The sequence below is a fragment of the Musca autumnalis genome, unplaced genomic scaffold (assembly GCF_047663935.1).
Source record: "Musca autumnalis isolate F117 unplaced genomic scaffold, ASM4766393v1 scaffold_2, whole genome shotgun sequence".
NCBI lineage: Eukaryota > Metazoa > Arthropoda > Insecta > Diptera > Muscidae > Musca > Musca autumnalis.
The window spans coordinates 112,451,806-112,595,984 of NW_027411755.1; the positions used below are offsets into that span (position 1 = coordinate 112,451,806).

The 144,179-nt window shown below is 35.1% G+C and overlaps 1 protein-coding gene across 1 annotated transcript; it reads left to right on the forward strand.

The window, feature by feature from the left end:
* Nucleotides 1-36,573: 36,573 nt before the first annotated feature.
* Nucleotides 36,574-97,874, forward strand: LOC141394498 (homeobox protein aristaless-like). Its single transcript, XM_073969005.1, is given in 6 exon segments — nucleotides 36,574-37,249; nucleotides 77,114-77,467; nucleotides 91,578-91,623; nucleotides 96,335-96,597; nucleotides 96,682-96,903; nucleotides 96,905-97,874. Coding segments are annotated over 5 exon segments (1,104 nt in total). The 5' UTR covers nucleotides 36,574-37,249; nucleotides 77,114-77,189; the 3' UTR covers nucleotides 97,200-97,874.
* The last annotated feature ends 46,305 nt before the right edge of the window (nucleotides 97,875-144,179 follow it).

Genomic DNA, 144,179 nt, shown 5'->3' on the forward strand with positions numbered 1-144,179 from the left:
ATAAAGTGCAACAAAATTAAAATAGAATTCAAATAGATTTGAATAGAATTCAAATAGAGTAACTTACCAAAACGGCAAATCATCGCCTATCCAGCGACGACCTGTTATATGTACCGGATTCACCTGAGAAAACATATTCTCGGCTAGTGGTGTCAACCAAACAACTACATGTGTTCGTCATTCATGAGATTGTTGGTTTTAGGAGTCAGAGAAGAATAATGGTCCCTACGATTACCATCTGTAGGTGATTTTAACGTGTATCCATAGCCACATCATTCAATCCTTTGAAATTATCAGAGAGGCATGACGCTGATTGAGCAGTTAGATAGCTCAACATTTTGCACCGTGAACGTGGACGTCCCACCAGGATTATAGGAGACTGTCATAGTTCGTCTGACATATCCATCGGGCCACCTGGTCTGAGAATGACGTGACTTGCCAACGCGTTATATTCCACCAGAATTCATAACCTCTCCGCTGTGACTTTTTTACATTTGTGTGGACAAAATTAGAAACATTTTTATTCGTCGATCTTCATGATTTTTAATTAGGTGATACAAAAGAGTATATGTCATTTAAAATCAATAAGAATTAAAGTAACGGCTGTCAAAAGTTTCTTATGAGAAATTGTAAAATAATATATTTTTAGAGTAGAATATTCAGTACCGAAACTTTTATTATAATATATGTATTATAATTATAATAATTAATCGATTGTAACAGCTTTATTACATTATAATATACTACTTTGCTACTTCGTATGCAGAAAGAATATAAATAAACAAATATGCAATATTTAATATGGAAAAGGCGGACGCTGAAAATGTTATTGCACTAATACTGTTCGTACAACTTCAGTTCGATTTTCAAAAAAAAAAAAAAAAAATCAGCCGTATCTTACCCTTACACTTTTTATAGCATTATAGTAGGTCTTTATAATACCATTTCAGACCTCAGCGAACCTCATTGTACAAACGATGATATAGTTCATACAATAAAAAAATGGTACTAAATTTAGTACTTTTCGTACACCTGGGTGGGTATAAACTTAAAAAATTACCTACTTATATCAACCATTTATACCAACCACGAATCTCATTTCCAGCTTTATCAGTTCTTTCAAACCCAATAATAGTAATTTGTATATAAATACACAAGTATGAATTTCCGAAACCTCCTCCTAAATTATATCAAATTATATACCATTTAGTACTTTTAGTGCTACACTGCACTGACATTAATACAAAATAATAACAGTAATCCTCATTCCAAATCTCAGGATTTCAGCTGTATGCGTTCATCCAATACCAAATTGTACCAAACTTAGAACCATTTAGTACTTTTCGTACACAGAAGTACGATTTTCCAAAACTACCTCAATCCTACACTTTAAGAGTAATTTTAATCCGGTCGCACAGATCCAAATTGTACCAAATCTAGCACTTTCCGTATCTATAAGTAAGAATTTCGAAAACTACCTCAATCCCACACTCCAACTGCAATCTTTATTTCAAATTTCAGGATTCTAGCTCTATTAGTTCATCAAAATCCAAATTGTATGTATCTAATTAAGTACCATTTTGTACTTATCGTACCCACAAGTACGAATTTCCAAAACTTCCTCAATTCTACAGTCCAACAGCAATCTTAATTCCAAATTTCATGATTCCAGCTCTATCCGTTCACCCAAAACCAAATTGTAACAAATTTAATACCATTTAGTACGCATCGTAGTCATAAGTAAGAATTTCCGATACATCCTCAATCCTACACTCCCACAGTAATCTTAATTCCAAATTTCAGGATTCGAGCTCTATCCGTTCACCCATATCGAAGTTGTACCAAACTTAATACCATTTAGTACTTTTCGTACCCATAAGTACGAATTTCTAAAACTACCTCAATCGTACACCACAATAAAAATCTTAGTTCCAAATTTCAGGATTCCAGTTTTATCCGTTCACCCAAACTTCCACAGCAATCTTAATTCCAAATTCCAGGATTCTAGCCCGATCCGTTCACCCAAATCCAAATTGTACCATATTCAGTACCATTTAGTACCCTTCGTACCCATAAATACGAATTTCCAAAATATCCTAACTCTACACTCTCACAGTAATCCTAATTCCAAATTTCACGAATTAAGTTCTATCCATTCAACCATATCGAAATTATACCAAATTTAGTATCATTTAGTACTTTTCGTACCCACAAGTACGAATTTCCAAAACTACCTCAATACTGCACCCCAATATCAATGCTAATTCAAAATTTCAGGATTCCAGCTCTATCCGTTCATCTAAATCCAAATTGTACCAAATTTAGTACCATTTAGTACTTTCCATACCCGTAAGTACGAATTTCCAAAATAACCTCAATCCTATACTCCAACATCAATCTTAGTTTCATATTTGAGGATTCTACTTCTATCAGTTCACCCGAATCAAAGTTGTACTAAATTTAGTACCATTTAGTACTTTTCGTACACATAATTACGAACTTCCAAAACCATTTCGTTATACCAATACCAATTCCTAACCTTTATTCCTACACCAAATATCAAGTTTCTCGCTATATCCGTTAAAAATACACAATTGATGCAAAATTTAGTAACTTTTAGTACACTTGTAGTTCGAATTTCCAAAAACCCTTTGAAACATCTTTCTAAATCTCCATTAACAACACTTCGTTTGCAGTTGTTTCAGAGGACGGCGGTATAAAATCATTTGGACTAGTTCCACATGATAAATCTATATTTGACGCAGAAGCCATTGCTGTTTTAAAAGCTGTAGAATTATCCAAATCACAGCGTCTCAAAATTCTTATTTGTACTGACAGCCGATCGGTTTGCACTTCCTGTACCAATTGCTGGAACAAGAATGAAATCATTACATCGATCCAACAAGAAATGTTTAACGCCAAATCAAAAATAAAGCTGATGTGGATACCCAGTCATGTTGGTATACCTGGAAACGAAGCTGCATTATTATTCCATCTACGAAAAAACTATTATAAAAGCTGCTAATCATCTAATTGACACCGAAACCGAAAAACTTTGGGCGGAATACAGTCATATTTACAAAGAAATCAATCCCAACAGAAAACCACTGTTGTTGCCGTCAACCACGAATATTCTTCAAAATAAATGCTATACACGATTGGGATTATCGCATAGCTGCTTAACGCATTCACACCTTTTCAAGAAAGAATCACTACCAATATGTAGTTATTGCAGAATTTCCCCCTTATCGACCTATCATCTAATCGTCGAATGCTCAGCCCTTCATAACCTTCGATCAAGGTGCTTTTCACCTGTCAATGCATTGGAAACACTGAAAAATCCATCACACCAGAACATCACCAACATCTACAATTTCCTCAGTCTTTTAAATCTCCATTATAAAATCTAGTTTTTTTTTTATATATCATGTTTGTGTATATTAAAGCCTAATTTAATCTACTTTATTTAAATCTACTTAAAGCCTATAGCCGTAGTCGCTAGTGCTTTTAGCTATAAGTTTATTATATTTTTTAATTGTAATAAGTATTTAAATAAAAAAAATCTCTATTAGTGAGATCACAAGGTTTCAAATCTGTTCGCGTTCACAAAATCGGCCGTTGCGCGCAAAAATTATAGCGGTTTTTATTCTGATATAAAGAAAAAAATATTTTGTATTGAGAAAATGTATGCATATAAATTATACTGCCTCAGAGTCCGTATAAACCTCTAAAAATAAATTAAAAATACGCACAGAATCTAGACCACGCTTAAAAAAATATGAAACCAAAATTATAAGCATTGGCTTTATAAATTGCACATTTTAGCAACAACAAAAGAGAAAAAACTTATTGTTAAAATATTATTCCAAATACATTTTTGGTTTGATTAGAAAAATTAGAAACAAATATTTGGGAGTTCACCAACTGTTTCGCTAAAATCCCTTACAATAATTAATGTATACTGCTAAAACTTCAGCAAGAAATATTGTTTACCATCGCGAAAGCTTAACCTCTTGCAGTGATAACATATAAGGATAGGAAATAAGGAGGAATATTGACGGCGGCCAATGTACGGCACACAGTTGCATGTCACAATGCTAAAAACTATAACTAAGTAAAAGTCGCGCAATGTGCATACCATTTTAATGCACATCCGGTTTTATTTGCGCCCATCAAAAATACGTCAATACACATCTATTTCAAAAAGATTCTTCAAGAACCGCGTATTTGCCTCCACATTCTTTTTTGCGTAAAGACCCATATTACTCGTGTATCTCAGTAATTTATGACACGCGTTTTCGCAAATATTATAATCGCGTCTGCAGGATTCCATTTATGTAAAAATATTTAAAGAAAATCGAGGTTTAGTACGCGTATTTTGTCCTATTTGTAAAGGTATCTATATCAACGGTTTTAGTAGATAGATTCGATCGCGGAAGGGCTCATTAGATCCGTCGCGAAATTGAATGAAACTTGTAAATTTTAAACGCAAAAAATAGGGTTTTTAAAAAAATTTACGCATACAATTTTGGACTTTAGACTCCAATTACTAAGGTACTGCAAAGAACACACTCATGAAATATACATTAAACGACGTAAAATCACGAGTTCTATAAATCATAATAGCCTGCACATTATTCAGTTGCGCGTCCGGATTTTAAAAAAAAATCAAAAAACCCGAAATTCCGGCTTCAAAATGTCAGCATCAGTTTTTTCTTTGATTCTTTCTTGGGGCATAGGTCTATAAAACGTACTAAATAGTGTCAATGCAACAATTTATTTCAAAGCACTTAAGAGCGCTTATTTTAAAAGAAAAAAATACTGTTTTATTTCCGTGCCAAAAAAATGTGAACTTTGACCCCAATTTATTTTGAAATCGCTCCGGCGATTTTTTGGCTTTTTGTTTTTTCCCATCTTTGAACATTGTAGTTTCAGAATACGCAAAAACGTCCCAGGTGTAATCGGTTTTCATTTAAAGTAAAATAATTGTTTGTGTGTATAATGAAAATTATGTTTTACAAATATTTTCTTGTTATATCCTCTACCCTGGAATAATTAGTTTCCTTTCGTGTATGAAGAAGACTTAATACTAAATTTCAGCAATTTCGGTGAAACAATGTGAGGTACCGTTCTATGGGGGTTATTTCAAAACGTAGATCTATACCGACAAATTTCTGACGGAAAGTTTTTAGACTCCAAGACAGGGATGCACAAAGAGAATCTGACACATTTTCTCTTAAATATTTCACACTGCATTTTTGTTGGCATTTCTTAACTTTTTTATGTTTTAAAACTTTAATTGTATTCTAAAATAGTAAAAGTTGCATATTATTTAAAAATATTTATAAAACAATGTGTATATTTTTGATTGTACTCGTGTCAATTATGGCTGCGATTAAGAGTAATCGACGCTAGAGTACTGTTTTGTTCATCATTGCTCCAAGAAGACTTAATACCAAATTTCCTATATTTCGGTAAGAGAATGTGGCTAAAACTTAAAAAATACCGAAAATCAAGAAGTACGCTTCTATGGGGATATAGGAAGACGTGGACCTATACTGATAATACTCTTCTGGAATATTTTATAACTCTTGGAAGACTAAATAACGAATTTCAGCCATTTCGGCCCGATTTTAGATATTTTGGGGGTTCTGTCGAGATTTTATAACGGATTCGGCTGAAGTTTGGCATTCCGACTTCTTGGAAGGTAAGAATTATTCGTACCAAAAATTTCAATGTTTTGGGGGCCACCCTGTTCAATGAATTTTGTCCTTCTTTGGTACTTTTGGGCGAAATGTTATTATTGCTATTTCTACACACATATTATACATAATAATCAATTTTAATACAAAATGGTCATTGTAATAGTTTTGGCCACAACATTTGAATTTGAGACCATAGTGCAACCTAGCGATCTTTGTTTCCGTAGTAATTTGTATTGAGCCAAAGGCGCATTTTCACCAAAATTCTCTAAATGCCACAATTATGGTCCGATCGATGAAAAAACACTGTCTGTTCATTATTGTGGCTAAAAACCGATTTCTACAAAAAAATTTGAAGATCGAATCGGATTTTGATACAGCTCCAATATGCATATTTGGCCGATTTTGGATATTTTGCGCCCTATATAGCTATATCAAAAACCGATACTATTTTCAAAATTTTTTGTAGAAATCGTTTTTTTAGCCACAATAATTAACTGGCAGTGGAAAGGGGTAAGGGTTTGATTTGAAAAAAAAAACAGCTTCTTGTCCATTGTGATATTTTCAACAAAATTTCACATGAAAAATTAATAAAAGTTTATTATTTCCGAATATAACTGTAGTTAATCTATTATTATGAGCAGCAAATCTACTGCCCTTTGTGTAAACTTTAACTAAACTTAATTAATTTTAAATGAAAATTACGTTGGTTGTTTATTGCTATACTTTTATGACATAGAGATAAAAGAAAAAGCATATACTCAATTTGTTTAAATAAATGTAACTGTTCTTTTGAACCTTCAATTAAAATATGTCAGGTGTATCTATTACACTGTGCAACACGAAAATTATTAACCATATTCTGACACCGCAGTGTGATAGAACACCAAAAATGAGAAAAGACGTGTCTCACCGCTTTTCCCTATCTCATCAACCTTCGAGGTTATAGGCCTCCAAAGGTTTGAGGCTTTGATGTAGAAAGGGTCATTTAGTCAGGACTATATCTTCCAAACCGTTTGGAAATTTTAATTTATCTCGGAGGCAAATTTGTAGCTCTTGTCTTAGAGAACAAAAGTTGTGAACACATATACTCCATCAAGCTTCACCTGGAAGGTCAAAATCGCCATGGTCAAACATCTTTTACAATTTTTTCTCAAGTTTTGTTATACAGCTTTCAAACCGATCAAATTTGAAGCAAACAACCAACTACAAAAATGTACCTCAGATCTCAATAAACATCTTTCTAGAATATACGAACTCTGTAGCACCGCATCTTAATGGTTCTAGCAAAACAATTGCAATTTTCGTCCTTTTTTCTAGGATTCCGCTCCATAGATATTAAACCGTTCAAAATTCAAGAAAACAATCAACCACAATAGCGTAGCAAAGGCATCAATTAACAACTTTCTGGAATATGCAAATTTTATACTTTTTTCTCCGACTCTGGTCCAAAGATCCGCAACCGACCAAAAATTAAGGATACCGTGAATCACAAAAATGTACCTAAGATTTCAATAAACAACTTTTTAGAACATTTGAAGATTCTAGGAATGATTCTTAGGGCTGAAATTCACGAACAATTAAATTTTTTAACATTCTCCCTGCTCAGGTTTGGAAATAACAAACTGTTAAAAACTCAAGGAAATTTGAAAGGTTTGTTATTTACGGACCTGAACAGGAAAGAATGATCAAAAATAATCGAAATTTGAGCTTGAAGAATCGTTCCTAGAAACTTCATTTGTTCTAGAAACTTGTTTGTTGAAATCTAAGGTCCATTTTTGTAGTTGTCTGTATCCTTAATTTTTGGGCGGTTGCGTATCTTTGGACCAGAGTCGGAGAAAAAGTATAAAAATGGGATATTTTCAAAAGATGTTTGCTATTTTTACCATTAAGAACCGTTCATAGACATTTCGCATATTCCAGAAAGTTGTTTATTGCGGCCTTTGCTACACTACTGTGGTTGATTTTTTCTTGCATTTTGAACGGTTTAATATCTATGGAGCAGAAGCCGAGAAAAGAGGATAACAATCGCAAATGTTTTGCTATTTTGACCATTAAGACCTGTTCCTTCAGGATTTTTATATTCTAGAAAGATGTTTATTGAGATCTGAGATACATTTTTGTAGTTGGTTGTTTGCTTCAAATTTGATCTGGTTGATAGCTGTATAACAAAACTTGAGAAAAAATTTTAAAAGAAATTTGACCATGGCGATTTTGGCCTTACAGATGAAGTTTGATGGGTTATATGTGTTCACAATTTTTGTTCTTTAGGACAAGAGCTACAACTTTGCCTCTCAGATGAATTGAAATTTCCTAACGGTTTGGAAGATATAGTCCTGACTAAATGACCCTTTTTACATCAAAGCCTCAAACTTTTGGAGTCCTATAACCGCGAAAGTTGATGAGATAGGGAAAAACGGTGAGACACGTGTCTTCTCATTTTTGGTGTTCTATCACACTGTGGAGTCAGAATATGGTTAATAAAACAAAAATTACACACAGTGTTATTGTATATCAAAATCTGATCCGATTTTCACAATTTTTGTACGACTTGTTTTTTAGCCACAGCAATGAACTGGTAAAAAATTTTATAGATTGGACCATAAATGTGGGTCTTGGAGAATTTAACCTTAACCCATCGTCATACAATTTCACATGTAAGGATTTTGGGTCAAATGGAAAAGATTTAGGGGGCAGGAGTTCCAATAAAAAAATTGTTTTTTGGGTCGGTCTAATGTTGGATATATCAATATATCAACCAATATGGAAAAAATCATTGTTAATTTTTCATTAAACATAACAGGAAATTGTAACATTATTCATATTTTTATTTATTTGTTTTTTATTCGTAATATGAGTGTAAATATTGTTAATATTACTGTATGTAAATATTAACATGAAGCACGACCAGCGAATTAGTTTGTACTTCAACCATAACCTAATTACATACACAAATGATCCAATACACTTAGTTTGTTAGGTCGGTGTAATGAAATTTTGTTAAATTTAATTGCACAATTAAATAGTTTGATGTGTTCACTGTTAAGATCCGTTTTACAAGTATGTGCGTCGTATGTCGTTTCCTTTGACATCTGCCCGTTACGTATTTGCCAATGCCACAGAATACCTCATGGAATCGGACAACCGGAAATTCAATTGTTACCAACGTAATTATCTCCACACACACACATAAATATATAACCACATGCAACATTTAACATAATACCCACGCGTGTGTTTCCTAGCGCATGTGCAAATTGGAATGTTGAACAAAGAGAGAGGACTAAACTGATTCGGTTTTCGGTTTGCAGCAGGACGGGTGCAATTACATCAAAGGCATGCACCTTGCTTCACTTACCCATTTTATCGATGTCGCTGAATGGCAATGTGGGAAGCATAAAGGGCCATTCACTCATTCCTACTTACCTTTTATTTTCATTGCAAACACATTGTGTCTGTTGACCTTTACTTGACCAAAAATTTAGTGGAATTATAGTTTTCCTCATTGCTCTCTCTTTTTCGTTCTTCAGGTTGATGTTGAACTAAACGCCACGGTTTTCGATGAAGCGTGAAATTGGCTCGTTTTGTATTGTTATTTATTAGTTCGCTGGTTTCGGTGTGAATTGCCGTGGTCCGTAACACGATTGAAGTACAAAAGCAACACGACAATATAACATAGAAGCCAGCAAAGCATGTAACAGGGGTAATTTTGTTTAAATAAGTTTAATTTCCTATTAACACTTTAGTAATTAGGAAATGAATGCGTTGTACGAATGCATTACGAATACGAAGATCGATTCACATTATTGTTTTTTAATGGCTCAGAGTTTATCCTTTTTTAAACATTACATGATGTTGTTTTGAGGATTTATGTATAATGTATATTAGACCGATCAGGGACGTAGCCAGGATTTCATTTCGGGGGGGGGGGCCCACCTGACCAAAATTTTGAAAGTTCACGTTAGCGAAAATGTCTTATTTAGCAAATATGTAAACCTTATTTTAGACTTATTCTACTGATGAAATAATTGTCAATACTATTTTTTAGTTCATATGGCGCAAGACTTCTTGGCCAATTTTATCTTGTTTTTAGAACTTTTTTGATAATATGTCACAGTTAATATATGGTCAAAACAATGAATATATTAATAATGTCATATATTTTTGGGCGTACCATTTATCAAATAATTCACAACTAAACTGAATGTTATGAAATTCAGTGATATCACTTCGGTAAGGCCAAAAGAAAGCGAATACAATGGAAAACCTTAGAATTTTGGAAGCCCGAGAACTAATGCTTAGCAATAGTTAGTCTATCCATCAAGAAATTCTAGCACCTAATCGCGGTTATATAAATGACAAAATCTGTCGCCAAATCGTGCATCTGTCAATAGACTGATTTTGGCGTCCAATCTTCGGACTTCACATACAGAAATTCTGAATCTTCTCATAAATTTATCAGGAACAAGGGAATCTCTGGAATCCAGTCTTAACTTCGTTTAAAATGAAATTATGTCGCCCAATCCAAGGTCAATACATGTATACATTCTTTTAGCAAAAATCCATAAACACAAGTTTTCCCAATCTAAATTTTTTATACTCTCAGCCTTTAGCTAAAATGTGCCTCATCGAAATAACGGCTTTAGGGCCAAAGTGTGTTTGGAAGAAATCTGTTTCAGAAAACTTGTAGTCGACTTAGCTATGTCCGTTCGTCTGGGTAGCCGCCTGGGGAGCACGATAATTCTCAAACAGATCAACCGAGTCGGTCCAAAATTTGGCCTTCGTGATATTTTGATCTATCTACTCTTTCGGCAAACTTCCGCAGAGTATTTCAAAAATGTTCAGCGAAGTGCAGTTTAAGACCTCTCTGGATAAGCTGTGTAAGCTTAAGACCTCAATGGTCATGGCTTCACTTCCTTTATGCTAATAATATGAAATAAATAAATAAAAATATGAAATAAACAAATAAATAATTTAAAAGTCCTCCCTGGTCTTATCGGGGGTCCTTTTACTACCGTACAAGTTTTTCAGAAGCAAGTCTATACTTCCAGAGAAAATGGCTTGAAAGCTGTAAAGAACACCTAAGGCAATCATGTCTAGTGGCTAGTACACACGACAACTCTCGAACAGGATACTGCGTTGGTCCAAACTTTGTTTATCGCAATATTTCAGCGAGCCTTATATATACAAAATTCGAAGATGGTGCTTTTCGGACTACTTCTTCTGGTATTTTCCCCCCAAATTTCAAGAATTTTAGCTAAAGTGGGATGCGCGAGTTTTCTTGAACGGAGCAACAGATTTGGTCCAAACTTTGGATTTAGTAATATTTTTTTCAAACTTAGTTTTTGCTCGAAAATGGCCATACTGGGTACCTCCCTCACAAACCTTCAAAATAGTTGTTTAAGTGCAGTTTAGAGCAGTATTAAGTTTTTCGTGGTCAATTCCATATTTCCTGACATAAGAGTCAAAAGGTGAAAATTATACTGTGACGAACTGAAATAACTGGTGGGCGCAATATCTTTTAAAAGGAATGACTCCCAAAATAAGATCTACCCCAAAAATGAACTATGTCGGTCCGGTCCATTTCTCCATACCTCCTCCGCAACACTTGTGATCAATGATACAAATCCATATATTGTTTGCAAGTTCATACGTCAGAAAACGGCTACAAATTTCTGAAAGTCTCCTAATGCATAGTTTTTGGGTTCAAGGATTTTGGCTGTGTAGTCGCTATTCGATCTGTCTATAGATGAAAGTTTCAATTCACACAGGCTCAGGGTATATTCCTGTCCGCAAAGTCGAGTGGTACTTGTTGAGATTTTGACGAAGAAGAACCTGTTTCCGATCAGTTTTTAGATTTCGTTTGTCGTCACAAGGTCCTTTACCGAAGCAGGAAAAATTAACATTTCTAGAAATGTGCATCCATTGAAAGTACTTCCTAAAATACAATTGCTGTGGGTTTCTATGACGTTTTCTTCTGGTTTTATTCAAAGAGTAAACGACAGAAAAATCTCTGAAGATGAAATCCATTGTAATTTTTAAATATTGGAAATAATATGTAATAAATCAATATATAGAAAATAGAAAAATCTTTGAACGTTTGTTTGTTTGAAGTTTATGGACTCAAAAACCGCTGAACCGATCTTCCTGAAATTGTCAGGTAACATAGGCTATACAAATTTCTGAAATTCCGCAGCTTTATGTATCAGATTACGTAAAAAAACGAATTTCGATTTTCATGTCGGTTACGTCATCGGGCATTTATGGTGACGATATATTTTCGGCCATTTCATGTATTTTATGCATTAAACAACTATGCATGTCCAATTTCAATGAAATTTGGAATGTGTGACGGAATTGGGTCTATAAATAAATTTTTCAAATTATATTGAAATCGGTTCAGATTTGGATATGGCTCCCATACATATTTTCGCCCGATTTCATGTATTTTATGCACCAAACACGCTATATATACCCGATTTTAATGAAAGTTGCACTGAGTGACGAAAATTGGCCTACAAATAAATTTCTCAAAATATATTTTACCTTATACGGGGTAGCGAAGCGCACCGGGTTCAGCTAGTAAAATATAAACATTGACCTCAAGCTCAATAATCTTGATTTTATTAACATTCGAAAGATCGAACAAAACATAAAAATTCGACAGAAAAATCCTTTTGTCCAATAGATATTTACGACACTGCGTTGGAACAGAAATTATATCATAAAAAATGGTTGATATATATATGTACATAGTTTTTTTATCGCAAATTTCAAACATAATAAAGAATTTGTAATTGTTATGAATTTCAAAATAGTTCATTATAAAAAAATGTTAGAGAAAATATACAAACACTTAAAACCACAAAGATTAAGCAACGGTTTTACATTTTATTGTTGAATTGCTCTTATAAAAAATTTCAAAAACAAAATATCGCAAAAATGTTTTTTCTGGATGTTGTTTATAAGCCAAAGAATTGGACCTAATATGTTACAAACGGTCAATAAATACAAATAAACGTATTGTTCTGAACTCAGTAACACAGTCAGCCTAAAATTCCGATTAAACGCTTAAACAACACCTTAAAGAACTATGCATAAAATTGCTAAAAAAAAAGCCTAACTTGTTCAATATTTTTATATTTTCAAATAAACAATTCTCTGTAATGCTTCCAACTACTTTACATATTTATTTGAACAATTTAAAACAGTTTAAAATTTTACTCAAAAATTAAAAAATGTGTAACATAAGCTAATATCCTATGGGAACTAAAATCATTTCGGGCCCGGGCCCTTCGCCCCCCCCCCCTGGCTACGTCGGTGAGACCGATATATTGGTTGATTATATATAATAGTAAGATATAAATGCCGATTACGCTGTACATAACAAACATGTAAATTTACTATGTAGGTATTCGACACGATAAACTTAACTTTAGAGCCGGAACATAAAAGTAAATTACCAAATTAAACATTAAGGCTCAAGGACAAGTTGATATCGAATTGTTTCACTTTCTAAAATTTGAGAAATGCTTTCACGTTTCTTATTATAGAATACTTAATCCTATTCAATATGATTTCCATATAGATTCAACGGCCTTGCAAAAAGTTAATGAAATTGAAGACTTAGGTATGGTTTTTGATTATAAATTGAGCTTTACTCCGCACATAGACCGTTTGGTGCCGAAGGCTTATGCTATGCTAGCTTTCATTAGACGTCACTGCAATGACTTCAAGGATCCATACACAATGAAAACTTTGTTTACCTCTATTATAAGGTCTAAATTAGAATATTGTGCTATGATTTGGAATCCTCATTCAGCAATTAATGTTTACAGAATTGAACGAATCCAGAAAAAGTTTTTAAAGGTGGCGTTACGTTCATTAAATTTTACTCGGCCAATGTCAACATATGAGTCTAGATGTTTACTTGTTGGGATGGAAACCTTGGAAAATAGACGTAAATTACAGTCAATGATGTTCATTTATGACGTTATTAACAATAATGTCAATTGTTCTTCAATTTTAAATAAATTGTCCTTCACTGTTCCTTATCGCAGTCTTCGAGGATACAATATGTTCGCGATAGATATATATCGACAAAATTATATAATAAATAGTCCACTTATAGGGACTTTGCAAAATTTTAATGCCCTTAATAGTTGATTTTAATGCACCAAGGGAATCATTTAAACGTTTCTTAAAAAACCATATAAACTAATATATTATGTATATATAATGTATTCACTATTATTTATATTAAGTATATTTAATACTTTTTAATTTACATATTTGTTGTAGTCTATAAGGAAATGAATTTCATAGACGAAATAAATAAATAAATAAATAATAAAAAAATTTGCATAGCCATTTAAGAAAAACCAACCAAAATTTTTTTTTTGTAATCTACGCTATCTGTATCTCAAATCAGATTGTTTTATGTATCTACCTCTATACGAGGATGTAACTCGCCAAAGCCATCAGTTCGATGTCGCATTTTTCGAATTTCTCTCTGATTTTCCACACTCCCGCATTTAATTTCTTCTCTTTTTCTGCGGAAAATATGTTTCTGTCCTCGTTTTTATACACTGAGCCTTTAGGCCCAACCCAACTGTGCCTCATAAAATAGTGTTAGACCCAAGTATATTTAGATGAAATCTGTTTCAGAAAATTTGGAGTCGATTTAGCCAAGTTCGTTCGTCTATCTGTTTGGCTTGAGCAGATCAACCGATTAGGTCAAAATTTGGCCTTCGTAATATTTTATCCAAACTAGGATCAAGTTCGAAGATGGGCCATACATGTCTTTTCCCTAAAATGGAGCTCATGAGGCATTAGCTGATTTGGTCCATACTTTGCACATTGTAATAATACATCTCCCGGAATAGTACAGTTTAAGACTGGCTCTTGAATCGCTTTGCTTTTTATTGCAACAACTTGTATTCGCTGTCCCCATTACGTCTGTACAAGTTTATTTAGTGGCAAGTCTATACTTACTGAGAATATGTCCCGAAAGCTGTATAAAGCGCCTACGGCTACCATGTGTAGTGAGTGGCTGGTGCGCACGACAACTTTCGAACTGGATATTACGTTGATCCAAACTTTGCATACCGTAATGTTTCTGTGAATCTTAGATAAAGTTTGGAGAAGGAACCCGGTTCACAAAATTTATTTTTTTACCTCTGCCTTTAGACTAACGAGGGTTTATATGCCTTGTTGCGATAAACATGAGCCTCATCGAAATAATGATATTGGACTCCATATTAGGCCGGGGCGATTTATATGGATGGAAAAACCTTTCTGATTCTTGGGATTGTACTGAGCAAAAAAGAATACTAGAGCATACAGTTAGTCAACTACCTTATTGCAAAAGCAAAATTATTACAAAATTTTAATTAAAACAACGTTTTATTGGTATAAATAAATAACATTATTAATATATTTATTAACAGTTTAATTATTACACCTGTTTATGAATAAAACGAGTAAGAGAGGGCCATGGTCGGACGGGCCGACCATGTGATGCACCACCCCACTACCTTGGGCATCACCAATTTTCCACGGAGTCTATTTAATCTTAGAAATATTGCACATATGTACATACACCGACATTACTGGAAAAGTTATGAGTAATTTTCCTTATTTTATAATGGACAGCCGGACCTTTTTGTATTAAAAAGCAAAAAATATCAAAAGACATTTAGAAATGGTTTTTGGGCAATTTTTATCGACCAATGAATAAACGACTAATATTTCAAGTTATTACCAAAGGTAGCACAAAAACTTCAAAACCCCGTTCGGCGTTGTAATTTTATCAACTTTAAAAACTTGGAACTTCTCTATCATTATTTGAAAACTCTTCTATCATGATTCCCACATTTTGTAGCATGCAAAGTAAATGTATTTCTTGACAAACAAACCAAAACGATAAAGCAGCCCATCTATATGCTAGACAGTAGTTTCGTATTCTAACCGCTACATTGATATAATATGGACCAAATTATTAAATCATTGGCATTTTTTTTTACCAAAACTCTTACCTTCTGCAAAATTTTGTCAGTATTGAACTATACCTGCGACTCCTAGCGTGATTAAGATGGCACTTCACACAATTAAAACTGTGGAATCCTTGTATATTCTAGCCTGTAACTCTGTTATCTGATCACGTACATCAACATAATTGACATCACTGGAAAGGTCGAAGGTTCCTCTTCTAAATATAACTTACGTGGGTGGAATGTATCTTCCAGAAATAAAAATATAAGAAACATATTGAAAATTTTACCAAATTTCACACAAAAGTTTCGGTCCATTTAACCAGCTAAATATTATGTGATCATCATGTTAAATTGCAACCCCCTTCTCTGTAATAAACTCAAATATTACCAGCGGATCCGACCATAATTGCGACCTACAGAGCCGCTACAAAATCGGGTAAATTTTCTGTTTTTGGTCAATTTCACTCGCTAAATATTGCGATCATCCCCAATAACTATAGAGGTCTATTCTGGTCTGAACCCCTCCTCCATGTAGAATTTGCTGACGATTGGTCCATAATTGTGGTCTGTAGTTTGATTACAATTTTCAATGGACGGACGGACACACTTCTTAAAATCGTTTTATCTGGTCGAGATATGAATTGGGGTTTTTTCCTGCGAATAAATTTTCTATATTCTGGGAGCACAAAATTCCAATTAACAACCAATTCAATAGCAAAATGTGAATAAGATCTTCAAAAAATCTTAAATGGGGTCTTTCTATTGGGGGCTATACCAAAACTTGAACCTATACTGTCTGACTTTTTGCAAGCGATGTTTTGTACCTATAAAATTTTTTGGTAAATATGTACCATAATTTCAGTTATTCCGGCTGGTAATGTGGCTAAAACTTTCAAAATACGAAATTCGGGGGTAAAGTTATATGGAAGCCATATACCGGCATATGTATTTCTGGTGGAAACTTTTATACCCATAACGAAGACCAATTACCAAATTTTAGCCATTTCGGTGTTATAATGAGGCTAAAACCTTCAAAATACCGAAAATCGGGTGGTATAGTTATATGGGGGCTACATTAAAACGTGGACCGATATAGCCCATTTTCAATACCAAACATCCTGGGAGGAATAGAAACTTCTATACCAAATTACAAAGCTCTATCTTAAAAATTGCGACGTACAGACGGACATGCTTATATTGACATAGAATTTCACCCTGATCAAGAATATATATGCTTTATAGGGTCTCCGACGAATATTTCGATGTATTACAAACGGAATGACAAATTCCGTGGAGGATATAAAAAGTAGCTAAATTTTACTAAAAATGCTCCTAAAATTAACAAAAAGTAGAACTACTCATAACTTCCGAACCCATTAGGGTTTTCTACTCCATATATATTTGGATGAATTCGGTTTCAAACAATAGGGTCTAATCCGTTCGTCTGTCTGGTTGGTTGGAGCGCACGATAACTCTCGATTGGGTACAAAATTGTACATCCTAATATTTTCACCACACTTAATTTATGTTCCACTCTCGAAGGGAGTAATTGATTTCGTCCAAACTTTGCACATCGCAATATTTCTTAAATATGGATCTAGGTGGGTGATAGAGAGGAGCTCTGAAATGTGTATGTATGTATGCACTATATCGGTTCTCTCCTTCATGTACCTCCCAAAAAAAAAATACTATTACAATGGTGCAGTATTTTCGGGGGTAAGTCCATGCTTCTTCCAATTAAAATAACTGATGAAAACGATAACTTACTAAATAAGTATACGAATTGAACGAAATATTGCACATCGTAAAATTTCTTCCAAATGTACGACAACCTCCCAGAGGGTCTATACGGGGCAACATGTTCGGATACCTCCCCCACAAAAATTCGACGTTCCAGTTAAAGGATTGTCTAAAGATCATTTGAATTTATTTTCCAAAGGTACTCCGGAAGTATCGGTTGGAAATTGTAACCTTTAATGGGGGACCGTAAAAAATTTGAACATTTTCTTGAAATATTTTGTTTGAAAGTGTTCTATTTGTTGAACATTTTTAGTAAGTTGCTGATAATTTAATTCTCATTACTATTTAAGTTTTGCTTTTAGACCATTTAATTTTTTGGCTATTCGTATGATCGAAGTGGACTTATATTTTTATATACCGAATATGTTGAAATTCAATTACAATTTCTAATCAGATTAGGGTTTAGAAAAATACACACCGCCTATGGTGACAATTTTTGGCCGAAATTAAATAGATTTTCATTAGAACTTTTTATTTAAGTCCACAAGCTTATCTCCTCTAAATATATTGGAATAGTATTGTTTGTTGATCTCACACACATGATTATGACTACCTAATCACGTCATAAGACATATGTCCGTACATTCATTTGGTGGGTACTTAAGCGATGTGTTATCTGATGATCGCGGTAACATTTATCTTTATCTCACTTTAAATTAATTTTCTTTCCAATATTTTTAGAGCGTAAAAAGTTTATTTTTGATGTGTTTAATACAGTTGTTCTAAACATTGATTGTGTTATTTCGAAATCAATCAATTCGTCAAATTCAATCAAAATTGTGTTAATCTGTTGTTAAGTAATAATAATTGAAACCAAATTTTCATTTATTATTTAAATGTACGTAATGTTATTTGAGTTTCTCATTGAGAAAATGGTTTCCGGTCTTTCTACACTTGTTTCTGCGTTTGGTTTGCTCTAAACAGTTTTAATATTTTAGTAGTGAAGCCATCTTTTAGAATACCGATCTTAATATTAGCTTTATGTAGGAAAACCTTGCTGAATTGCAATATTTTAATTTTATTCAATACGTCATTATGTTTAATAACTTAATAAAAATAACACAATACGGTGAAATTGAAAAACAAGACTCAAACATCGTTGTTCACAAGAGGTTGATCCTACAATAAAAAGCGATGAACTTTTAATACTTTACACCACAATGTATGTGGCTCGAAATCATGGTCACAGACTTTATATATACCAAAACTAATGTGTGTCCATTCGATTATAGTGCATAGACAGCAAAGATAGGACAACCTTGTTGTTATTTTGATTGGATCATATCAAAGAGAGGATTTTAGTGATGGTCAGAGAACATTAAAATATTGGAATGGACAAAAAACGTCTGTAGGGAAAAATTCAACTTTTATTCTTATGCGACTATCTCCGCTTCTAATAAATGTATTCCAAACAAGTAAGAACGGCATTAAGTTCGTTCGCGCCAAACTTTTTAGCCTAAGCCTTCCCTCACGTTAAGGTTTATTCCTTAGAGGAGCAGAATACCTTAACTGATGATAATCATTTTCTGAATTGAGTTCTTGTGTACTCTGACAAAACACAATTCCAAATTACAGCAATCTCCTCGGTTCAAACATTTGACAAAAAGTCCTCGAAATACATTAAATTGGTAAAAACCCGTTTCATGAGGTCTAAACTAAAAGCCGAATATAAATGGATTGTTTTTTTCGAGTAAGTTTTCTATCTTCTTCCAATTCGATAGAAAAAGGGACATTTAAACAAAAAACTTAAATCGGGTGATACCCTATATGGATGCCATACCAAAACGTTGACCTATACTGTCTGATTTTTTGCAAGGAAATTTTTGTACCTGTCATAATAAATATGAAGACGTAGACGTATAACGACAAAGTTCTGTTGGAAAGTTTTATACAGATGTGTTATTGAGGTCACTACCTTCAAAATGACGAAAATCGGGAGGTACCGTTCTATATGGATTATATGTAAACGGTAACCTATACCGACAAATTTCAGATGGAATATTTTATACCCCAACGAAGATTAAATGCCAAATTAAAGCCCTTTTACTAGGATATTAAGGCCACAACCTTCAAAATAGCGAAAATCGGGAGGTACCCTTCTATGGGGCTTTATGAAAACGAGGATCAATATCGATAAATTTCGGGTGCAAAGTTGTATACCCCCAATGAAGATTTAATACCAAATTTCAGTAATTTCTGTGGAATATTAAGGCCACAACCTTCAAAATACCAAAAGTCGGGTGGTATCCTGTAATGGGAGCAATATGAAATGCCAATTTCAACCATTTCGGTGGGATATTGTAGCCAAAACATTAAAATACCGAAAATTGGGAGGTACCCTTCTATGGAGGCTATATGAAAACGTGGACCTATACCGAAAAATTTCTGGTGAAAAGATTAATATCACTAATGAAGTCTAAATATAAAATTTCAGCAACTTCGGTGGGATATTGATGTCACAACCCAACTAACAGCGAAACCGGTCACGTAATTTGGTGACATGCACACGCGCCTTGCGCTTAGAAGGTCTGCGGTTCGATTCCCATTATAAATTTAAAATCACAACTCTCCTTCGAAAATTGTTCCACAGTTTATCATTTCCATTTATCATCAAATGGAAATATGAATTGTATTTGTTATATTATAGTCAGTTTAGACAGAAACTACAAACACATAATAAGCAAGAATTTATCGCTAGGGTATTATGAGTGTTTATTAAATAAATCAGATTAGGAAAAACCCAAAGAACAAACATTAAAATATTTATTTAATACCTCACGTACGTATACCTATTTAGTACAACAATGTATTTATTCTATTTGTATGTGGTAGAAAATTATGATAATCAGTTTAAGTTTAATTTCTGTCGTCTACAAAAAAGTTTTAATAGGTAACTAATATTAATCCATGCTGTACAGTTACCTGTTGGAGGTTGTTTAATTTTTCATTAATTAAAATGTCTAGTCATGCTGTTTTATGCCTTGTATATGAATAGTAAAGTGTATAAAATTATCATTTGTTTAAATTAAATTTGGCCACACCTCCAGCCAAGAATTGATTTCAGGCGACAGTGTCTGGTTGCTACGACATCAGTATGCGTCCACGCATCTACATACGAAGGTAAAACACGCACAAACAAACTCCTCTACTACTAATGGACGATTGCGGTTGGAGGGGAGCATAAAATTAAAATGATTTCTTTTCGTAACTCTTCTTCCATTAAACTAATTTTAAATACAATATTCAGAAGTCACTATTTATGAATTTTATTGGAATTAATCTTTTAAATCATATATTAATAATAAAATTAATTAAATAAATGTCGTTCAACTCTTAAAACAATTACCTATGAGATATGCTTTAAGTAGTATCAAGGAGTTATAAATGTGTTGTATTGTAAAATGCTTTAGAAGAGTCATGCAAAAATTCTAAATTTAATAATCGGTATTAACTCGAATTCCAAAACGAAATATTGTCTTACCTTAAGAATCGGAAACAAGATACGAATTCTACATAAATTGGGTTTAATTTAGGTTTAATTTGCCCAATACAGATAATAAGAGGTTTTGGGACACTAGGTTTTGGGGCACGTTAAAAACTTGGGTTTGGGCGTCGGGTTAGTAACCCTCCCCTAGAAAAAAACAGCCTACTATGAAAAAACGAAAGAAAAGAAAAACAAACCCCTCTAAAGTTGACGAACCCCGCAAACGTTTTAAGGACCATGATCTGCGAATCTGCACCTGGAATGTTCGCACTCTTTATAGAGAAGGTGCAGTCTTCGCATTGGCAGACGTACTTGAAAAGTACAAGGCCGATATTACTGCCATACAGGAAATACGATGGATTGGGAAAGGCGTCACAACAACACCTAAAGGTGACGCACTGTATTATAGCTGCCATGACGTAAAGCATGAGTTTGGTTGCGGATTCGTAGTTAGTCGGAGACTAAAACATCTGGTATCCAGCTTCACCCCAGTGAATGAAAGACTTGCTGCAATTCGAATAAAAGCTAAATTCTTCAACATCAGCTTTATTTGCGCTCATGCTCCCACTGAAGAAAAGGACGAACAGACCAAAGATATATTTTACGAGCGCTTAGTAGAAACATATGACCGTTGCCCTGCCCATGACATTAAAATCATTCTAGGCGATTTTAATGCCAAAATTGGAAAGGAGAATATCTTTGGCCCAACAGTCGGGAAATTCAGTCTCCACAGTGAAACATCTGACAATGGTATGAGGCTGATAGACTTTGCAGCTGCAAAAAACATGGTAGTTAGCAGTACCAGATTTAAGCATCTCGATATTCAAAAGGGCACCTGGCTGTCCCCAGATCAAAGAACAAGTAATCAAATTGATCATGTTGTGATAGATGGAAGACATTCATCCAGCGTGTTGGATGTACGATCGTTCCGAGGCGCAAACATTGATTCGGACCACTATCTTGTTGCAGCAAAGGTACGTACCCGTCTAAACGTTGCAAACAAAGCACGAACAGACACAACGCGGAAGTTGGACATCGATAGGCTGCAAACACAACAGATAGCCACAGCATATTCCACTCAATTAGCCCAATTGCTTAACGCGAGCACTCCTTGTCCCGATAACATAACAACACAATGGCAAAATATTGCCCACTCCATGCAAACAGCCGCAAAATCCATACTTGGATTCCAGAGACCTCCACAAAGGAATTCATGGTATGACCAGGAGTGTCGTGCTGCTACCGAAGAGAAAAATGCGGCATATAGAGCTACTTTACAATCAGTAGCAACGCGTAGCGCACGAGAGAGATATCGGGAGAAAAGGAGAGAAGAGAAACGTCTTTTCCGCAAGAAATAGAGAGAAATGGAAAAGCGGGAGTGTGAAAAAATCGAGATGTACAGGAGCCAGAATGAAGTCCGAAAATTCTACCAAAGAGTGAAACAGATGGCTTTGGTACAGGCACATCCTCCTGTAGAGACCAGCAAGGTAATCTGGTAACAGATACAGATAGCGTGCTCAGGATATGGAAGGAACATTTCTCCAATCTGCTGGTATCCAATAGTAGCGAAGACGATGATACCACAGATCCAATCCCAGAAGATGGTATAGAATGTATACCGCCGGCCAAGATGAGGTAAAAACAGCAATCATCCGGCTGAAGAATAACAAAGCTGCAGGAGCCGATGGCTTACCAGCCGAGCTGTTTAAAACCGGAGGCGACGCGCTGATAAGGTGTATGCATCAGCTAGTTAGCACCATCTGGCAGGAAGAACGCGTACCCGACGATTGGAACCTGAGCATCCTATGTCCCGTCCACAAGAAAGGAGATAAGACTGTATGCTCCAACTATAGGGGCATAAGTCTTCTCCCTATTGCCTATAAGATAGTGTCAGGGATATTGTGCGAACGACTAAAGCCAATGGTCAACGAAATAATTGGACCATACCAATGTGGCTTTAGACCTGGCAAGTCCACTATTGACCAGATATTTACCCTACGGCAAATCCTAGAGAAGACCCAAGAGATGCAGATCGACACATTTCACCTTTTTGTCGATTATAAAGCAGCATTCGACAGTCCCCTCCGATCAAAGGTATTCCATGCAATGTCTGATTTTGGTATTCCCGCAAAGCTCATAAGGCTTTGTAAGATGACTCTAACTGATACTAGGTCCTCAGTTAAAATTGGAAAGAACATCTCCGAAGAATTTTGTACCAAAAGAGGTTTCAGACAAGGAGACAGCCTTTCGTGTGACCTATTCAACATTTTGCTGGAAAAGGTAATACGAGATGCAAATGTCAAAAGAAATGGCACAATTTACACCAATAGCCACATGTTACTTGCCTATGCTGATGACATAGACATCATGGGACGATCAGTAAAGGAAGTAACTGATACCTTTAGGAAGGTCGAAGCAGAATCTGCGAAAGTGGGTCTGGCGGTAAACGGCGAAAAGACCAAATTGATGGTGTCGACGCGCAAAGCGTCCATAGAGCTCGGACCAACCGTAGAAGTTGGTACCTATAATTTTGAGGTAGTTAAAGACTTCGTCCACCTCGGCACTGCCATAAACACAACAAACAACATCAGTTGTGAAATAAGAAGAAGAATTGTATTGGCCAACAGATGCTACTATGTATTAAGTAAGCAATTTAAAAACAAAGCCACATCTCGTCAAACAAAAATAACACTATACAAAACGCTGATACTACCCGTGCTAATGTATGGCTCCGAAGCATGGGTACTTGCGCAAACAGATAAGGCAGTGCTTGGTGTGTTTGAGAGGAAAATTCTTCGAAAGATCTACGGGCCGATTTGCGTTGACGGTGAATATCGACGTCGTATGAACCACGAGCTATATAAGCTATACAAAGACATGAATATAGTTAAACGTATCGAGATGCAACGATTGCGTTGGCTAGGCCATATCATGAGAATGAGCGATGATGAACCCGCTAAAAAGGCGTATGAATACATGCCACATGACGGTGCACGCAGAATCGGCAGGCCTAAGCTTCGATGGAGCACACAAGTGGATGAAGAAATGGAAAGGCGCGGTATTCCAAAAAGTCAAGCGAAAAACAGAGAGGAATGGAGATCTTTTCTTAGTTCGGTCTATGGAACAAATGTTCTGTAATGGGCCAACTAAGTAAGTAAGTAAGGTTTTGGGGCACTAGTCGTATTTTTGAGCGTCATTTTGTTATGTGGTCCCATATCATTGAACTTATATGAATCTTGCGAGCAGTGGGAAATATACATATGTATGCAGAAGATCCAAAAAAAGATACTTAAATGTTTACATACATTTTTTGGTAAAAACTCGATATTAATATTTTGAGAAATTTCTTACTCATATTCCCTTTATATTCGGTGCGTCAAACAAAATATGAAATACTGTCCAGAGAAGTTTCTTATTGCGGAAATAATCAAATACATTTTGTCGTGGGGTTATGTGAAAAACGAATTTTCTTGTCAGGGTTCGAATTACTGCAACACCCTAGCATAATAAAAATATTTTTTATTTCGTCACCATAAATGCCCCAAGACGTAACCCACAAAACCAAAACATTACAGGAGAAGCAAAATACGTTATAAAATGAAAAACTGTTTTATAGAATATCAATCTTATGAGGCCGAGTGAAATAAGTAATGAAACGAAATAAGTAATGAAACTAAACCTCGAAAACGGTTGGTTTTTGGGTTCCTCATTACAACAACATCTGCAATTTTATCCCACTTTCCGAAACACAATTTCTGAAATAGGATCCCTATTTTTCAACGTAGAAGCTTTAAATTTTGCAAGAGCGTGTATATTATGTATCAGATTCCATCAAAAAACGAATTTCGATTTTCATGTGGGTTAGGTCTTCGGGCATTTATGGTGACGATTTGAAATAACACCCCAATCGAAGAAGAAAATATGCCCCAAATTAGTATTTGGAAAACAATAACAAAACTATTGGGGCCTATTTTCGTGTTTTTGGGACGTTTTTATACCATCAGCCTTTAGGCTAAATATACCCTGCACTTTGATACGATCAAAAATGGTCGTAGACCCATACATATACCAAAATGAATGTATCGACGAGCTGATTGATTTTGGTAATGGTCGGATAATATTCAGAGGTCGGAATAGACAAAAAACTTATTTGGAGGAAAAGTCAACGTTTTATTTCAAAGCAAATATCTTCGCTTCTATAATGGGTATATGAAAAGCAAAACCTGCTAATGAAAGTAGAAAATATCACCTTTACAACGGTAACGTAGGTTGTCGTAGCGGGCAACGAAGATATCGCAATTGCCGCTAATAGAACACATCTTTTCATTTTTGCGATTTTATTAATAATGACGAATATCACAGCTTTGGTTGGGGACCTTTCAAAAACAAAGTCTGACTATGAAAATAGAAAATCCCATCTTTACAATGATGTAAAGCAGGTTGGCGTAGGTGGCCAAATAACGGAGATATCGCAATAGTAGGTAATACATCCCATTCTTTAATTTTGTTGTAATCACGCTACAAGTCTCATTTTTGATTGGAACGTAACGAAATTTTGGGTGTTAATGGGGGTCCCGCAGAGGAAAAAACCTATTGATTTTGGTAATGGTTGGATATTATTCAGGGGTCGGAATGTGAAAAAAAAACTTATTTGGAGAAAAGGCTTTCAAAGCGAATATCTCTCTTCTGTAAGAGGCATATCGAAAGCAAAACCTGGCAATGAAAGTAGAAAATATCACCTTTACAACGATGTGAAGTATGTTGTCATAGGTGGTCAAACAACAGAGATATCGCAATAGTCGGTAATGTATCCCTTCTTCCATGTTTTGTGCAATCACACTACAGGTCTGTATTTTGATCGGATCCTCACGAAATTTTGGGGGTTGATGGGGTCTCACAGAGAAAGAAGCCTACTGATGGTTGGCGTACATCCAACTTTTCCATTTTTTTATTTGTACTGACGATCCACTTAAATGCGTTTCAACAAAATTGACCTGTATTAATGAAGACATTCAGAGCAATGGCGCTAAGCTACCCAATTTTTTTATATTTTGAATTTTACCAGTCAAAAGCTTATGCACAGGGGTAGTGGTGTAGGGTATCACATAGTCGGCCCCGACCCGACTATAGCCTTGGCTCACTTGTTTTTCATCAGTGTTCTAGAGAACATCGTTGAGTAAAGACGGTAAAGTGAGTGAATAAATCAATGTTTTGTCTTTTCTTAAAGAAATTTTAGTAAATTAAATGTTTAATACATTTTATAATTGAATCAAAACGTGAATGGAAATATTTTATTGGGCGAGGAAGAAATCGCATTTAATATTGGTAATAACATCAATACATTTTTCATATACATACATACATATGTATATTTGAAATATGGATGTACCTACTTAATACATTATATAATCATTTGATTCCAAATGCCGATTTCCCACTGATGATTTCAACTTTGAAGAAAATGTGTTTTATTTCGCAACTAACGAGAAGCATTCAACGATGTTTCTATACAATTTTTTTCCTATGTGTCCTTGTTGTTTTGCTTTTTTCTATGCCCTTCAATAAAAAACACCACCATTTATAAATGTGTATATACACTGCCGCTCACTTGAATAGAACCCCCCTGCAAAATTTTTTTCAACCTCCATTTTTTCCGAATTATACAAAATATGAAGTTTTTATGTTTTATTATATTTTACTTCATGTGTTTGGAGTAACTTAGTCATTCATTTGAATTCGAATCCAATTTATATAAGAATTATACAAGGAAAACAAAATAAAGTCAAAAATTGAAGTAAAAAATTTGGCTCATTTGAATAGAACCCTCTTTAAAACTTGGGGTACATAGAACGAAATACATAACAGACTTTAATAAAAGAAAAAACTGAATGAAATAACTTATAAAAAGTCGCACTTTTAAAAAGAAAAAATTATACAGAAGCATCGTTGAACGCTTCTCCTTAATTGTGAAATAAAACACATTTTCTTCAAAGTTGAAATCATCAGTGGGAAATCGGCATCTGGAATCAAATGATTATATAATGTAATAAATAGGTACATCCATATTTCAAATATACATATGTATGTATGTATGTATGTATATGAAAAATGTATTGATGTAATTACCAATATTAAATGCGATTTCTTCCTTGCCCCTTAAAATATTTCCATTCACGTTTTGATTCAATTATAAAAGGTATTGGACATTTAATATACTAAAAAGCACAATTTCTTAAAGAAAAGACAAAACACTGATTTATTCACTCACTTTACCGTCTTTACTCAACGATGTTCTCTAGAACACTGATGGAAAAAGACCAACATAATTAATACCATTTTTTCTTTTCCTCTTCACTTGTTATGTTTGGATCCAAATATATATTTGTTTGCAATCAGCCCAAACAAATATTTGTTTTGACCCAAACATATTTCTAACATATATTTTTCTATGTGTATGAATCAGAGGATTGCTTATTAAAATTTTTTTGTAGATGTCAATGATTTGGTATAGCCCCACAATACGGCCCCTACAAATTCCACGTATTTTGGATACATAACCAATATTCAACCGATCTTCTCTCTTGGGGACCGACGAATTACTAAGTTATAGTGAAAATTCGATATAAAGGGAGTACTTTGTGTGCGAATTTCCACTTGTGACTTAAAGACAACTTCGTTATAGAGAAATATTCGTTACAGGGAAGTTCGTTATAGAGAAGTTTAACTGTATTCTATATACGTCATAATAATTGTGTTTCTTTTTTTTTTGTCAGAGGCTGAAGGTACGTCTCCGTCTGACCAGCTGACCGACACTTTTTTAAATGTTTCCTTTGGCGATTAAGCTAATTTGGCATCACAGCCAGAAAAATGGAAAATCAAATTGGGTAAATAATATTGGCGTGTATTTCAGTTTTCCTTTAGGACCTTTTTGACTAACATATTTCGGACTACAATGCATGTTTTTTGTTTACAAAAACAGCAAATTTTAGTGCATTTTCATATATTATTCTTAAGAAATAAACAAAAATTGGGACGCAGTTTCGTAATTTTTTTTTACAAACAATGACTTTTTTCCAATATTATGCCATATTATTGAAGTGTATCAAGGCGAATTTAAGAAGGTGATCCAAAAGGCGAATTCAGGCCGAAGTCTTCATTTGCTGTCAAAATTTTTTGAGCGGAATGAATGAATGAAGACATCAGTTTGTATAACTGTATCACCTTCTTTCTTGTATTAAATTACGTTAAATATTTAATTACGTTAAACTAAATTAGGAAGTATGTTTTAGAGTTATCTTGCACAATAGCCATTTTAGTATGTTTTTTTTTTTGGAGCTTTTGGGCCATTATATCAGGAAGTATTGACTTACTCCGAAAAAAAATTTTACCGTTGTAAATGAGGCCGCTAGAACAACCTACTGAAAAAAAGAATCAAAATATGCGAGAGGAGCTCTTAAACTTCACTTTTTCCGAATTTTGTGTGGGAGGTACCCAACCTGATACATGACTGGATGAAATAATACAATGTGCAAAGTCTGCACCAATCAGAAACTCCCTGCGAGAATTATCTTGCGGATTTGCCATTTTGGTTGGTGCCGTCAGGGTTTCTTATCTCAGGAAATATGGACTTGCACAAGAAAAAAAATTGTACAGTAGTAAAGGGAGCCGCAAGGACAAGCTACTGAAAAAAAATTAAAATGATCCGAGAAGAGCTCAAAAAATTCACTTAATCCGAATTTTGTTTAGAAGGTATCCGAAGGAGTGGACCGATATAGTCCATATTCAAACCCGATCTCTATCTCGAAGGAATAATACGATGTACCCGAAGGAGTGAACCGATATGGCCCATCTTCGAAATTAAACTAAGTTTGGACAAAATATTACGATACCCAAAATTTGGTTCGAATCGGCAGATCCATTCGAGAGTTATCGTGCGCACCAGACAGACAGACGGACGGACATGGCTAAATCGGCTCCAAATTGTCTGAAACGAATTTCGTCCAAACATACCGTTTGGTCGTATCAAAGTGTAGGTTATATAGTCTAGCCTAAATCTGAGAGTATAAAAATGTATTAAAGAAAACTATGGATTGCGTAACCTGATTTTGGACATACCCCAGAGGGCCGGCTGTCCAGAAAAACTTTAAAGTGTTGGAAAAAATTTTAATCTGTAAGCGATATTACAATGGGTTTTCAATTCAAACTTTCGGATCAAATATACATTATCCTAAATAGACTTTACCACAACATACATATACACAAGCTGAAAATGTGGGCTCCATGGAGTTACTAACTTCCAAGCTTCATTTCATTTTTCAACGGTGGCAAAATACCGCTCAGTAATGATGGCGACATTTCCTGAGTATTTCAGCCTTGAAAAACTTCTTCACAAGTGGTGTCTTAAGACACGCCGTTCGGACTCGGCGATAAACAGTAGGTCCCATATCATTGAGCTAAATATGAATCGAGGTGCACTCATTAATATGAGAGAAGTCTCCCTTGTCCCGTATGGGATGTTGTGGAACAATGTTTTTTTTTATAAATATAATATTTAATATTGGTGTCTTATAGGCGATAATTCTCTCTAATATCTACGCACTTTATATTTTCCTAACAATTGCCAAAGGATGGCCTGCAACACCATTGAATTATTAAAGAATACTATATTAGTTTATAGTTTCCTATAAATAGAAAATTTATGTAAGTTTTTAGATCTAGTACATTACATTGTGATTGTCTTTCCCTAACCGATGGTTAATAAGCCTTTACTTTCTGGCTTCTAAAAGTCTTTCATAACTTCTTCTATGTACTCGTACTATATGCATGTGAGACATGGCGCAGATTCGTCACTGAACATACAACCATTTGCAATTCAAATTATTTGTATTGCAAAAATAAACAAATCTAATTCAATTTAGGAAAACGTCAATTTTACAATTGATTTAGTCATGCAACATCAATGAAACAATGTATGGAAGGAAAGCAGCAATATATAAAAACTCAAATTCTTATATATACAGTGTTCGTCAAGTAAACACTTAGTAGATACACTACGATTCACCTGAATAGAACTAACCTGATTGAACTTACAAATACCGTTATATCCAACGATAGGAGATGAATTGTTTATTATCAATTTGTGGACATGTTGCACATATGCGTAAAAACGGTATTTTTTACTCGCATTATGAAAAAAATATGAAAATATTATCATGTTTAAATGGTTCATCAAGATAGCAACACCCTAAGAATTTACACAATTCATTTGTCAGATGTGTAAAATATTACAAAAAATACGTGTAATTTAAAATGAAGGCCGAGAGTGTTCATTGCTAATAAAGTGTATTAGGGTCTGGGAATATGATGAACATCGATGTTAGGAGCTCTAAAAATTTTCTTATTTTGAAGGTATCCAATTTCAGGCATTTTGGTAAGATAATGTGGCTATATCTCACCAAAATGCCTGAAATTGGATATTTAGTATTCTTTTGGCTTACAGAACTTTCTCCCAGAAATTTGTCAGTAGAGGTTCACGTGTTAATGTAGCCCCCATAGATCGGTAACTACTGATTTTCCGTATTATATAATCTTACCAAAATTTGGTATTTAGTCTTCTATGGACCTACAAAAATGTCCCCAGAACTTTGTCAGTATAGGTCGACGTGTTGATATAGCCCCAATAAAACGGAACCTCCCGATTTTCGGAACATTGAACGTTTCAGCCACATAATCTTACCAAAATGGCTGAAATTTGGTATTATTTGGGACAACAAAACTTCCCCCTAGAAATAAATCACTATAAAAATATACACACAGTGGCGGACAGCAAATTAGGGACAATAAATTCAGTTCAATAGATTAATGGATTTCATTTAAAAATGTCAAGATTTTGATGAAATAAATTTTCTTTATAAAGTATTGTTAGAAGCACTATCGAGTGATGTCAAAACGTACTGAGATTCCCCATATGTGGCGGAAGTACAATCCACTTTTCTGAAAATGGTCCATATTATCCTGGCCAGCTAATTAGCGACATTAGTAGTAAAATCAACATTATATTAACTGATGTACATTTTTGTACAACAATTGCTTGTATTAGTTAGTTTATAATGTATTCAACTGATTTCATGCTTTACACCCACCACAAGTCCTTTAAGGGGCCGAAGTATTACTATAATCCCTAATAATGTGTTTTAGGCCTTTTTTTCGTTAATGCACCAGACAAAATGACATTTATTTGGCTCTTAATAACAAAAATTATATTTTTAGTAACCCCAGACAACATTCCGAGCCATACACTGCAATTACCGCTCCATTCTGGGTATAGATTTCTACTTAAATTACTTATAACCAGTTTGGATGAGTCATTAGGCTGAAAATCCTATTTGAGGGATAAGTTATAATGCATTTTTAAGGCAACAAAATATGGTTATCTGGTCATTAGACATAGTATAAAAAAATATTTTGCCGTTAGCTATAAAATTGAGCAAAATTTAGATGAGGGATTCTTTACATGCACACTTTTTACAAAGGCTGAAAAACACCCAACATTGATGGAAGCCCCAGGGATCATTGTGTTAGCTTTTGTGTGGAACAAAGCACAATTTCACATCGAAACCAATCGATACTACCCATTCTTGAGAAAAAGGAAGTTTATATTGCTGGAAAATTATCCGGTGCATATAAACAAAAAGTTGGCTTAATTGTATAATTTTAAAATGGCACACAGACATTTTCCTCCATGCCGAAAAAACTCCAGATGTTAAAATAACTGAAAAATATTTTTAACACATTATGTCAGCATGCTAATGATCAGATGACCATATTTTTATACCCTCAGCCTTTAGGCTAAAGAGGGTATTTACACTTTGATACGACCAAAAATGTGCCTCATCGAAATAATGGTTTTAGACCCCAAGTATGTTTGTACGTTATCCGTTTCAGACAATTTTGAGTAGATCTAGCAATGTCCGTCCGTCTGTCTGTCTGGCAGGCTGGTGCGCACGATAACTCTCGAACGGATCAATCGATTCGGTTCAAATTTTGGGTATCTAAATATTTTGTCCAGATTCGATTTAAGTTCGAAGATGGGCCATATAGGTCCACTCATTCAGGTACCTCCCCCACAAATGTTCAAAAATTGTCGCAAAACTTGTGCGCACCATAACTCTTGTAGGGAATAACCGATTTGGTCCATACTTTGCACATCGTGTAATTTCTAGCTTAGATGAGGTTCCAATATGGACTCAATCGGTCCACTCCTTCGGGTACTTCCCACACAAAATTTCGGAAAAGTTCAGTTTAGGACCTGGTCTCGAATCGCTTTGATTTTTGTTTACGCACGTTGTATTCGCTGTCCTCTATACGACGCTGTAAGTTTCATTAGGGGCAAGTCCATACTTCCTGAGAAAATAGCCTGAAAGTTACGAAAAACCCTATGACACCGTGTGTAGTGGCTGGAGCGCAAGATAACTCTCGAACGGATCTGCCGATTCGGTCCAAAATTTGGCTTTCGTAATATTTTGTCCAAACTTAGTTCAAGTTCAAATATGGATTATATCGGTCCACTCATTCAGGTACCTCCCCCACAAATGTTCAAAAATTGTCGCAAAACTTGTGCGCACCATAACTCTTGTAGGGAGTAACTGATTTGGTCCATACTTTGCTCATTATGAAATTTCTACCAGACTTAGATGAGGTGCCAATATGGACTCAATCGGTAAACTCCTTCGAGTACCTCCCACACAAAATTTCGGAAAAGTTCAGTTTAGGACCTGCTCTCGAATCGCCTTGGTTTTTGTTGTAACATCTTGTTTTCACTGTCCCCTATACGAAGGTACAAGTTTCCTCAACGGCAAGTCCATACTTCCTGAAAAAATAGCCTGAAAGTTGAAAAACAAACCCTATGACACCATGTTTATGGGTGGAAGCGCAAGATAAGTTTGAACGGAAATGCCGATTCCGGCCAAAATTTGGCCTTCGTAATATTGTTTCCAAACTTACTTTAAGTTCGTAGATAAGCCATATCTCTTGATGGGAGTGACCGATTTGGTCCATACTTTACACATTCTCATAATATCTATCAGATATAGATTAGGTTCGAATATGGACTATATTTGTCCACTCCATCCCGTACATCCCACACAAAATTTTGGATAAGTTCACGTTAAGACCTGCTATTGAATCACTTTGATTTTTGTTGAAGCAACTTGCATTTGCTGCCTCAATTACGATGGTAAAAGTTGTTTCAGGGGCAAGTCCATACTTCTTGAGAAAACAGCCCGAAAGGTGTAAAACCCCCTATGGCACCCCATGGTCTATGTCGGTCCATTCCTTTAAGTACGTTATCCGCAAAATTTTTGAACTTTAATCCTATTCAACATTTTTGTCGGTTCATGCGACCAACATTTTGAAACCCCCTAAATACAAATTTTTTTTTTTAAAAAAGTGTTTCAATTTGCACAGGCTGAGGGTATATCTCTGTCGGCAAAGCCGACTGATACTTTTTTACTTGTTTGATTTAAAAAAGCGTCATATCTAATCCTTGAAATAGGATTTTCACCCTAGTAACTCATCCAAACTGGTTTATAAGTAATTTAAGGATAAATGTACACCCAATATGGAGCGGTAATTGAAGTTTATGGTTCGTGGAAAATAAGGCCAAAATCACATTATTATATATTATATTAATACTTCGGCCCTTTAAAAGACTTGCGGTGGGGGTAAAGCATGAAATCATCTAAATACACTATTAACTAACTAAATACAAACAATTCTGGTATAAAAGTGAGTTCCAATTAACGTTAAGTTGATTTTACTACTAATGCTGGCCAGTCTAATATGGACCACTTTTAGAAAAGTGGGATGTCCTTCCCCCACATATGGGGAATCTCAGAATGTTTTGACATCACTCGATAGTGCTTATACCAATACCTTATATACAAAATTTATTTCGTACAAATATTCACATTTTTGAATGAAAGATTAAATACCTATAAGATTTCAAATTCGTCTATATATCCAGAATATCTGAAACCGAAGCTACACCATTTTCACATGTAACTCGAATAATTTGAGTTGTAATTCAAAACATTTCACTTGTAATTTGGGTATAACAATTGAATTTCGAAACATTTCACTTGTAATTTGAGAATTTCATTTGAAATTCGAATTATTACATTTGTAATTTGAAAAATCCATTTGAAATTCGAATTTTTCCATTTTTAATTTGAATTTTTTCATTTGAAATTCCAAATGAAAAACTTCGATTTACAAATAGAAAAATTCAAATTAGAAATGGAAACATTCGAATTACAAATGAAATAGTTCGAATTACAAATGAAAGAATTCAAATTACAAATGAAATAATTCGAATTTCAAATGGAATTCTCAAATTACAAATGAAATAATACGAAATTCAATTGGAATTCTCAAATTACAAGTTTCGAATTTCAAATGAAATATCAAATTACAACTGAAATTCTTCGAATTACATGTGAAAATGGTGTAGTTATTATTGAGTGTGAAGAATCTAAGAAATGTTTTCCAGTCCATTAGAAGCAAAATCTCATGCCCATTACTAAGGTTCTAGTGTATCATATGGTCCATCCGGTTCCGCTATAGCCCTTTCTTAATTGTTTAATTTTGAGTATGTTTTAAACGATATTTTTATTATTTAAACAAATAAAAAATATTAATTAAAAAGAAGTACCTACCCATCTAAAATTAAAATATGCATATGCTGTCGAGTAAATACGCTTGCATGTATACGTAACTATGTGTATACAACCAGCTAACATTTTTTTCCGAGGGCTCTGATTTCCGATTTTTTTCCTAAATATTCTGAATATTTTTTAGATATTTGTCGATTTCTCTAATATTTTTCTAGAAATTGTACCGATTTTCTAAAACTTTTTTTTAAGAATCTAATCGATTTTCTAATGGATTTTTTTGTTCGATTGTTGTCGAAAAACAAAGTGATTTTTTATAAAATTCGCATATACAGTTTTTGAATTGTTTTAGTATAAATGCAACATATAATAATTCAGGCAAGTGTTGATAGCTTCAACATATTCGTGCACATTTTTCTACTATTAATCACAAAATGATAACAACAGCGAAAATCATTAGGACGTTTGAAATTAGAACCATCCATAAAAAGCGCATTAAAAGAAAATTGTCCCTGAGTGGGGGATATTTGTTCTGTGTTGTGTGTCAGTATCAAAGCGTCAGCGCCCAAGAATTTCTTTCGATTTTTTCAGAAAATCTTAACTTTTCTTCGAATTTTTCCAGAATTTCTTCCCGAATTCGGACCAATTTTCTTCAAAAAATCTAAATTTTCCACCGAATTTTACAGAATTTTTTTCCGAATTCGGACCGATTTCGTTGCGAAAATCTAATATTTTTTTAAAATTTTCATAGAAAATTCTTTCCGAATTCGGTGGACACATCCATATAACTTTTCTATCGAATTCGGAAAGAATTCGGCATCAGAATTGGCAACTTGTGCAGAGATTCTGACCGAATTCGCAAAGAATTCGGAAAAAAATGTTAGCTGGGCAAAGACATTTGTTATGTACTAATAGGTAGTTCATTTTAATTGAAAATGCAAACGACAAAAAAGTACCACAAAAGTACAGTAAAATGCATTGCAAATAAATGAAACAACTGTCAGACTCATTCATATTTCCACCGGTGAACACAAAACCCCTCACCGTCAGACAGACAGTTATTCATTTTGTTCAAAAGTGCGCACTCGTCGTTTCATACCAACCAGCCCTCCTCTGTCATTTCTCTAGTTTATTAAACAAGCAGCAAATTTACGTGCGAACTTCCACTAATGAAATTTATTGTCCCCCACTCAAAACATTATTCAATTACCCACTTGTAACATAAATCAACGTTAACAGACCTCATCTGCCCCGCTGGCAACTTCGATGGCAATCAAGAGTCATTACCTTGCACTAACAACAATAACAACAACAATTTTTCCCCAACAGTAACAATAAATGAGTGGAAGTGAGAATCTGGTTGTCGCCATGCTTGTTTGCCAGCCACATAATGATGTGGAGGATAGAGCAAGAGAAACTTAAATTCAATTAAACTGCACTTCAATTGGTGGTGGTGTCTGCCATATTGTATTAAGCCAATGAATGAACCAACCCATTCACACTAATGGTGGTAACATCAAATGATGGGCGGAGTTTTAATTTTGAAACAGAGTTATACGAACTTGTTTGCTTATTGTGTGTGCGTGTGTCTGAGTTTCACTCAGGTGAGTGAGTGTGCTGAGCACTTGTTGTTCTGTACTCACCTGTTCACTGATCGTGTTATCGTCGAACAAACTAAGTAAATTCTAGTAACGATCTTCTTGCCATAGAGAGGGAGAGAATAATTTCATTCATGCTTTTATTCTGTGTATTGTTTTGATGTTGTGGGGGTCAACACATTTCGTCTCATTCTAACACAGGTGAGTTACGTATGTCGGACGGATTGGGTGCGAGGAGTTTGACATCATCACTAACCGGTATTCGAACCCACCTGAATTAATGCCTGTTCTTGTTTGCCGGTAGACCCACACCTTTGGCTTCACACCGCCACAACAATACGAGTAGTTTGCTGTTGACTTTTATCCAGCGCGGTTGTTTACGCTGTCTGTCGTTCCGTTTATTTGTTTGTTTTTCTTACGTTCCTACTTGCACCGGTTTCGTATCCACTACTAATTGGTACTACAACTCATCACATTTAAAAACGGCTAGTGTTCCACAAATCACAGCTCCTAATTTATAAACCATAATTCACCAGAAACGTTGACTTTGTGTGGGTTGAAACTTTAATGGTGGTTGTGGCTATTTTTTGCCGGGAATTCGAGGCAAACAATTGGGTGCTAATGAAACTCAAATATAGATTGGTGTTATGCCAATTTGAAATGTGTGAAAAAATTAAATAAATAACAAAAAAAAAAAATTGACAAGTCCTAGAAAGAGTATTAAATAAAAACACACAAAAAGCTTAAAACGTTTAAAATGCATATGAAACGCTAAAATAAAAAACGAATACTGTTAATTTATACTAAAATTGTGGCAAAGTCCGACGGTGGATTTTTAAAGGCAATTTTAACAGAGAGAAAAGAAAGATAAAAAGCAGCATTGGATATTTGTTGTAATAAAACACAAAATTATACAACAACAACGGAATTTTGATCAATAATCAAGCATTTAAAGATACGCACATATTTTTTTGGATTTTGTTATTTCAATTAAAAATTGGTGAGTTATGTTCAAGACTAAAACTATAAAACTATTTTTTTAAATTTGTGAGTTATTAAAAAAATAATATACATTCATAGTATTGAAAAAAAAGAAAACAATAACAGAATTGTTAATTATACATTGAAGTACCTATAAACATTCAAGCAAGAGTTTAATTGAAAAGCGAAATTAATTTGTATTAAAAATGGGATAAATTCGATGCTCTATTCGCCATCAAAGTTTTTATTTGTTCGTTACTGACAATTCTTTTTATAATACGACACATGTTATAAAATTTTTTCTTAGCAGAAATAATTTTTATAATGTATTTTTGGATAAGTTTTACGAATTACCCAAAACCTAGGTAAGTCGTGCATTATCCCACTATGTTTAATAATTAAGCTAGACACGCCTTTTTAAATACCAATAGACTTGGTACAATGATTTTTGACATACATTTAAAGAATGACGACCCAGTTTAATACTCTTTATAATACTCTCCCCGAAATTTTGGGAACAATTAGCATTTACCGACAGAAAGGCGTATATTGAAAGGTTGTATAAAATTTGGAATTTTTCATCGTTTATCAGGAAGACTGTCTAAATTACTTCAAAATATACACCTTAAAACAGCGTTTCTGAATTGGCAAATTTTTGTTATTTTTTGACAACGGAAATCCTAGGTTAGGTTAGATTTAAGAATGCGCAGACACCGTAACAGCGGCCAGTCGTATGCCTTTGTCCCATTGTTTTGATCCTTGATAATGTGCAAAGTATAGGTTGTGTGGTGATAGTATAAGTTCTCTGAGTTAGTGAACATTAGAAGTATAAATTTCCTGGTTATTGCGACCACTCCACAGTGGTTCCACTTGTATGGACAATGTGGCCAAAAGTATTTCCTGTGTAAATATCAAGCTAATGCGCTGGTTACAGCTTAGTGCTGCTGCGCAGATTGTTTTAAGAAACCATGAGTGTAGTATTCTCCCCTTTTTCCCCTCTGGAGAGAATTGTTTTATGCTTTTAATACAAAATGCCACGAAAAAAATTATACCGATTACACTGCTCAACAAAATTGAAAAAGTTGAATGTTTCAGACGAAGTTGCAGTTGTTTCTAGATGAAATCGGCGAGTTATTTTCACATCCGGTCCCGGTTTTTCTCCATCAGCTCTTGTTTTTGAGTTATAGCTCAAAATCGGTTTTTACGAGTTTAACCCAGACTTTCGTTATTTTCGGATTCAAACAAATATTTTTTGTGGGGTTTTCGACATTAATATATTAAGGAGATGTTGTACGCTCGATACAAATCGTTTTTGAAATAGTTATGGTGAGTACATATCAAAAAATATAGAAAATATACGACGGACCTTGTAAAAATTGCTTATTTTGAGTACTTTAAGCTGTAATTACGTCATCGGGGGAAGTCATAGGATCTTCATATGGCAAAGCGGATATGCTTAGGGTGTCTACTATATAGTCCAGTATTTAAATATATAATATAAAGTTCATAGCGCCCATGATTCGGCCATAACCTAAAAATCACCATAAAGACTGCCATTGAAAAGTAAATGGCTTATGTGGTAATGATATCACTGGTAAATTATTTCCCTTTAGCAGTCTTCATGGCGATTTTTAGGTTATGGCCGAATCATGGGGGCTATGAACTTTATATTATACATTTGAATACTGGATTATATAGTAGACACCCTAAGCATATCCGGAGTACCATATGAAGATCCTATGACTTCCCCCGATGACGTAATTACAGCTTAAAGTACTCAAAATATGCAATTTTTACAAGGTCCGTCGTATATTTTCTATATTTTTTTGATATATACTCACCATAACTATTTCAAAAACGATTTGTATCGAGCGTACAACATCTCCTTAATATATTAATGTCGAAAAACCCACAAAAAATATTTGTTTGTATCCGAAAACAACGAAAGTCTGGGTTAAACACGTGAAACCCGATTTTGAGCTATATCTCAAAAACAAGAGCTGATGGAGAAAAACCGGGACCGGATTTGAAAATAACTCGCCGATTTCATCTAGAAACAACTGCAACTTCGGTTGAAACAAAAGTCCTGTTGACCAGTGTTATCTTAAGATGTAAAAATAGGCATGGGGAACCAAAACAATCTCCAAAACAACATAAAAAGCAACCATTTAAGCGGGTCAAATAGACCAACATTTTTGTCTGAAAGTTTGTAAAATTTTTAATATTGATCTTATAGCGTTCTACGCTATTACCTCCTCCTTCAAAATTTGGCCAATATGTGCACCCACTGTGCACTCCACTCGGAGACCCTTGATCCATTGTGTTCATCCTGTATAGTTTGCAAAGAATAAGATTTGGTAATAAAGCAAGGAATTGTACAACCTAGGAGAAAATTACAAAAGCCAAGATTTTCTCTAGTCCCATTTAGATAAGACCCAAAAACTTTCCAGGTGTAAGCGGTTGACATGACATTGTTTTATAAGGAGCCGATTCAGTCAGTGCATTGTCCAATTTTTTATTTTTTGATTTGAACCTTGCTGTTTCAGAATCCCCAAAAACTTCCCAGGTGTAAGCACCTCTCATATAAAGTGGGTTCAAGAGCGCTGTGATAAGCGAAATCATTTTGTCCAAATTTTTTGGGGGTATTTTGAATTTTTATCCTTTTTTGGCTAAAAAATATTGAAACTATTGTGGTATTTATTTTAACGATTTATTATACGAATAAATACGAACGTTTGTCTAACAAATTTCGTTTGAATTTAAGCCCAAAAATGTTGAAGGAGTACCTTCGGTTTTCTAATCCTCGAAAAGTCTTTAAACTTAGGCGAACATTTAGATGTTTTGTGAGTAAGGTACAAGATGATGTTGTCAAACAGTCTATCTTCAGCCAAATAGGATACTCAATAGATAAATCATCGTGCTCATCGAGGCAGGGGTTTTTAAGATTTTAGTCGTAATAGGGGCCGCAATGACACCAACCAACGCGAAAATTTCAAATATGTCCTTAGAAAGCATTTGTTGAGAAAAAATTGAATTTTTGTGTGGATGGTACCTGAAGGAGTGGGCCGAGTTAAGGTTAGATTTAGGATTTGCAGCAATCTAATAGTATAGGTGACTGCTTCACTCGAAGATGATTCGTGCATTGTGTTCATCCTGGATAGGTTAAAGATGGTGAAAATCATGTAAAGGTGGTGATGAGGTAATTATGATTATCAAGTAAAGATGACAATAGATTAATAATTGATCGACGGATTAAAGATGATGAAGGAGATATGGTAGTAATGATGATGTTTGTGGATATTGTTCCTTGGGTTAGAGATGAAGAAGAGTAGATTTCTAGAGTGTAGCAGTGTTGCTGGTCGATCGCTTTACTGGAAATAGATAGAAAGAAATTTTTAGTAGTTGTGGACCTTTGCTCTGTCGACATAAGTGTTTGGCAAAGTTAAAAAAGATAATAAGGTTTATATTAGAAAGAAATGTGAGAGTATCTATCCCATATATACTTAGTATTCGCTGTCTTCTTGTTTGCAACAAGTGGCACCGACAAAGTAGATGTTCGACAATCTCCATTTCTTCTGCATCTTCACATAGCCTGCAGTAGTCAATGCCACTGTCATTCCATTTTGAAGTTAGATATCGCACTTTGCAGTGACCCATTATAAGTACCACCGTGATTTTCATCCCTAACTTGTCGAGTAAGAGGAGGAAGGTCGTTCTACGACGAGTGACCACAGGACAAATTGCTTTGTATGTCCTGCATCCAGGTTCCAAGAACCTAATGTACCTTCTCGCTGTAGATCTCACGAAGTTTGCCGAAGTAGCCGCAAATTGGTGGCCGGACAGTTTCATTTATATTACTATCACCCGGATTGAGGGCCTCTTGAATATCGACATGTATAGTCAAGCTCTTTCACCAATTTTGCAGCTTTTCTGATAGTAAGAATCTCTGCCTGGAAGACGTTGCAGTTATCGTTAATCTTGTATGAGTGTTTAATTAGTGGGTTCTTGCAGTAAACGCCGGCGTCAGTGCCATCTTCCGTCTTGGACCCATCTGCGTGGAGTGAACCAATATAGTTAATATTCGCACTTGTTCGACGTCTGGAAAAAATATTACGATGTGCAAAGTTTGAACCTAGCTGTGGGGTCTAAAACCATTAAGATCTCGGTACATAAGCGACTGGCCTTCTTGCTTACGTTTTTTGTGGTAGAAGATAAAAAGAAGAAGGGCAACCAAGTTCGAATTTGGTTCGACAGTTCTTTATTCTTTTGAAATAACTTAAGCTAGAATGCCATGCATCGTATGTACCGAGGCTTTTATTGCGACAAGGCCCATTTGTATTGTATAAACTATCTATATCTTCTACCTAGCTTACAGAGTAATAGTTATGAGTTAGTTCTACATTGTAAGATCACCGGCCAGATTGCCCTTGGATATTTTGCATCCACATTTCATTTGATATCTACTGTCCGCCTTCTTAAAGTAAACCATACCATTCTGCAACCACGATACGCTAGCGAGTTTATGGTCCATGATTGGACTGCTGACTATCGACATATGCATGTACATATAAAGTCACGGGTCCTATGAGGCTGGGTACTAGTTCTCCAACGGCTACTTTCCCGATACATAAAATCTCTGCTTGGAAGACAAAGCAGTTATAATTAAGCCTTGTATAAGTTTTTAATCAATAGACACCGGTGCCTTCCTCAATCTTAGATTTTAACAGGACACAGGTTGCGTATGCCATAATATGTAGATCATAACGCATAAGACAAGACTATTTAGATTGAAAGTTCTTCCAGCAGTCATAATTTTTGTTTACGATTAATTCACTATAACATTGAATTTGGCAGATTGGGTGAAATCAACTGGCCTTACTGTTCCACAGTTCGTTCAACTTTATTACGAATATTTATGTTCGGAAAGAATTGGTCGATTGGGCACCAATATCGTGTAATATCACTATCACTATTATCACTACTAGTTCCAAAACGTATGAGTAACGTGTGAAATTACGTATACGCAGTGTTTTTCATATCGTTCCTCTAGTTCAATTGGCACAACTCTGATTGAGCTAGACATAATCTTCACAAAAATATTTGCCAAAGAATGTTATTTGAAATGATAATAATCATTTCCGTTCAATTTGAATTTTCTGAGTTTTTTTCGTAAAAAATGTAGGAAACTCGAAATGGATCACTTTATACATAATTTATTTAGTAATTTATGTTTCTGAATATCGTATGTTGCGATATAGTTATACATTTAAAAATAATGAATAAATGCTCTGATATATTTCTACTAATCTTGCATATGCATTTATCATAGCGATGAAGAAGTTGTTGATACACAAGTATCAGAGATATTATATCAACTATTTAAAAATGTTTTATAAACCATTGATAAAAAATAAACCTAAAGCGGTAAAACATAAGAGCAACTAAACGGTATCAATGAGTGTATCAGCTGATGTTTTTGTTTTGTTACAAACATACACACAATTACAAAAGAACATCCAATTATGAAATGTAACAATGTGTGGAGGTGGGATGTTTATCTTCCCCATTATCATTGGAAGATCTGCCTAACAATTCAACATGAGCAAGTTATTATAGACCGAGTTGGAAGGACTGCATTAGTTTATTCTCTTTGTCGAGATAGTAGGGTATGCCCAACAAACAGCACACAGACAGCAAGAGTTTATGTTACCCATGTACCGCCGCCAGTGCTGACAACTAACAATAAACATATCGAATTGTTCGTTGATTTGATTACAATTTTTTGTTTTTGTTTATTTGTTTTGTGATGTGACATTTCTTAATTAATAATTTTATGTTTTCGCTACCTTTGATGGATTGAAAACATGACTGGATCCATGTTTTTGGTACACAATGAGAGTGAATGAATCTATTGTTCGACTGTGTCGAAACACAAACTAATTAAGAATGTATTTAATTAAAAGTAGTTTGAATTGACAGCTGAAACAATCGAAAGCTATTGAATTTGGTGAGTGTGTGTTTTTTCGATGGGTACTATCATCGTTTGAGGCGGCAGACTCTATTCAGTGGCATACAAAATGATAAATGGTATGAAAATAACGTCTTGGCAATTTAACAGTCTTCGTTCCTCTCAACACAATATATTATCGAAGAACGCTGTTGATAGAAGATTTATTTTGTTTTTAATTAATTATCTATGCAAATTATGTTAATCAACTTAAGAATAGGTTGTTGTTTTTTCTAAGCTGGTTCAGATGAGAATAAGAAGAAATAAAATAGCAACAATGTTGTATGCATATGTATGTTGCTAGAATATATTTGCTATAAAGCAAATGTTTGACAAAACGTTTTGCAAAAATATTGTTAAGATTATTTTTGGTGTTTCTGATAACGGTAAGAACTTTATTAAAATAGAACAGTGATATCAACTAGATTAGCTTCTGGGCCACACAGCCACTCGAATGTCGAATAATAAACGTTTGTTGTATAAAAATGTCAATGTTATTTTATTTCAAATTCTATTGTCACGTGAATATTTTATAAATTAAGTTGATTTTCTTGTACTGTACTTCGGAAAATAGTAGCAATTTTCGTGACAAGTTAAATAATGAATAAAAGCGATTAAATGTTTGGTGTATTCGCTATTTCATTTCTTTTAAAACTGATAAATCCAAAAAATGCTATTTAATGCATATAATGATATTTCTTTGTGTTTGACCCTGGTGGTTTTTAGTATTGATAAAATCTATTATCAGAAAATTTATGATTTTACTTAGATTCTAACTGAAAATTTTATCATAATTTCGAATTTTTAGTTGGTTGTGTGGGAATCTCTTCGGATTCCCTTTTTATATGCAAAAAAAATCTACGATTGTGGGTATTCGGTGGGATCACTGCCCAGTAATGTAAGGGAGATTGGATGAGATTGATAATAGGTCTGTTCGATAACCTCGCAAGTAAAAAGTATTTGCAAGTTCTTGCAAGTACTTGCAACTACTTCTCGTTTATCTTTTATTGAACAAGTTTGTTATCGAACAGCATTTTGTAAAAGTTTGAACAAATTTGTTATTCTGGTGCTTCATAATTTACGATATAATGATATAATACAATTTTTGAGTGGTACCTCTAATCTAATCTCCAATTCGAAAAATGAAGAACTTTTAAGATGTGTAAGATAAATTCCTAAATAAAACAAAACAAGAAATTTTCAAATTTTTTGGTAAAATAACAAATGTTTCACACTGCTATAAGCGAAAAATTGCATTGACAAATTTTAAAAAAAATTAAAGAAATAGAAATTATTTGAATCACACTACCAAATAGGACTTAAGATTTTTGTAATTAATCGTAGTTTAATACAAAAAAATTTCAAGAAAATCAAAGAGTGCAATAAATGATAAAATTTGATTTTAAATATTAAATCACGAAAATTGCATCCAAGTCCACTGCGGAATTTTTTTCCATTTTTTATTGGATAGGTGATAAAAATCAAAAAAAAAAGGATTTTTTTTTCTATTTAGGCAAATTTAAAGAAGTTATGAAGATTTTTTTGCATATTGTTTTTACTCTGGAACCGTTAGTCAAAAACAAAAAAAAAGCAGTTATGAAAATAAACTGAAATGTTTTGCCTGAGGAGCAGCAACAGCACAGCAAAATAAAGGAAATCAAAAACCACTTTTTACAAATGTGTCAGATTTCACTCAGAATTCAACATATATTTTTGGTCAGCATAAAATTCTAAGTCGATATAACCATGTCAGTCCGTGCATCCCTCCGTCCGTCTGTTGAATAAAATATTCCAGAACAGAATTATCAGTATAGGTCCACGTCTTCATATAGCCCCAATAGAAGAGTACCTCCCGATTTTAGGTATTTTGAAGGTTGTGCGTGCTCTCAATATCCTACCGAAATGCCTGATATTTAGTATTTGTTTGGGAGTATAAAACTTTCCAACTGAAATTTGTCGGTATTGCTCTACGTCTTTATATAGCGCTCATAGAAGTGTATACACTATAGTGACGGTTTTCGGTATTTTAAATGTTTAAGCCACATTGTACAGTACAGGTCAACGTTTTTTGCAGTCTCCATAGAACGGTACACTCGATTTTCGTTATTTTAAAAGTTTTAGTCACATTAATTAATTAATTAATTAATTAGGATTTAAAATATAAGGACATATTTGTATACCCTCATCCTTTAGCATATCAAGATTATATTTAATAAATTTATTCGGTAACCTTTCACACAAAGTGCAGTTTATTCGTATGCAACAGGTTCATTTTATTGCCCTTATTGCAAAACTGCATTTTTTCGGGGGCAAATCCAGACTACAGCTACCGATACACGATAACTTACTTGGCCGAAACATTCACATCCTAAACTTACTTACAATCGTACATCAAGTTCTAAAAAGGTTAATATAGGACACCTTCGGGTACCTCCCTCCACATTTTTGATTAAGTGAAATTTTAGGGCTGGTCGGGATAGTTTTTAAATTTTTACTAAATCGACGTTTGTGGTCTAGTTTACAGCGATATAATGTTTTTCGTGGACAAGTCATGCAAGCTGACATAAATTTCTGGTAGGCAATATGTTTATCCTTTAGGTACCTTCTCCGCAAAAGTCAAAAACTTTTATGTTTTAATCCAGTTTTGGACCACTTTAAGGGGTTTCCTTTACTTATCAAAAAAAACAAAATTATTGGCTCATTTTGAAGCACAGGTAGAATAGAGTACTCCGCAACAAAAAATTGGATGGGAGCATTGGACGAGAAACACTTTATTGTGATTTTTATTTATTTATTTTATTTCTCGATAGCTCGAAAACGAATTGACCGAATTGGTTTGGTGAGGTTATTAAATACATAAAAAGCTTGTCTTTAAGCGAGATAGATTTTTTTGCCCGATTTTCTAACAAAATTTGAAAACAACAAATATGAGATTAAGCTTGACTACAACAAATAGTAAGTAAAACATACATCTCAACAAAACTGCCAAAGTGAATCTAAAAATCGGTCAATTTTTTCATTAAATTCGAAATTTTGACGTTGACAGTTCACAATTTTTTAAATCGATTTTTTAAAATTCTGCTTTGCTTAAAGACAAGACTATTAGGTTCTTTAAACGCCCACAAAAAATATACTAAGATCGGCCCATCCGTTTTCCAGCTACCGTTGGCACCACAAAGCGCTTTTACAAAAAAAGGGTTTCGCGACAACAAAAATTCCAGAAATAGTATAAGATGTGCTCTTTCAGATGAATTAAGAACTACTTATATTATAGGTAGTTTCTTTGAAAAACAAAAATCATAAAATGAATTTTTTGGTCTGCACAACTTGGGATAACCCCTTAAAATCATTTTGAAAATTTGAGTAACAGGTAGTCGTTGTGATCAATACTACAAGATTTTAATTTGTATGTTAGCGGAAGCCAATTCTTTCTTAGATATGGGCGCCGCCTTCATACACATCCTTCACTAAAGTTTTTAGTTTTTATACCCTCCACCATAGGATGGGGGTATATTAAGTTTGTCACTACGTTTGTAACTACTCGAAATAATCATTGTAGACCCCACAAACTATATATATTCTTGATCAGCGTGCAATTCTACATCGATATAGCCATGTCCGTCCGTCTGTCTGTCTGTCCGTCTGTCCGTCTGTGGAAATCACTCTAGCGTCCGAACGGATTGACGTAGGTGGATGAAATTTTGGGAAAATCTATTATATGTACGTAGGACTTTTGGTATTGAAAGCGGGCTATGTAGGTCCACGCTTTCGTATAGCCCCCATACAAAATGACGCGTGACGCGTCGTCGTTTTAAGGAATTTTTAAGATATTTGTCCCATGTTACCACGAATTGGTTGTAATTTGGTATTTTGTGTCTCCAGAGGCCAAAAAACATTCCTACCAAAGTTGGTTTATATAGGTCCACGTTTTGGTATTACCCCCATATAACGCCCCATATAAAGTACGCGTCATTTTAATATATTTTGAATGTATTAGTCCCATTTGACAACAGAATCGGTTGTAACTTTGTATTTTGCATTTCCAGAGACTCAGAAACATTTCTACCATAAAATGTTTATATAGGTCCACGTTTTGATATAGCCCCCATAGGACGATATCTCCCGATTTTCGGTATTTTGAAGGTTTTGGCCTCATTATCACACCAAAATGGCTGAAATTTGGTATTTAGTCTTCGTTTGGGGTATACAAATTTCCCCAGAAATTCGCAGGTATAGGTCCATGCCATCATATAGCCCCCATAGAACAGTACCTTCCGATTTTCGGTATTTTGAAGGTTGTGACCACCTAAAACGAAATGGCTGAAATTTGTGGTGGAGGGTATACAAAGTTCGGCCCGACCGAACTTAACGCTTTTCCTACTTGTTTTTTTGTGTGATTCGGTTCATGATTGCACGAATATTAAGAAAAAGTCGCAAATATTACGCTGTGTTGTATTTTTCCCACCGTGGTGTGGTTCGGTCTGAAATCGAACTAGAATGCCTGGATGAAAAGCGGGTACGTTTACCACTGCACCTACAGTTTATTTTGATATTCGACATAGAATCACTTTCTGACTTCATTTGTAATTATATATTGTAACGAGTATGTTTTGGCTTGGAATTTAAATCGTACCCATATTAATGAAACCACACAGTCTTAACACCACAGTGGCCCCATTAATTTGATTTATTTATTTTATAATTAACCCCACCTCCCAATGAAAACAAAGTTGTTGAAATTTCTTCTGAAGCTGCGAATTGAAAGAAGCACAACTAATCAAAAAATAATGAATCATAATCAGTTTCAGTTTTCATCATCAACGATTTCCAATCAAATAATTAAAACTCTGATTGTCCGCAAGCATATAAGCACGCGCTACTCCATTAGATTTGTCCACAATGGATTTATCCAATTCCATAACAAAAAAGGCGCCAATGAAAAAACTAAGCCAAAAAAAAAAAACAAATTATCCACTGATTTTGTCGAATTTCTCTGGCTGTTGATGATATGACCGTGATCGGTGGTCAAAACATGCCGAGCTATGAAAGAAGAGGATTCACATGATTGATTATCTTCAAAATATATACATAAGTATGAGGCTATAAAGAAACCAATTCACTGACTACATACCTTTTTGGCCTGTTACAAAGTAGCCAAACAATGAAAACAGAAACAAGACAATAAAATCCAGTCATAAAACGACATACGGCAGGCGCCGGAGGGTATCAATTATACGCCAATACTGGTCAATTAGCCAACGCATCACCACCGTGTGAGTGTGTTAAATCCCGTTGATGTGGGGTTTTTGTGAGAAACACAATAAAGAACAAACTGCTGGAGAATTAGGGACAGACGTTTCAACAAAGTGGCCATATTATGAGATTATTGTGGTAGCACAAACAAAGGCATCAACAAGTGTATCCTCATATAAATCGGGTATTGTTTATTGGTATCAATAATTCGGAACGTGGAGAAATGTTAAAAATTTTGTGACTTTTTGGCATATCGAAGAATAGACACAGATTCCATTTTCGAAATAGGCACAAACACCAAGTAGGTAAACTACTTAAGTGTACATATTATAATATCATAATTAAAACACAAACTCCAGTTCCTTTTTACTTCCTGGCTCGGTTTTTTCATCCTCAATTTTTTCATCTCTAATAACGTTCATATTTAAGGGTTTTGGATCAAATGAAAAAAATTGGAGGGTGAGTATTTCTAAAAAAAACTTTTGTTTTTCTGGGACAGTCTAATGTACATACCCACACATTTTTACGGAGGCGACACTTATCACAATGTCGACCTCACCGGTGCTAAAACAAATTATCCTCCCCAACTGACCCATCATTTCTTATTGTAAGTTTTTTTCGGGATGTTTCCATTCTTTTAGTTTATTTTTGCTGAATTATTTCTGGTGTTGCTATTGTTTTTGTACTTTGGTTGGTTTGTTTTGATTTCAAAGTTACTTGACAAGAGCGTTTAAGTAAGAATCGAGTGATAAAACCATTAATAATTTATTAGCTTTTTGTACGAGAGTGTTGTGGCTGTTGCTGTGATGACATCGACAACGATGGAGACAACCACAACAATGCATCAGACAGACGACGACCATACATACCTTTGTTGGTATAATCCATTCAATCCCATAATAAGTTCCTTCTCTTCTCCAGCCGACTATCCCACCAAATTCCAAGTGGATGGATGAATGAGTCATGTCTACGGTACCCATAATACTATGCAATGACAACAACAGCAGCAACAAAACGGCCAGTCTTTTCAACGTGTTTCCATTTAGTCAAATGTGAATGACAGTCAGGCTGTTGTTGGTGGGGAAGATGAAAAAAAATTATAGCAGTATGCGTGTGTGTGTCACCGTTGTCTCACTCACCTGTTCCTGACCATGTATTTCGAAACGTTTTTGTTTTCTTATTTTATTGCTGCCGATTTTATTCTTATGTTGTGTATTGTTGTCGTTGTTTTCAGTGGCGGCAGTGCTATCAGCAACATTTTAGTGGCCGACCGACTGTGTTCCTCGTATTCAATTTGTTTCCCATTCTTGTGTTGACCACGATCAGTGAGATATCTCTTCTGACCGTCGCCTTTTGTGTTGGCGGTAGGTAATTAAGTATACTTAGAAGGTGAAGTTTTTTGAATGCTTTTTGAAGTTACAATCGTATATAGTCAGCGTCACACTAGTTGCTCCCGAAGTTATTAGAAACACGAACATTAGGGATTCAAGTTTTATTTGTGTGCAAATAAGACTGCATTACCAAGTGGAGAATTTTGTTCTGATAAGAAAAATAACATCCGAAAATAAATAGTAATTAATAATAAATGGCGTTACTAAAGTGATTCGAATTTGTATTTCTCCTTATTATGTCGCGCTACAACCAAAAATGGTTGGGTATACCACAAAAATTTAAGCCCACAAAAGTATAGGGTTATCGGTCCATTCGTTTTTGTACCATTTTAAGAAAACAAACGAGTTTAAAATTTTTTATTCACATACGAAACAACACGGATTCTTCCCTTTCAATGCTTATATCCCGATCGACTTTAATCAATAAACTACTTATACTTCAAAATGAGTCAGGAAAAAATTTTCGATTTTTTGGAAGTTGCAAGTAGCACGCCACGACCAGAGGTTGCAATATTTTGATCTGAACTTTTGTTTTCCAGACTCAAAAATTCTACAACCTGAACTGACTGGGTCCATAAGAATTAGGAGACATGTGAGTGGGGTTAGCTGGGGTGCCAATATACATGCAAGGCATGTGTTGGGCATTGTGTCATCACTTCGGGTCCAATATGAATTGAGGCGACTGCATGGTCCGGATCTTAACAGAGCTAAAAACATTCGTGGTTGTCTTGACAGCAGCGTTCTTCTGCTGTGGTGGATGAGGGGTTTCTCAGAGTACGGCATTCAAACAGTACCTTTGTTCGTTCCACCTATGCGACTGCATCAGTGTGAATCAGAGGTCCGCAAAATGCCACTCGCTTTTAATGCATATTCGCGATTTCGTGCTTTTTTCATTGCTTGCTATTGCCATCTCTGTTTAATGCTAATGCTTGCTTTGCCTTTACTTTCATGAGTGTGTGCCAATTGCACACACACAACACACTACAAGAGCTCGTTGCCTTTTTTTTGCACGCTGCCTTCGAAAAAGCACGTTGCATTACAAAAAGCAGTAGATATTTCTGGTCAAATTTACATGTTAATAAACATAAAAAAATTAATGTTGAGACAATAAAAACAATTACTAGTTTAGTTTATCCTATTATTAAAGAAACTCAAAGTAAAAGCGAAATTTGGCAAATATATTCATTTATTCAAACAGAAGATGGTACGATACTGTGTGGTGGTATGCAGTGTGAATAAAAATGTAAAAGCAAGCAAGCACGCACTAAAGCAGTGAATCATTTTTTGGGGTGAATCTGCTTTTTGCACATTCATATTTTTTATATGCAAGGCACTGCACTATTCGCTTTTGGGAAAAGGCAATAGAGTGTGCCTTTTATATGTATTTTGCTGACCTCTGGTGTGAATGCTGTCTAATCCTGCCTGATAGGCTCGTTGGTCTAGAGGTTCCAGTTTATACCTTTGGACCCCTCTCTCTAAATCATCACGATCTGTCCTGACGTACCTGGATGGGTGCCACTAGATCGTGGCAGGGATGCTCCCGTTTATACCTTTGGACCCCTCTCTCTAAATCATCAAGATCCTGACGTACGTGGCAGGGATGCTCACGGCGGTAACACCCAAGCAGGTACTGCATCGCCAATATTTTGTTGTGTTGACGTTCCGGCAAAATCGTCCTCTATTCATGAAGATGGTCCACTGGTGTCATGAGGTGCCGGTTTTTCCACAGCGTATCTCTTAAAAGAGGTTAAAAGGGTTTCTTTGTCAGCGCCCCAAGTGCTGCCGGCCAGCGACTTGAGAATCTTGTTCCACTTCTGATCTTGTCGCAAATAGCGGCGACGATTTAAACATGCTGTCGTAAGTTCCACCTAATATCTTTATATAGTTAGAGGACGAAATAAGGATACCATCGAATAATTTGTTCAGGGGGAGCCTCATTTTAGCCATCCATATGGTGAATAGTGTGGCAGAGGATTTAGCGGTGGATATTTTGGAATATAACAGCCAAACCATTGAGATTTTCGATCCAACACAGACACAAAAATTGTAGCCAAGACAATAATTAAGAACTCTCTAGTACACCGCAAAAGCAGTGGAACGCTCCTTCCGGCAGGTTTGGCCTTGTGGATAAAAAGCTTCAAGTCAAAATCGGAGGCTCGATTTTCACCGTAGACATATGGCCTAGAGGACTTATTTGCTCAGTACCAACCAGGAATCAGAAACGCATAGGGTCCATTAAGGTGTTCAAATCGCCTCACATTGGCCACCAAAACTGTTCAGTTGCAAGGCCAATTCTTGATCAGTCCACGACTGATATGTGTGGATATGGCGTGGTGCTATGCACTTTCCGGAATCCATGATGATCTTGGGTTTCTGCGTCTCTGCTTCTTTTCATTGGGGAGGAATAATGTCTCTAGAATCTTTGCTACTGGCGACAGGAGGCCTGTACAATTCGACTCTGCTAGCTTCAGGACATGGACCACCCTGCCTTTTTTCTAGGCTTCTGGCATTGGGAGGAGTAATGCCTCTAGAATCTTTGCTACTGGCGACAGGAGGAAAATCGGCCAGTACGATTTACCTCTGCTGACTTCAGTAGCTGGGCCACCGTGCCTATTTCCAGGCTTCGGGCACAATATGTACGACTAACGATAGATTGACGATACTTGTTAAATACTCAACTCTGGATTCATCCAGTTGCTTAAATATTACCATTGATATTCCGCGTGGGCCCAGAGTTTTGGCTGATTTCGCGTTTCGAAAGATGTCTGCAACATGTTCATCGTAAATTGCATAATCCATCCAATAGAAATTTCTTCAAAGTTAAACAAATAATCCATCCATTGATACATCATCGTACATTCCAACTATTTCCATTCATCGTTGTGAATTTGATTTATGTATTTTCATTCATTATCTAAAACAGAATTTCAATTAAAAATTTTAATTGAAATCTATGTTATTTTTCTCCACTTTCTGTTTTATCAATTTGTGGCAAGCCCTTGTTGCATGTTGTTTATTAAGACAACAAGAGGTACAACACAACGACACACCAGTTGCAGCTGCCGCTGGCGACCGCTGACGTTGCCACAAGATATCGGCATCAATAAAAGTAACAAGTCACAGAAATCAACTCATCGCCGTAGTCGTCGTCGCTGCTGTCCGTCTAATATCTCAACGCCCGAGCAGTAAGTAATTAATGTTATGTTACGACACCACTAGACGCCACTTTAACCATTACGATTATCTCTCATTTCAAGTCTTATGACTCTGCCATCACACCACCACACTTCCGTACCCTAATCTAGGCACTTCGTTAGGGCAGGCCAAACAAGTTTTCAAACTGACACAATCCAAACACTGTGCTGGCTGACTGACCATTTACTCAGAATCTGAGCATTTTTATGGATCACAGTAACAAAAATATGTATGTATAATATACACATTGGGCGGCAGGAAGAGTAGTAGCCAATAGAAAGACTAAAGAAATTTTTAAGATTTTTTATTGCAGATCGAAAAAGAAATGATTGAATCATGGACACTAACCATTATGAGTCATACATACTTACATACAATGTCCAATGGACTCATGTCGATGAAATCATAGAATCCATACAAGGAAAACCAAGCACAAAACATGTATGATGGGATCTGTAACTATTCCTAGCTCTTTGGCATGACTCTGTACGCATGATTTCACACAGTTTATGCGTAAACGCTTAAAACAGCAAATGTGAACAATATTCAGCTCCAGAAGCTGAATTGTTAATTTGTGCCTAAATATCAACTGCTTACGAGTATGGGTAGGGAGGGTGCCTGTGGATGCAATGGTGAGTCCGGGATAAGTAAAGGGTGAATATTCTGTACATTTGTCTTTGTATGTACGCATTTCCCGACGTTGCGTTTAATGGTGTTGACGAGCACATTCAAAACCCTGAAAAGCGCCACATGGTGCAGCAGTAGCCGACAATCGCAAGTTGCAATAAAGTCAACAACAGCATGAACTCTACGTACTTTAGAAAACACAACTTTAAAACGAATAATGGTTAAATTTTCGCGACACGACACTGACGCTCCCCAATACCGCAGACACGTTTTTTTATTTTCATTTTGATAAAAATGTAAACAGAAGCACTTTATGCTCATGTCCAACAGTCGTCGTAATATCACTGTAGCTGTGTGTGTTAGTGTTCGCACTGATGCAACTAACTTTTGTGAGAGAGTATTAAGAAGAAGCTTGATTTGGCGTTAATGCTTACTTTGAGACGATTGAAATGCTTCGTGGCCTTTTATTTATGAGTTTACATTAGGCTTAACCACATCAGTCACACTTTATTGATCTGTCTGGAATGTAGCGATAAAATGAACACAAAGAATAGTGAACATTGTTGGCCACATTAACAATACCCATGATTGGTCGGTAGAAACAATACTTTGACGCTGACAATGTTGCATGTCGCTGTTGTTGTCAAATGTATGGCTGCAATTGATGAAATAGGCTGGGTGGGTCTAATGACCACTTTAATACATTACGGGTATATTGTAATTATGTATGTTGAGGGGGCGTGTCCAAAGTATGTAATAATACTGTTTTTATACACTTCACCATAATGTGGAGGGTATAATTAAATTTGTCATTCCGTTTGTAGCACATCAAAATATTCGTCGGAGACCCTATAAAGTATATATATTCATGAAGAATAAAATTCTAAGTCGATATAATCAACCATGTCCGCCAGTCCGTTCGTCCGTCTGTTGAAATCAACATACAGCTCGCAATTTTTAAGATAGAGCTTTGTAATATCGTTTAGAAGATTTTTGGTATTGAAAATGGGCTACGTTTTGATATAGTCACCATATAACGGTATAACCCGATTTTCGGTATTGTGAAGGTTTTAGCCTCATTATCACGCCGAAATGGCTGAAATTTGGTATTTAGTATACATACCATACAACGATACCTCGGTATTTTGAAGTTTTTAGCCCCATTATCACACCGAAATTTGGTATTTAGACTTCGTTGGGGGTACCACACTTTCTACCAGAAATTTATTGGTATAGGTCCACGTCTTCATATACATAGCCCCCGATTTCCGGTATTTGGAAGGATTTGAAGTGGCTAAAATTTAGTATTTAGTGTTACCTGGGGGTGCAAAACTTCCCACTTGAAATTTGTCGTTATACGTCCACGTCTACATATAGCCCCCATAGAAAGGTACCTCCCGGTTTTCTGTATTTTGAAGGTTGTGTACTCTATATAACACCAAAATTACTGAAATTTTGTACTTAGTCTTCGTTGGGGGGTATAAAACTCTGCACCTGACATTTGTCGGTATAGGTCCACGCCTTCAAATAGCCCCCATAGAACGATACCTCCCGATTTACGGTATTTCAAGGGTTTTAGTCTCATTAACACACCGAAATAGTATAAATTTGGCACTTAGTCTATATTGGGGGTGCAAAACTTTCCACCTGAAATTTTACAGTCTATGTCCCATAGAACTCCCATAGTACTCCTCCAGATTTTCTGTATTTTGAAGGTTGTGGCCTCAAAATCACACCGAAATGTCTGAAATTTGGTCTTCATTGGGGATATACAACTTTCCATCTAAAATTGGTCGGTATAGTTCCCCGTCTTGATATTGCCCCCACATTTTTCAACCGGAACAACTGAATTTTGAATTTTTGGAATTTAGTCTTCGCTAAAGGTACAAAGCATTTATAAAGGTACAAAACATGTCTTGCAAAAAAATCAGACAGTATAGGTCCACGTTTTTGTATAGCATTTAAGTTTGTTTGCAGATTTAAATTTTTCTACCGTTAATTGGATAGAGAGAAAACTTATTCGCAAACATATAGTCCATATTTATATCCAGGTTTTATGTATTTCGAGGGTTTTTGTCAAATCTTCTTTAAAATTGTGTTTTACCAGAGGATACTGAAGCTCAATTAGGAAAATTGCAAGTATTGGTCCAGGTTTTGGAAAGAACAGCCATGTCGTCAAATGATGAATCTTTTAAAGGGAGTATTTATTATCAGTTTAGGCATTCTGCTCCTTTTCTTTCATGAACGAAAGGAAACTTATTGTTCCTATTTACCGTAACACACTTCATGGTGGAGGGTATAAAAAGTTCGGCTGGGCCGAACTTAACGCCGTTCATACTTGTCTTTCTTTTGGTAAAATAAATAGTCAAACATTGTAGAGGAATTTTGTAACTCATTTTTTGGCTACCGACAAAAATCGCTAAAACTAAAACACAATTATGAAAGAAAAGTATAATTAAAAGTCAACAACACTGTTTTTATCGGTAGGACTCAACGAAAACTTTATTTTGGTCGCTAACTTATCTATGTGGTTCTAAAGCATGTGTTAAATCATATATCTGCTAACAGTGACTTACAGAAATTGCAAAAAAAAAAAGTTTAATTAATTTGTGCCTAAGGTTTTCTATCAAATCACTTTATATGTAATATTGTTTTCTGAAAATAATCTAATCTTAATTACAAAGTCATCACCCTAGTATATGTATGTGCTATATCTGTGGTGTCTCATCATCTACATCAACGTATGTATATATAACTGGACGCCTGAAAATGATTTCCGCGAATTAGTTATGTAGGGTACCCCATGAACGGCGAAAGTCGGACGGGACCGATTCCTTTCTGAAGTTTGAGTTGCCAATCCGAAAAGCATGGACCAAGAAACTTACATCCCTGTGATTAAGGCAATACTTTTATGATGGTTTCTTCCCTTTGTTCACCAAAAAAAAAAAAAAAATAAAAAAATAACGACATATTTTAAAAATTGTCATTAAAAACATTGCAATAACTTCATCGTTATAATTTTTGTCATACACCAATTCTTTTTCCATATAAAGCTTATGAAAATAATGTTGTCGAATTTTAATTTTTTAATAAGCAATTCAAAATTTTTTCTATATTGCAAAGTGACATGGAGGAAGACAACTCCGAATGCATCGTCAAGACGTCAAAATGAATGATGACGATGCTCTGAAAAAGAACCATGAATTTAAATTGGTGTCTTCGTCTTTGGTCTTCGCTGGGGCTGGGCAAACAAATAGCATCCGAACATGACATCAAATCTAATTATATAATTAATGCCACATACTGTTTGTATTTGACTTTAATTTTATTTTAGTTTGCTGTCATTTTGAACATTTTAACACACCATTCATTCGTTCTGTATTGATAGTAAGTAGCAAAAAACAAACAAAAAATGTGCTCCCGACAAACATCAATAAATTTTATTATTCGTATTTGGCCTCGGGATATGTGTACATTCGTATGTTATATGCATGCGGGACTATTGCATCTGTACTTGAAAGCATAAAAAATCCAACAGTGAGGCAGAACTTGAAAACAAGTGAAAATTGCCACAAAATCATATCAAGTTGGGAAGCTATCAATTATTGTTTTTGCTGCACTGCACTCACTCACCACCAGTTAGACAGACACCAAGTCTGACAGACATTGAAGCAATATTGAAATATAAATTTCATCTCTGTATTCTACCATTAGTATCGGACAGTAATCAATGTCCACTATGGTCTGAATGCTCTGATGTAGTTAACTAACAATGTAGGACGGGCAAATAAACATCCGAGTCACAATATGGATGACGATATGTTGTTGTCCACTGCTGGCATTGATACCCGCTGCCTGTCTCGGGATGTGATGACTAGTTTTTGTCATGCGTGTGACATTATGTTGGAACGCAAAATATGCCACAATTGTCCAAATGCCATTTGTATAATGTTTTAAATGGCAAATTTGTGTTCATAATTGATTTTTGTGTGTGCGTGTTGGAGGCTCTTCTCAACGACCCTCATCTTTCCTCAATCGAACACCGGACAAGATTGCTTGCTGGCTGATCCCTTGCGTTTCGTATAGGATCCTGTCGATTCAATTAAAGATGTAGTAACAATTTTAGCGGCACGTAAAAATAATCACAATCCGCATCTCTGTCGTTCTCGCTGTTGTTGTTCTTGTTGATGTTGTTGGGGCATCGGGTTTTGTTGTTTTCGAATCTGCACTGTTTTAATGTCAACACGATCAACATTATCATCAATATTGTCAGCATCTTCATTTCGACCGCCACCACGAAGAAGAAGATGAAAAATCTAAAGGTAGTCTTTTGCTGATTTCGAAGTCATGTTTGGTACAAGGTAGCAAACCCCAATACACAACATAAGGTTGTTGAAAAAACGAAAAGTTTTCTCTTCGTTACTACACCGAGCAATATTTAAGCATGAACACACATTTGTGAATTATAAAACTATAATCATATTACAGTTATGAACTTTCCGAATAACTTTATTAATTCAAAAGCTACACCAAGAAAGCTCAAAATATATCAATATTATGTAACATTCCTATGAAACAATCTCATCATCTTCAAAATAATCCATCTATGTAATCCAAATTAATAAAATATATATAGAAAGAAACGTTTTTGTAACGTGGGTGCCACCGTAGTGCAATAAGAACCTTCCAAAGATGTCTAAAAAAAACGATAAAAAGAAAACCAAATTGGTTTCTTCTTCTTGAATTTCAGCTTTCTCAGTTCTTATGGTAATTGTACCGGAATACATTTCATACATTTCTTCGATAGAGATAACGTGAAAACTACGAAATCTACTTATATGCCTTTCTCTCCAAATTTTCAAAACTTGAAAAAATAGTGTCATTATATTGTTTTAATGATCCTCAGTATAAATTTGTCCCAGCCTGCGAACCAACCAAATGTCCTCTCTGATTGCAGCTGACAATGTCTGTGAATTGGAATCGCTTGAAAAGAATCGTACCCAATTCAACATGAGCTACTTGTATGCTGCTGGTCCATAAAAGCAACAGACAAAGCACATAACAGAACGGAAAAAACTGAACTAACAGAACAAATAAGAATGAGTTAATAACTCAACATTTCATATTTCATGATGCTTATGATGCTTATGACAGATATATTATGTTAACAAATTCTACGCATGTCCAAGTGACAATTTCAATTTGAGAAACGTTGAAATCTCATTTATAAGACTAATTATGTTTGTACAACTGTGATTTAAACTGCCGGAATAACAACCAACAAACACAAACAGTCTACAGCACCTCGATGACAATCGTGTTGGATAGAGGTAGCCAGGTAACAGCGCTTAGGATACGCTTATGCTAGTGCACCTGAACATCCATTCGTAAGCTCGACTGAAGAAACCGAACAAGTTATTACTTTGTTCTGAAACATAATTACCCTAATTAAGTAATAATCTTTCGTTATGGCTAAATTAAAACACACACACACACAAATTTGTAATGACTTCCCCAAAGACAGATGGAAGTTAAAGAATACTAAATATTTTTGTTGTACATATTTTTGAATTCGAATATGTACTATTGTGAAAAACATAACATAAATAAAAAACTGAAAAATGCTACAATAAAATTCCACAGCAATTTAGTTAAATTCTATGAAAAAATTCTTAAAAACGTACACAGACATACACATCTATAGACATTTTAATCGAAATTGCACAGTGGTTGATGTTTAGTAATATGTTTAATAAAAGAAACTTGTTCGCACAGTGGTCGAAATAACTAATTTACCAGTGAAATATTAATAAATGTCTACCTGATTGAGATGGGTAGCTAAAATTCATTAGTACATTTATCATACACGTATAGTGTTAATGAATATAGTATGAGTTATATCGGACAAAATTTTGATGAAGCCCTCATATATACATGTATATTAGGGTGAATACTTTTTTTAAAAACTCGTATGCCTGTATTATATGTATATGAGCTTTTATTTAATATTTGATAAAATCTTACATATAAAGTAACTCGAAAGCTCGGTAACTCGCCTGTTTCTCTATTCTCATTTTTACTATTGCTGAATGATTTTGAGAGAACATTGATCATCAAACCCTGCACAAAGAAGTACTCGATGTTTGGTGATTTAGTCGATCCATGGAGAACTTGGGTATGGGGTTAAATTTCTCTTCGAACATTTGCTGCAGTGGAACTACAACGCCTGTCTTTTAGTTTGTTGTTGTTGTAACGCAAATGTGCTTGTTCGTGTATTATTTCAGTTATCAGGTTCTGGTTACTCCGTATCCAGACTCAAAAAATCCGCAACCTGGACTGGTTGCGTCCATAAAGAATCAGGAGACAGGTGAGAGGGACAGCCAAACAATTGCAGAGTGTGGTGTGATCCCAGTCCCCATGCTGGGCATGTGTTTGGTATCGTGGCATCAATTCGGGTCCAATATCAATTGAGGCGGCTGCACCGTCCGGATCTTGACTGAATTAAACCACTCGTTTTTGCCTCGGCTGTTGGCGTTCTTTTGCTGCGATGGATGGAGGTGGTTTCCGAATACGGAATTCACACTGTACTATCTGCGCAACAACATCAGTGTGAATGATAATCAAGCCTGTCTGATAGTCTCGTTGATCTAGAGGTTCTCTTTTGCTCCATTGGTCATGAAAATCTGTCCTGACGTGCCTGGGTGGGGGAAGCCTCTCCATTAAATTGTGTCAGGGATGCTCACTGCGACAACACCCTGTTGTACTGGTAAAAACTTCGTCTCCTCATGAAGATGGTCCATTGGTGTCACGAGGAAGCAGGCTATTTTTCAGTAAGTTAGCGACCAAAAGAACGTATGTAGTCGTAAAGTTGTACAGATAGCAACTGCGTTGTAAACTTTTATTTGAACTTGTCATTCATAATTTTGCGTTTTTATTTTACCGACATTTGTCGGTAATTAAAAAAATGAGTTAGAGAATCGCACTACAAGACACCATTGAGCAATATGTTTCAGCCGTCCAAGTGGTAAACAGTGTGGCAGTGGATTTAGCGGCGGATATTTTCATATTCCTCAGATGGAAGAACTGCACTAGGTCAGCTATTTAGATATTTAACCTATCACGCATGCCATCGATGGCACCCGATGGGTCTTCAGGGATCGTATGACAGAGTTAATCACGCTCATTTTTTAGACCCGTCGCCTCTGGTGGGAAATGTGGTCTGATTTCGGGTATTCGACCAGTAGGTATGTAGCGAGCGTCTGCTGCTGTGATGTAGCCCGGACAGTTCTCTCAGCTACCCGAGGATCTAAGGGAATGTGCAGGTCTCTAAAGCGGTGACTGGTAAATTCTCTGAACCCTTGCTTTCGATGGTACAGAAAAGTACTGCGTTCAGAGGTTATGAAGTCGGGTGGTCTATTTTTGGAGATGATAATAGGAAGGTTGTCTGAGCCAATAGAAATGAAGGATTGCCAGGACATGTTGTTTCTCAGACCTGTTGCCACAATGGCAATATATGGCGAGCTGTGGCAATCTCCTCTTATCCTCATCTTCATTCACAATGCAAAACGTGAAGTTATAAATTTGCTTGGCAAGCGCTGTAACCCTCTGGTCATTACTTAGGACGGAATGCCAAAGCTCATGAAGGGCATTGAAGTGTCTTGCACCAGACATTTATTCACCTCTAAAATCAATCTTATATTTCATATCATTTATTTCAGTCAATGTAATTACAATTATCGGGCATATAACGGGGGACACAGCTATTCATCTACGTTATGTACCCATTGAGCAGCTTTACTTCGACAGTGTCACATTTCACTGCTACATTCCTTGTATGGATCACAAGAGTCAATCTCAATCAAGATAGCACATACGATACTGGACAAACTGGAGAAATAGGAAGGCAAGTCCTCCTCCTCCTCCGCTTCTTGTGCGATCCTTCCGCAAAATGTTGGAACCATAGGAACGTTGCATGCTAAAGGTGACGCTGAGCTTTGTTTCCTGGATCGGGGTTGGATCATAACATCCACAATTTCGTCAACCTTATTGCAGGAATGATGCGATTCCGGGCGCTGAACAACAGCTTGGGCCGTTTGTTGTTGTTGGAGAGACTGCGTGGATTTTTGGTATTGTACATGCGCTATATCAGTCCATGTTTTGATTTGAAGATTTTACTCACGTTATGCAACCCAAATAGCACCAGTATTTCAAGATAAACGTTATGAAAATACTTATACATAAAAGCGTTTTGGAATCAGTGGAATGTTTTTCATTATTTTTATAAGAACCAAAATTAAAACAAATTCGTTGGGGGTATAAAACATTACATAGTCTGTACATGACCTCCATACAACGGTACTGCCCAATTTGCGGTATTTTCAATGCTTTAACCCCATTATCCAACCGGTATAAATGGCAGTTAGTATTTATATTCTTTTGCGTATTTCTGGTATATTGTTTATTTGCAACTGATCTACTTTCGCACCAAAAATGTCGCTAAAAGTACATACATGCATGCTAAATTTTCCTAAAACTGTCATTAGCAAATTTTTAATTTATGTATTGTAGTTAACATGTGAAAGTATATACTCTCTATTACGGAAAACATCAATTAGTTAGTTTCATTTACATTTCATACTCTTATTACATTCCTCAAAATGTTAACCTTTAAACAGAGTTATAACTTTGACATGTACTTTTTTAATAGCAACATATTTATCGAAAAGATAACCCACTGTGAACTGTCAATATAGAACATTTTAACGAACTACAACTTGATTTCATATTTTGGCGCCAATTATTGTTGCAATTTATAATTAGGGCCAACATGCCGACTGCACCATTTTTTGCCATCACCCCATCCAAATTTAGACTGGGCTGGCTTCACTTTTTCTTCTCCACCGTGCATGAGAGTACGTACCGCCCGTGTAGAGTTGTCGGTAGTTAACGTTGCGTCAGTCGTTCCGACAGCCCATGGTAGTGCAACATGTAACCGGCATTCCTGTGCGTTTGACATTATTGTGTTAATTTGCTGCTTAATGCACGCAACAATTATAAAATAATGCGGCGGCAAGGTTTTGAAGTGAAGCACTCAAATGTCAGCAATGAAATCGACAAACAGATCAGTTTGACTGTCTGTCTGAATGCTCCTTTTCGTTCGTACCTTTCATCTGTCTTTTGTAGTCAATCACACTACATTCTTTGGTTTATATTTTTTACTTAGTTGAATAATGTCTGTCCATTCATCGTTTTTTTTTTTCTTTTGACAATCAGATATGAGGCTTGTTATTGGCATTTTCTATACATATATACCTGTGTATTGTAGAGTTTTGTTTACGCTCTGTTCGCCGTGTGAAAAATTGACGTATTCCCTGTCTATATATACCTCCACAAAAACATACATAAAGCATACATATCTTTATGGCTTCAAAACTTATTCACACTGGAAATTGGTCAGTTACCCATTTTAAGAGAACCAATTTGCCCCCACGTTCATTGTTTTATTAACAAATACAGCAGTTTTCACTTAGCTGCATTAGTTTTAGCTGCATTTTGGCGTTAGCTGCCCAATTTAATTTTTCTTGTGTAGAACAAATACGCTATTTTATCTCAAATTTATTTAAGATAACTGCATGTTTGGTTTACAAAATTTTCTGCAATTTTTCAATGTGCAGGTAAGAGAAAACTACTGTACTAATTTATTTATTATACATATTTTTAATAGTGAGCCTTTGTGTGTATGTGTGTAATTTAAAGAACTGACTGCTGAATGCAATTTAATAAATACTACATGGGAGAATTTCATCAATTAACCTCAGCCACAGCACAAAATACAGTGATAAACTGTGTAAGCAAAGGCAGGCATATGGCAGGGCAGACATTCAAAGTTATGCACTTATTAATAAATTTATTTCTTTATTTAGCGATATAACTTTATTAGCTACAGTGTTCATATATACACACTTGTGTGTGAGTATGTTTTTTTTTTTTGAATGATGATCGGCAATTAAATGTTTATGTCTTTTCTTTGATCACCGCTTGCTGTTAACAGCAAAATTCAACATTTCCAATGCCGCCTAATAATTGTGGGAAAGATGCATTTACTTTATTTAGTTATTTCATTGGATGAATGAATGTAAACACGTTTGTCGTCACAATCGAATCGATACAAACCACAGTTAGTAATTAAAATTTTTATTATTGAATTGAATTTTTCGTTGTACGTACGAAAGGAATTGACAAATTGGCCAGAATTTTATGATTCATGACTGATTTAATTGAAATAATCAACGTAATGCTGATTGACCAGTAGATAAAAATCTTAATTGATAATAAGAAACTAATTTTAATGTTTTGGGTTTTAAGACTTTTTTTGGACGGTACATACATAACTTTTATGACGTATACACTAAGTAAAAGCTAAATATTTGTTGAATGTTTTAAATAAGAAAACAAGTTAATGTGGCATCAGGACGCTTAGCAATGTACCATACAGCTCCACTCCTTTGGGTACCTCCCACACAAAATTCGAAAAAAGTTAAAGAGCTTCATTCGTTGATTTTTTTCAGCAGGTTACCTTTCGACGGTACAGTTTTCTTAGGGGCAAGTCTGTACTTCCTGAGGTTATGGCCTAACAGCTCCAAGAAACCCTGACGGAACCAATTAAACTGTCAAAATCTCAAGATAACTCTCGTAGGGAGTTTCTGATTGGTCCAAACTTAGCACGTCGTATTATTTCATCCAGTCATGTTTCAGGTTGGAATATGGGCTATATCGGTACCGTCCTTCGGGACGTCTTGGATCGTTTTGACATTTTTTTTCACAAGATCTCCAAAACGCCTGCCGGCACAACTAAACTGGGTAGTACGCAAATAAGATAATAATAATATCGGACTACTCTTTCGGGTACCTCCCACAAAAAGTTTTTAAAGATTGCAGTTTAAGGCTTCGTCTGGGATTTTTAATTTTTGGCAACATGTTGTGTATGGGGCATTAATTTCGATGCAATTTGGAATGTATGGCGGTATTTGGTGTAGAAATAGAAGAGCGAAGTTATACTGAAATCGGTTCAGATTTGGATATGGCTCCCATATATACTTTCGTTCGATTTGAAGTATCGATTGTTACAAAAACGCTATATCTTTAACACATTAATGAGATTTGGAAAGTGCGACGGAATTCGGTATAGAAATATGTCTGCCAAATTAGATTAAAATCTGTCTAGGTTTAGATATACCTACTAGATATGGTCAAAACTAAATTACCTTTACAATTTCATTTGAAAAAAAATTAAAAAAATTGAGTATAGTGGTTAAGGAAAAAATTCTGGTTTCACATTTGTTCACGTTCACAAATTTGGCCGATGCGCGCAAAGTTTATAAAGAAAAAATATTTTAAAATGTCTTATTTGTTGTATTGTGAAAATGTATGCATATATCGGTAACAGCGTTTCCATCCCTATATGCACCATAATTTCTAAAATTTGTTTTTATTTTCGCGGAAAATCAAAAAAAACTTAAAAAATATCTGGGAGCAAATTTTAATTTTACTACCTCAGAGTCCGTATTAACTTCTAAAAAATAAATTAAAAATACGTACAGAATCTAGATAACGCGTAAAAAAATATGAAACCAATTATATGTTTTGATTCGATTAGACAAATTAGAAAAAACATTTGGGAGTTCTCCAACTATTTCGCTAAAATTACATACAATAATAAATGTATAGTGCTAAAACTTCATCAAGAAATATGGTTTACCATCGCGGAAGCTTAACTGCTTACTGTGATAACTTATAACAATAGGAAATTAAGAGTAATAATGAAATTACAATCATTCAAAAAGTATGAAAATTAAAATGCTTGTTATTCGCGAGTTAGTTAAAATCGTTTGATGCGCATCCGATTTTGGATGCAGCGAATAAATCTCTTTCAATATCTATGAATATTTCAGCGGCCTTTGTGTGCCGTTGCATCTCACAATGCCAAAAACCTTAAAGAAGGTAAAAGTCGCGCAATGTGCATACGCTTTTGATGTGCATCCGGTTTCATTGGCGCCGATCAAAAATACGATTTCAAATAGATTGTTCAAGAGCCTAGGATGTGCCTCCACATGCTATTTCGCGTTAAAGACCCATATTACTCGCGTATCTCTGTAATTTATGACACGCGTTTTCGCAAGTATTATAATCGCGTATAAAGGATTCCATTTACGTAAAAATTTAAAGTTTTAGTGGATGGATTCAATCGCGGAGGGGCTCATTAGATCCGCCGCGTAAAAAAAACTACATTCACGCGGGGTTCAAATGAAATTCAATGACAATTATACATTTTAAACGCTAAAAATAAGGTTTTTTAAGAAAATTCACGCATCAAATGTTGGCTTTTTGATTCCAATTACTAGGAAACTGTAAGCAGCACACTCATGAGATATACATTAAACGACGTAAAATCACGAGTTCAAGGATTATTAAAAAAATTCAAAAAACCCCGAGGGGTTCTGATGCATAAATTCGGTATTGTGGAAGTCCATTAAAGATGAAAATACCTTTGGTTTCTTTGGTTCACTTCGTTTTTTGATTTTATAACGGTAAATGTGGTGAAAAACAGGGTTTCTTGGATTTCCAGCTTAAAACGGTCATAACTTTTTTTACACAACAGAATTTCACAACTCATTTTTTATTTAAAAGGTTAAAATCATGTCTTTTGAAGAAGCCGTAATTTTTTAAAAATCGCGTAACAAATTGTTGGGTTATAGTGATTTAAGTGTGACAAAAACGCATTAAAAAACAGGAAAATGCTTTTCCTCGTGCTCTAGGCTGCGTAGAAGACACCAAACTGCGTAATTATTTAGTTTCATCAAGAAGGAAATTTAGTTAGCTTTACAAATTTTCAACCAATGAAATCGATTGAAAAATAGATGAGTTATGGCATTTTTTGTGTTTTAACTTTTTGGTTTTTCCTTTATAAAAGTTGGTACTTTAAGTTGGACTTTTAAGCTGTAAAAGTCCGTTGTGGAAAAAAGAAGTTATGACCGGTTTATTTGAAAATCCAAGAAACCCTGTTTTTCACTACATTTACCGTTATAAGATCAAAAAACGAAGTGACCCAAAGAAACCAAAGGTATTTTCGTGTTCCGTGGACTCCCACAATACCGAATTTATGCATCAGAACCCCTGCAAAAAATTTTTGTCAACTTTTGTAGCACAGTGTTATTTTTGATGGTCGACATTATGGGATCCCTCCTAAAACACTTAATTTTAAAGAATTTCAGTTATACTATATATAATATATTAACAGTTCGCGAATTCTGAATGGGTGAAACTCGGAGTCATCGATTGTAAAACGATTACGATTTTTACCATATATATTTTTTCAGTTAATTTGATGTATTTGATGCATCAAACATAGTGTGTTTAATTTTGATGAAATTTTGAATGTGTGAATGGTATTTAAACAAGAAATAAGTTCGCTAAATTATTTTGAAAATGGTTCAAATTTGGATTTCGCCCGATGTCGTGTATTTGACGCTCTAGACACAAAATTTGACAGAAATTTTTATGAAGTTTGAAAAATGTGACGATCTAGAAAAAATGTCGCCAAATTATATTGAATTCGTGGTGGTGTAGGATATCATATATTCGGCCTCGCTTGACTTTGATCCTTTCCTTACTGGTTACATGATTGATTAGTCTAAAAAATAATAATAAAACTATTAATTAGTTACAGATGTGACAATCATCACAAATTAAAACTGTTAAAATATTCGAAGAATTGTAATTGTATGCAAATTATTATACAGCAGCGTCAGGCACCATACTTTTCTATTGCATACTTTACGGGGCGTCATTGTGTGAGTGCATGCTTTTTCAATGGGTTGAATTGTGTGTGTGGAGAGAGCAACGTTAAATGAGCGCACACGGGCGCCTAATTGCCTGACCTGGTTATACAGTAGCTTGCACTGTAATTGCAGAGTAGCGATTCAATGTACATACATATGCATTTATTTATATTATTGCAACTTGTAATTGCTTGTCTAGTAACAAACACAACAAACATGTTTATTGGCAATTACACAATTCATTGTGATATTTACACTCTGAAAACGAGAGCCAATGACTCAGCTGGGAAAAGAAATGCTAATGAATGATTTATTACGTGTTGATCGATATTTGTGCAGAGAGAGTGAGCAGCAGCCGCTTATTAGCAGTTGTTATTGGTGCAGAGACAAGAAATTAAAGGTTGAAATACCAATAATCATTATTTGCATTTACATAGGGGCTACTGGTACACATACATAGGGGCTACTGGTACACATACACGACGCTGCTGTGCTATGCTTCTTGGCTGAATGACACACACATGAATATGTATGTATGTCCAACAACATTATGAGAAGTTGGTAGTACATGAACTTATTTTGATATATCTCAATAAATTCCGAAAGTAAACATTTCTACAAACAAACAATCCGATAATCATACATTTCCATATTAAATTAACGCGTTTCTTTGTACAACCAAACCGTCGCTGGCTGCTGCCGTACACTTCATAGTTACATGCTTTTGATGACTGTGCTTGTTGTGTCTGGCTGTCTGCATTAGTGGACTAGTAGCAGCATTCACACTTGGCGTAAATTAAATTCTTGATAGTTCATGAACTTATTAGCAGTTTCCTGTTAATATTGCCACTGTACTACACGCGCTTGCGCATGGGAAACATCGAGAGAGCAGCTTGATGCAGGGTAAGATGTCTTGAGGCATGTGTGGAACAAGATGGGGCATCGATTGCAAAACATTGATTTCCTCTTAAGGAGGTCATCACATCTTGTTTTCAGGCGCTATGGCCTCAAGATGCCCAGCCGTCTTGTTTGTGGGCAAAACGACATACGCTAGCCAGTTGCCAGATTTGCATTTTGTTGTAATCTTAATAGAATTGTTAAATTTTCCGGCGTATCAACGAATTTGATCGTACAGCGACCATGTTTCTCGCCATCTTCCCTCTGCCATAGATGCCTTGCGAATTTTGTTTTACTTGTTGCGATTATTGATTCGTTGATACCAACAGATGGGAGCTGTTGTTAAATAAATTATATAAAACTGGAGTATGTTCCCTTATTCGGTTGAATTATTAAGACCGTCAGTGTTTTGGCAACATAAAAAACGTATGGTCATAGCATTGTATTAATGAAGATACCAAACAAGAACATACAGTGTAGTGTAAAAATCTTGATACATTTTTGTTTGTTCTCTGTGCGCTTGTTGCAACAACAACCTGATCCACCAAACTCAACACCACATGGATAATGTTGCTCACAATGCCCACAAATACACATGACCATTGTCCAAGCCTTTATCCATATCTAAAAGATTTCTGTTCATGTTGAGGATTTGCACTGCTTGAATTCTATATCAGTACATAGTTGTGCCTGTGCCGGGTGTGTATGAGTGGATTTGGATAAGTAAGCTTTTTGTTTGTCTGTCTGTCTTGTTGATATCTTCCAGTGATTAATGAATGTTTTACCACAACATCGAGTAAAAGCGTTGTCTTGCGAGCAAAACAAACAAACAGGCAGACTGACGGACAAACAAAAAACGGGTGTTATGGCTTCTTTGGCAATTATCATGTTGTTCTTATTGACAGCCATATTATCATACGAACGTGTTGCAATTTAATGACTTGTATACGGGACATTACATCCATATGAATAATGATAATAATTGCTGCCACAATAACCGTGCTCTATATTCTGCCATTTCTGGTAGTGTATTTAACACCTTCCACAGTTTCTTTTATTTTTTTATTATGATTGAATAATATTGCCGATTAGCTACATGCGATGGCACGCTTCATTGATTAAGTTTGCTGTCAAAATACATTATTTTGATTTGAAATCCCACGAAACTCAAATCATAAAATCGGTAAAATTAAAAGGAAAATTATGAATGAAATGTTTAAATAAGAGTTGACACCACTATTACTATCGGTAGGCGTTGGCGACTGCTTTATTTTGATCGCGAACTTTTCTATAAAATTCGATAGTACACGAAATTATAAACATTTCAATGTTACTGATTGTTATCGTAACGTAACGATGAGATTGAGAATCGTACTACTCACAGTTTATACAGTTGGACACTAAGACCACCTGATTGTTATGTTTGTTGTCAAAAACATTATTGTGATTTAAAATACAAAGAAAATCAAATCACAATAATATAAAATGTATTATGTTTGTTGTCAAAAGTTGTTAACAGAACTCTGAATGGCCGACCTTCTATAGGCCTTGGTACTACTGTAGTGCGATTCCCTAACACATTTTTGAGTTACCGACAAAAATTGGTAAAAGTAAAATGCTTATAAATTCGGTAATTAACGATATTTTTCGGTAAGTTAGAGATCAAAAGAACGTAGTCGTAAGTTCTACCGGTAGCAACAGTATTGTCAACTTTTATTTGAACTTTTCATTCATAATTTTGCGTTTTAATTTTATCGACATTTGTCGGGAACTCAAAAAATGTGTTTGAGAATCGCACTACAGATATAGATTTTGTAGTTGAACATATCCAGAGCTGTGTCGTTAATGAACAAACTATTTCAAAGGAACGATTCCGTGAAATGAACGAGTAAAACCGTATCCAGCCCATGCGTTTGTACCGTTAATTTAGCTTCTCCATTATTCTAGTTTATAAGGTTCAAATAGTGAATATAATTCCTTCAGGTCATTTTACTTTATCTATTTCCTTCTTACATTAAGAAATGAGAGATGATTTTGGCTCGGTGCAAGAACCTGCAAGAATCTAAAATTTTTGAAATTTTGAAACATTTTTATAATCTCTGCCATAGTACGGAGGGTATATTACGTTTGTTTTTCCGTCCAATAATCATTTGCGACCCTATGAAGTATACATTGAGATGGTTCTAACTCAAAGGGAAAAATCGATGACGGAGTTTTTTATGCGGCACCCCCTAATGTGTTTAGTTTTGTTAGATTTTAAGATTGCCAAAGTTTGAGCACAATCGGAATATGTTAACATATGCCACTCGAAGTTTCCATAGTAATTTGTATGGAGCCAAACGGAGAATTTTCAGAAAATCGCTCTACAGACAACGCTTATTGTCCAAACGATGAACAAATTTTACCAGTAATTTGTTGTGTACAGGGAGTTAAAGTTCGATGAGGGGCCATATCGGTCGACGTTTTGGTATAGCCCCCCATATAACCGTACCGCCCGATTTCAGTTATTTTGACGCTTTTGGTCACATTTTCACACCGAATTCGCTATAATTTGAAATATAGGGTTCCTAGTGACCAAAAAATTTATAGCTTAAAAATTATGTACATAGATCCATGTTACCAAAACATGGCCCCATATAATGGCCCCTACCGATTTTCGGTATATTAGCTAAAAATTTTAGCCGAACAAGCTGTAATTTGACATTTTAGCTTCTCTGTGGTCACGAAACTTCTCCACTAAAAACCGTCAACCTAGGTCCATGTGTTGGTATAGCCCCCATATAACGGTACCTCCCGGTATTTTGGGGATTTTAGCTAAATTTTTAACCGAACTAGCTGTAATTTGACATTTCAGGTTCTCAGTTGCCACGAAAATTCCCAACCAAAAATCGTTAACATAAGTCCATGTTTTGGTACAGCCCCCATAATGGTACCTCCCGATTTTCAGTATTTTAAGGGTTTTAGTTACAATTTTTAACCGAACTAGCTGTAATTTGACATTTGAGATTCACATGGTCACAAAACTTTTTCAATATACATAGTTCCATTTTTTATAGGTACCATCTAAACGTACCTCCCGATTTTTGGTATTCTGAGAATTTTAGCTATGTTTCTTGACCGAACTTACTGTAATTTGACATTTTAAGCCCGTATTGGTCACAACACTTCTTTACCAAAAGTTGTTAAAATAGATCCATGTTTTGGTACAGGTCCCATATAACTATACCTCTCTATTTCCGGTATTTTGAAATTGTGTCAACATTTTTTGACGGAACTACCCGAAATTTGACATTTAAAGTTCTCTGCAGTCACGAAACATCCCAACCAAATATTTTAAACATAAGTCCACACTTTGATATAGCTCCCATATAAAGGTCGGCATTTGGGGTATACGTCCGTAGTCGAAAAATTATTGCTCCTAAAATTGTAGACTGGCAAGGAAAATAATTATACCATTTTAGTTAAGAATATTTTATGGTTTATGGTATAAAAAGTTAGGGCCGGCCGAACTTAACGACATTTTACTTGTTTCTTTATAAATTTAAAATTTATTCCCCCATTACGACGTTATTCACGCAAGACTTTATTTCTCTAATAAGCACACAGCTTAACTTTAGATTACACAGACGGTTTTAGTTCGCGGTCTGAATTACTACTCACTCGTCCACCTTATGCTCTCCCGTATTTATACTCGCTCACAGATCAGAGATTCTTCTAGCATACTCTATGTCAGCAATCGGCACACAACAACAACAATTTGAGCAAACACTGTTGTCAGTGCATGGTTTTTCAATTAGTGAGTGCACGGGTGCCACCGTGGTGCAATGGTATGCACGCCCGCCTTGCACGCAGAAGGTCGGGGGTTCGATTCCCCGGCCAGGCAACATCAAAAATTTTTCAACGGTGGTAAAATACCCCTTAGTAATGTTGGCGACATTTCCAGAGTATTTCATTGTGAATGACGTCACAATGTAGAAGGATGGTCCTCAAAATATATTGTACATCTGAGAGGGTCTTTGCTTTGCTAAACCACGGCAGATGAGAATAAAGCAGCGACGACCACAGAAATAGAGCCAAAGCGAAGACATGTATGAACGTATGAGTGAAAAAAAGCAACAACCACATTGTGTTTTTGTTTGTTTTCATTCATTTACACTGTACGTGAGAGAGAGAGAGAAGCAAATGCAAAAACAACTCAGTGGGCGCCCTCACTATACGGTCTAAGCAAAGAAGCTCGACCCTGGAATAAAGAGAACGTATCTTGTTGTTCCAGTCACGTTAACGTGCATATATAGGTCATCTTGGCTGATGTATAAGCATAACTGAACAATCAAAATAAATGAGAAAGATAGAGAATGTAAAACTGTTGATACTGATAAATGTTTATGTTACTATTAATATTCTTAAATTAACAGAAATTCATCTAAATAAACTTAAATCTACCACAAGGCGAATTTAACAAGGTGATCCAAAAGGCGAATTTAGATCGTAGTCTTCATTTGCTGTCGAAATATCCACAAAAAGTAGAAGAAAACGGCAAAATATTTTTCGGGAAGCTTAAATAAAGATGTTGAACACAGATATTCTTTATAGAAGAGAAATATTTGTTATTTATTTTTGATTAAAATATGTTTTGACAGCAAATGAAGACATCAGTTGGTATTATTGTATCACCTTTTTCTTGCTCCATGATCTACCAGTTACATTCGTAATAGTATATTGTTGCAGGTTCTGGAACAGAGCAATAGTATAGAAAAATGAGCAATGAAAACATATGTATGTATCTTGAGTGTCGATTGGACTGATTTATAATAGACTATTTAAAAATATATTATTTTTAAATAAAAATAATGTTTTCTATATCCGAGAAATTAGTACTTATTTTTTGGCGACTAAACTAGGTAGTAAAATAAGAAGTCACGACTTTTACTAACTACTTATGTTATTGGCCAAAAATAGCTATTTAATTAGCACGACATGCCCTTGTTAAAATAATGGGTTAACAAGGAGCTTTGTAATAAGTATTTTTGGTGGGTAGTGATGGTAATGTGTATATACGAAACATTTCCTGTCTTTAGGACTGATAAAATGACTACTGGTGATGAGAAGAGGAAGCGTGAACGAAACTAGTTCCTTTTGGTGAACGAAAGGATTCCCCAACACTAAACATGACAAATCATATTGACAATTAGATGATGTTAAATTACACTGTGAACCGAAATTGTGGGGGGTGGAAAATTCCTATTGGAGATGAAAGCCCTTGGTGAGTATATACAGAACCCCGAAGGACAGATTCGCCGTGAGTCAAACTTTCGCGATATGGCGTGATGAATATTTGGCTGGAGACCCTAAAAGCCATCTGGAATCAGCGTTATAACTTTGTTCGCTGTTGTTTAAGCTTATACTTAAGATGACATGTCTTCAGTCAAATCAAATGAGGATTTTTTCGTAGAACATTTCGACCTTCTAACATGCTTCCTTCAATGTCCTTTTCGTCCTTTATTTCAAGAACCGCAATAAAAGTGGCACAGGATGACATTTTTCAGCTTCGGAATATTCTACAAAAATGTCGCTTGGAAGATTTTAGGTGCGGTTCCCAAAGACATAAAATCGATAAAATCATGTTTAAGCGGTCGTTTTTCATTTTTACCCGAATCTTGCTCAGACAGCCCTATATCTATTTATTTCAATACATTATTGTTAACCTATTGATGATCTAGAATTCTCGGAGTCATTAAAACAGTTGTATCTTGTTTTGCTAAGCACGTTCATTTCATTATTTTTTGGAATAAATATCCGGATATCCGAATTATGGAACCGGTTATTCTGATATTAAAACCGAATTTTTATCCGGTTTTTATGAACCGAATAACCGTATATGTATATCATTAGAAAGCTATTAAAATTGTCCAACAGATATGACTAATATGCATTAGACGTTTTAAGCTGTTATGGTGCTGGAACAAAAAAACCGTATTTTTGAACCGTTTCTTAACGTTTGTGAGGATACATTTCTGTGCGTGAAAAAAATTATGATCATGACCTGGGGGGTGGAAAATTCTTTTTGGAGGTGAAAGCCCTTGTTGTGGACATACAGAATCCTGAAGGGCAGATCCGCTGTGAATCGAACCTTTGTGTTATGGCGGGTTGAATTCTGGGATGGTGACCCATTATTGCAAGCGTAAAAAGTTACGTAACTGAATTTCAAGTGGGTTTAGGGTGCTACTGGGACAGTCAAATCGTTTTAAGACGATTTCTGTAGAACATTTACTGTCTTACTCTTATCCTGCTCTTTTTGTTGAAGAAGGTATAAAATATACTTTAAAGAAAAGGAAAGATACAATTTCAGGGTTAAAATATTAAAACAAAAAAATCCTCAGCCGATTTGGTTAGGGCATATCACGAAAATAATCTTACGCCAACATAGCACATACTGTACCAGTAGCACCCTAAACCCACTTGAAATTCAGTTACGTAACTTTTTACGCTTGCAATATTGGGTCACCATCCCAGAACATATACGGTTATTCGGTTCATAAAAACCGGATAAAAATTCTGTTTTAATATCAGAATAACCGGTTCCATAATTCGGATATCCGGATATTTATTCCAAAAAATAATGAAATGAACGTGCTTAGCAAAACAAGATACAACTGTTTTAATGACTCCGAGAATTCTAGATCATCAATAGGTTAACAATAATGTATTGAAATAAATAGATATAGGGCTGTCTGAGCAAGATTCGGGTAAAAGTGAAAAACGACCGCTTAAACATGATTTTATCGATTTTATGTCTTTGGAAACCGCACCTAAAATCTTCCAAGCGACATTTTTGTAGAATATTCCGAAGATGAAAAATGTCATCCTGTGCAAGTTTTATTGCGGTTCTTGAAATAAAGGACGAAAATGACATTGAAGGAAGCATGTTAGAAGGGCGAAATGTTCTACGAAAAAAATCCTCATTTGATTTGACTGAAGACATGTCATCTTAAATATAAGCTCAAACAACAGCGAACAAAGATATAACGCTGATTCCAGATGGCTTTTAGGGTCTCCAGCCAAATATTCATCACGCCATATCGCGAAAGTTCGACTCACGGCGAATCTGTCCTTCGGGGTTCTGTATATACTCACCAAGGGCTTTCATCTCCAATAGGAATTTTCCACCCCCAGACTTTGAGCTCCATTTTGTTGCACAGTGTTATACTTTTGAAAAAATTGTAAACAAATGTTTGCACAAGGTTACCTTATTTAATTATACTATGATTATATACATAGAAATTATTCCATAATATAAATATAAAATACATATAATATATGCCTAAAAACCTTGAGAATCACATTTCCAAATTGCTGAAGTGTCTTTCCTTTATTTATACGAATAAATTTACCAAAAGATGGGCAGAGTTATGTCAAACGATATCCATTGATTTTTAAATGGAATCTCAATTAGAGCTAGAAGTTCAGCCCATTTCTTAAACATTAGTTGCTTTTTCATCGCAACAACAACTTCGACAAACTTCATTATTTATTCAAAAATTCATTTGTGGCAGTTGTTCCGATTTGGCATTTTCCATGTGACAGACAGGCTCTGGCTGTTGTGATTGGTCGTGTGCCTTTCGGATAGCTTTCATTGGAATTTGTTTTAGAGACGTTTTTGGTATGTTGTTTGTTCCCGCATTCCGCAATGCGTGGAATAGCAAATGGATTGCATGCTTATTGCTCCCACCGATACACACGACTAGTGATTGATACAAAAACAAACAACAACAGCAGCAACAAAATAAAATCAAAAGGAACAAAAAGGATACATTTGACCATTTAAGAATTAATATATGCGTAAAGGTTTCCAAAACGCAAAACAAGAAAAGTAGAAGAAGAAGCATTAAGCGTGACTAAAAGTTGTGAAATGATATTGTTAGTCGTACACCTTAAAACAAATTGTTTGATACCTCTACTTGACAACCATTGGTATGAATCGCCAATGCAGCTGACATTGTAAGAATCGAACATACCGACACACGACCTGCAATGCTGGCTGTTGGGGTGGCGTAAAGTGAGGTAGACAGGCGGCCATGGACCATGTCGACACCAGTGCCGACACATAGCATGATGTCGAATTCTATGCTTAATTGCTAGCTGATGATTAAGTTGTAAGTCACAGCTCAGCAGTGACCATATTTGTAATGCACTGTATGATCGACTCAATTAAATTTTCTAAAATAAGCTTTCGGAGCGTAGCCGAGATGGCTTGAACAGCAAAATGAATTGCAAACTAACAACAACAACAAAACCAAAATCAAAAGTTTCAACCATAAATATACATAAATTCTTGGGAATCATAATCATTGCAGCAGTCCTCAGTCATCCTCAAAGCTAGACATGATATTGACATTGCCCATTGGTGTTCGTTCTGTCCACTTAGTATGCATCAGTGCCAATCAGTATTAATGATATAAATAATTAAATATAATAAGATGGTGGTTTCTTCACGAAGCACTTCGATGAGTTAGATGGCATAGACTGAGATGTATTCTTATTCTGTTGCAGCTATTAACATCGTCTCTATCTATGTACACAATATTGTTTAGCTAATGTAATTATAAATAATGTATAACCACATTTTTGACTGATTGGTTTTCATTTTGGTTATTTGGTTATGGCTGTCATTTCAGGTTTTTGTTCGTCTCTATTTGTGCCGGGCATTCGTTGTTCATTTGGCATTGACAACAATTTGTGCCCATACAGATTATGGGCATATCAGAAGAAGTCAAGCTGGAGGAATTACCGCACGAAGCCAAACTAGCTCACCAGGATGCAGTGCCAGATCGTTCGGTTTCCTGTATTGTAGCTACTGGGGCCAGTGGCGGTACCAATAGTCCTGTGTCGGATGCCAATAGTGATGGTGAGCTAGACGATTATGCACCGAAGCGTAAACAACGTCGATATCGCACGACATTTACCAGTTTTCAACTGGAAGAGTTAGAGAAGGCATTTTCGCGCACTCACTATCCGGATGTATTTACGAGGTAAGTAAAGTGGTAAACATATTTCAATTTGGAGAAGTGATTTTGACTTCTCTCATATCAATGAGTGCACGCCGATTCATATTGGCTCAATGATATGAGACCTACTTTTTTATTGCCGAGTCCGAACGGCGTGTCTTACGACACCACTTGTAGAGAAGTTTTTCATGGCTTAAATACTCAGGAAATGTCTCCAGCATTACTGAGTGGGAATTTTGCCACCGTTGAAAATGGAATGTTGCTTGGCCTGGGATTCGAACCGCAGACCTTCTGAGTGCAAGGCGGACGTGCTAACCATTGCACCACGGTGGCTCCCCCAACTTGAATTTTGAACTTTAGGGAAATTTTAATTTACAGTAACCACAGGTAGCCGCAATATCCAGTCAAATTCCATACGAAATTTTGTATTTGAGATCAAAATATGATTCAGAAAATAACGAGGTTAAGGGGACCTTCTCATATCTATGAGTACACCACGAAAAAGTTGGAGTAAAAATACCTCGACTTCAAAGCCCTAATTGGCCCTATTTGGTAGAAAAAATAATAACCGAATGTTTGTTGACAGTATTCTAAGATTGATGTATATATAGACATGTTTTCTTTGTTAGCAGAACAACATCTATTTTTATCATAGCTTTTTTGTTTTGTTCAACCATTGTAATTGCGAATCTAAAAATACCACATTGCCACCATAAAACAACAAATACAATTGTCGAAATTGAGTTATATGGCAAAAGGGACAAGTCAGCACCTAAAATTTTTTACAAAAAATATAAATTTCCGAGTAGACCATTTGGTTAAATTATTTACATTATTAATTTGTCCCTTTAAGAATATATGCATATGATCACTTCGACAGAGCTCAAAAATTCTCATTCGAATTCGAGTAGATAGTGAAATTCGCTCGAATTCGAGCGGGGATACTGCTACTCGAATAAGAGCGCATATGCCTAGTTTGTTTTCGGGTAAGTGTGATATATCTTCAAAATCAAGCAAATTTTACTCTTGCCGAGTACTCTTTTAGTTTTTGTCTAACAATTGTTTTAAGTGTAGGTATTTTCTCAACCCTAAGCTGCAAATGAAACAAATGTGTTTTAGATCACTATCGGCAATCTGTACCAACAAATCATACTGTGCTACTATACACAGACAAACAAACAAATCGAAAAAAATATTTTTTCCAGTCGATTTCGCTCTTAGAATAAACTCTTACCGTAGACTACAAATAAAAATATTCAACAAAATCTTGCAATTTACCCCAAAACAAACTGCAATTGAGTGAACTCACTGCGTAGTAGGTGTACAGGCGACCCCTACAAAAAACAAACACATTACAATTTCTCTGTCTATACATTAATTAGTATATTCTCTCACTCTATTCTGCACATTTTGACTCCCACTCATATTTTTAAAAAAGAAGTACTCACGCTGTCACATAAAAAAAGAGAAGAGAGTAAACCTCACTCACGAATATTTTCTACTCGCGAGTAAAATGGAGCAAATCGGAGCTCTGTATAGAACACACTATATTGTTGACTACGATAAACATTTCAGTAGGGACAATATTACATACAGAATCTGACAATGTCTTTACAATACACATTTTTCTCTTCGAATATTGTTGAATCAACCATATTTTTACTCCGCTCAGCAAATACAAAACAATTCTGTTATTAAATTTGTAGATATTTGAAAATTTCATTGCAAATTTAATTTTCACTAACGCTAATTACATATATATTTCGGAACCAAAATCATTTAAGTTTTGTTTTGGATTTTCAATTACAAAACGAAATTAAATTAAAAACAATCTTAGGCTGGCAGCATCATTGTAGCCAAGCTGAAAACTTAAGCTGGCTAAGTGGCCGGCTGTCTGCCTTTCTGACTGAGTGACTGACTGGCTTTACTAGGAAAACAAGTGTTTTGAATGCAATGCTTCGTTTCATTATTTTCCAATTTATGTCCGCATGTAATCGTTTCGACATAATTACTATAATTTTCATAATGAAATTTCATGTTTTCTGTAATTGAATTTATTTTAAATAATTTCATCCTCTCCGTCACTCCCAAGCTATCCAAAGCTGCTGCCATACAGTTTGATATGATTGAGTTTAGCGTATAAAGAAACGGCCGCCGACACCACTCTACAACAAATTTTACAGCGGTTATGTTAGAGCCAGCTTATGTGGCTAGCCGCAGCGGATAATTGTTAAGTTTGCAGTGTGGGGAGGGGGAAAAAAGTAAAGGCGTTTTTTTACTACATACGAAAAGCAAGCGGATGCAGTCATAGCTGTTTTCATTAATACCTCTGTGGTGATAATGATGACAATTACTAAAGTCCGAAATGTTATTGCATTTGCTACATATTGATGATTATGATCGTAATTTTGTTGAGGATCTTTGAGGTGTTTTTAAGTACTCAAAATTATGATATTAGCGGTTTTTGGTTAAACTTTTAGCAGTTGGTAACAAACCACTAAAAGTTGTTGGACCTGACCATGGCATAGAAGGTTTGTGTTTTTGGTTTCGTTTCAATTTAAGTGATTGTAATTCGTTTGGATAGAAGCGGTTAACGCTAGTCAAAGTTGTGGTTCATGCGATTATATGAATTTAATTTAATAAACATTGAGAGTGTTTTTCATCTTTGGGAGTTTTCCTTTACCATTTGGTTCTTTACCAGTGAGTATGTGGTTATGTAGTATGACTGTTATCGAAGCAAAGTCACGCTTTTAATTTAATTAAATCAAGCACAGCAACACATGCAACACACAATGAAGTTGAGAGATCATAAGCCCAGCATGTGGCCGAGATCCAATTAACAATTTCAATAAAAAGGTTTTGCTATCTAAACAAACAATGGTCTTTGTAAATGTGCAAATACATGTAAATCTTTTGTTGAAATATTTGCGAGAAAATTAAGTTTTTTACAAAAGCCGTATTAGTTCAAAAAATATGTATATCTTGTTCCTTGAAAGCTTTAAAGCAAATAGTTATGATGTTGAAGAATTTAGCAATGTTTAGTCTGGTCGTAAGATGATGTCAGATTCCATAATAATTGCCTTAAAAAGCTATGGTAGACCTGGACATTGCCCAAAAAAACGGAAAAAATGTATTTGGGGAATTTTGGTTTCGATCGACTCAAAATTTTTTCAAGTTTTAGTAAAAAATCTCATTACCAAATATCTGGTTTTCTGGTATAGGTTTTCTGCTGGAACCGCTTAATTTTCCTGAAAAATTAAACATATATAATCCTTTAGTTGGAGTGTGATTGTGTATGTATGTTCGTTAAGATGATGGCATTAAGATGTTATGGGGATGGAGTCGGAAGTGGGGAGTTGGAGAAATTGAGCCCGTTCAACTGGATTAACCCAAAGACAGCCTCCGTACTTTTTGGTAGTCGTAAGCTTATAAATGAACTAGTTATTTTTGGCCACTAGAAGTCGAAAAATAAGCTAAAATATTTGTTCTATTTTTAGAACAGTTAGGGTGAATCTATGTTCAATTTCAACACACTCCACATTTATATTTTGCTCTCTGCTGGATTGAACATGGGAACTTTTGGATTGCAGCCGAACACACTACACACTGTGCCATGTGTTGGAGGATTATGGACTGTTTAAACACATGCATATACATCAACATATCTTCGTAATTTTCCAAACAAAAAGACTCGCATGCCGACGGTGTGCATTGAACTCACATCTCTCCGTTTTGTAGTCGGACGAGCACGTTTTGTGCCTCTCTTTACTTAGTTACTTATTACTAAGTTAGTAGTTTTGCTTTGTCAAAATTTTCAGAAGTACCCAATAATTTTTCCGCGAAATGGTAATGCATAAAGTAGCTTGATTATATTACTTTGTAATGGGTTATTCGGCTCATGTGATTCCCAAAGTTTTACTGGGATGCTACGTTTGCTTCAAACTAAAACATTTTTTTTTGTTTTCTAAAATTTTGCTTGACCAAAATTGTTGACATTTTGTGGAGGAGGAAGGAATGGACAATCTTTGAATGCAGTGTAAGTTTATGAGTCAATCCTTTCAATAGTTATTGTTCCAACCACCATTTTATTTGGACGGATTTTTAGATTTTTTGAAAGCACGTCAAAAATTCTATCATTGTACATAATCACAATCAAAAGGACTACCTTAGATGACAACTTGAAAAAAAAACCACGAACAGCCTTTAAACTACAATTATACAAAAATGTTGAAAATTTGCGAGGGAGGTAGCGAAAGGAGTTGTCCGTTATAGTCCATCTTCGATTTTGTTAAGTTCGAGAGAAATATAACGATATGCCGATATTTGACCAATATCAGTCACTCTTTTCATGCCCACCAGCCATTTCAGTGGATCATCCTAGGATTTTTTCGAGTTTTTGGACCATTATGTCAGGAAGCATGAGCAATGCTCATTGAGCATGGCAAATTTCAAAAAAGTGCCTCGAACAGCCCTTAAGCAATAATTTTGAACTTTTGTGGGGGATGTACCCGAAGGAGCTGTCCTATATAGGCCTTCTTTTAACTTGATGTACGTTTGAAAAAAATTTCACGATGTCGAAGTTAAGGCTATATCGGATTCTCAATTCGTAACTTATAGTGCTCATCAGTCATTTTAGTTGGTGCCGCGATTTTGCGAAAATTTTGGAAATTGTGTGTGGGTGGTATACGAAAGTCCATATTCGAATATGGCCTATGACTGGAAGAGATTTTACAATGCGCAAATATTGGACCAGATTGTGTACTCCCTTCGAGAGTTATAGTGCGCAGCAATTAAACAAAAATTGTTCCACCTCTGTAGGCAGATATAGACTCGATCGAAGTGTAAATTTTGTACGAAGTTTGTTGATCCATTTGAGAGTTATCATGCGCAACAGACAGACGGATCAGATCCTCCAAACAAACTTAAAGCCCAAAACCATTATTTCGATGAGGAACATTTTTATACTCTACACCACACTGTGGTAAAGGATATTATGTCTTTGTGCATTTGTTTTTATATGCAAAATGCAAAGGAAATGAGTCGATGAGTGTCGATTAGGGTGTTTTTAAAAAATAGATGTTGGGTTTCTTAAGGCGACTTTCTTTTTGCCAAAGTTTGATCACAATCGAAACATGTTAACTTTGAGGCCATAGTGTTCAAAGTACATAATATTTAAATCTGAGCCGATTTTCACAATTTTTTGTAGGATTAGTTGTTTAGCCACAACATAGAACTGGTAACATTTTTTCATGGATTGGACAATTAATGTGGTCTGTAGAGCGATTGAGTTAAAACCAGCTTAGTGTCTATGTATATTGTAGTCAAAGTGAAAGTCACATTTACTATCATAGTCTAGTGAAGAGTGTGGGTGGTATTTTTTTGTCCCAAGGACGAAAGTTATTGCTTTTGGTCAAAACCGTTTCAGATTTGGATATAGCTTCCATATATGTTTTCGCCCCATTTCATATATTTGACGGACTTAAATTTTGATGAAATAAAAAAATGTTACGGAATTTGGTCTAAAAAAAATAAAAATTATATTATTGTTTTTTATTGTTGAACTGTTGTTGTAATATTTTGTTGAATTTAGTTTGGCTAAAGGTCGAATAAAACAATGTTTATTTTATTGTTTTTCAAATTTTGATGAAATCAAAAAATGTTACGGAATTTGGTCTGAAAAAAAATAAAAATTATATTATTGTTTTTTATTGTTGACCTGTTGTTGTAATATTTTGTTGAATTTAGTTTGGCTAAAGGTCGAATAAAACAATGTTTATTATATTGTTTTTCAAATTTTATTGTTTCCAATATTTCGACTGTCATCGACAGTCATCTTCAGGGATATTCTACGATAAACACAATATATTATAAACAGATAATAACAAATTACAAAACAGAAATTTACATGTTTGTGAGAGAAGCCACAGGTTTGTTACACTGTCTACGCTAAACTAAAGTTTTTTTTTTTTGGTCTATGCTTATGAACTAAATTCCTATAGATATGCGCACAGTGGTCCGTGTCAGTTTTGTACTTCATTCTATGGTCATTCGAGATATTTATTATATGTAACATTTCTAATGTAAAACGTCGTTTATAGTTATTTTCTTGTGTCAATATATCTACATCTTTGAAATTAGGTCAGTGTCCAGTCAATGTGCAATATGCTGCTAGCGCCGTCTTTTGTTCTAAAGGTTTGTCCGTTTTTTGATCCGACTTATGTCCGGAAAGTCTAGTTTTTAATTTTGTTTTTGTCGTGCCAATATATACCTTCGGGCATATGTTGGTTTCATCCCCATTACATTTTATCTTATAAACAACATTGCACTTGTCATCTTTTTTAAGCTTTGCTTTGCTTTTACTAAATAAACTATTGACGGTATTGTTACATTTTTGTGCTAACTGATATTTGTCCTTATTATAAATATTAGAGTTACAAAATCGTTCTGATAGTCCAGGAATATAAATCGTCACCAAAAATGCCCGAAGACGAAACCCACACGCAAATCGGAATTCGTTTTTTGATGGGATCTGATACATAAAGTTAAAATACATGCTCTGGTAAATTTTCAAGCTTCTACATTCAAAAACAACGATCTCTTGAAATGGCATTTCGGAAAATGGGATAATATTGCAGATTTTGTTATAATGACGGATCCCAAAAACAAGCGTTTTCGCTGTTTTGGTTTCATTTATTACTCCCATTCGTATTGGATTGATAATATCCCAAATACTCGCCCGCATAAGAATTATATTCCATAAAACAGTTTTTCATTTTATAACGTTTTTGCTTCTCCTGTAAAGTTTTGAATTTGTGGGTTACGTCTTCGGGCATTTATGGTGACGAAATAATTTGTTTATAAAGTTTTGCCTTTTCTGGTTCTTTTGGTGATGTCTGTTTGTGCTTCGTATGTTGAATTAAATCAGCTATAGTTTTCTGTGGAAAGTCGTTCTTCGCCAGTATCTCAAATATTTTCTCTTTATTCCTTTGATGATATCGCTGGTCACTTATATTGAAACCCCTATTTATGAAGTTCAAAGCCGTGTTTATTATAGTTCGTCGTGAAACCATGGTGGTGTTGTCGGCCTTGTCCGACGTTGATCCTTCCCTTTCTGGTTGTTCATATTAAAGTGTATATCCTCGTAAGCCTATAGGCAAGGGATGTAAATATAAGATCCGTGACATTTTTCTAGGTTCTATACATAGGAGGTTACTCAATAATTTGGGTAAACTATGTTCGTGTCAAGAAAAAAGTCATGAAGTTTCTTGAGTTTTCACCCAAAATGTTTCTAAAACGTATTGAAGCGTAAAAGCTACCCGGTAAGTTCCTTCAGAAAACTTCTAGTCACATTTTCGTAGTAATTTGGCTATGAAAATGTTCTATATAATTAGTGTCGTACTACATTCGACACGCCGATATAGAATCGGGCGGCACTCTCTGATTTTAGAGAAGTATATTTTTGTCACTTGGGTCACTCGGGTTGAGGCATTATTGCCTTTCATGGTCAGAAATAAAAGGTTTCAAAAGTCTGTCAAAAAATTTAATCAACATTTTGGAATTATTGGTTATATTGCATTTAAAAACGTTTTAAATTATATTGCTTCATTTTGTCAAACAATTACATAAAATTTTTCCGTAATTGCAATGAAAGAAAGAAATTATTTATTTATCGAATTTCAGTTCCTCTTTTGCTTTATAAAATTAAATCTATTTAATTTAAGTATATCTGAAATAATTAGCTTCTCCTCTTGGTCATAATAAGCCGTTTACTTTTCACCATGTCGTGTATGTTTCTTAAGTCTTTTGTTTTATACCGACATACATATGAATGTATGTATGTAAGTACACCAAAAACCAACCCCTTATTTCCCCCATCATATTTATAATGCTAATTATAGTTATAAAATACCATGAGGTAGCACTTCAGTAGCTAAACAAAAACTTGATAAAAAATGCGAAGAAGAAAAAAAACAAGCAATTCTGACACTCTTCTTGCAATTTATGCCTTGACCTATAGTTCCAAGGTAGTTGTACTGTGTTATGCGTTTAATTCTTTGGTCATTCTTTAGCTTCAAATTATTACCACCAGAGAGATAAGATCGTGTTTATGAGTTTACATTTATGTGAAATAGTAACAAACCGTTGATGTTTTGGTTCTTTTAATTTCATTTAACAAATGCCTATAGCCATCAATTTAATGTAAATATTAGGTCAATTAAAATATTGCTGACTATCATAAGCATGAAATGTCGTCCCCCTTTCCAGTGGAACACCTGATATGATAACATAAGGAGGTGTTCATTCTATGGGCAGTTTAAATTATGAATATTAAACAACATTCATTGTGACTTTAATAGCGCATTTTAATGATAATCACAATAATCAGGAACAAGATAATGACGTGTGGCAGTGAGAGATTATAACTATGCATGATTATGATGCTGCTGCTGTTCACTTTAATGATGACCATTTTGTGAACGAACACACACTCTAGGCATTGATATTATCTTATCTGGTGTTGTTATCTGCTCTTGAAATGCATTTTTAATTTATCATCAATATGAAGCTTGAAAATTTCTCTCCTCTCGATCTTGTTTGGAGAGACGACGACGACGGCAATAATAAACACCCAACTTGATCGAAAGATAGAGGCAACGCAACCCATCGATCGACATTGAGCCAGCCAGCAAGACACACAGATGAGGTTTTAACTTTGTGCGGAGATACAAACGATAATTGTGTTAATTTACATAAAAGCATATAAATTGGTTTCCCGCTGTTGCCGACGAAGCATTGGATTTTATTTAATTAATTAAAAAAATAACACAAAACTATGTTTACGCTGATGTAGCGACTACCAATGTTTTTGGGTAGTCTGGGTAGTCCTCATTATAAATTTGTAGGGAAGATAGGGAGCAATCGTGGCTGTCTGCATGTCTGTCGGTCGGTCAGTATGTGTGGGTTGTGGTTGGGCATTAATTTGACATATTTCCTTGGCTTAATATGCTTTTAAATATCATTGGTATGGTGCGTTTAATGTAGCGTTGATACGATTCGATATTTGAATTGATTTTTATGGTAACAATTAATGAAGAATGACTAACAACTCTGGGCGATGCTACAACTTAATGAGATTTTGATGATTTATTATTAAAGAATTAGAAATGGAATCCGAAGACCGGAAAAATAAAAGAAGGATTTGAAAATTTTTGGCCAAGACATACTGAAGTTTTATTAGTATATTAATTATTTTCGGAAAAATAAATTATTCTCATTCAAGGTACGAAAAATTACGACTTCTATAACAAAAGTTGCAAACCCCTTCAACATAATTTAAGGATGTAAAAAAAAACATTAGCTATTAGTGCAAATGTCTCATCATGTCCCAAACATACAAATACATTTTCCAAATGCACGGTATTTTTGCAGTAAATGCCCAAAATTATCCAATGAAGATCACAGTTGATTGAAATTGGCATAATTTGGTTGTGATCACCATAAATATTCCATTCGATCTATTTGTATGCCCAGTAAAAATTTTGAAGACATATGAGCCGATTAACCAATTACCATGAAATATAAACAATCTGACATCATTACCAGTAGTTTGAAAAATAATCACCTATTTCTATTAAATTTTACAAAGCAAACCCACATATTTTACTCATTTCTAAGTAATGAGTACCGTGACACAGAGTGTCGTCAGCATCGCCACACGAGTTTTTATTAGCAAAACAAGTAAGAACGGCGTTAAGTTCGGCCGGGCCGAACTTTTTATACCCTACACCATGAACTGTATTGAAGTAAATATGAACCATTAGTAACTACTAAGCTCTTCATCCAGGTTAAGTCTAATTCCTTGGAGGAGCATAATATTTTAACTGATGATAATCACTATATACTGGAGGTGGAGATTTTCTACCCACCGTGAGTGCGGTTCTAAGGGGCTATATGAGGACCTATACCCACAAATTTCTGGTGAAAGTTTCATAGCACCAACGAAGACTAAAAACAATATTTCAGCCATTTTTGAGGGATATTGGAGCTAAAGCCCAGAAAATACCGAAAGTCGGAAGATACCGTTCTATGGGGGCTATATAAAGACGTGGACCTATATCGACAAATTTCAGGTCGAAAGTTGTATGCCCTCAATGAAGACTAAGTACCGAATTTCAGCTATTTCGTTGGGATATTGGGGCTAAAACCAAGAAAATACCGAAAGTTCGAAGTTACCGTTCAACGGGGGCTACATGAAGACGTGAACCTATACTGACCTATACAGAAAATTGGGAGGTACAATTATATGGGGGATATATCAAAAATGTGAACAGAAATAGTCCATTTTCAATACCTAACATCCTAGGAGTAATATAAACTTCTATACTTCTATAAAGCTCTATCTTAGAAATTGTGAGCTGAATCTTAATTTCAACAGACAGATGGACGGACAGACAGATGACTGGTTGGTGCGCACGATAACTCCCGAATCAAATTTTGGGTAATATTTTGTCCAACCTTAGTTTAAGTTAGAAAATGGGCCATATTGGTCCACTCCTTCGGGTACCTCCCACGCAAAAGTTCACACTTTTTTAAAAAAAAAATTGGTTTGACAATAACTCTCGAATTCGGTCCAAATTTTCCACATCGTATTATTCCTTCGAGATATAGATCGGGTTCGAATATGGACTATATAAGTCTACTCCTTCGGGTACCTCCCACACAAAATTAGGTTGAAGTGAAGTTTAGATCAACCCTCGGATCGTTTTGAATTTATTTCAGCAGGTTGTCCTTGCGGGTCCCTTTATACGGTACAATTTTTTCTGGTGCAAGTTGATACTTCCTGATATAATGGTCTAAAAGCTCCAAGAAACCTTGATGACATCAACTAAAATGGTAAATCCGAAAGATTACTCTCGCAGGGAGATTCTGATTGGCCCAAACTTTGCACATCGTTTTATTTCAACTAGTCATGTCTCAGGTTGGAATATGGACTATATTAGTCCCGTCCTTTGGGTATCTCCCACACAAAATTTGCGAAAAGTGCACATTAATAGCTAGTCTCAGATCGTTTGGATTTTTTTTGCAACACGTTCTTACGAAACCGATATCGTCCAAATGTTGTACATCGTTTTATTTCCTACACCCTCGAATTATGTCCGACTATTGACTACATACGATCAATCTTTCGGGTACCTCCCACACAAAGTTTGGAAAGAGAGCAGTTGAAGGACTCGTCTGCTTTTTTAAATTTTTAGTAACATGTTCCGTATGCGACCCAAGTTAAGATGGTACAATTGTTTGAACAAATCCATACTTCTTGAGAAATTGGTACCAAAACCTCAAAACAACAAGTAAGAAAGTATCAGTCGGCTTTGCCGACAGATATATACCCTCAGCCTGTATATATTGAAATAATTTCCAGCCACTACATATGGTGCCATAGGGGGCTTTTACACCCTTCGGGATGTTTGCTCAAAAAGTATGGACTTGCCCCTGAAAAAACGTTTACCATCGTAATAGAGGCAGCGAATGCAAGTTGCTTCAACAAAAATCAAAGTGATTCGATAGCAGGTCTTAAAGTGAACTTATCCGAAATTTTGAGTGGGAGGTACCGCATGGAGTGGACAAATATAGTTCATATTTGAAATTGATCTATAACTAGTAGATATATTAGGATGTGTAAAGTATGGACCAATTCGGCCACTCCCTTCAAGAGTTACCGTACGAACAAATTTTCCAAACATTTTTGAACTTTTGTGGGGGAGGTACCTGAAGGAGTGGACCGATATAGCTTATCTTCAAACGTAAACTATGTTTGGACAAAATGTTACTAACGCCAAATTCTGGACCGAATCGTCAGATCCGTTCTAGAGTTATCTTGCGCTCCAACCACCTCACACGGTGTCATAGGGGTTTTTTTGCAACTTTCGGGCTATTTTCTCAGGAAGTATGGACTTGCCCCTAATGAAACTTGTACCGTCGTATGGAGGGCGGTGAATACAAGTTGCTAAAACAAAAATCAGAGCGATTCGAGAGATGGCCCTAAACTGAACTTTTCCCAAATTTTGTGTGGGATATACCCGAAGGAGTGGGCCGATTGAGTCCATATTGGAACATTATCTAAGTCTGTTGCACACTTTACGATAGGCAAAGTATGGACCAAATCGGTTACTACCTTCAAGAGTTATCGTGCGCACAAATTTTCCGATCATTTTCGAACTTTTGTGGGGGAGGTACCGGAAGGAGTGGACCGATATAGCCCATCTTCGAACTAAAACTAAGTTTGGGCAAAATATTACAAAAGCCAAAATTTGAACCGAATCGGTTCATCCGTTCGAGAGTTATCGTGCGCTCCAGTCAGCAAGACAGACGGACGGACATTGCTCAATCGACTCCAAATTGTCTGAAACACATTTGGTCCAAACATACTTGAGGTCTAAAACCATTATTTCGATGAGGCACATTTGGCCCGTATGAATGTGTATATATCCTCGTTAGCATAAATGCTGAGGGTATAAAAACGCTATAGATGTCAGAAGTATTGTGTTTGATTCTTTTATTTAGGTCCGAGACTGAGGGTATATTTCAGTCTGCACAACTGACTGATACTTTCTTACCTGTTTGGTTTCATGGTTTCACTGAAACTTTTAGGTATCCTTAGATCGAGGTCCTTACTGCAGTAACTTCATGATATTACTCTACTGTGGGACTCAACTTAGGAACCCATGTTTTCATTTAACTCTTTCAATGAAACCACTCTAGTGTAACCAAGGACTAAGTGGTTGTCTGTACTTTGCCCCTTTCTCCATTTACATTGCTTCTTTGCAAAGTAATACATTTTCTACACTTTGTTCTAATGAATGGCAAACAATTCCCTAATGAAAATAGCCAAGCGCCTACATATACCTATTATGTGTGTTAATTCTCAATAATCATTTAGCACATTTAAATAGTTTTACACCTTCTAGTATATGATTTTTTATAATTATTATGAACATCTAAAGCTATTATGAACATTTAAAGCTATTTGCAAACAGTTTAAGCTGAGAGTGAATTTACTTCCGTATTTTAGAAATTGTTAAATGGCCTCATCCATCTTATGCCGAGTCCTATAATATTTTCTTTTCTTACCTATTTCTCTCTTTCCTTAGTGACTTATTTTATTAGCGCCATTGTGGCACGGTACAATTCAATTATTCTCTAAATTCACAGTTTTTTTTTTGTTTCCCTAACCACTGGCAAATTATACGTAACGGATAACACCACCAGCAACAACAAAGAAAAAACTAGATTTATTGATTTAATTATTGTTCAATTAATATAACATTCGATTGTACCACAACAAAACAAAGCCAAAACAAAAACTATAAAGTCTAGCCAAGAAAAAAAATGCAAAAAGTGAATAACCACCATGGTATTGGAAATATTTTTTGCTGCCATAAACCGGTAAAACTAATTAAATTATCTAAGTGAAGAAACTTAGATTGATCGATTAATAACGGCTTGAAAATAATCTAAGAAATTAAACTACACAACAGACAAGCACAACTGGTTCCGGTATAATCCATATACATACATACATAGCTGCTATAGGTTCCTCTGCGGGCAATCTTTAGATGTTAAAAATATCTACTTTTAAAGATATTATGGTTGCAATCATTATATTATCTTTTAAGTTTTATTGGATAATAGAAAAGCGGTCTTGGATTTATTGTTATATATGAAAATCATAATACTTTTTAACGACGTATTCATTCCGTTTTCAATTTGAAATCATTTGAATATTTTTTGAAAATAACACAACATATACATAATTCAAAATGTGTTAATTTTTATTCTTGGTTTGACTGCTGTAGCGTAACTAGAAGCTGGCTGACTTCATTCCCCGAGACTATAATTACTAGACCCCATTCATCATTGACGACAAGTTGAAGGGTTTACCGTTAATAAATAACAATGTTTAGTGGCCCATTAACTTTAATTAAATGCGAAAGATAAATAATGAACAGCAACAAAAACTACAATATTTATGTGTGTGTCTAACGACACATTTTGTTAAATCACTTTAAACTGTTAATTAATTTTAAACAACCATGATTTCTAATTACTTTATTTCACTTTTACTTATTTTCAGAGAGGAACTGGCAATGAAAATTGGTTTAACGGAAGCTCGTATTCAGGTGAGTTGTCTTGAATGGCAATTATCATTTGTTATTAATCTACAAGTAACACCATTTTAAGCAACCAGGAAAAGTGAGGAAAAAATTTTATAAATTCGTTTTGATTTGTTCATACGTTTCAAATGCAATTTATGCAAATTATGCAATTTATTTGCGCCAATTCTCAGTTTGTTACCTCTCTCAACATCCTCCCTTACCCTCAAACTGGGGATTGCAGCATGCAAAAATACCTAATGTAATTTGGAACGTATTTAGCCTTTACAGACGATGTTTGTAGTGGGATTCTCTAAGGCATTTTTCGGTTACCGACAAAAATCGGTAAAATTAAAACGCAAAATTTTGTATGAAAAGTACAAATGAAAGTTGATAACACTGTTGCAATTGGTGCAGTACTTAGCGTCTACTTTATTTTGGTTGCTAACTTACCGACAAACTTCGTTAATTAACGAAATTATAAGCATTTTAATTTTACCGATTGTTATCGATAACCCAAAATGCGTTAGAGAATCCCACTACAGCTACAGCGCAACTGTTCGCAACCAATTTTAAAAACACCATAGAATCCTTTATTGTGTAGTTATTAAGTACGAGTTTCGATGAAGTAGCGAAAGGTGGAACTAAAATGTAGATGAAACTAACTTATCTATGTGATCTGATACAAAACATTTTCCCATAAGCCGTACATCGAACAGCCCATTACAAAATAATGTAAACAAGCTACCTTCTGCATCTAGTAGGCTAAAAAAATAATGAGTCATTTCTTTAGAATTTTTGCGAATCAAAAACACTTTTTAAGCTTATTAACCTATATCGTATCCTGACAATTTTTTTATTTATTTATTAGAAACAAAGCACTTTTTTAGATTAGGACCCACTGATGTCAAAAATCAACTCAAAAAATTTTTCCGATTTTTCGTATTCCCGGAGAGTGGTGTTCGAAATTTCGAACACTGGCGCTTAAGCTATATGTATAGAAGTAAAATAAAATTGATTTATTTGCCGTTTTATTGATTTATATCACCATTTTTGTATGAAAAAATGGTTGATGATTGGTATTGGGACTTCTTTGGACCTACAAAACTTTTCCCCGAAATGTGTCAGCACTGGTCCACGTTTTGGTTTACCCCCCGTAGAACGGTCCACGTTTTATATAGCCTCCGTTGAATGGTACCTAACGAGTTTAGGGTATTTCAGGATTTTAGCCGTACTATCCTTTAGAAATGGCTGAAATTTAGTATTTAGTCATATATGGTGCTATAATAACTTTTCCCCGCAATTTGTCAGTAAATTTCCACGTTTTAATATACCCATCGATATGTAGGTTAAGTACCAGCGTTCGAAATTTCGAACAGTCAACTTTGCACATCTTTAAAGTCGCGCTTGCGCATGTAAATCATATTCTCTATATTTTGTGAAACGGCTACATATATTGACAATAATTCCCCATGATTACTTTTTTAATTTAATTTTTTAAAAAGTAATATAGGTTTCAAAAATCTACCCTTAACATCGAGGGGGATAGGGGCTTTTCAAGGGAACAATTTTTTTTAATTGCTTTAGACTTTATACATATACCAAAACTTGTTTAAAATTTAACCTTTTTCATCCATAAATATTTTTTTGAAAAATAAAGTGATTTTACTGTTCGAGAAATCGAACACCAAGTACGAAATGGGTTAATAAATATTGAGTACGGAAAGCGTGAATGTCCGGCAACAAAAAAAAAAAACGAATAAAATCTTTTTTGAAAGGCCAATTATTTTCCATTTGATTCAAAAACCTTATATTTGAAATTTTACGGCCACAACAATGAAGGGGTAAAATTTTTTCATCGATTGGAAAATAATTGTGGCCTGCGGAACGATTACCTGAAAATTCGACTTTGGCCTCCCATATAAAGTACTGTGGAAATAAAGATCGTTAACCGATCATAATAAATTTTTGTAGAAATCGTTTTTTAGTCACAACAATGAACTGGTAAAGTTTTTCATCTACTTCGCCATAATTGCGACCATTAGAGAATTTTTGCGAAAATTCACCTTTGGCCCCATTCCAATTTTAATAGAGAAACCGCAAAAAATACTTTCAGTGCATATATCAACTGAAAAACGGATCAACCGATTTGGTCTAAACTTTGGTACTCGTTCACTCCTTTAGGTAAAGTTCAAAATTGTTCGCTAAAATGTTGTGCGTGATAACTCTCGAAGAATGTAACCGATTTGGTCCATACTTTGCACATCGTAATATTTTTACCAAACATAGAGATATATCGGTCCACTTCTTCGAGTACCTCCCACATAAAAATTCAAAATTTTTGTCACAAGTGCGGTATAGGAATACTTTTCGAAACGTTTTGCTGCAGGTTGCGCTTGACCATAATTGCGGCCTTTAGAGAATTTTTGCGAAAATTCAACTTTGGCCCCATTCCAATTTTAATAGAGAAACCGCAAAAAATACTTTCAGTGCAGATATCAACTGAAAAACGGATCAACCGATTTGGTCTAAACTTCGGTACTCGTCCACTCCATTAGGTAAAGTTCAAAATTGTTCGCTAAAATGTTGTGCGTAATAACTCTCGAAGAAAGTAACAGATTTGGTCCATACTTTGCACATCGTAATATTTTTACCAAACATAGAGATATATCGGTCCACTTCGTCGAGTGCCTCCCACATAAAAATTCAAAATTTTTGTCACAAGTGCGGTATAGGAATACTTTTCGAAACGTTTTGCTGCAGGTTGCGCTCGCAGGTACAATTTTTTAGGGGCCTGTTATTGTCCCAAAAGCTCTAAAAAGCCCTGCCTGCATTAACTCAAATGACTGATTGGCACAAAAACTTACAACTTGAATTTCCGATAAGGCCGAAGCTTTGCTCGCCGTAAAATGTCTTCCAAACGTACCTTAAGTTCTATGAAGATCCTATATCCGGTACCTACCTGACAAAAGTTCAAAATTTTCTTTCAAATTAAGTTTAAGAGCAGTTCGAAGATTGTCTTGAAGTTGATTTTGATTAAAATGATATAATTTTCGCGTGGGCATGTCCATGCTGTAGGCCAAATACGCTTTCTAAACTCACTTAAAATATGTGTTTGGTCTAGATGTCTACGTCTTCAGTCGGTTCTGAAAGGGATAATTTAACATTTAAATTTAAAATGCGACCCTATAAAGTATGTTCTTAAGCAGGGTAAAATTCTGAGTCGATCTATGCCTATCCGTCCTTCTGTGGTAATCTCATATGTATAACCGTACTTACGATTTTAGGTATTTTGACGTTTTTAGCTACATTTTCGGACCAAATTACCTATTATTTGGCTTTTAGGGTTTCTAGTGGTAAAAAACTTATCTACTAAAAATTATTAACATAGCTCCATGTTTCGGTATAGCCGCATATAGGTGATCCAGGTATTTTTTCCGAAACTCCCCCCGATTCGGATTGTCTACGACTGTTTCTCTGATTTGCCGTCAACCTCGCCCTTCCACTAACTTTCACATGTGGATGCATCCAGCTTCCCGGAAACAGAACAAAGAAAAACTTATCTTAGCGTGAAACAAATCATCAACTTCTACAGGTCAATAGTTGGATATTAACTCTAATTGATTAATTTGAAAATCTACATGTTACCGATAGTCTTTGATTCGGCTTGATTTTAAAATAATCAATTATGTTGAAAGCAATATCGTGAAATTATTTTAGCTCTCAAATTTCGAAAAAATTATTGACATCCTAAATCACATCAAGTAAACTCTTTGAAAAAAGATTACAAATAAAATCACAAAACACGGTGAGCCTTAACTAATTTTAAATGGAAGGTGCTTACACCTCGGAAGTTTTTGCTGATTCTGAAACTACAATGCTCATAGATGAGAAATATCATGAGACTAAAAAAATCGCCGGAGGGATTTTAAAATAAATCGCGATTTAAGTTCACATTTTTAGGGTTTCTTTAGGTTTTCACGATTTTGCTTGGAAACCGCGAGTTCTATGTAAATGGCACTAAAGCAAATGTTGTAGCAGAAAAAAATTCTCCACAAGATTGGCCTTTATGATATTTTCGTATATTTTACCGTTTTTAAGATATGGAAGTTCAAATTGGGACAATGCACTGCTCTGCTACAACATTTGCTTTAGTGCCATTTACATAGAACTCGCGGTTTCTAAGCAAAATCGTAAAAACCTAAAGAACCCCTAAAAATGCGAACTTAAATCGCGATTTATTTGAAAATCCCTCCGGCGATTTTTTTTTCATGATATTTCTCATCTATGAGCATTGTAGTTTCAGAATCAGCAAAAACTTCCGAGGTGTAAGCACCTTCCATTTAAAATTAGTTAAGGCTCACCGTGAAAAACAACAAAGTGGATAAAAACAATACTAACAAACCATAAACATAATCTTGTGGATGAATCAAATAACACAAACGAATATGAGAGCAAAACAGAGAAACAGAAAATATTTAGCCAAACGGATAAATGATGAACGTCAACGGCCGAATGATGTGGCCGTCGCGCCGCAGTCATTGCAAAATGCATGAAATTAATTGAATTCATGGAAAATGATTAAATAACAATTTGATAACAAACGAGGTTGTTCAGCCATTCTTTTATCTCCTTAACTTGCCTTGGTGCCTTGTTTCTGGTTGTTTGATTTTTGTTTTGCGATTATTTTTATAACAAAAACAAATTACTAATTTCACATTTATCGGTTTTCTTCTAGGTTTGGTTTCAAAATCGTCGAGCCAAGTGGCGCAAACAAGAAAAGGTGGGTCCGCAATCACACCCCTATAATCCGTATTTACCAAGCGGCCCCGGTACAATCCAGTCGGTAGTCGGTTCCGCCCTGCCACCGAATCCATTTACACATTTGGGTTTTGCTAATTTGCGCAAACCATTCGATGCCCATGCCAATATTGCCGCTTTTCGTTATCCCCATCTGGCGGGAGCACCCATGATGTCGGGTTACTTTAATCAATTTCAAAGGTAAGGTTTAAAGCAGACTCAGTCATTAATTGAATTATTTGATTGTTGTGTTGTTTTTTTCTTCTTCTTTTCACTTAATTACAGAGCACCTCCACACATGTTGCCGCCGGGAATGGCATCCATGTATTCACCATCAACATCGTTCCAATCGTTATTGGCCAATATGACCGCTATGCCCAGACCACCTCAGATAGCTGCCAAACCGCCCATGTTAATTGGTTCTCCTGATTTGCATTCGCCCAATCATTTGATTGCCTCTCCACCCACATCACCATCGTCTGTAACCTCACAAACGGGTGCTACGGCTGTTAATGTCTCGCAAACACTCTCCCGTGGTTGGTCTTTCGTTAGTTCACACAACAATGCCGCCGGCTGTGCAAGCACCACCACCTCCCAATGTACCTCAATCGAATGTGGTTATATCGCATCATTCGCCACAACACCAATCTGCTGCTGCGGCAACAACAAATGTCATTCGTTCAGGAACACCGCCGGAAGATCGACGTTCTTCATCAATTGCTGCCTTACGACTGAAAGCACGAGAACATGAACTTAAATTGGAAATGTTGCGTCAAAACGGCCATAACGATGTACTTAGCTAATGTCGGCATTTTCTGCAGCATGTTTTGGACAAACGTATGACATAGCCTTCCACATGAATTGCGCCAATGGTTGCCCAAACTACTTACATATATGGATCCTCCAAACCAGTGTTGGCTACAAACTTGATGCCCAGCGCTCAAGGACTTAACCTTAGCCTTAGTTTGCTAGTATTTATTAGTGTTTAAAATTTCCAGTATACGTTGCAGGTTGAAACGTGCATTGCAGCAAGTAAGGACTACCACTACAGCTTTCTACCCTAGTTTTAAGATTTTCTTAGGTTGCTTGTAATAGCTGTTTCAATTAGTTTTTATGTATGTATGTGTTCTACATTTTATGCTTGTATTTGTCCATATTTAGAGAATGAATGACGCTATTATTGTCTTATTAGTCGTTTAATTTGTAGCTAAAACAAAACTTTTAACAATGACAACCATGTTCAGTAAATGTAGTTTCGTTTAATTCAACTAACTTTAGATACGAATTAATTTCTGTGTATGTCCCTCGTAACGTCATAATTTAATTTGAACGTATTTTAATTTAATTTAATATCACTAATGATTTATGGCAATATCAAAGACTTTTTCCCTTGACTAGATTTTAAATGCAAACAACAACAATAAGATGAATGAGAATCAATAAAAATTTTGTGATATTCACAAAAGAATGTAATGAGAGGAATTGTATTTTTATTTCGTTTTTGTTATCATCTTTTATGTCAGGTACAACACACACACGTTCCGTTTAGCATTATTTAGTTGGAATACAATAGTAGTGTTTGTGTCTTAAGTCTTTTGTTTGGCTGCTGACCATTTTCTCATCTTTGTTCACCTTACAGAGACTTTGCAAACTGTTCAGTCACTTTTAATGTCTTCATTTCCACACTTTAGCTAAATTAGCTACATTAGAGCTGGCGTTTAACTGCTCAACTTGAGTTTATTCGACATTAATACCAACAAAAGCATACACCGACCGGGTGGTTGCAGTAAGAACCTGTAGACTACATAGCAGAATGGATTAATATGCACTGCAAACGATTACAGAGGCGCCAGATAATTTCTATAACCTCCACACATGAAATCTTGACTCATGTAAAGCCACTTAACATCTTCGTGTAAAGTTGTAACTGCCTGTGGAATAGTCTGAAAAATGTGTAATATGTTTAACATTAATTTTACGTAATCTAATACATAAAGAAGAAAGGTTATGAACTAAGTATTTCTTAGAATATGAAATTAAATTAAACAAGTAAGAACGGCATTAAGTTCGGACGGGTCGAAATTTTTATACTCTCTACCATGAAATATTCGGTAGTAATATGGAATAATAACTTTAGCTAATTCGGTCAGTCAACAACTTGAAAATACCTGAAATCAGAGGGTACCGTTATAAGGAGGCCATACCACAACTGGGGCCAACAAACGTCCACAATTTTTGATGGAAAAGTGTTAACCTACTGGATACCGTAAATGCCAAAACACGGGTCTATGTAAACAATTTTTGATGGAGCCTTAAATGTCAAGTTGCAGGTAGTTCGGTCAAAAAATTAAGCTAAAATCTTAAAAATACCGAAAGTCGGGAGGTACCGTTATATGGCGGCTATACCAAAACATATACCTATGTTGACAATGTATAGTGGAGATGTTTTGTAACTACTGGGAACCTCAAATGTCAAATTACAGGTATTTCTGTCAAAAAATTTGGCTAAAGTCCTGAAAATACCGAAAGTCGGGACGTACCGTTATGTGAGGGCTATACCGAAACGTTCTGAGTGGATACGTTTTTTGATGGCTAAAAACACAATTTAGGGCTATTCCAAAACATAGACCAATATCTGAAATTTTTGGTAGATAAGTTTTTTAGGTAGATATGTCAAAATACCTGAAATCGGGTGACTCCGTTAAATGGGGGCTATTGCAATGTCCACAATTTATTTTTGGTATATACGTTTTTTGACGGCTAAGAATCCTATATGTCAAATTGTATCAAACTCGTGGACAAATATATCCCACCTTCGAAGTTGACCTGTCTACAAACAAAAGTCTCAAAATTTCAATTTTTCTGGATGCTGGAGTGATAAGCACAGACGAATGGACAGGCATAGATCGACTCAGAATTTTGCCCTGATCAAGGATATACATATAAACATTATCGGATCGCAAATGATTATTTCAATGCGTTACAAACAGAAAAACAAGCTTAATATACCCTTTATACTATGGTTGAAGGTATAAAATGCGTTTTCGTTATCATAATAATATTACCCACGTGGCACAGTGGGAAAAATGCCGATCTAGCGTGCAGAAAATCGAAAAATGGAATTCAAAGAAGCTATGAAACTATAGTACAGTATTAAACTAGAGTGTTGACTGGTGCGATAGGCATGTGCTGTCTGTGAACATATTATTGTAGAATTTTTTGTATTTTTGGTTTATCGTAAAGGTATTTAGCTAAGTTAAACAGGTTTATAAGCCATAAGTTATGTTAATTTAGATGTTACAGGTTAATTATATGTAACGTCCAATTTATTCCATTTTTGCAATTTAAATAGGGGTAAAGTGTAAAATCGGATCAGATCGGATCGAGATATTTTTTTATTTACAGAAAAAAGGCCTCTCTAACATATGCCCCAAACATATTTTGCAGCAAACATATATTTGTTTGCAAGCAGTCCCAAGCATAACATATGTTCGGGTCCTGCAAACAAATATCTGTTTGGATGAAAACAAATTATATGTTTGGGTGCAAACAAATTATATGTTTAGGCGCAAATAAATTATATGTTTGGGTGCAAATAAATTATATGTTTGGGTGCAAACAAATACAAACCCAAAAGCCACAAAAAACAAACACATGCAAAAGCGCGCGATTACTAAGAGCAAGGGAGCGTAAATTTCAATGTAAAACACATTGAAATTGTATGCTCACTTGCGCTCACTGCATATCTGTAACATATACACACATTTATAAATAATGGTGGTAGTTTATTGTAACGCATGGAAATAAGCAACAACAGACACCAAGGTACGTAAAAAAAATCCAAAGAAATAAATAACAAACTTTAATAAAAGAAAAACGGAATGAAATAATTTATAAAAAGTTACACATTTATACAAAAATAAATATATAGAAACATCGATGAACCCTTCTCCTTAGTTTTGAAATAAAACACATTTTCCTCAAAGTTGAAATCAACAGTGGGAAATCGGCATCTGGAATCAAATGATTATAAATGTAATAAATAGGTATTTCAAACATACATATCGTCACCATAAATGCCCGAAGACGTAACCCACAAAACCAAAATTTTACAGGATAAGCAAAAATCGTTATGAAGTTAAAAACTGTTTTATGGAATATAATGAAGGCGAATGTATGGGATATTATCGATCATATACGAAGTAGAATAAGTACTGAAACCAAAACCGCTGAAGTGCTTAGTTTTGAGATCCTCATTACAACAAAATCTGCAATATTTTCCCACTTTCCGAAATACCATTTCTTGAATAGAATCGTTGTTTTTGAACGTAGAAGCTTTTGCCAGGGCATTTATTTTAGCTTTATGTATCAGATTACGTCAAAAAACGAATTTAGATTTTCATGTCGGTTACGTCTTCTGGCATTTATGGTGACGATATGTATGTATGTCTATGAAAAATGAATTGATGTAATTACCAATATAAATGTGATTTATTCCTTGTCCAATAAAATATTTCCATTCACCTTTTTGATTCAATTATAAAATGTCCAATGATAAAATGTATTGGGCATTTAATTTACTAAAAAGCACCATTTCTTTAAGAAAACACAAAACACTGATTTATTCACTAACATTACCGTCTTTACTCAACGATTTTATTTAGACAACTGAAAAAAGGACGACATAATTAATTTTTTTATTTTCCTCTTCGCTTGCTACGTTGGTTAACAACAACAAAACACGAAACACATGTGTTTGGCCAAAGCTTCTGCGTCTCCTATTACACCATACACACAGCTCTTTGTTATAAAACAGAATTCCGCATCCGCGAGAGCCCTGGGGGCTAATTACGACATTCGATTCGATCGAGTATTTGTTCGAGAATGAAAAAATTAAACTATGAAAACCTTTTCGCACCACCAACTGTACATTTACTAAGGTATATGCATTAGCAATTTGTTACAAAAAAGTCAAAATGTTTTACAAAAATAAATAATTTTGTGCAGTTTTTTAGCACAATTTCATTCCGAAATTATTACCTTAAGTATTTAACAATTTCAGCAAATATTTACATTTTTTCATTAATATTTTTTTTTAGTTTTTGTTTAAAATAAAAAATATGTTCTAACATACAAAATATGTTGGTACCCAAACAAATAAAATTGAGATACATATGTTACAAAATGTTGCAAACATATACATATATACATTTGGACACAAACAAATGATGTTTGGATCCAAACATATATTTGTTTGCAACCAGTCCCAAACAAATATTTGTTTGGATCCAAACCTATTTCTAACATATGTATGTTTTTCTGCGTGTATATATATTGTCTAGAATAACCTCTCTAATTATTTTCTGCGACTTTTTGCGATTTTTGATTTTTTGCCATTTTTAAGGAAATATGCCAATATAGCGCAGAATGCTTTTTAAAGTTTAGTTCAAATAAAATGATTCTGGAAAAAAAATTGATATAAAATCTCATATATCGCTTGGAATTGACCACAGCATAGCAGATAAGCAAATAAAAATTGAAAACGTTGGTCCTACGTTTCAAAGGAAATGGGGGAAAGTACGAAAATGAAAGTAGTAAAGAGTCTCTAAACAAACTTATAAATACAAGTGTTTATTACTAAGAAGAACACGATGGAATGATTTTGAACTTTTATTATACCCTCCACCACAAATTATGTATATTAAAACCAGATGTCAGCCGTTTCGGTTGAATGATGTGGCTGAAACTTTAAAAATACCGAAAATCGGTCGATATCGTTGTATGGGGGCTATAGCAAAATGTGGACCTATACTGATCATTTTCAGTCGGAAGACCAAATCCCAAATCCCAGCTTTTTAGATATGATCTAATTTTGGATAACCAAAGCCAAAACCTTCAAAATTATCAAAATCGGGCGGTACCTTTCCATGGGGGCTATGTCAAAACTTCGACCTGTACCGGCATTTCTCTGTCGGAATAATTTGTTCCCCCAACTAAGACTACATACCAAATTTTAGCCATTTCGGTTGGGTAATATGGCAGAAAACCTCAATATACCGAAAATCGGGAGGTTCTGTTCTATCGGAGCTATACCCGAAGAGTATAAAAAGTATATAAAAATACAAATTTGCCCAAAATATCAATAAATGAAGTAAAATAGTCAATTTAAAGCTACTCTGATCTAAATTATGAATAAATATACAATAAAACATCGACTTTGATTTTCTGCACGCTAGATCTGTATTTTATTCCCACTGTGAGTGGTACTGGCGTGGTATTTTGTTGGTTTTATAAGATCGGCAACTGGATAGCTATTTCTAACGCGGGGGAGGACTAAGGCCTCAAGAGTCTTTGTAAGAGCTACCAAAGCGAAATCGGCCTGTACGATTAACCTTTGCTGTCATTCTTGGCTTCAGTAGCGGGACTACGCTGCTTATTTTCCAGATTTCGGAAACAAGGAGTTGGCTAGCGATAGGTTGAGAACTTTAGTGAGATACTCCACTCCCGGCACATCCAGCTGTTTCAGCATTACCATGGAGATACAATCAGAGCTCAACGCTATGGATGATTTAGCATTCCTGATGGCATTCGCAACATCATCCATTGTTAACTGTGGTGGTTCATCCTCGGCAGGAAGAAATCTGATGCGACGCAGTAGTCTTCTCTTCGCCCTGTCACTCCCGGGGTGCGCGACAAACTGTCGATTGAAATAAATTGCGCACCTGCTCGTGTCAGTCAACGTAACGTCGCTAAATGTGAGTGAAGTCCTATCTTCCCTCTTTCTATGTTTCGAGAGCGACTTAACCGTTGCCCACAATTCATTCATACCGGCTCCAAAGTTGCAACTCTTTAGATGATTTACCACTTGTTCCGCTTATGCTCGCCGACCAACCTGTTAACTTCCAGCGTTAGCTCCCAGACTCTTTGGTCACTTGAGTTGGCTCGAAGAAGTTCATTATGCTCATTTGCTAATTCCATTGGATATTCGACCAGCAGGTATATGGCGAGCGTCTGCAGCTGTAATGATGACACAGAAAGCCCTTTCCGCTACCCGAACATCACAAGGATCCGGCAGATCTCTGAATCGGTGATTAGTAAACTCTCTGAAACTCGGCAAATCAGCTTTCCCGTCACTTCATTTGTACGTTGTGACTCAGTACGATGTAACCATCACTACGCTGTAAGTTGCAGTTGTTTTTGAGATTGGTTTCCTGTACCGCAGCGACCTTGATATTCTTCCGACTCATGAAGTCCACTATTTCCTCGATCTTACCTCCAAGTCCATTGCAAAAAATATGAATTTTCTGGGGTTGGAACAACATCGGCTGGTGTGAAATGCTGTGTGTACGGTTGTTGTTGAAGGGACTGCAGGGGTATTTCGTAATCTGACGACGACCCGCTGGGGAATGTGTTCAAGCAGCAACATAGTCCCTGTTGCAGTCCCTCGCATGGATAAGTCCAGAGCACCCCTTATTTGCATTTAAATATAAGGGGTTGCTCTGGACTTATCCATGACATTTATTGTATCGTAAGGTTGGACATGGGTGCATGTGGATGTGACAAATCGAGCACAAATATATTTGTCAAAGGTTTTCCTACGTCCCGATACGAACCAAAAGAATCCGAAGCAGGCATTCCGGGATATGCTGCTCCCAACACAGCAAAACGATACAAGTATAAACATATGTACACTAAGGCGGCAGTCGCTGACCGGAACACGGATGTTGTGTGGTTCCGGGTCAATCCGGTACGAGAGAACCCGTTGTAGTGGGATTGGATTGAAGGGGTGTGTAGGTTAATGAAAAAAGTCGCGCGAATATGTTAATTTCCCCTATCGATCCCTTCAATCCTCCTGAGACTAAAATCCACATCAGTTTTTCAAACGGATGCATATTTTATTTTGTTGTTTTGACGGAGATATACCCTCAGCCTCTGACCAAAAAAGAAGCAAAGACAATAATTATCCCATATATAAAATATGTTGATTTTGTATTCGTTTGCTTCAAAATATGTGGAATCTGTAGGTACCGTGATGTGGGGCTATACCAAATCATTGAAATATAACAACAATTTTTAGTAAGCAAACCTCGGATTCATAGAGAACACGAAATATTAAGTTTAACAATGTTCGAGAGTTATCTTGCACACTAAACATTTTAGTATGTTTGGTGGAAATAAGTGGAAGAAACCATTGATTTTGGTAATGGTCATATCATATTTAGGGGTCGGAATGGGCAAACAACTTCTGCAGGAAATAGTCAATGTTTTATACTTATACGAATATCACCAATTTTATTAGGGGTATTCCAAAAAACTCTGTTAATGAAAGTAGAAAATATCTGCTTTTTTGGATTTTAGTTGAAAAGAAATGTTGACCCCTACTTATGCAGATAGTCGGACCCACACGGACTATAGCCTTTACTTAATTATTTTTCTCTATTTAACAAAATATCACAGGACTAATGCATCCATCGAAGTTTTCTTATTCATAACAAAAATAGAAATATAGCTATAAATATTACACTTTATTTATCAATTATCCAATTCTATATATTACAGATAACAAAAAGCAATGACAATTTCCGCACACTTTTTTAATTACAATGACAGCTAATTGATTTCTATTTGATTAATAAATATTCATTGTAGTAAACAGATACTTAATAGTACGTATACATATAACCGGATTTAACAAACCCACTGGGTTTCAAAAGTCAATTCTATTGCCTATATGTCAAATAAATCCTCATATAGAAGGTTAACCCGGCAAAAAGCTATAATATAAACAGGCTAGAGGTAATGAATAAAGGGGCACTACATGTGGATGTTGGGGAGTTTTTTTTAAACATGACATGTAGGTGACCCGATACACATAATTTGTCCCATAAGTCGTGTCAGATCTTTTGAATATTTGCCGTCTTGACCTTCGGCCGGTCCGTATACCGGTATACCAAGAAGATTGTTTTCATACGCGCAGAAAAATAAATGGAACAAACAAATAATATGTTTGGGTGCAAAATAATAATATGTGCAAACAAATAATATTTTTTGGTGCAAACAAATAATATGTTTGGATCCAAACATATTATTCGTTTGCACCCAAACATATAATTTAACATTTTTTTTGCGAGCACATCTTTGGTTTTTGGTATAGAGGTTAAGGAAACAATCTGGTTTCAAATCCGTTCGCGTTCACAAAATTGGCCGATGAGCGCAAAAGTTATAGCAGTTTTTATTCTCATTTAAAGAAAAAATATTTAGAAATGTATTATTTATTTTTATGAGAAAATTTATGCGTAAATCGCTAACAGCATTCCATATCTGTTCCTAGATGTTTAAATATTTACTAAATGTATTTATATTTTGGCGAAAAATCAACATCATCTCATTTTGGATACAGCGAATCAATCTCTTTCAATATCTATACATATTTCGATGTTTCACTCAGCGGCCATTGTGTGCCGTCATTTGCATCTCACAATGCCAAAACCTTAAAGTGGGTAAAAGTCGCGCAATGTGCATACGATTTCGATGCGCATCCGTTTTCAGTACCACCCGTCAAAAACACGTCAATATAAACTTCAATAACATACTTCAAGAAGCGCGGATGTGCCTCCATATTCTATTTTTGGTAAAAGACCCATATTACTCGCGTATCTCTGTAATTTATGACACGCGTTTTCGCAAGTATTATAATCGCATATAAAGAATTCCATTTATGTACAAATTTTTAATGAATATCGCAGTACGCGGATTTGTGAAAATATATTTTTGCTGATTTTTTTATGAATGACATTTGTAAATTTTAAACGCTAAAAAAATAGTTTTTTTTTAATAAAATTCACGCATCAAACCTTGGCTTTTAGGCTCCAATTACTAGGAGCACACTCATGAGATATACATAACGACTTAAAATCACGAGATCTAAAATCCTATTATGAGTTTGGAATATTATCTTGTTGCGCTTTCGAATTATTAAAAAAATAAAAAACCCGAAATTCCGGCTTTAAAATATCAGCATCAATTATAGGTGGATGCAATGGATATATAGAAAAGTCATACACTATTATCATGTTGCCCATGGATTATTCTGTCATTCTTTCTTTGGGCATAGGTCTATAAAATGTATGGTTAAGCCAGAAATCGGAAAGGAACATAAAAAAACTTGTTGGCTTCAATCCATTTTTAGTCATTTTTCTACATTGATGCCAACACAGCTTCCACGTAAATTAATTTTAATGGTCCATGAAAATAATCAACACCGTTTACATTGTTAAAAAATTAAATTAACTAAAATAATAAGAATTTTAGCACCAACCGAAATTCGTACAGCAATTATAAGGACAAAGTATTTGTTAATAAGGACAATCCTTGAGAATATTCCTGGTTTCAGTTGAATTCAGTTCAGTTCTGTGCAACAGTAGTATAAAATAGCTCTCCTATAAAGATGTTTGGAAGAATAAGTCATCTGGAGAAGATTTCCAGCTACACGACCACTATTGATGATTTATTGTTTATGATTGGACTATGGTCTAGCGAACCAATGTTATTGAAACCATTATTAAATACCAGTGAGAGAAAATATTAAGCTTTTATGCTTGAAGCCAGAGTTTTGACAGAAAGAACAATGCTTACCTTGACTCATATCTGAAAGATAAGCCCACACCCTAACTGATACGTTATGTAAAAATTTTCAAAGAAAATCGCGGTTTAGTACGCGGATTTGTCAAAATATATTTCTGCAGATTTTCCTATTTTCAAGGTATCTATATCCACCGTTTTAGTGAATGGATTAGAACATGGAAGGGTTCATTTGATTCGTCGCGAAAAAATACTAAATTCACGCGAGGTTCAAAGGAAATTGAATGACACTTGTAAAATAGGGTTTTTAGAAAAATGTTCGCACCAAATTTTGGCCTTTGGACTCCAATGACTTGGATGCTGTACGGAGCACACTCATGAGATATTCATAAAACGACGTAAAATCACGGGTTCTGTAATCCTATTATGAGTTTTGAATATTACCTTGTTGCGCGTCTGGATTATTAAAAAAAATTCAAAAAAACCCCGAAATTTCGGCTCCAAAATGTCAGCATCAATTTTAGGTGGATGTAGTGCATATATCAAAAGATTATACAATATTATAATATTGCCCATGGAGTATTCTTTAAGCCTTTCTTTGGACATAGGTCGATAAAATTTAAGGCTAAGTCAGAAATCGGAAGGGAGCATAAAAACTTGTTGGCTTCAACCCATTTTTACCCATTTTTCTACATTGATGCCAACACTGCTTCTACAAATTAGTTTTAATGGTCGACTTATGGGATCCCTCCTAAAACACTTTATTATACCCTCAGCCTTTAGGCTAAAGAGGGTATTTACACTTTGATACGACCAAAAATGTGCCTCATCGAAATAATGGTTTTAGACCCCAAGTATGTTTGTACGATATCCGTTTCAGACAATTTTGAGTAGATCTAGCAATGTCCGTCCGTCTGTCTGTCTGTCTGTCTGTCCGTCTGTCTGGCTGGCTGGTGCGCACGATAACTCTCGAACGGATCAATCGATTTGGTTCAAATTTTGGGTATCGAAATATTTTGTCCAGATTCGATTTAAGTTCGAAGATGGGTCATATAGGTCCACTCCTTCAGGTACCTCCCCCACAAATGTTCAAAATTTGTCGCCAAACTTGTGCGCACGATAACTCTTATAGGGAATAACCGATTTGGTCCATACTTTGCACATCGTGTAATTTCTACCAAACTTAGATGAGGTTCCAATATGGACTCAATCGGTCCACTCCTTCGGGTACCTCCCACACAAAATTTCGGAAAAGTTCGGTTTAGGGCCTGGTCTAGAATCGCTTTGATTTTTGTTTACGCAAGTTGTATTCGCTGTCCTCTATACGACGCTGTAAGTTTCATTAGTGGTAAGTCCATACTTCCTGAGAAAATAGCCTGAAAGTTACAAAAAACCTTATGACACCGTGTGTAGTGGTTGGAGCGCAAGATAACTCTCGAACGGATCTGCCGATTCGGTCCTAAATTTGGCCTTCATAATATTTTGTGCAAAATTAGTTTAAGTTCGAAGATAAGCCATATCGGTTCACTCCCTCAGCTAGCTCCCCCACAAAAGTTCAAAAATGTTCGGAAAAATTGTGCGCACGATAACTCTTGAAGGGACGAACCGATTTGGTCTATACTTTACGCATCCTAATATATATACCAGATATAGATCAGGTTTGAATATGGACTATATTTGCCCATTCCTGCGGGTACCTCCCACACAAAATTTCTGCTTTAAGACCTGCTCTTGACTAACTTTGATTTCTGTTCTTGGGACAACAGCCCGAAAGTTGTAAAAAACGCCTGTGGCACCATATGTAGTAGTTGGAGAGCACAATAACTCTCGAACTGATAGACCGATTTGGTCCAATATTTGGCCTTCGTTATATTTTGTCCAAACTTAGTTTAACTTCTAAAATGGACCATATCGATCCTCTCCTTAGGATACCTCCCCGCAAAAGCTCACCATTTGTGTCCAATTGCAGTTTAGGGTCTGTTCGGAGATCCTTTGGAAATTTATACCGATGATGTACAGCCATATTAAGTTTTCCGTGGACAAGTCCATGCTTCCTGGCACACTGGTCCAACAGGTGTACGATAACCCACTGAAATGACTAGTGGGCGCGATATCTATCGAAAAGATATGACTCTCAAAATAACATACACTTCCGTAATACACTATGTCGGTCCATTACCTCCTCCGCAAAACTTTTGAACTTTAATCCTAATCCACATTTTTGTCGGCAAGTTCAAATGTCCAAAAAGTGCCACAAAATGCTCAAAAGACCATTAATACATTCGATCTGTCCATAGATGAAAGTTCCAATTCACATAGGCTGAGGGTATATCTCTGTCGGCAAAGCCGACTGATACTTTTTTACTTGTTTTAAAGAATTTCAGTCATACTATATAGAATATGTTCACAGTTCGCGAATTCTGAAAGGGTGAAACTCGGATTCATCGATTGTATTTTATTGACCGACCATTTTAACTTTGTTTGACGAAAGTACTTTCTACTATTTGCAAAACTCCAAAAATTAGAAAACCTCTTTTAAGCGACATTGATAGATAAACAACAATCACCTTATATTCAATGTTTTATTTTCACTTTTTCTTATATTTTTTAATATAAAGTAATTCACATCACTTCAAAATCAAAATAAATGTTCAACTGTGTTTGAAATTGGAATGTAGCATTTATTAGAAAATGTTGATGCACTTGTCCATTAGAATTGTGATCTTTGAACTGTTCTTCGATTTGTTTTTTGTCATCCACCATCGGGGAAACGGTTAATTAATTGTCATTAACACCTAACATCGACCTCTCAAACAGAAACTTGTTTGCGGTGATAGTGTTTTATTGAATTAATTCAATGTCTATTACAGCTCTTTGGATATCTGGAATGTAATTTCAATAACCGCAACGGCAGCAAAAATACGACAAGTTTAATGGTAATGAAATGCTAACTGCTATTGATTAATAATATGATAATCTAATAAGATTGTAATAGTCTTTTAATTGACCCCATTCAGAAGTGCTAATTTTGAAATTGTTGTGAATTACCTGAACATATGGTTTCGTAACACATATGTATATGTACATACGTTTGTACATGCACATATAACAAAGCAAAAACAACAACAACAAAAGTGTTTACATCTGATTATAAAAAATATTTTGTGTGGAACTTTTGTTGTAATACCAATTTTCACTAATGTGCATCGATTACTTCAAGAGCATTATTGGAGTAAAAGTAATAGAAGAAGAGAGATTTGTCATTGCAACAACAATTTCAATATATCTATTTATATAAAGTAGAAACACGTTTGTATGTCTGTACGTTTGTGTGTTTGTTTGAAGTTTATGGACTCAAAAACCGCTGAACCGATCTTTCTGAACATTTCAGAGTATTTCACTACTGAAAGTAACATAGCCTATTAAAATTTCTGAAATTCAGCGTTGACCCGGAGATGCAGCATCAGAATCGGAGGTTCCTCCAAAAAAATTAGATTTTTTATGCAAATATCTATAGAATGGTAACAGAAAATGTCCACAAATTTTGGATGTGTGAAGGAATTTGGTCTAGAAATACATTTGCCAAATTATACTGAAATCAGTTCAGATTTGGATATAGCTCCCATATAGATTTTCGGCCGATTTCATGTATTTTATGCATTAAACACGATAAGCATATTTGATTACAATGAAATTTGGAATGCGTGACGGAATTAGGTCTAGAAATAAATTTGCCAAATTATATTGAAATCGGTTCAGATTTGGATAAAGCTTCAATATATATTTTCGTCCGATTTCATGTATTTGACGCACTTCACATGCTATATATATATACCCGATTTTAATGAAAGTTGCAATGTGTGACGAAAATTGGCCTACAAATGAATGTGTCAAAATATAGTTTACCTTATTCGGGGTAGTGAAGCGCACCGGGTTCAGCCAGTATATAATATAATTGAAAAAAGTAGCACTTTTTGGTTTACTGTTCCCTAGACGACATCACGGGAAGGCCAGTGTCCACTTGAGATGATAAAGGGACGAAGATAAATCCTAGGGCGTTCCCTGGTATCTTTCACCACCTACGTCACCCAATCGTCAAGAACTATTTTGTTTATGTATTCAAATTATCACATCTTTGTCTGAGAGGTTTATTGCACATATACCTCCAAAAACACCTCAAAAAGTTATTCAATTCAATATATTTTATACGTATGTGATTCTTAAGGATCTTTCGTTGAAAATTGGAATTGAAATTAGATACTATAATTGGAACATATGGATAGCGGAACGCCTTTTGTTCTATCCCTGATATTTGACCACTCAGGCGAGCGTTTTTTTTTTATATTTTTCACCAATACAAATAAAAACAAGTAAGAAGGGGTTAGTTTCGGCGGGCCTAGCTTTTTATACCCTGCACCAAGAGTTTTATTGAAGTAAAACGGAACATTTTGTTCCCTTTCCTAAGCTCTTCAGCCGCGCGAACTCAAGAAAATCGCTTTCTTTAAAACAAGGTTTAATAAGAACGGGTGTTTTCAACCCATACAGAATACGAAATACCACGTTACTGTCATATTACTCAGACCATACCCAGATGACGATACGAATTCGGAAAGAATTTTCTAAGGAAATTCTTAAAAAATATTAGAGTTTCGCGACGAATTCGGTCCGTATTCGGAAGTAAATTCTTGGAAAATTCGGAGAAAAATTTAGATTTTCTGACAGAATTCGGTCCGAATTCGGAAGAAAATTCTGGAAAATTCGATAAAAAATTTAGATTTTCCGCCCGAATTCGGAAGGAAATTTTGGAAAAATTCGTAGAAAAGTTCAGATTTTCTGAAAAAAATCGGAAACAATTCTGACGCTGACGCCTTTGATATTGACACAACACGTGGCGTACTGTACTGAACAAACCCCACTCAGAGACAATTTTCTTTTAATGTACCGACCCAGCTAACAATTTTTTCCGAGGGCTCTGATATCAGATTTTTTCTGAGATTTTCTGAATTTTTTTTAGAAATGTGGCCGATTTCTCTAATATTTTCCTAGAAATTGGACCGATTTTCTATAAGTTTATTTTAAGAATCTCTGCACATTTTCTAAAGAATTTTAAGAATCGTCATTCCGAATTCGTTCCGATTTCTAATGGATTTTCTAAGGGATTTTTTTTCGGTTGATGTCGAAGAATAAAATGACTGGTCATAAAATTCGCATAAACAATTTTACAATTTTTTTAATATAAATGCAACATATAATAATTCAAGCTAGTGTTGATAGCTTCAACATACTTCTGCACATTGTTCTACTGTTAATCATAAAATGATAACAACAGGCAAAATCATTAGAAAGTTTGAAATTATAATCTTCCATAAATAGTACATTAAAAGAAAATTGTCTCTAAGTGGGGTTTGTTCAGTAAAGTACGACACGTGTTGTGTCAATATCAAAGGCGTCAGCGTCAGAATTGTTTCCGATTTTTTTCAGAAAATCTGAACTTTTCTTCGAATTTTTCCAGAATTTCCTTCCGAATTCGGACGGATTTTCTTAAGAAAATCTAAATTTTTCATCGAATTTTCCAGAATTTTCTTCCGAATTCGGACCGAATTCTGTCAGAAAATCTAAATTTTTCTCCGAATTTTCCAAGAATTTACTTCCGAATGCGGACCGAATTCGTCGCGAAACTCTAATATTTTTTAAGAATTTCCTTAGAAAATTCTTTCCGAATTCGATGACCACGTCCATACAGCTTTCGTACCGAATTCGATAGGAATTCCGCATCAGAATCGGATATTTTTTCAGAAATTCTTTCGGAATTCGATACGAATTCGGAAAAAAATGTTAGCTGGGTATTTATGGAAGATTATAATTTCAAACTTTCTAATTATTTTGCCTGTTATCATTTTATGATTAACAGTAGAACAATGTGCAGAAGTATGTTGAAGCTATCAACACTAGCTTGAACTATTATTGTATATGCGAATTTTATGACCAGTCATTTTGTTCTTCGACATCAACCGAAAAAAAATTCCCTTAGAAAATCCATTAGAAATCGGAACGAATTCGGAATGACGATTCTTAATATTCTTTAGAAAATAAACTTATAGATAACACTGTACAACACAAAAAATAATTACAAGATAATTCGGGCAGATTATGAAAGAGGACCGTAAAAAAGAAGACACGTGTATCGTCGTTTTGAAAGTTTACGTCGAGAAGTAACCTAAATAGACGTGGCAAGTTTCGCCCATTTCTACAGGTTTTGAAATATTCGACATCAGATTCCTTGGGAGCCTTGCATTTTAGGTATAAAGTGTCTTTGAAAAAATTAACTCTCATGCGAGTCACTAAAGGGGTCTTTTTGGTCCATTTTTTCAAAAACGTTTAAAAAGTCCTTTAAAATGAGATCGTATCAGATCAAAATATTCTACAAAATTATTTGTCATTATTAAGTTTTGTCCCACAAAACTTCATTCTAGATAGAAGACGTCAAAGACAAAAATATTCTCCATCAAATTTCAATATAATTCGCCGAATAAATGAAATATGTATTTACGATATATATCAAGAAAAAATATACATCAAGTTTGCCAACAAAATACCCAAATATTTTTTGAATAAATTAGTTTTGTTCTTTTTTCGGGTTGATGCATGAAAGTAACATGAAATTTAGCTTTAGACGAAAGTTGTTAAAAGAAGAAATATTCTACACAAAATTTCACTATAAGTCCCAAAACAAACTATATATCTAAGTAAAACACTTTGTTAAGAAAATGACGTTACAAAATTAGATATTATAGGTAGAAATTATTTGTTTTAGACTCTTAATTAAAATTTATTCCATACTGAGTCAAAATCTCCTAAAATAAGAAGAAATATTCCAAATCAAATTTCATTATGAGTCTCTGAACAAACGAAATTTGTAGCTATAATATTTAACATCTCCCGAAGCTGTCCCTTTTAAATACTATTTAGGACCATATTCTACCGTTTTTATTCACATTATCGTTATCTCCAGTGACAAAATATATTTTATTGATGTTTTTCATAATAAATTCTTTTAGAAGATGTTAAATATTATAGCTACAAATTTCTTTTGTTCAGAGACTCATAATGAAATTTGATTTGGAATATTGAAGTGAAGTATCTTAGGAGATTTTGACTCAGTATGGAATAAATTTTAATTAAGAGTCTAAAAGTTTAACAAATAATTTCTACCTATAATATCTAATTTTGTAACGTCATTTTCTTAACAAAGTGTTTTACTTAAGGTAGAGTTACATTAGGCAAATATTTGCTCCAGCGACCGGCAGTGTGCGCTTACTGAGAGCAAATGAGCATAAATTCAATGTATTATTAACACTCACTTGATCTCAGTAAGCGCATAATGCCGATCGCTGGAGCAAATATTTGCCTAATGTGACCTTACCTTTAGATATATAGTTTGTTTTAGGACTTATAGTGAAATTTTGTGTAGAATACTTCTTCTTTTAACAACTTTCGTCTAAAGCTAAATTTCATGTTACTTTCATGCATCAACCCGAAAAAAAGAACAAAACTAATTTATTAAAAAAATATTTGGGTATTTTGTTGGCAAACTTGATGTATATATTTTCTTGATATATATTGTAAATACATATTTACATTATTCGGCGAATTATATTGAAATTTGACGGAGAATATTTTTGTCTTTGACGTCTTCTATCTAGAATGAAGTTTTGTGGGACAAAACTTAAAAAACTCAGATAATGCACAACATTAACCCTAAAACGTGATTTTACTTTTGGCAGATTCCTGGCGTTTAGGTACGATTTACAGTTTTGGAGTATTCGGGGACCTACAGTAAAATTTTATGACAAATAATTTTGTAGAATATTTTGATCTGATACGATCTCATTTTAAAGGACTTTTTAAACGTTTTTGAAAAAATGGACCAAAAAGACCCCTTTAGTGACTCGCATGAGGGTTAATTTTTTCATAAAAAGATACCCCGCATTGTTGCCAGAAATATTGCCAGAGACACTTTATATCTAAAATGCAAGGATACCAAGGAATCTGATGTCGAATATTTCAAAACCTGTAGAAATGGGAGAAACTTGCCACGCCTATTTAGGTTACTTCTCGAGGTAAACTTTCAAAACGCCGATACACGTGTCTTCTTTTTTTCGGTCCTCTTTCATAATCTTCGCGGGGTTTCTTGTAATTTAAAAAAAAAAAAAGTTCAATTTTGTTGTACTGTGTAATCGGTCCAATTTCTAGGAAAATATTAGAGAAATCGGCCACATTTCTAAAAAAAAAATTCAGAAAATCTCAGAAACAATCTGATATCAGAGCTCTCGGAAAAAATTGTTAGCTGGGTACCTGTACAATAGTGTTATAACTTTTTTGCAATTATCAAAAATACCACCGCATTGCCGTGTACAGCATGAAAAACTACTACTAAATGCATTGAAGTTTAGTAATGCATTATTTAATTTTATTTGTTATAATAACATATACGCTTTTCGTAATAACTTACTAATAGTTTTAATATAATTTAAAATCAATATCAAACTCAATATCAATATGAAACCATTCAAATCGCGATATTTCAGAGCATTCAATGCACCTTTGACAATATTGCAAATTTTTGTTTTTCTTTATAAACTCGCGAATTTTATGTTTATATTAATTGTACCTATCGGACAAGAGAATATGTAGTCATTTGCAACGAATTCGCGAAAGTTACAGACTGTTTTTAATGACTTCGTCTGTGAGAATCGTTTGTTTTTTATAAATCTTTATTCAAGCAAAGCAAATTTAGATTTCTAAATAGAAAAATATCAAAAGCTTTAGTAATCGCAGTTGGTGCGGAAACTCTTTTCACCGAATCGAATTAAAACACGCGTTTTCGTTATCAGGACAATATTCCGCACATGATACTAGCGTGGTATTTTTTGGTTATAGCCCTATTGTACAACCATCACAATATGTACCTTCATATTGGGAATATACCAAAATATGAACCTATATTGGTAATTTTCTTCGTGGAGCTTTTCGACCCATTGAGAATCCGAAATACCAAGTTAAAGTCACTACAGTGAACTAATCTTTTAAAAGACATCACATCGAGCGGTATCGAAGGACCTTCAATTTTTATATGATAATTTGGCTGAAACCTTCAAAATGCCGAAAAAAGGGAGGTACCATTCTATGAGGGCAACGACAATACGTGGACTGATATAGCCCATTTTCAAGCGTAATACTAAATTATAAAGCTCTATATTTAACAATGTAAGCTGTATCTTGATTTCAAAAAAATGTTCGATGTGGGTGAAAGTGATCTGACATGTCATCATCGTGACCCCCAAAATATGCTATTCATTTTCGGGTTCTAAGCATGTCATTTTCAACAACCATTTGACATGGCATTTTCTCCAATCCTTTGACACCGATTAAACCCGTGGTCGTGATCTCAAGTCTACGATAACATCAGACCAATTAAAAATAGCAAAATAGCTTGAAATGCTGATGAAAAGATCGGGTTTCATGACTTAATTTGAACTAAAGCAAAAGATGCTACGAAATCATTTCATCACATGGAACCAGTTCCTCCAAATTTTGCAAGGTACTTTTTAGTTCTCCGATGAATATTTCGATGTGTTATAAACGGAATGATGAAGCTAATTGTACCATATATATTATGGGGGGATACAAAAACAGTACCAAATTAATTCACTACAAGTTTGCAACTATCATTCCCAAAAACTGTCTATGGAGGTACATGTTTAAATATATTTTTACCCGAACAGTAATCGCTTACTTTTCTCCTACATACGCAAAATGGTCCTACTCCGGCTTAATTCCCCAAGCAGTAGGGGTATACATTTTATATATTCACATGTACAACATGTTCATATATTTGCAGTAAAAAATATGTGTATCTATTTACACTGGTATACACCAATCCAATGTAGACATCCCACTGTGACACACGGGATGATTATGAATCGGTTGCAACCTGCGTTAATTTGAGTCCAATTTACTTGGCGTATAATAACTATAATTTCATTAATGGAATTTCGTGTTGTCGGTAATTGAATTTAGTTCCATTATATAACTTATTGCTTGGCTACGCTGGCTACGACAACAGCGACAGTCTGAATTGATGTTCAACATGTTAAGGACATTTATGATGCTGTTCATTATACCATTTGCTGTGAATGGGAAAGTGTTGGCCGTAATAGCCGGATATTTTCAAGATAAAACATTCATACGTACATATGTACACACTTTATGGCATCATAAACGAAAGGAAATTATTTTGTGGTGAAATGTTATTACCATTGATGAGTGCAAATTATGATTGAATTTCAATTACCAATATTATGACTCCATTTTTCAATATAAATGAATTATTAGTGGCAATATGGCAATTCAATTTAAATCAATGTATCATAAAACTCAGACTTCAAATCGATGTTATTCTTTGATAAGGACTATTACGACATTTTACACTGTTTTAAATATACCTATGTTTGGGATTAAACTAGTTGATAGCTTCCATAATGTTGTTATGGAACTACGGCCTATGGTTGCAACACACTTAGGCTCTGTTTTCACTGTTTCAAATATCAAACCATTTCGAATATAAAATACAAAAAAATAACAACAAATCTGGCGCCAATATGTCATTTTGGTGTAATCTTAACAAGTAAAACTAAATGGCCAACAAAGGACAACAAAATAACAGCAGAACACTATTCGACACCAACGAAGACCAGAGGAATACATGGCCCGATCTGCATAATATGTGAGAGGAAAGCAATGCTTAAAATAAGACTTCATTAATTTCGCAAAAGGACAACAACATGGACGCATAGACAGCAACACTCGACCTGACCACAAATGGAACAGTGAGCGCCCCATGTCCACGTTTTCTTATCAAAAGCAGACAACGTAGCAGAGGTATAAAATATAAAAATTAACAACATGATGGCAAGGGGCAGCAAATAATTTTTCACAATACACCATGTGGCTGTTTATGAGGCTATGAGTAGTAGTTGGCTCCACGGTTTGGCAGCTTCGGACGAGAGTGTGGCTGTTATAATGCCCACACTTTTGTGTTAACATAAACATTTATGAGAAATTTATTATGTTCAACATTGTTGTTGCTGTTACTGCGACTGCTGGTCCTGTTGTTTCTGATGATATTTCTGCTGGAGACAGGACAGACACAACATGCAATTGACAAACAAAAGACTTTGAAAACAAACTTGCCACATAGTATCGCAGAGCACAAAAGCAGGAACGTTGTGTGTTTGGAGTTTATTTCTTTGTTCTCTCGTCTGCTACTGATTAAAGAAAAGGGCAGCACAGAAGTACAAAACGGAATGCACCGAACAGAATTATAACGCCGCAAACATACATATGTATGTGTGTATGCTTCGATATACAGTCATATTTCGATATCGATATAGAGTAAGGCCATATTAAATAAAACAAATCCATTAGGTTGGCATGTCGAGAACGACGAATTGCGACGCCAGAACATACATGATTATGGGAAAATTGAATTAAGATAGGGTTTGGCCCCAAAAAAAAAAACAATTAAGCTCCATCAAGTGGGATATAATAGGAGTTATTATTTCATTTTGAACAGAAAGAGATTAAGGTGTAGAATAATGAAATCTCAATTCCGAAATAAATTGAATAACAAATCTTAAGTTTTAACTGTGGGAATAGGAAGGTGTGACAAAAATAATTCTAATCGTCGAACCGATCTGTTTTTTCAGTAAATACTTAAAATACGTCTAGACTTTCCTATAGCCCCCATGCCATACGACATAGGTTCAGGTTTTGGTATAGCCCCCATATAACGGCACCTCCCGATTTCAAGTATTTTGAAGTTTTTATCTATATTTTCGGCCCGAATGGGCTGTAATTTGGTATTTGGCGTTCTCATTGATCGGGAAACTTTCCCACCAAAAAGTGTAGATATATGTCCAGGTTTTGGTAGAGCCCCCACATAACGGTACCATCAGATTTAGGTTCTTTGAAGTTTTTATCTACATTTTCGGTCTAAATCGGCTGTATTTGGTTATGGGGTTCTCAGTAACACTTGCGTATAATTGGCACTTGGGTATAAAAAGTTTCGTGTTGAAAAACAAGGAAACTGATGAGGATCTGTGGCGAGATCCGAAAGTATAGTCTTCTCTGCTTTACCCCTTAATAAACATCGCCAATTTTTTTTTCCACTAATAAATTAAAGTTGTTTTAATAAAATATTAAAACAACGACTATGGGATTAAGCCTGACTATTTTGTAAAACGAAAAATAAAAACAGAAGTAGAAAGAAAAGTTAAAATAGAAGAGCGAATAAAAGAATGCTGTTCAAAATTTAATAAAAAACAGTTTTGAAATAAGTATATTTCTTGAATTTTATTTACTCGCAACCATCGAAAAAATGTAACACATCGAAAAATTGCGTCGGAGACCCTATAAAGTATATAACCTTGATCAGCATAAAATTCTAAGTCGATATAACCATGTTCGGCTGTCCGTCCCTCTGTTGAAATCAAGATACAGGTAGCAATATTTAAGATAAAGCTTTAAACTTGGACATAGAAGTCTTTATTACTCCTTAGATGTTTGGTATTGAACATGGACTATATCGGTTCACGCTTTCATATATCCCCACATAACGGCACCGCTCGATTTTTGGTATTTTTAAGGTTTTAGCCTCATTATCCCACCGAAGTGGCTGAAATTTGCTATTTAGTCTTCGTTGGGGGTACAAAACATTCACACAGAAAATAGTTGGTACAGATCCACGACCTCATAGAACCTGCCTCCCTTTTTTCGGTACTTTGAAGGATTTATCACCATTATTCAAATTGGAAGGTAAGCGATTTGAAGTCTTTTAAAGTATGTTTCTACTTAAGTGGCAGCAACTTGATATTTCGAATTCTAAGTGGGCAGAAAACATCGATGTCTCTTCTTTAAAATACATTGATATTCTTCAGTTAGCATATCCCAATTCTCCTAGGAATAATCCTTGACGTGGCAGAAGAGAGTAGTACTTTCATAAGCGATAGGAAACTAATTGAACGACGTAATAACTCTTAACATATAAAACACACCAAACTTTGTAAAAAGAATTAAGGTGACAGTACTGACAATGTGTTCAGAGAATCTAATAAACGATGTACATGAGTGGAGGGTCTCAGAAGAACACTCCTTCTGGGACATACTGTTATCGCCGAGTCCGAACGGCGTGCCTTATGACACCACAACAAAAATTGTGAAAATTGGCCCAAAATTGGCCAACTATGCACATTGGAGCTATATCGAAATCCGATCCGATCTTCACACATTTCGTATGTTTTTTAGCTACAACAATGAACCGGTAACGTTTTTTTCAATGAATGGACCATAATTACTGCATTTAGAGAATTTTCGTGAAAATGCACGTTTGGTCCCATACAAATTACTATGGAAACAAAGATCGTCATAAAACTTCTGTACAAGTTCCAATACAGTCGAAAGGACTTGCAGGGGTTCAAAATTCTACTGAGTAGAGTATGAACCAAAATTATTGTTGAACAAAGACGGACAACAATATGACAATTTGCAACTACAACAACACAACAAGTATTCAGGCGATACTTACGGTTTGTTGATTGCAAATAAAGAAAAAAACACTTTAAACTGATTTTAAATTCAATTCAATTGACACAGTCGGTCACTTTATAATTATTTTATTCAAAATTCAGGTTGAAATATGTTTTATGAAAATGTATATGATCTGACGATCCGCACTCAAAAACTTCAAGAAGAAGAGTAATTTTCCCTTGCAAGAGATGGGAGTATCGGCGATGATAAAGACTTATCGAGTTCGATAAGATCGACATCCATGTCATCGAGGGGGTTGGGCCGATTCCCAACATCCCGGGCCCCTTGCACTGGTGCAACCGTTAACGCAGTCGCAATTTTCTCCAACACATATAAAATCTTGTTGCTGATGGGTTTTTGGTTGGGTTTTACACTCCTTCGCATTTTGTTGAAGTTCTCCGGCTTTTTGATCGAGAATCTTCGCTTTTTGATGTTCCTGTGTTGGTTGCTAATAAATTAAAGTTGTTTTAATAAAATATTAAAACAACGACTATGGGATTAAGCCTGACTATTTTGTAAAACGAAAAATAAAAACAGAAGTAGAAAGAAAAGTTAAAATAGAAGAGCGAATAAAAGAATGCTGTTCAAAATTTAATAAAAAACAGTTTTGAAATAAGTATATTTCTTGAATTTTATTTACTCGCAACCATCGAAAAAATGTAACACATCGAAAAATTGCGTCGGAGACCCTATAAAGTATATAACCTTGATCAGCATAAAATTCTAAGTCGATATAACCATGTTCGGCTGTCCGTCCCTCTGTTGAAATCAAGATACAGGTAGCAATATTTAAGATAAAGCTTTAAACTTGGATATAGAAGTCTTTATTACTCCTTAGATGTTTGGTATTGAACATGGACTATATCGGTTCACGCTTTCATATATCCCCACATAACGGCACCGCTCGATTTTTGGTATTTTTAAGGTTTTAGCCTCATTATCCCACCGAAGTGGCTGAAATTTGCTATTTAGTCTTCGTTGGGGGTACAAAACATTCACACAGAAAATAGTTGGTACAGATCCACGACCTCATAGAACCTGCCTCCCTTTTTTCGGTACTTTGAAGGATTTATCACCATTATTCAAATTGGAAGGTAAGCGATTTGAAGTCTTTTAAAGTATGTTTCTACTTAAGTGGCAGCAACTTGATATTTCGAATTCTAAGTGGGCAGAAAACATCGATGTCTCTTCTTTAAAATACATTGATATTCTTCAGTTAGCATATCCCAATTCTCCTAGGAATAATCCTTGACGTGGCAGAAGAGAGTAGTACTTTCATAAGCGATAGGAAACTAATTGAACGACGTAATAACTCTTAACATATAAAACACACCAAACTTTGTAAAAAGAATTAAGGTGACAGTACTGACAATGTGTTCAGAGAATCTAATAAACGATGTACATGAGTGGAGGGTCTCAGAAGAACACTCCTTCTGGGACATACTGTTATCGCCGAGTCCGAACGGCGTGCCTTATGACACCACAACAAAAATTGTGAAAATTGGCCCAAAATTGGCCAACTATGCACATTGGAGCTATATCGAAATCCGATCCGATCTTCACACATTTCGTATGTTTTTTAGCTACAACAATGAACCGGTAACGTTTTTTTCAATGAATGGACCATAATTACTGCATTTAGAGAATTTTCGTGAAAATGCACGTTTGGTCCCATACAAATTACTATGGAAACAAAGATCGTCATAAAACTTCTGTACAAGTTCCAATACAGTCGAAAGGACTTGCAGGGGTTCAAAATTCTACTGAGTAGAGTATGAACCAAAATTATTGTTGAACAAAGACGGACAACAATATGACAATTTGCAACTACAACAACACAACAAGTATTCAGGCGATACTTACGGTTTGTTGATTGCAAATAAAGAAAAAAACACTTTAAACTGATTTTAAATTCAATTCAATTGACACAGTCGGTCACTTTATAATTATTTTATTCAAAATTCAGGTTGAAATATGTTTTATGAAAATGTATATGATCTGACGATCCGCACTCAAAAACTTCAAGAAGAAGAGTAATTTTCCCTTGCAAGAGATGGGAGTATCGGCGATGATAAAGACTTATCGAGTTCGATAAGATCGACATCCATGTCATCGAGGGGGTTGGGCCGATTCCCAACATCCCGGGCCCCTTGCACTGGTGCAACCGTTAACGCAGTCGCAATTTTCTCCAACACATATAAAATCTTGTTGCTGATGGGTTTTTGGTTGGGTTTTACACTCCTTCGCATTTTGTTGAAGTTCTCCGGCTTTTTGATCGAGAATCTTCGCTTTTTGATGTTCCTGTGTTGGTTGCTGTTGTCTCTTGTTGTTCTTTCGCACGGCTTGATTGTTTTGTCCCTTGAGACCGGTCAGAAATTGTTGTTGCTGCTGCATTTGCGAATTCCTTTGATTCATAAATGGATGGAATCTTGACCCAGATCTGTCTCCACCTTGGTTGCCGGTTCTCACCGTTGATCGATGAAGCATGGTATTATGACGAGCTCCACACATTCTACAAGTTCCAGCCCAAAGACAGTTCCGCACATAGTGATTTTGCCCCAAGCAATTAATTCAGTACCCACGTGAAAGAACTACGCATTCTCTTTGTTCTACAGTCATTGCCTTAAAGGCGGCACAAAACCTTAAGTGGTGGGTGCCAAAGCATACCATGCACATTTCATTTTGGCCCATGTTCATTATGATATAACTGGAAAAGATGGAAAACGGAATACATGCTACCACTATTGAAGGAAGTGGAAGCTGCCTCATTCCTAAGACAATCTATTCTCTCAAGCACTCTATGTCTATTTTTCAGAAAATCTTCCATTTGTGACCATTTGGGTAGCTCTGAATGTGATTCGAGCGATTGTTCCCAAAGGGTCAATGTTTCAACTGGAAGCTTAGTTGAACATAAGTATATCAAAATTGGGTCCCACTGATCTACTTTTATATTGTGGGCTTTCAAAATAGATAAACAGTCGCTAACTGTCGATTGTATTCTTTTAATGTCTCTACTTGATTCAACCTTTGCTGCCGAAAGATTGAATAAAATCTTTAATTGATTGTCTACGAGAACTCTCACATTCTCATATCGCACAGACAATGCTTCCCATGCTAAGGAAAAATTCTGATCAGATAATGGATAACGATCCACAATTCTCCCAGCTTCACCCTTTGTTTTATTCCGCAAATGGTAAAGTTTTTGCGCTGGCGTAAGTCTGGGATGATTACCATATATGGCCGTAAACATATCTCTAAATGTTGGCCATTCTTCATAACTTCCGTAGAAGTCTTGAGTGTCACATGGTGGCACTTTAATGCAGATCTCCGACATATCAAATGTTGTATTCGGAGGGTAGACAGCTGAGCTGTGAAACAATGATGGATTTGTGGCATCGCCTCTAGCGGTGTTACCTTGACTTTCAAGTTTTCTTTTCTTCATAATTTCCATTAAATTAGCTTTTGTTATTTCATATTTATCTTTAACTGTCTCAAACAGTTTTCTAGCTTTCCTTTTATACTTTTCTTCTTCTTCGTCTTCTGCTTCTACCAAATAGACACTTTCAAATGCACTGCGTAGGTTGTGCCAGTCTTCATCTAGGGAATCTAACTTGGTTTCTATTAAAGAAACCGAAAAATCATTTTCAGGAGTCTTTCCCAACTTCTCACACGTTTTCGTAAGGCTATCGGTTTCGTATTCGAACCTAGCACAAATTATTGAATCCATTTTTAGTAATATTAATTTATTTTTGTATTATTTTATTTGTTATGAAATGTATTTTATTATATTTATTATTAATTATGCACTTATTTATTTATTTTATTATGTTATTTATTAGTGTTATTATTTATATTACGCTTGTCAAACTATAATTATCGCTTTATTTATTTTTAAATAAATAAAGTGTAATTATTTCGTAATGATTTTAGGTGTTTGCAAGGTAATTTATGCGTTTTCTCAATAAATAGTTTAAATTATAAACTTTTATGAGAATAAATTCAATATTTTTTATTATTTGTATTTTTTTATTTTGTTTGTTAATTAATTTATTATATTTTATTGAATTAAAATTTATTTTGTATTCAATTTATTATTTTTTATTATTATTATTACGAATTTAATAATTTGTGTTACGTTCTATACGTTACGTTATACAACCTTACGTTACGTTACGCTAATTCCACAATTTTTCAATTCACACTTTATGAGCAGTAGTCGATATGGCAACAATTGACTACTGACAGATCGATCAAGCACAACAATAAACAGATGGCAATATTCGTTTATGTTGTGAATGACAGATGGAAAGAAATGAAAACAAATATAAAAAAATACCAAATAAAATGATTGAAAAAAATTAAAAAAGTGAGAGTGATGCTTTTAATGGTGTTAATGTATGTTTTATTATTTTTTTTTTTTTTTTTAATTGTTAAACCCAATAAACGCACATATACTTCAGTGTTTGAAACCAAACAAATGATTTTTTTTCTTTTTGGAAATGACTGTGTTGGTTTGTTGTGTGTGTCAATCACAGCAACAAATAACAAAAGCCGCCAAATACGAACACAGACAAGCAAACACAAATTCTACTTTTTTTTTCTTACATCTAAGCAATTTTTATGCTTTTTTTTTTGGAAAAAATTTTGGCAAATCAGCCGATTCTTTATTTTAGGCTCGAAGGACCATGTACAAATTCCAATACAGTCGAAAGGACTTGTAGGGTTTCAAAATTGTTGAACAAAGACGGACAACAATATGACAATTTGCAACTACAACAACACAACAAGTATTCAGGCGATACTTACGGTTTGTTGATTGCAAATAAAGAAAAAAACACTTTAAACTGATTTTAAATTCAATTCAATTGACACAGTCGGTAACTTTATAATTATTTTATTCAAAATTCAGGTTGAAATATGTTTTATGAAAATGTATATGATCTGACGATCCGCACTCAAAAGCTTCAAGAAGAAGAGTAATTTTCCCTTGCAAGAGATGGGAGTATCGGCGATGATAAAGACTTATCGAGTTCGATAAGATCGACATCCATGTCATCGAGGGGGTTGGGCCGATTCCCAACAACTTCATATATAAGGTTTTTGGATCAAATAGAAAACAATAGGGGGAAGGAGTTTCAAAAAAGAAATTCTTTGGGTCGATCTAGTATTTATACATCAGAAGAAGTACAAAAAATCGACAAGTCGATGGTCAAATCAGCCATCATGAGTTTATTCCCAAACCCGGCAAGACAAGTTGCGCAATACCAAAATCTTAGCGCCCAGGAAGTTTAACCTCATTCTGATTGAAAACAATGGAATGGACTTTCGACAGCATGATTTAAAGTAACATTTCCAACTATTAAGCAATCGTTATGCATACGTTTAAGGCAGATCAGTGGAAACCACATTACATGAGGTAGTACACCATATAGAGGGAACATTCGAAATAAAGATGTATACATACATTCGCCGGACGCATCGACATTGAACTCGCTTTCAACAACGTCAGGTTTACCGGGTCCTGAGGAAATGTATAAACCATATGCTAAGTAACAGATGGGTAAGCTGCGTGCTACACGACGCTACAAAAAGAGACAAATTTAACAAAAAAAAAAACGTCACAGAAAGTTCTTATCACATCCCATTTTGGTCCATATCGGTTCAGATTTGGATATATCCCCCATATATATATATATATTTCTCCGATTCTGCTATAACTCAGCCAATTTTAATTGAACCGCCTTCAAATTTAATATGCGATATTTGCTTGGGCCTCTGATCAGTTTTACCGATTTTTTTTAAAAATCTATATATATAAATGAGCTTGGTGATAAGTGATTGACTGATTGACTGACTGACTCATCATCAACGCCCAGCCAAAACGGCTAAAGCTAGGAGCTTGAAATTTTACCAGTGGGTCACTGTTGATGCAAATGTGCGAGATAAGGCCGGGTTTTAGAAAATTCGTCCTGGAACCACAAAAAATAACAACAACGAAAATCCTTATTTTTCATTACTATTACGTACTTATTCACTTAGTTGGCCCTCTGCAAGACATGTGTAAAATTAACAATGCCATAACTTCTTGATATCGTAAGAGATCACACATAATTTCAAATTTTGTAGTTTACTTCTAGGCGCACTTATTTTATCGTAAACCACTAAATAATAGAAAGACAAGACATTTGTTATCTTCCATTGCAACAGATGTCGGAGTTGGTGATAATGGTGTATAAACATCAATTACGCAAATGAACAAATGAGTTGCTGTTGAAGACAACATTAGGGGAATAAATTCAGAAATCGGCCAGAAATAACAACAACTAAAAACTGTATGGACCTGACTTTTTGGTAATAACTAAATGTTTGCAAATCAATGAAAGTGCAATAGAATTGTGCATATTACCACGATTTATTTGCAATTAAGAATTTTATCGTATATGGAGATGTACAGTCATAACTATTCAATTTTCAATTTCAAAATCTGTAATTTGATCAAATCGCTAAATAATTAATGAAATCAATAATAGGCCCCAGGAATATAGGAATTTGGTATGGAAATCAAGGTTGGGAAGTGGTGCTTCTAAATGGAAAATTACCAATCATGTGTACGAAAAGTACTAAATTTAGTACAATTTAGATTTGGGTGAACGTAAAGAGCTGGAAACCTGAAATTTGGAATTAAGGTTACTGTTGTAGTGTAGGATTGAGATATGAGGGTAGTTTTGGAAATTCGTGCTTATGTGTACGAAAAGTACTAAATAGTACTAAATTTGGTACAATAGGGATTTGGGTGAACGGATAGAGCTGGAATCCTGATATTTGGAATTGAGATTACTGTTGGAGTGTAGGATTGAAGAACTTTTGGAAATTCGTACTTATGTGTATGAGAAGTACTAAATGGTACTAAATTTGATACAATGGGGATTTGGGTGAACGGATAATAGCTGGAATCTCGAAATTTGGAATTGAGATTACTGGTGGGGTGTAGGATTGAGGTAGTTTTGAAAATTCGTACTTATGGGTACGAAAAGTACTAAATGGTGCTAAATTTAGTACAATTTGGATTTGAATGAACGGATAGAGCTGGAAACCTGAAATTTGGAATTAATATTACTGTTGAAGTGTAGGATTGAGATATGAAGGTGGTTTTGGAAATTAGTACTTATGTATACGGAAAGTACTAAATGGAACTAAATTTTGTATAATGGGGATTTGGGTGAACGGATAGCGCTGGAATCTCTAAATTTGGAACTGAGATTACTGGTGGAGTTTAATATTGTGGAAGTTTTGGAAATTCGTACATAGGATACGAAAAATACTAAATAGCACTAAATTTGGTACAGTTTCGATTTGGGTGAACGGATAGGGCTTGATTCCTCAAATTTGGACTGAGGATCACTGATGAAGAGTAAGAAAGATGCACCAAAGGGTTTTTGGAAACTTGAGTGTACGAAAAGTAATAATTGGTACTAAATTTAGTACAATTTGGATTTGAGTGAACGGATAGAGCTGGATTCCTGAAATTTGGAATTGATATTACTGTTGGAGTGTAGGACTGGGGAAGTTTTGGAAATTCTTACTTATGTGAATGAAAAGTACTAAATGGTACTAAATTTGGGACAATGGGGATTTGGGTGAACGGATATAGTTGGAATCTCGAAATTTGGAATTGAGATTAGTGGTGGGGTGTAGAATTGAGGTAGTTTTGAAAATTCGTACTTATGGGTACGAAAAGTACTAAATGGTACTAAATTTAGTACAATTTGGATTTGGGTGAACATATGTATGTAGCTGGAAACCTGAAATTTGGAATTAAGATTACTGTGAAGTGTAGGACTGAGATATGAGGGTGGTTTTGGAAATTCGTACTTATGTGTTCGAAAAGTACTAAATTTGGTACAATAGGGATTCGAGTGAACGGACAGAGCTGGAATCCTGAAATTTGAAATTGAGATTACTGTTGGATCATAGGATTGGGGAAATTTTGGAAATTCGTATTTATGTGTACGAAAAGTACTAAATGGTACTAAATTTATTACAATTTGGATTTGGGTGAACGGATAGAACTGGAATCCTGAATTTTAAGTATCAAGGTTGGGAAATGGCGTTGAAATAAGGAAATGGTTTTGGAAGTTCGTATTTATGATTACGAGCAGTACTAAATTTGGATTTGGTTGAACGGATAGAGCTGGAATCCTAAAGTTTTGAATTAAGATTACTGTAGGGGTGTAGGATTGAGATAGTTTTAGAAATTCGTACCTTTGAGTACGAAAAGTACTAAATGGTACTAAATTTGGTACAATTTGGATTTGGATGAACGGATAAAGCTGGAATTCTGAAATTTGGAACTAAGATTACTGTCGGACAGTAGAATTGAGGTAGTTTTGGAAATTCGTACTTATGGGTACAGAAAGCACAAAATTCGGTACAATTTGAATTTTAGTAAACGGATAGTGTTGGAATTAGGAATTAAGATTACTGTAGGAGTGTAGTATTGAGGAAATTTTGAAAAGTCGTACGTGTGCGTACGAGAAGTACTAAATGATACTAAATATGGTACAATGTGGATTTGGGTGAACGGGTAGAGCTGGAATCCTGAAATTTTTGTTTGGGAAAGAAATGGTACTAAATTTAATACAATTTGGATTCGGGTGAATTAATAGAGCTGGAATCCTGAAATTTGGAATTACGATTACAGTCGAAGAGTAGGATTCAGGTTGTTTTGAAAAAGCAAACTTATGGTTACGAAAAGCACTAAATGGTACTAAATTTAGTACAATTTGTATGTAGGTGAACGGATAGCGGTGGAATCCTGCAATTTGAAAGTATGATTATTGTAGCCCTGTTGCGTTGAGGAAGTTTTGAAAATTGGTACGAAAATTCTAAATTGTTCTAAATTTAGTACAATTTTAATTTGGTTTAACGGATAGAGTTTGAATCCTGAAATTTGGAAGTAAGATTACTACTAAAGTGAAGGATTGAGGTAGTTTTGGAAAATCTTTTTTATGGGTACGAAGAGTTCGACTTGATACTAAGTTTGGTACAATTTGGAATTGGACGAACGGATACAGCTGGAATCTTGAGATTTGGAATTACTGTAATTATTATGGAATTTACTGTAATTATTTTGTATTAATGTCCGTGTATGGCTGAGATATGTCGTCGAAATACGTACCATAAGTATACGAAAATTACTTAATGGTACTCAATTTGTTTTTGGGTGTAGGGACAGTGCTGGAAACGTTGATCTCGCTGTTAATGTGTAAGGGTGAGATACGGCTGATCTTTTTTAAAAACGAACTTAAGGGGTACGTACAGTACTAAGATAAAAATAAATATTGATTAAAATTGGTATTAGTGCGACCAAATTTTCAGTGTTTGTCATTTCCATATTATATATTGTTTATTTGTTTTTTTTTTTATATCCTTTCCGCATACGAAGTAGCGGGCATTTTGCTAGTCGGTTCATATTTGGATATATAAAACGAAGCAGTCAAATAAAGTGAATTTATCCACTGAGGCAAAACAAGGATTCTTGCTCCTTTCGTACAAATTGTTTATGATGATATGGTTGTGGCTCCGAGAATCGGATTTTATAGGATGTAAACTTTGCATTTTTTAATACGAAAGGGATGTCTGTTTCATGTACCAAATGGTCGAAACTGCAATTTGCTGCAATTTTTAGATACACTCCATGAAAGAAGCGAAATTCGTGAGTTTTGTATAACACGTTACTGTTTCAATCAACATAACGGTACTTTATGTATACACATTATATGTGAACTTTTTTTTCATAAATTGCAAGACTATCGACCACTCTTTAATTCCCTATTCAAAAGTTGTGGAATATGTCAATAACTTCTTTAAAACAAGTAAAAAAGTATCAGTCGGCTTTGCCGACAGAGATATACCCTCAGCCTGTGTATATTGAAACAATTTTTTTTCCAAAAAACGCATGTATTTAGGGAGTTTTAAAAATTTTGGGCGTTTGAACTGACAAAAATGTTTATTAGGATTTAATATCAAAAGTTTTGCGGAGGAGATACTAGAAAGAATGGATCTCCAGCCACTACATATAGTACCATATGGGTTTTTTGGGATGTTTGCTCAAGAAGTATGAACTTGCCCCTGAAACAACTTTTACCATCTCAATTGAGGCAGCAATGCAAGTTGCTTCAACAAAAATCAAAGTGATTCGAAAGCAGGTCTTAAAGTGAACATGTATCCGAAATTTTGAGTGGGAGGTACCGGATGGAGTGGACAAATATAGTCCATATTTGAACTTGATCTATATCTGGTAGATATATTAGGATGTGTAAAGTATGGACGAATTCGGCCACTCTCTTCAAGAGTTATGGTTCGCACAATTTTTCCGAACATTTTTGAACTTTTGTGGGGGAGGTACCTGAAGGAGTGGACCGATATGGCTTATCTTCGAACTTAAACTATGTTTGGACAAAATATTACTAAGGCCAAATTTTGGACCGAATTGGCAGACCTGTTCGAGAGCTATTTAGCCCTCCAATCTCCTCACACGGTGTCATAGGGTTTTTTTGCAACTTTCAGGCTATTTTCTCAGGAAGTATGGACTTGCCCCTGATGAAACTTATACCGTCGTATGGAGGGCAGTGAATACAAGTTGCTAAAGCAAAAATCAAAGCGATTCGAGAGATGTTCCTAAACTGAACTTTTCCAAAATTTTGTGTGGGAGGTACCCGACGGAGTGGACCGATTGAGTCCATATTAAAACCTGATCTAAGTCTGGTACACGCTCCACGATGGGCAAAGTATGGACCAAATCGGTTACACGCTTCAAGAGTTATCGTGCGTACAAATTTTCCGAGCATTTTCGAACTTTTGTGGGGGAGGTACCGGAAGGAGTGGACCGATATAGCTCATCTTCGAACTTAAACTAAGTTTGGACAAAATATTACGAAAGCCAAAATTTGAACCGAATCGGTTCATCCCTTCGAGAGTTATCGTGCGCTCCAGCCAGACAGACAGACGGACATTGCTCAATCGACTCCAAATTGTCTGAAACACATTTCGTCCAAACATACTTGGGGTCTAAAACCATTATTTCGATGAGGCACATTTTGCCCCTATGAAAGTGTATATACCCTTCATAGCCTAAAGGCTGAGGGTATAAAAATTCGATGAACATGGGTTTCTTTTTTAAATACATTTTAGTAAATGTCACATACGAAAAATGTTCTATGTTTAACGAGCTATAACTTTATAGTAACACCAAATACCGACAACATCTTTGAGGTTTGTCCTATTTGAAGTGTTCTCAATAAAATAAAAACCATAAAATTATAAAAAAGTCAAGAACACATTTTTCGATTTTTGTCCACTGAGGCAACACTGTGCCACGTTATTACACTTCTAAGGCGTAAGAATCCACATCGAATTCCACAGATGTTGGTCAGCTTGGAGATCAATAGAATCAAAATGGGGTTTCAATCCTACGATAATACACTGGTTACACAAAAGCGTAATAAGACCGATTGTAATATACGCAGCTATCATTTGGTGGCCAGCTATGGACAAAAAATGTAATGTGGAAATATTGCAAAAAGTCCAAAGAAGTATTAGCGGGCCAAGTAGGCTTTTGGGAACAAATTTGTTTGTCCACCACATAGAACTTCTGTTCAATCGAAACGACTGAAGCTAAAATCGTAGTATTTTGAGTATGGGTTCCTATTGGAGCACAGGTATGTGATAAGGGTGGGTTTTTGAAAATCCGTACTAGAAAACCAGTAAGGAACGGATCAAAGTCGGACCGTGCCGACTATATGATATCCTACACCACTACGAGATTTCGATATAATTTAGCAAATTTTTTCTTGACTGAATTGCGTCATTTTTAATTATTTGTTGTCTTATTATGACGAAGGTCATTATTTACGAAAGTTTTTCTAATTAATTGAATTCTTAATGAAGCTGACATGACCTAAGGAGTTTGTATTGAAAAAGTGAGATTTAGCCACATTTTTCAAATTTTATTAAAATATCTGTCCAATATATACTAGGGTTATGACTTTTCGACATTTTTTCTCAAAAATGATTTCCTGTTTTTTCGAAAAAATGTATGAAATGTATACTGAAAAAGTCAAGCACAAAGCATTTTGAAAAAAAATTGATTTTTTGGTTTTGTTTAAAAAATTTTATCTTTGAAAAAAGTGTTTACGACATTTTTATGATTCTCAGAACTAAAGAAAATTAGTGAGAAATAAATAGTATATCGGTTTGTTATCTCTTGTGGCTCTAAAGTTTATTTTCAATTATACATATATCGTCTTACGGTGACTTCAAAAAATTGGCCATAATTCTGATAAATTCAAATACTAAAATAGTTTTGTGCGTGAAGTTTTTTCACCGAATCACCTTATAATTAAGATTTTATGCAATCATATGTAGAAACTCATCACAGGGATATGAGGTTTAAAAAAGTCATAACCCTAATATCCCCATCTGAACCGATTTCAATATAAACAATTCGGTAAACTTTTCTAAAGGCCAAATTCCTTAACACATTTCAAATTTCAACAAAATTGTGTGGCAAACTTATTTCTAGGTCCATTTTTAAAATTGCATCAACATTAGACAGAACTTGCATGTTTGATGCACCACGTACCTCAAATCGGTTGAAAATATATGAATATGGGAGCTACATATATCCAACTCTAATCAGATTTCAATACAATTTAGCAAACTTATTTCAAGACCGAACGCGGTGACATTTTCTTAATTTCATAAAAATTGTACAAAGTTTGCGTGTTTGTGGCATCAAATACATGAAATCAGCGGATCATATACATACACTCCGTTCCATTTCAATAGCACATTTCAAATTTTTATTTGTTACTTCACAATAGTCGAATATCTTGGGATATGTTTGTATATCTTTTTTCGTACACTTATGAAGTATCTTTCCACAAAAAGTGTTGCTTCGATAAAGTCCGGAATATTTTTTTTTATAATTTTCTTTCAAAAAGCCCAAATATTGTACGCTTTGAAATGTTTCACCGAAATAGCACATTCTTTAATAATTTGAGTAGGACTGCAAGTTTTGAATGCTACTGTTACGATTCTTTAAAATTGGAACGAATAAAAGCCAATTCAAGTTTAAAACGCTAAAATTTGTCAAACGATGTCTTTAATATGTTTGGGAGCTATATCCAAATCTTAACCGATTCTCACTAAAAGCAACAGCGTTCTTCCCATGGCTAATAAAATGATCTCCAATATTCTGCTGAATCGTACAATAAATGCGACCAGGACGAACAAGTATAAATCGACTCAGAAAGTAATTCTATGGGACGCGATTCGTTCTAGAAGGGTGCGAAAAAGTACTGAAAGGTACTGAAAGGTACTGAAATTTGGAATAAAGTCACTGGTGGAGTTTAGGAAACTTGTACCTAATCTTTTAAGGAAACTCGAACCATAATAATATGAACGAAAAGTACTAAGATTTACTAACTTGGTACCATTTGGTATTATGTAAACGAAAGAACTAAAATCTTTCAATTTTGAATGAGAATCAAGGTTGAGAAGTAGGGTTGATATAAGGAGTTGGTTTTGCCTATAAAAAGTTGGATAAATGTATTTGCGAAATAAATATAAAACTTTTCCCATTTAAGTCCATTAAGTGTCTGAAGTGTAGAGATCTATTACAAGGCTAGCATGCCATTTATTTCTGCTAATATTAACCTTTTTCCAAGTGTTCTTATGTCCTCTGCTTTTACTTTGGAATTTTCAATATATGGAAATATAACTGTTCACAAAACGTCTTTTACTTCTAAAGGGTGCCAATACTACATAAGTCTTCTGCTTGACTCAGTTTTTCTTCATAAAAGTATAAATATGGGCTTCATACTTCCCATTGCCAAATACAGGGAGTGTCATAGATATTCGCAAACTCGCAAATTCGAATAACTGTTGATGGAGATTAGTCGACGATGCTAATCGGAGTCGGGCTATTTAAAATGCATAATCATATGTCTAAAAAATAAATTAACATATTCGCTGTCTTCTTTTAATTCATTATTAATTAATTATAATTTATAGCATGTTATTATAAACCTACATATAATCTCCACACACACACACACACACACATGTATGTATGAATCTGGACATAATCTAATCGAGGTGTGTTTAACACAATTTCTTCTCTGTTTTCGATTTTTCATAATCTTTGCTTTGAATGAGCCGAAAACAGTAGTGGCAATTTAAAACAAATGCGATTAACTGACGACAAGATTGTTATTGTTGGTTTTGAGTTTGGAATGACAATATTCCTTTTCGATTTCTGACAATTTCATTCCCAAAGTTGAATATAAAAATGCTAAGCAGTCGTCTGTGACTAAATATTGCTTTATAAAAAAACGGTGATCTTTACCAAATCTCCCACTGTGGAACGGCATATGTTTATTATACGATTTTACGCTTTTCTTTCGTATTTTAACGTCTGTATGTCTAATCTTTGTACGCAGAAGTGACTTCTCTATCCATGTCTTATCGTCATTTGCTTATCTCAATGAATGGATTTGACTGGTCATCGTTTTTATAAACAAATCAGCTGAAGATGAGCAGAGGTCACGTCTTGTTGTTAGAATGTATGTAAGTATGTATGCATGTGTGTGTTACCTTTCCGTGGTTTGGCGGCGTTGTTTCTTCAAATTAATTAAATATCGTAACGAATAAATGTCCATTAATTATTATTGACATAGCCGTGGGACGTTTTAATATCTTTAATTATGAATTCGATTAAAATTTTACGGTATTTCTTGTTTGTTCTGTAAAGTTTGCGAGAAGCACTCAACATCCAGTGTGATTAAAACGTTACGTTTTTGTAGATGTACAGATGAATTTTTATGTGATTATTTATGGTTTAGTTGTGTGGCCAACTTTATAGCAAAACCAGGAACAACGTTATAAATCGTTAAACATATACATACAATATGTACTCTGTCTGTCCCAAAAATACTCTGTCTGTCCCAAAGATATTGCACTATTAAATATGCTATAGTTTGTTCACAGCAAATTATTGTTAATTTCAGAATAATTTATTAAATCCATTTAAATGACAATTATGTAAAATATTAACTCATAAAATCTGTTTGGTATCGTCGTACATACGTCATTTGCCCGTATGGTTCCCGGTAAGTTGAAAGCACAAAAACAACTTTGTAGTTCCAGATGTTGATATAGTGAAGATTTGTATCCAACATATTCAACCAGGCTGGGATTCGAACCTGGGTCTCCGACAACCAAGTGACACGGTTGCCAGCGTCTTAGCGTTCTAAGCCACCATCAACTTGTCAAAGCTTCCTATGACAAATGTTGATGATCAAATCTTCTTATACAGAAGGACAAACACAAATAAAGGTGGAAAACAGCTGCCATATTATTTGTAATAAAGCATTAATAATAGGGTTGCCAGCCAAGTCGGGCTATAGGAAAAGTTTGGAATTAAATAACTGACATTCAAATAAATAATTTGAATATACAATTTTCGAATGATTTGTGGTATAAATGATAGTTTCCAAGCTTAGCGTTCGTCCATCCACTAAAATAACATTCTAATATGCCTGATGATCGGACTTAACCACCCGTGAAACGTTGTGTGGGACTTCGGTGGATTCCTAATTTTTTAATGTACCTCTTAGGTCATAACAGCTCAACTCGAAAGAGAATTAATTCCATTTTTTTTTTGTTTGCATAATTTCCTGCAAATCCCCTCTTTGTACAATTTTTTCATAAAGTGCTTTGTGGAGTTCATATTCCCTTTTATCGTATTACTAATGATAATAAATGTATATATGTGTTCCCAGCAATTATTGAACGATAAGTAATTTCAGGTCAAGTGTAATTAAACATGGAACTTATTCCGACTTCAAGTTTTAAAACAGAAATCCTCTGCTTCCTTACGCCGAATTTCAATACAAAATGTAAAATAATAAAAATTTTAATATGAAATAAATTTAATAATATAAATTTAAATACAAAATGTACTTCCTTATACACAAAAACATAAATAATAACAAGTAAGAACGACGACCTTTTTTGTTTAATGGAGAAATTAGTTTCCTTTCGTTGACGAATGTATTAAGCCTATCCGTTACGTCAATGTTTATTCCCAGTAGAAGTGGAATATGCTAACTGAAGAATATCACATTCTTTTTAATTAGAATTGTTCTACCCGTTAAAAATCCTGTATCGTTCACCTTCCAATCTGCGAATCCGATGTATGAAATTACAGCAACAGCGAATATAGCGGTTTGTTTGTCTAAAGATAGTGTCAGGGACATTAATAAAATAATTGGATCATACCAATGTGGTTTTAGACCTGGCAAGTCCAAGATATTTACCCTGCGGCAAATCCTGGAGAAGACCCAAGAGGTTCAGATCGACACCTATCACCTTATTGTCGATTATAAAGCAGACCTCGACATTCCCCTACGTTCAAAGGTTCTCGAAACCATGTCTGAATTTGGTATCCCCACAAAGCTCTTTCGGCTTTGCTAGATGACATTAACTGATACTCGGTCCTCAGTTAAATTTAGGAAGAATCTCTCCAAATATTTTAGTACCAAAAGAGGTTTCAGACAAGGATACAGCCTTTCATGTGACCTATTCAACATTCTGCTGGAAAAGGTTATACGAAATGCAGATGTTAAAAGAAATTGCACAATTGGTTATACGAAATGCAGATGTTAAAAGAAATTGCACAACAATAGCCACATGTCGATATAGACATCATAGGTCGATCAATAAAGGATGTAACTTGTACCTTTAAGAATGAGAATCTGCTAAAGTGGGTCTGGCGGTAAAAGTCGACAAGGCAAAGTTGATTGTATCGACGCGCAATGCGTCAATAGAACTCGGACCAACTGTAGAAGTTTGCAACTATAATTTTGAGGTAATTAAAGACTTTGTCTACCTCGGTACTGCCATAAACTCAACAAACAACATCAGCTGTTAGTTAAGAAGAATAATAGTATTTAATTAATTAATTGGATTAATCGAGCTAATATGGCCTTAGGAGTTTTGTATTGAAAAATGAATTCTAGCGAAATACCACACATCAACCATTACGCTACGATCGTTTCGCCTGGTGGTTTAAGCCAGGCTCATCAGGCGTATTTGAATGCTAATGGCTAGAAGACAAAGGCTGATTTTGATAACTTCTATTTATACAAACATTTTTATACCCTCCACCATATGGAGGGTATAATTAAATTTGTCATTCCGTTTGTAACACATCGAAATATTCGTCGGAGACCCTATAAAGTATATATATTATTGATCAGCATAAAATTCTATGTCGATTTGACCATGTCCGTCTGTCCGTCCGTCCGTCCGTCAGTCAGTCCGTCCGTCTGTCTGTTGAAATCAAGATACAGCTCGCAATTTTAAAGATAGAGAGTCAAAATTTGGTACAGAAGTTTTTATTACTTGCAGGATGGTTGGTATTGAAAATGGGATATATCGGTCCACGTTTTGATATAGCCCCCATAGAACGGTACCTCCCGATTTTCGGTATTTTTAAGGTTTTAGCTTCATTATCCTACCAAAATGGCTAAAATTTGGTACGTAGTCTTCCTTAGGGGTATAAAACTTTCCCCCAGAATTTTGTCGGTATCGGTCCACACCTTCATATAGCCCCCATAGAACGGTACCTCCCGATTTTCGGTATTTTTAAGGTTTTACCTTCATTATCCTACCAAAATGGCTGAAATTTGGTACGTAGTCTTCCTTAGGGGTATAAAACTTTCCCCTAGAATTTTGTCGGTATCGGTCCACACCTTCATATAGCCCCCATAGAACGGTACCTCCCGATTTTCGGTATTTTTAAGGTTTTAGCTTCATTATCCTACCAAAATGGCTGAAATTTGGTACGTAGTCTTCCTTAGGGGTTTAAAACTTTCCCCCAGAATTTTGTCGGTATCGGTCCACACCTTCATATAGCCCCCATAGAACGGTATCTCCCGATTTTCGGCATTTTTAAGGTTTTAGCTTCATTATCCTACCAAAATGGCTGAAATTAGGTACGTAGTCTTCTTTAGGGGTATAAAACTTTCCCCCAGAACTTTGTCGGTATCGGTCCACACCTTCATATAGCCCCCATAGAACGGTACCTCCCGATTTTCGGTATTTTTAAGGGTTTAGCTTCATTATCCTACCAAAATGGCTGAAATTTGGTACGTAGTCTTCTTTAGGGGTACAAACTTTCCAGCAGAATTTTGTCGGTATCGGTCCACACCTTCTTTCATATAGCCCCCATAGAACGGTACCTCCCGATTTTCGGTATCTTTAAGGTTTAAGCTTCATTATCCTACCAAAATAGCCCAGAATTTTGTCGGTATCGGTTTACACCTTCATATAGCCCCCATAGAACGCGATTTTCGGTATTTTGAAGGTTTTAGCTTCAATTTCCTACCAAAATGGCTGAAATTTGGTACTTAGTCTACGTTGGTGGTATAAAACTTTCCCCTAGAACTTTGTCGGTAACGGTCCATGCCTTCATATAGCCCCCATAGAACGGTACCTCCCGATTTTCGGTATTTTAAAGGTTTTAGATTCATTATCACACCGAAATGGCTGAAATTTGGTACTTAGTCTACATTGGTGGTATAAAACTTTCCCCCAGAACTTTGAACGGTACCTCCCGATTTTCGGTATTTTGAACGTTGTGGCCTCAATATTCCACCGAAATTGCTGAAATTTGGTATTTAGTCTTTAATGTGATATAAAACTGTTCGCCAGAAATATGTCTGTACAGGTCCACGCTTTCATATTGCCCCATTTCTGACTAAAATTCGTCGGTATAGGTCCACGTTTTGATATAGCCCCCATAGAACGGTACCTCCCGATTTTCGTGATACTGAAGATTGTGACGTCAATATCCAACCGAAATGGCTGAAATTCCGTATTTCGTCTTCCAAGAGTTATAAAATATTCCAGAAGAGTACTATCAGTATAGGTCCACGTCTTCCTATATCCCCACAGAAGCGTACTTCTTGATTTTCGGTATTTTTTTTTTTAATTTTAGCCACATTCTCCTACCGAAATATAGGAAATTTGGTATTTAGTCTTCTTTGAGCCTAAAAACTTTCCGTCAGGAATTTTTGTTGGTATAGATCGACGTTTTGAAATAGCCCACATAGAATGGTGCCTCACATTGTTTTACCGAAATTGCTGAAATTTAGTATTAAGTCTTCTTCATACACGAAAGGAAACTAATTATTCCATTTTACTTCAATACAACTTGTGGTGGAGGGTATAACAAGTTCGGCCCGGGCGAACTTAACTCCGTTCTTACTTGTTACAATTTTGTAATTATGAAGTATTTATGGAAGTCTTTTTTTTTCTTTATCAAGTCACCCTAGTGTCTTGTCTAGGAATCATTTTTCTCAATACATACACATATACAATCGAAGGGGGGTTTCCTTCATGAATTGTAATGCCTTCAGTTTTTGAAGTTTTGGATATCATGTCGACTAGTTTGTTGATATGATACATTGGCAGTGGCTTAGAACGCTGAGATCTCGACAACATTGTCTGTTTGTTGGAGAGGACCCAGGTTCAAACCTCAGCCGGGGCAGCCGGGCTCTGCTGTGAAGATTTTTATTTATTATTGTCTTTTTAGGACGAAGGCCATTATTTATGAAAGTTTTTAATTAATTAATTGGATTAATCGAGCTAATATGGCCTAAGGAGTTTTGTATTGAAAAATGAATTCTAGCGAAATACCACACACTCAACCATTACGCTACGATCGTTTCGCCTGGTGGTTTAAGCCAGGCTCATCAGGCGTATTTGAATGCTAATGGCTAGAAGACAAAGGCTGATTTTGATAACTTCTATTTATACAAACATTTTTACAATTTTGTAATTATGAAGTATTTATGGAAGTCTTTTTTTTTCTTTATCAAGTCACCCTAGTGTCTTGTCTAGGAATCATTTTTCTCAATACATACACATATACAATCGAAGGGGGGTTTCCTTCATGAATTGTAATGCCTTCAGTTTTTGAAGTTTTGGATATCATGTCGACTAGTTTTGTTGATATGATACATTGGCATCATGTCGACTAGTTTGTTGATATGATACATTGGCAGTGGCTTAGAACGCTGAGATCTCGACAACATTGTCAGTTTGTTGGAGAGGACCTGTGGGAAATTATGGTCACAGAATATGTTAGGTCACCGAATATGTTAATTCACCGAATATGTTCCTTTACCGAATATGTCCATTAACCAAATGACCAAATAAATGTTTGCTATGATGTCATATCTATTTTTAGAAAAATAAAACTTCTTCTTCTTCTTGGAAAAAAATTACTCAATTGTCCCCACTAGGAAATGTAAATAAATTGCGAAATTACATCTATTCGCTAAATCCAATCATTACAAGATTGTAATTAGACATAACACCAACGAATCATGCGATGGCTCGGTGGAGCCGTATCCTGTTTCGAAGTCGGAAGGACTGGGGTTCAAACCCTAGTCGGATCGAAGTTTTGTTTTTTTTTTTTTTTTTTTTTTGTCAGTTTAAGATCCTTCGGATTATTCAGCTAATTATTATACCAATATTTGCGCAGTGTTGGCCAATTAATTATTTGCTTTGAATTTGAGTCGTTATTATTGAAAAATACGTTGGTTTCCTAATATCCCAATTTTTTTGTTGCCATTAAACTGAACGTAATTATTGGCCAATGCTATTCTTTTTTATAATTGTATGTTAAATAGTATTCTTATTCTATCTAATTATTAAAATGTTCTACAGAATAGGTTAAAACATTTAAAGACGTATTCAGTATTATTAGTAGAATTATCTTTCTCGAATCCAATATCTATCTAATACACTATCATTAGAAGGCCAAAATTTGGCCATGTTTTGTTAATTGATTGCTTAAAAAGAAACCAATTTAATAATGTTAAATCAAATCCAATACCTAAATTTCAAGGATAATACTTATTGAATATCACTGTTTCCATTCCTTTCAAGATATAAATCGTTTAGTGAACGAACTTATACCCATACTTATTAATACCTTATGGTTTCTTGAATATTATCTGTTGTAACCCTACATAATGAATTCCTCTTTTAATAAAACTTGTATTAACAAGATGATCTTATAAAAACCTAACTATTTCCTTACTGTGGTGAGGTAGATTCAGGGGGGAAATATCGTTGTTGGGGTCTCAAGAAAAGAATGTAAGCCATAGAGACCACGGAAGGGTAAGGGTTTTGAGGCACGAACTCCAAACAACACCTGGAGTTCCATTCATAGTATCTTAGGACTGTTCTTTCTCTTAGTATTTACGAATAAGCTGGTATAACAGGGGTACAGAGTTGTCCAGCCCTTAGTCCACTTACAAATAAATTTTCTTTCGGGAGTCTATAAAAAATCTTTTCTATTATGTGCAGGAGAATATTCGTTTGGAGTTTAGGAGACGCGAACCCCCCCCACCCGACTGTTGTTAGTAATTAATGGCTCCCACAGTCTCCAATTCTCTTAACCATATTTATAAAGAAATTCACCATCACGTCCTTCCTGGTCAAGAAAAAAACTGTGTGTCGAACTTTAAGAGGATCTCTCCTGATCTCACAGAAAATTATTGACTTCTTGACTGTTCATTACATAATTAGAATGGCGCCCAGCGTGGGGCAAGCATTGTCGAATCCTGAGGCAAAAATATGCTTTTTTATATATGACCGGATTCTCTTTAGATAGAGAGTTAACGTTATAAACTCCCAGCGATAGTTGTAAATTCTTTGGGATTGGGATTGATAGATCGTAATACATTGGAATTTACAACTATAGATTTGGAAGACCTTTGGTATTGAATGCCCCAAAATTTTACTTGCTGATTAGATTTCATTAAACAGGTGCATTGTTTAAATAGTTTTGCCTTCTTAAAACTAGATTTAGAATACTTGAGCAAGACTCTCTGGATTTTTCAGTTTTCTGATTCGATCGGAAGATTCTGACCGAGATATTCTTGATCAACACTTTCTGTTCTGGTGGAAGGATGACAAAATTGTTTGATAATGACCTTTAAAGTATATATTTAGGTTATGAAGATTTGTTGTCATTCGACTGCGGTATCATCATCCTGAATTTTCCAGGATTAACTTTATATTTGCTTTATCTAATGGCTAATTAAAGTCCGGAATTTTCAGTTACGGTTATATTTGGAATGGTGGTTTGTCATGGTAGCATGTTTTCATAATCACAATGTTTACTCCATAGCCTAGTTTTCGTTTCCACTCAGTCCTTCGATTCTACATTTTGTACGTCTACCCTCCTTTTACCTCACCCACATAGTAGGAAAAAATTGAATTGCTAATTTTTATTTATATTTAAATATAGTGTTGTTGGTATACGCGCAACATCATATTAACTATTGTGTTTCATCGTTACTCATGATAAAACATTACTAAAAAGTTCATACTTGAACAGTTTATATTGATTACATTTTCAATTGTTTTGGTTAATTTTAAAAAATGGCGTTAATACGTAGTCCAGTGTCGAATTCAAAATTCGAATCCGACAATCCTACAGGGGAAACATTGAAATGTCCTTCATGTCAGGAGGTACTACAACCTCAAACCCAAGAATGTTATATGCTTGAAACATGTCAACATATTTTCCATAGGGTTTGTATTGAAAAAGCATTATCCACTTCTGCTCAATGTCCCTTATGCGAGGTGACTTGTGAGCTTTCAAATTTAAAAAAATACCCTGCTCTTAATACCGGAACTTCAGAAATGTCTACTCAGACTGGTACAATACCGAAAACTCGAATCGCCTATAGAGGTAAAGGTCGTGGATCTGCCATAAATCGTCCTATCACACGTAACTTAACCAAACTTTTTAATTCAGAAAATATGAACCTCAGCACTGACTTTGACATAAATCAAAACGTTGTCGAAACAGAAGAAGATTCTGCTCCACAGAACCTACCTATCGAAAGCCCACAACCTCATTCTAAGTCTGTTCCAAAGCGTACAACAACTCAAAAGTCATCCGAAGTAGACTATTCCCGAATCAACAAAATGATTGAGAATAATATTAAAAAGATGTTTCAAAATCTTAACCTAGGAGGAGAGGTTCCAAACCCCATAGCTAACATCACTTCAAACTCTCCTTTCCGAAATAGTAATTCTATCCACAATTATCCACCACTATCGCAATATACGGTCCAAGAGAACCGGAATAATACAAACGAACGTCCAATATTAGAGGAAAGTTCCCAATTATTGCGCCCAGATCGGGTAACAATTATTATCCAAAATTGGAACTTACACTTTGACGGTTCAAATAGTAGTTTAACGGTGGAAGAATTCCTTTACCGTATTAAAATTTTAACAAAAGAACATTTGAACAATAATTTCTCCCATATCTGTAAAAACCTTCCTATTATTTTAACCGGCAAAGCTCGAGAGTGGTACTGGAGGTACCACAAGAGTGTGGAGTCAATCCATTGGTCCGAGTTTTGTGAAGCATTCCGCATTCAGTTCAAAGACTTAAG